Source organism: Sphaeramia orbicularis, chromosome 20, assembly GCF_902148855.1.
Source record: "Sphaeramia orbicularis chromosome 20, fSphaOr1.1, whole genome shotgun sequence".
NCBI classification, from domain to species: Eukaryota; Metazoa; Chordata; class Actinopteri; order Kurtiformes; family Apogonidae; genus Sphaeramia; species Sphaeramia orbicularis.
In genome coordinates, this window is record NC_043976.1 from 41,947,061 (window position 1) to 42,091,239 (window position 144,179).

At 37.9% G+C, this 144,179-nt stretch overlaps 2 protein-coding genes and 1 long non-coding RNA gene across 3 annotated transcripts in view; 1 reads left to right on the top strand and 2 right to left on the bottom strand.

Moving 5' to 3' along the window:
• Positions 1–6,396, top strand: part of LOC115411342 (uncharacterized) — a 7,826-nt gene extending 1,430 nt beyond the window's left edge. Inside the window, exons 2-5 of the long non-coding RNA XR_003934190.1 lie at positions 492–587; positions 834–935; positions 4,302–4,370; positions 5,987–6,396. This is a non-coding gene — a long non-coding RNA (uncharacterized LOC115411342). The remainder of the gene's footprint in view (positions 1–491; positions 588–833; positions 936–4,301; positions 4,371–5,986) is intronic.
• Positions 6,397–39,470: 33,074 nt separating this feature from the next.
• LOC115411297 (sodium channel protein type 5 subunit alpha-like) lies at positions 39,471–105,870 on the bottom strand. Its single transcript, XM_030123385.1, has 10 exons — positions 105,765–105,870; positions 79,278–79,432; positions 77,485–77,658; positions 70,314–70,436; positions 65,414–65,689; positions 51,608–51,661; positions 50,231–50,368; positions 50,010–50,114; positions 46,857–47,127; positions 39,471–41,904 (listed from the first exon to the last, which is right to left on the bottom strand). Exons 1-10 carry the CDS (start codon positions 105,790–105,792, stop codon positions 40,601–40,603), a joined length of 2,628 nt encoding a protein of 875 aa, XP_029979245.1. The 5' UTR covers positions 105,793–105,870; the 3' UTR covers positions 39,471–40,600.
• Positions 105,871–130,537: 24,667 nt separating this feature from the next.
• LOC115411078 (sodium channel protein type 8 subunit alpha-like) lies at positions 130,538–137,336 on the bottom strand. The gene is made up of 4 exons (XM_030123019.1): positions 137,313–137,336; positions 134,616–134,756; positions 132,484–132,604; positions 130,538–130,905 (listed from the first exon to the last, which is right to left on the bottom strand). Exons 1-4 carry the CDS (start codon positions 137,334–137,336, stop codon positions 130,538–130,540), a joined length of 654 nt encoding a protein of 217 aa, XP_029978879.1.
• Between the last annotated feature and the right edge of the window lie 6,843 nt (positions 137,337–144,179).

Sequence of the window (144,179 nt, forward strand, 5' to 3'; positions counted from 1 at the left end):
TTCTCACATTTTAACACTCCAATACTAGTCACTACTCACTGCATGGAGATAATATGAAAAAAAAAAAAAAAAACCTGTCCACTAGCACTTATGAAGATTTCTTTTTCTTTTTTGTCAGACAGAAGGAAAAAAAGTTAATTTTTTTTACCTTGACATATTTTGGCTACACCTGCAGCCTTCTTCAGAAGGGTCATGTGATGTTAATGATACAGTGTTACATTTGCAATCACATGACCCTTCTGAGGAAGGCTGCAAGTGTTGCCAAAACATGTCAAGGTAAAAAATTTTTACTTTTTTTCCTTCTGTCTAACAAAAAAGAAATCTTCATAAACATCAATTTTGTTTCAGTTTACTTCAAACTTGGCACATATATAGAGGCAACTGATGCCAAAATAAGCTACAATACGTGCGAGGGGCGGGGTTTGTTGTGCCTAACACCACTTTTTTTTTTTTTTGTTTCATTTCCAAGTTTGTTTGTTTTTTTTTCTCAGAATGAGGCTCTCTGGTGGATTTGATGATGGGACCTGGTCCAGAAACACTGAACAGACTAATCATCCTCACACCGGCTGCCACCGCCAGCCTGCACGGTACGTACCGCATGCAGTTTCATTCTGCAAGAGTTGCTGGTTGTGTTGCATACAACATACGGCCTGTTTTTTTTTTTTTTTGCACTAAGTCAAATAAAAACTTTTGTTGTCATTATTTGTAGGTTATTCTGTTGTTATTTTACTGCTCTGACTCACTTAAGATCATTTTGGGCTGACAGTGGAACCTGGACTTTCCTGTTCTACTGGAATAAACCTTATCCAGCATCGTTTCCTTCTCTGTTCCAGTGAAGACAAACTGATTCACACCACCGTACACCCTCAGATGAACCACAACCCCCCTGAAGACCTGATGGACTTCAACTTTAACTTCCAGCCTTCATTTGCAAAGTGAGACCATCTTCACACAGCAGCTGACTGATGTCATAAGTGGGATTTAAGAAACACTGATGACATACGAGGGGTCTTCAAAAAGTGCACATGGTTTAAATGGACATGGGTTAGTTTTACACAAACGGACTTGGGTTCGTCTATGAAACTGGTCCTAAAAACAGGACAGAGGGGCTAAACATTCAAACCAGCTGTAGACGAATGTTATGAAGCAAGTTTGGGTCTATTTGAAAAATAAATATTTACTGTGCTAAAAGAGAAACTATTTTTCAGATAAAGCACATTTTTATATTATTTTACATTATATTTAATACAAAAATCTGCATGTAACACGGTCAAAAGGACACTAAAATTACGCATGACTATTTATTTGAATATCTCATTATTCTCTCACAGGTGCATTTTGGGAATTGAACAAATTATTTGAGGCAGAGTGTGTCACAGAAATGACTACCTGCAAAATCATTCGCGATTTATTTATGTTTAAATGTTCAGGTTCTGCATGTAACGCAAGTGGACACGATGGGTTACATACAAAACCCGGAATGAGACTGAGATTGATGAAAAACCCACATGTGTGGATTAGAAAAACCACTAGGATCCACACATTTAACACAGTGTCTTTATTTAGTGTATAGAAGAGCATACACTCACATTTTCACATCTAATGCACTGACACCTAGGGAGATTTAATGTCCATATTTGGGTCCTATTTTTGGACCCAATATTTTATTAAAAATTAATTAATTATGGGATGGCTCAGAGCAAGAGTATAATTTTTTCGTATTTATCTGAGGTCATCATTAGGTCCATCCTGGGGGGAAATCTGTCTACATTTACCTTTTATTATTGGGTCTAAAAAGATGGAAAAGTGACAGATACTAAAATAAACCCAGTTTCAGAGAAGCACCCACTTAACCCTTTAACCCCTGAGCCCTGATTCCAGGTAAAGGTTCTGCTGTGAATCTGCGTCTGTTTCAGGTTCATTAAAGCTGCTGTGAGTTTGTGTTTGTGTTCCTTTACTTCAGTGGGTTTGTTTTACTGTGTGTTCTAGGGTCAAAACAGGTGGAAGAACAGAAAAAGACAAAGAGAGGAACTGAAGTTTGACAGGTTTGGACTAAATAAGAGACTAGAATGGACATCAATAAGAGGTTTAGGATGTTGAACACCAACAGTGAACTGGAACACACTGAAAAAACAACAAGGATTTGAATTTGGACCCAGTAGTTTAGTTTTGGGCTCTTTGTTTCTAAATCAGTCCGGCTGCTTTTAGACCCTGTTGAACTCCATACACAGTGGTTATCTACAGGCTAATCTACAATCCAACTCAGTTTCTAAGAACAATAAAAGGGGGTGTCCAATACATTAGAAAAGAAACACCTGAATTCAATGTGTCCCGATACTTTTGTCCATATAGTGTACAGACGTGTCAAGTAGCAAAGTACAAATACTCTGTTACCTTACCAAAGTAGAAAGATGTTTTTTTCCAACTGTCCTTTTTCCACAGACTTTTGGAAGCCCCCTCGTACAGCAGCTTCATGTAAAAATCCCATGTGGGGCAGAGTTTAGTTTTGTTTTTTACCTACGACAGGAGGTGTTGTGATCACTTTGCTTTGTGTGCATGTGTGTGTGTGTGTGTGTGTGTGTGTTTGTTTGTGTGTTTGTTTGTTTGTTAGCAAGATAACTCAAAAAATTATGGGCGAATTTTCATGAAATTTTCAGGAAATATTGACACTGGCACAAGGAAGAAATGATTAAATTTTGGTGGTGATGGGGGGGGGGGGGGGGCAGATCTCTCTTGGCGGAGGTCTGCACTCTCCGAGTGCTTTTCTTGTTTGATATGTGTGTTTTTGTTATGAAATGGACAGAGTTTTTTTTTGTTTTCATATGTGCACTGTCACAGCTATGAGAAGGAGAGAGTTTATTTTAATGTGAAATGCTGCAAAACGGACACTCTATCCTTGATATGTACAGCAATTATTACCTCCACCAGGGGGTACTGTGATCACTTTGCTTTGTGTGTTTGTTTGTTTGTGTGTTTATTTGACTGTTAGCAATTTTACAGGAAAACTGTTCCAACCATCTTTACCAAATCTTCCCCACAGATAGGCCTAGGCCCTGGGACCAACCCATTACATTTTGGGTCAAAGTTCAAGGTCACAGCAAGGTCACAACATCTACAATTTTCCTATCTGTCATCATTGAGCAATTTCTGAAAATTCCTACAAAATTCAAAACCACTCTGATTCTCCTCCAATTTGATCCACCTGTAGCTTAGAACAATATCTTGTATCTGGAACTAAATTGTCCACATTCACTGTGGAATGTGGACTCTGTGGACATTTACATTTAACACTGAAAATCCCATTTATCACACATTTAAAATTAGAACTCAACAAAAATTTAAAACCTATAACAATTTATTACCATGTTTGACCACAATTTTTCTGCTGTATGGAACAACCTGGAAACTGTTGAACTTAAACAGAAGTAGTCGATCCACACATGCACAGCGTTCAGGGTGCTTGGCGGAGGTTCGCGTTCTCTGAACACTTGTGTGTTTTGTGCAGAGTCAGAATTTAGACATCACATGTGTAGGAGTTTTGAGTTACTTATGAAATCTGACAGAGGACTTTAGGGTAGGTGGAGGACGGAGTGTGTGTGGGGGGGTGATAAGTTAAACTTCATCCCACTCCTTTTTGGATGTTTGACTTTCTTTTATATACATTTTTGTTGTTTGATTTTAATGTACAGGGTGGGGAAGCAAAATTTCCAATGAACATTTAGTTGTTTTTTCTCAGCAGGCACTATGTCAATTGTTTTGAAACCAAACATACTGATGTCATAATCATACCTAACACTATTATCCATACCTTTTCACAAACTTTTGCCCATATGAGTAATCAGGAAAGCAAACGTCAAAGAGTGTGTGATTTGCTGAATGCACTCGTCACACCAAAGGAGATTTCAAAAATAGTTGGAGTGTCCATAAAGACTGTTTAGAATGGAAAGAAGAGAATGACTATGAGCAAAACTATTACCAGAAAGTCTGGAAGATACTATTAAAGAAGAATGGGAGAAGTTGTCACCCCAATATTTGAGGAACACTTGCGCAAGTTTCAGGAAGCGTGTGAAGGCAGTTATTGAGAAAGAAGGAGGACACATAGAATAAAAACATTTTCTATTATGGACATTTACATGTGGCAAATAAATTCTCATGACTTTTAATAAACTAATTGGTCATACACTGTTTTTCAATCCCTGCCTCAAAATATTGTAAATTTTGCTTCCCCGCCCTGTAATATTTGAAATAAATGAATAATCAAAACAAACAAAACATGTTCTGAGCTTCATGTGTCATTTCAGACTCGTATGTGTGAGGACGAGCAGTAAAGGATACCCCCCAGATTTCTGACAACGGCACGAAGCTTCACAGTAAGTCCACAAACGCATCAGTGATGATGTTAGCGGCTTTAACCCAGTGGTTCCAACCTTTTTATGTTCATGACCCCATTTTAACATCACAAATTTCTGGTGACCTCTGACATTCAGAGACATGTTTTTTTGCTAAATTTAATTTGTTTTCGATCCTGTAATAGTTTGCTATACTATGTTGCTAATAAACATTAATTTTACAGTACATTTAATCTATATAATGTATATTATTATGGACAGAGGCAGAAAAGTCAGGTGTAGAGTCTGTTTTATGTTTTTGCGTGGTGTCATGGTTCGGTTAAAAAAAGAAACACCTGAATTCAACATGTTCATATAGTGTAGAAATGAATGTTCCCTCATTTACCTCCATGTAAATGACCCCCGTCCAGCTCTGTTCACAGTCAGTTCCACCCTTTGTGATGACTTACAGAACACATTAATGGTCTACAAATGAAGAAATTACCTTCTCTGTTAAGGCAAGAACAAATACATTAACCCATAAAGACCCAGTTTTACTTTTGGGAATTTTTCTCTCTGTTTCTTAACTCCTTTAGCCCTGTCAGCCCACCCGCAGGCCGAAAAAATTAATATTAATATTCATCTACTATAAAAATATAATAAATCAGGACAATGAATGTTTTTTTCAACTTTTGCTCAAAGTTTAGACCTTAATGTTAATAAAAGTACATCAAAAGTGCATTTTAGTGCAAACTTTAATGTTCAAACATGATTTTTAATCTTTGTGGGGTGAAATATACACTATTAAAAATCTCCAACACGAACAATTTATTGATGCATATCATCGTCAATCCAGCCGACAAAAAACAGGCGAGGATAAAAAATACCAATTTCTCTTTTAGTTTGTTACAGTTTACTCAGGCATAGTAATAGATACAATATTTTAGACAATGGGAATAGATTCTGTGAGGTCTGTAAATGTCCACAGACACCAAGAACGTCCATATGAACCTTATTATTGTGAAGTAATTCTTCATTTACTTTGGGTATGTCTGTTTAGGCGTTTTCCCCTGAAAATTTGGTCAGGGTTTAACAGGTTTTAACCTTTCTTAAGTGATTTATCACCATTTATTATAATTTTGTCCTCTATATTTTGCATTGTTTTCCAGTATAAATCAGGTATTTTCCTGTATTTAATTCACTAATCCTGTAGATGTTCATAAAAGATCAGATTATAGTTGAGGGTTATTATATCAGAAAGAGAGAAAACTGAAGAAAAAGTGACTTTTTCAGTAAAATCTCTCATAAACTGAACATAAACCCAGTGTGTCCATCCACTGTCATTGATCCAACTCCATGGGTTTTACTGGTGAATCAGTGTTGGAGAAGATGATGGTGTTTCCATGGTAACTACAGAGCCTCTGAACGTCCAAATGGGTCATATCTGATGACCATGAAAAGATGAAGAACTGTATTTTACACCAGTTATTTCCATGTATTGATAGGATTAGTGGATGAGCAGGTATTAAACAGTTTAGATCAGTAGATGGTTTGGTTGCTGTTTGGGTCTTCATGGGTTCAAGTAACGCTTTTGCATTTGACCAATCTCCATCTTTCCATTTTATAATCATGCTAACGTTTACTTCACCTTCCTCCAGGTTTGTTCATGTTCCGTATGGAAAACCTTCTGTATCCTGAACGCAGACGTACAGGTGGAAAACCCGACGCACACTCACCTTATGAGGAAACAACAGGAACTTTGTACACGTTAGCTCCGTTTTTGTTTTTTTGTTTTTTTTACCAGATGTCACATCATTGGGAACAGCTAAAAACGATGGAAAGACAAGGGTTTTTTTTTGTTTTTGTTTTTTTTACATAAGGCGGAAATATGTTAGTTTAAAGTCACATATTAGATATTCTGTGATTCTTAAAGGCTTCCATTTAAAAAAACCCTATGTGTAAAATTATCTCTGATTATTTCAGGCTTTTTTTTTAAAAAGATGTGATCCTCCACGTCAGTTATGTTTTATTGTTGTATTTGTATTTTGTATTTATTTATTTATTTTGAACACGCAAAGAAACAAAATAAAACAAAACGAAGCAAATTAAGACAAAAACAAAATAAGATTTAAATGAACAGAATCTATCTTCCAGAACATACAAGTCTGAATTTTGCAAAAGGAGCAGGAATAAGAAGTCTAAACTTATTTAATCCAACCCCTCAATGCTTTTACACCTTTATCACTAACTTAATACAACAATCAAACAATACATTTTTCCTAATTTTAGCATTAACCACAGCAAATACATAATGCAGTAATTGAATTATACACAACAGTCTGTTCATGTCAGTGCAGTCATACAAACACACTCAACTATTCAACTGTTTTCTTCAATAATTTCAGCAGATTCATTAATACAACATCATCCATAAACAAACAGGCCTCATTGTCATTATTAAATACTGGACCTCTCAGGAATCAATTCTTCCTTTCTTTTTTTTTAACTGAATTATGTTTGATATTTGTTTTAACTCCACACACAGTTTGACTCCACAGATGGTGATACAGAAACTTTCTAACGTAGTAGGTACTTTATGAATCTTTAAATTTAGCTTTCCCTTTAAATCATAGCCTCCCTCTATTTCACAAAACGTTCCTTGAATATTGCCCGGCAGTCAGTTATTCTTTGTTTTATACATTATTTGAATAGTTTTGAACTCCAAAAGGTCAATGAGTTTTACAGTTTTAGATTGTAAAAATAGTGGATTTGTGTGTCCATGAAAACCAACACTGTGAAAAAAATACTCTTATTGCTCTTTTTTGCAATTTAAAAAGTCTTTGTAATGAACTTGTATATGTATTTCCCCATACCTCCAAACAGTCACTTAAATAAGGTCAGATCAATGAATTCTACAGAATCTGAAGTGATTTCTGACCTAATGTCCCCTTTGCTCTGGTCAGGACTCAGATGCTTCTGGATCGTTTGTTTTGTGCATGTTTTATGTGAGGTTTCCAGAAAATGTTAGCATCAATTATCACTCCAAGAAACTTGTTTTGATTCACCCTTTCTATGTCTACACCCTCTATTTGTACCTTTACCTCATTACTTGTTTTACATTTACCAAAAATGATGATTTTCATTTTACACAGTTTTATTGACAGCTTATTTTTATCAAACCATAACTTAGTTTTATTTAGCTCTGAAGTGATTGTTAACATTTACTCCATTGACTATTACCAAAAAAAATATTATTGATATCATAGTAATAATAATAATAATAATTATTATTATAATTACTTTTTGTTGTTGTTATTAATACCCCGCCCCCCCAAAGGGGAGGTAAGGGGTATTTTTTTATTTTTTTTTTGTTAATACTTTAGCAGCAAAACTAGTGGTTGAATTCACACCAAACTGGGTTTATAGATTGCCAGTGACCCAGAATAGTTGTGATTTAATATTTTGGGAATAGGTTAACATTTTTTATGAATTTTTTTAAAATCTTTTTTTCCCCATTTACTTATAGTGGCCGAAATTTGTCTGTGCTGACATCAGCACCTGTACAGACATGATGACATCAGCTGGATCGGTGACAAAATAAGCTTCAATACATGTGAGGGGCGGGGTTTGTTGTGCCTGGAACCACTTGTTGGTGTTATTGTTATTATGTCCTTGTTATTTTCTTCTTCGTGCCGTTAAATTCAGAGAAAAGGCTCAACTCTATGAGGCTGATTGTCTTAATTATGTAATTAATATAATGAAAAGATGTCTATCAGAATTCAATTTAATGAAGTTAAAGTTGGTGTCAGTCGTCAGAATCATAGATTGTTGAGTTGAAAATGAAGACAGTGAACGGACACATGTTGTGTTTAACAGCCTGAATGGTCTGAAATTATTACACATGAAGTGTTCTAAATTACTGCTCTGTTTGTGGCAACGCACTGAAAACTCAACATATGCATGTTTGTTTTTATAAATCTAAGAAATAAAATAAATTCAAAATAAAATAACTTACAGATGTGATGTTGAAAAGCAGTTTTAAAAATGACTAACAGAACAGAAAACTAAACTACAACAGTTTGACGGTCTCTTATATTGAATTTAATAATTACATAATTACTTCAAAAGCCATACGTACGTTTTACATTTTTTCAGCAGTAACTGTTTCTAAATTTTCCTTGTTGTTTTTTCCTGAAATATTCAAAGAACATACACATTTAATTTGGATTTTAATTTTGTTTGGATGATGTTTGATTATTTAGTTGATGGATGAATAAACATGTAACCATAAAGTTTCACAGTGTGTTGGTCAAACATCTGTAAGGTTGTTTTCGTTAACCCTTTAAGTGCCACCATTATAACAGGCCAAGATTCTCTGTTTCTTATGATTTCTTTCCTCAATAAAAGTGTCAGTAAATGCCTTTTTTTTCTTCTTTTGCTCATTTTTTCAGGAAGAAATTAACTTTCAATATTTGGCCATTAATTATAATTATTATGAATAGAATAGAATAGAATAGAATAGAATAGAATAGGTAAGAAATGCTTAAAACAGTGTATTATAGTGTAAAAAAAAAAAAAAAAAAAAAAAATGGGGCCAATTGTCCTTTAGTCCAACAGCATATTTAAAGACATTAATTGACATTTGTTTGACCTTTCAAGATCACTTAAGGTCAAAGGTCATGGCACCAAATGAAAGCCCATATGTGACTTCTGAAGATTTAAATTTATCTAAATAAAATAATAATAACAAAAATAATAAAAGATTAAAATCTCTACCTAAAAATTGCAGAAATAAACTTTCAGCTATTTCTCATGTGCTCAAACATGTTAGTTTGTCTAGATCAGTGATTCTCTAACTTTTTACAGTGGAGTACCTTCTGAAATAGACTTCTTTTTTTAAAATCCAAGTACCCCCAACTCTCACTTGGCAAAAAAATTTGGCAATGTTTGTTCCTGTGCCAAAGATGTCTGTTTATATTTTCAAAACTTTGTGAACAAACAACATATATTTATCAATTAATTGATTGATTGATTGATTGATTAATTAATAAATAAAATAAAATAAAATAAAGTACATATAAACTGAAACATTTTGGTCATTAATTAATAAATGAACCTTTCATCTACAAAAAATAATTACTTACTGACTCAAACAATACTCATTTTGAATCATATCAAATATAAATGTTCTTTAAATGTTATCAAAGCTTCAACAACATGATTCACAATAAAACTATTATATGACTGTATTTATAAGTTTTATATTTCAGCATTAATTGTCATTATTTATTTTCTGTTTGGTACATGATAACTTATTTAATGTATTTTTTCAGCAAAATTTCAAGTACCCCCGTGCTTCCTCCAAGCACCCCTGGGGGTACTTGGGAACCCCTGGACTAGACCATTGTGTGTCCATGTTCTTCTTCTTTTTGGTTCTTTCCACTCATTTAGATCCTGTATGAAAGTCTGTGTTCACTTTCTGTCTAGTTGTAGACAGAGCCGCTCAAACACATCCAACATGTGATTCAAACAGACTCTGGATCTGTCTATGCACTGGATACACACACACACACACACACACACACACACACACACACACACACACACACACACACACACATGTACGTTTATACTATATTTGGAGCTAAAATACACCCATCGATGACCTCCACATGGACAGCTGTGGTTTCTTCCACAGTGGGGCCTCTGCTGCTGCAGTACCTCTCCAGTCCACCAGGTGGAGCTGTGACTCCACACAAACATCAGCCTGGCTCAGTCCTCAGTGGAGGAAATACTCCACAGCTGTCTTTTATTCAGACTGAACCATTAGACAAATAACACCTTTCATTTACACTAACAACAAGAACAAAACATTTAACTTCAATAATCAACTTTTCAAATGTCAGTCTTCATTTGTTTTCATTTAAAATTCATTTATTTATGCATTTATTCAGAAGATTTTATTCGATCGTTAATAAATAGTTTCCGTTCTTTTAAATAAATAAGATATTTAAAGAAAACACTTAAGATATTGATGTATCATCATTTTATTTTAGTATTATTTATTATTTGAGTTGAGTTTAGTTTATTTGACTGCAGATAATTTCAGTTTAGTGTAGTTCAGCTTAGTTCAGTTAAAAAAAAGCCTGAAAACAGAAAAAAAAAACTTTTTAGCGCATTATTATTATTATTATTATTATTATTATTATTGCTATTATTATTATTATTATTATTATTATTATTATTATTATTATTGTTATTATTATTATTTATTTTATTTTTTACAGATTGTGATTCAGTTCACCGATCCACAAAAAAAAAAAAAAGTAAAAACTGCATTTCAAAAACATAATTATGTAAATAGTTTCTCATTATTCAACGGATCACTTCCACGCCTTTGCTTTTGTCTAATTATTTTTGTCTTATTTTCACCTCATTTGTGTCATTTTTGTTTTGCTTTAGTCTGTTTTTTTCCCTTGTTTTCATCTTTTTGTTTCATATTTCTGTCTTATTTTCTGTTTCATTTTTGCCTCATGTTTGTGTCTTTATCTTGCTTTCCTCTTGTTATTCTATTTTTTTTTTTTTGTCTTACATTTATGTTATTTTCCGTGCGGTTCCAACGATCATTCCTGAATCAGTATAATTTCTATTTTGCAGATTCACTGGCATTTCTTCCAGATGTCTAATATCTGAAGCAGTGCTATCAAACAGACAGATGTTAAGTATTGACCTCAGATTTGATAACTACAGGATATTCCAGAATCTTGTCCCTCTTCTGTGTCATGTTGACCTTTGGATTTTTCCACTCGTCCTTTTGTCTCTGTCCTCCGCTCCTCGTCTTGAACTGATGTAGATCATTTACTCTGACCAGGGGCTGAATATGGGATGTGTTGTGTATAAATGCATGCTTTTATCTCCATGTGTGAGTGTGTTTTATCGGTGAGGGTGTTATCAGGGAGCGTCAGCCGCTCTCTGCTTTGTTTTTAGGTCACTTTTACACCGACTCTCCTTAAATCAGTCTGAAAGCAGCTCCGCTCTCTAAAATAGAAACAATTAGTGTGGGCTTGACATTCAACTCTTGCTCTGCTTTATTTCTCCGTTCTCTCTCCCTCTTCCTGTTCTTTTTAGGATTTGTCTTTTCTTTTCCTTTCTTGTCTTTTTTTTTGGCGTTGTAGAAGTAGGCCGTGTGACGGTGGCGGCCTGCGGACAGACGCCTCGTCAGCTGAGCTCATTTATTATTTCACGTCTGTTGTTGTTGTTGTTGATTTTCGGCATCAGCAGAGAACAGTTTATTTTAAAAAGTCTATGTTCAGTCAAAGCTGGATGTACGGACACCAGAAGCAAAATAACCACATCTGAGGAACAAATAAATACAACCAGACACCACTAGGGGTGGGAATCAATAAGAATTTAACGATTCCGATTCCAGTATCGATTTTGCTTATCGATCTGATTCCTTATCGATTCTCATTGGGTGAGGGAATAAAAGAGTACAAACAGGTGTGTTTGCATTAACTGTCTGTTATATTTCCATCTGCACAGAAAATAGGACATATACAGTATGAACAAATAATAACAGATGACGGTTTGGGGGGGGGGCACGTACAGTGAAAGTGAAACTCCAGACTCTTTACTAATTCCTCTGTTGCTGCATTTCCACTACGTGGAACCGGTTCGACTCTGCTCGTCTCCTGTTGTTGTGCACCTCATTTCCTTTCCCCCACCTTCAGAAACTTGTATTTGAGGAGGTACGACATTTGTTGGCTGCACAGGAACCGGATGACGGCCTGGTGTTCACTCTGCTGCTGGATTCACAAGAACCGCTGAGTAGAGAATCAAATGAATCACATGTGGACGAATGTTTGAACAGACTGGAGGGATTCCACTTTTAGAAGAAATGGAAGCTCTGACAGAGTTCAACTGGACCTGGTGTGGTCTGTTTGGACCTGGTGTGGTCTGTTTGGACCTGGTGTGGTCTGTTTGGACCTGATGTGGTCTGTTTGGACCTGGTGTGGTCTGTTTGGACCTGGTGTGGTCTGTTTAGACCTGATGTGGTCTGTGTGGACCTGGTGTGGTCTGTTTGGACCTGGTGTGGTCTGTTTAGACCTGATGTGGTCTGTTTGGACCTGATGTGGTCTGTTTGGACCTGGTGTGGTCTGTTTAGACCTGATGTGGTCTGTTTGGACCTGGTGTGGTCTGTTTGGACCTGGTGTGGTCTGTTTGGACCTGGTGTGGTCTGTTTGGACCTGGTGTGGTCTGTTTAGACCTGGTGTGGTCTGTTTGGACCTGGTGTGGTCTGTTTGGACCTGGTGTGGTCTGTTTGGACCTGGTGTGGTCTGTTTAGACCTGGTGTGGTCTGTTTGGACCTGGTGTGGTCTGTTTGGACCTGGTGTGGTCTGTTTGGACCGTTTCTGCCTCAACACCATGTTGTCTACGTTCTGACCAAAAGAATGCAGCGTACATGTGACGTCATCGCGCATGTGCAGTGAAGGCAGAATCGATCAGTAAAATCATTAAGCAGGCAGGCAAACGATTCCAAGGAATCGAGCTACTGGGATCCGGTTCTCAAAAAGAACTGGTTCTCGATTCCCATCCCTAGTCGCCACATTCAAGGAAAAGTCGGATCAGGAACAATGTAGGACAGAAGACCAAAAGACGGGCCGAGGACCACGAGTTGGACGACGAACGAGTGAGAAAATGAAGGAAGAGCTTCAAATATTCAGTAAATACAGATATGAACAGGTTTGGACCAGACCACATCCAGAACCTGCATGTATCTAGACCTGATGGAACCACATGGGTCTGGATCACTGTGCAGGACCCTCAGACTGCTCCACATCCAGAAGTGTTGTGGACTTCTCTGGATTCTGATTCTTGTGGGACTGACCATGACTTGGTTGGAACCAAGAGGACCACCCAGACCACCAGTCTGGGGTCAAAGGTCATAACAGCTGAACTGACCGTTGTCGTTCGGTCCGGTCCATGTGCTGGATCTGATAAAATACTCCAAATACTCTTCGAATATTCAGACTGTGACCGGCTGTAATCAGAGTTTGCACAAGGATGGAGGTATTTGACGCATTTAAATCCTTTCAGAATATGTCAGAATAAACTGCTTCCTTGATTGAGGTACGTAATTATATCTGTGGCTAAAAATAGGGACCATGTAGCCTGGTTCTACTGCTGCTGGTTGGAGTATGTGATGAATATTCAGCCTGGATCAAACAGGTTTTATCAGATTTAGAATAATTATGAACATGCAGGTATTTAACTCTGCCAAACAAAGCACATCGTCTGAACATCTCTGTATAGACTGATGTGTGATCATGCATTTACCTCCTGGAATACGACACTGAGCAGGTTTTGGACATTTCAGCGGTATTCCCTTCGTCCACCTGGGAAGTGGACACGACTGTGGTCCGACACCAAGCAGATGGGATCCAATCCTCTGTTTGGACACCGATACGTGACATGAGGCTTATCCTGTAGAAGAGCTGGAAGAAAAAATGTCAGATGACCATCTGATCAATACAAAAAAACAAAAGAGAAAACGTATGAACCAAAAAGGAAAAGAAGAAATGAAATATTGTAAGTTGTTTTGCTTGATGAGTGTTTTATTTTGCAAATCTAAGTAGTATTCTGATTTAGATTTTGTATGTGTACGGGGACATTTTTTGTGGTTAAGTTGAAACTCACACCTGTGTGTGCTGAGCGGTGATGAAAAGGTTGAGTTCTATGAAAAACATCCTGTTTTGCAGCTTTGGAAAGTTTTAGAGGTGAAGTGAGCTGAACAGAAAAACTACATTATGAACTTAGGGACTTTCTGTGGTGAAGGAGTGCTAGCCTAAGTGTGCAGATGTCAAACCAGGGCGTCCAATGCACTTGTTAAACTTAAGTGAACTTTCAAATGTGTGTTTTCTTCGACTCACCTCACGTGGAGTGATTGACGCATGTCTGACATGTTTTACATACGCAACAACTGTCAGCCAATCATATGTGCATGTTGAACTTATGGACCAAATACGGGAGTTTTCCAAGTGACTAAACACGATAAAATGTAATGAAAGAGACTCTAAAAATGATGAGGAAGTAGATTTACGGAGTTTGTCGTAAGAGATACTCTTTGATAACTGACTTCTTTTGAATGTTCATTCATTCATTCGCTCTCCGAGTGCTTTTCTAGAAAAGACAGCACAGACCTCCGCCAAGGCTGATCGGTGGGGCCCCCCCACCCCCAATCACCACCAAAATTTAATCATTTCTTCCTTGTGCCAGTATCAACATTTCCTGAAAATTTCATGAAAATCCGTCCAGAACTTTTTGAGTTATCCTGCTAACAAACAAACAAACAAACAAACATGGGGGGGGGGGGGGGGGGCAGATCTGTCTCGGCGAAGGTCTGTGCTCTCCGAGTGCTTTTCTTGTCTTGTTTTGTTTCTGCAACTTCCCTTTTTGCAAACAGGGTAGACATAAATAAAGCTGTTACTTCTGCCTACACCTTTTCACTCATGTTTAATGTAGAAATCCAAACTGTATGTATGTATATGTCATGTTTTGTTAAATAGACGAATAAATTACTTACTCACTTAATTATTCAAGGCAGAGTGTTTCACAAAAATCTCCGCTGTTGCAAAATCATTAGAGATTTATGTGTTTAATGTTCAGGATCTGTATGTAACGCAAGTGGACACAATGGGTTACATACAAAACCTGAAATGAGACTGAGACTGATGCCAAACCCACATGTGTGGATTAGAAAAACCACTGGGATCCACACATTGAACACAGTGTCTGTATTTAGAGTCTGTAGAAGAGCATTTACACATGTTTACACATCTAATGCACTGACACCTACAGAGATTTCATGTCCATATTTGGGTCCTATTTGTGGATCCAGTATTTCAGGGTTGTCAAACTCATGTTAGTTCAGGGGCCACATGCAGCCTAATATGAGCTAAAGTGGGTCAGACCAGTAAAATAATATAAATAACAGGATAAGAACTTATGAAAAATGTCAACTCCAAAGTTTTCTGTTTTTAAGTGAAAAAAGTAAAATTCCATCATGAAAAAGTTCACATCTACGAACTGTACTTAACATAACATGAACAAATATGAACATCCTGAAAATTCTGAAGAAAAATAAGTGCAATTTTAACAATATTATGCCTTAGTTTATCACTTATACATGTGCATCACAACTTACAGATCCCAGTGGATCTACAATTACACAAAATATTTAATCACAGACAGAATATTATTCAAATTTCGCATACTTCTCTTAAGACATTTCAGGTTCACATGTTTTTGTCAAAGGTTAGTCTGTAAATGTAAATATTTGTGTAAATTTACCTTTTTTACACTAAAACAAAGAGAGAAATTTGTAGTTTTCTTTATTTATGGGTTATTATGATAGTATTTTACTGGCATGAAGCGAAAGTGAAACTCAACATGCGTTTAACGTCCGACCCTGGCTTTGATGCCTCTGTTATCCAGCAGACACTGGAAAAAAATCTTTTATTTTATTAAAAAAAACCTTTTATTATTAGGTTTAAAAAGATGGAACAGTGACAGATCCTAAATAAACCCAGTTTCAGAGAAGAACCCATTTAGTTTAGTTTTAGTTGGAGTTTTTTCATATCTTTTCTCTTCCTCGCTGTCGTATTCACATAAATCCCAGACAGGACTCTGCTGCTTTCTCCCACCTTTAGTCTCCATGTTTCCAGGTAGAGTGGGGACCAGAAGACGACTGGAAACCACAAGTGATGGATCGTGAAGTAGAGCTGCAACCGATTACTCGATCAGGTGTTTGAAGTCAATGCAAAAATTCCCGATTCGATTAATCGACTCAAATTGATTGAAGGGAGATATTCTAGTGCAGTTTTCCTGAACTGAAGCTTCTTTGTGCGTCACAATAAGCATCCGTGTGAAACACAACAGTGGAACCAATGTTTAACAGCAGAGAAATGAAAGAAACAAAGCTTTGATTCAGGAGAACTGTGGTTGAATGATTTTTTTGGATCACTTTGAGTCGATTAATCGGTTGCAGCTCTATCGTGAAGTGTCGTATGGTGCCACCAGCTAAAACTGCTTGAGCAAAAAAAAATCCACTTCATATCAGTCCGAAAACGATGGTAATTTCATCCATAATTTTTTTTTATAAGTATGCTGTTTCCAATCAAGACAATTATTTAATGTAAAAAACAAAAAAGCCTTACTTTCCTGGGTCTCAGGAGGTTAAGGCAGCAGTATCTGCAGAGAATTTCACAATGTGTGTGTCCAAGAAATCAGCTAAAACAGTTTGACAGTTTGGATAATTTACCTGCTCAGGACATGAAGGAATAATACAAATCATTTCCCAGTTCTGCTCTTTTAAGTGACTGTAAAGTAAATTTTTTGGGCCGCTGCTCAGACACTGAAAGGTGTTTGAAGCTCATGTTTACTGAGTTCAGGGAAAACATGCGTGTTTCCCCATCGGCCGCCGAGGGACTTCATCAACACCTCGCTGCCATGACGATGGAGGACGGACATACACACACACACACACACACACACACACACACACACACACACACACACACACACACACACACACACACACACACACACACAGTTTAATGCTGTTCCCCGGGGACTCCTTAATACTAAAGAGGAGGAGGAGGAGGAGGCAGTATCAGTCTAGTTTTTCCCTCCAGCAGCCTTCACTGTCATCCCGCTGTATGTCTTTCTATCCTGTGGTGTGTGTGTGTGTGTGTGTGTCGTGACTAAACCCATAAAGCACTGACTGACGTCCAGATCGCTGCTTTATGCTGCATCAGCAACTGTCCTGCATATACTTAGAGTGAGTGTTTAACTGGTGACACACTTTGATGCTAATAAACAGAGGCACAGGCATGAAAAACACGCACACATGGAAATGAACATGAACAGGATGGATATATGTGAGCAGTTCCACCGCAGATTTGAAACAAACTCGTAGACTTGCTCTGCATTCAGGGTGGGATATTTATTCACCATTTCTGTCCCAAAATTAAAAGTGGGAAAAACAATAAAAGACAGACGCACAATATATATATATATGTGGACAAAAGTATGTGGAACAATAATAAAGAATATCATGAAAATAAATGAAATAAGCAACAGATAAGCATGAGGAAAAAAGAGAAGCAAAAATAATTATATAAATTAAACATATATGGGTAAAATATTGGACAAAACTAACCAAAAATGAATGAAATAATCAAAATATTAAACAAAAACTAACCAAAAACGAATGAAATAATCAAAATATTAAACAAAAACTAACCAAAAATGAATGAAATCATCAAAATATTAAACAAAATCTAACCAAAAATGAATGAAATCATCAAAATATTAAACAAAAACTAACCAAAAATGAATGAAATCATCAAAATATTAAACAAAAACTAACCAAAATGAATGAAATCATCAAAATATTAAACAAAAACTAACCAAAAATGAATGAAATCATCAAAATATTAGACAAAAACTAACCAAAAATGAATGAAATAATCAAAATATTGAACAAAAACTAACCAAAAACGAATGAAATAATCAAAATATTGAACAAAAACTAACCAAAATGAATGAAATCATCAAAATATTAAACAAAAACTAACCAAAAATGAATGAAATAATCAAAATATTAAACAAAAACTAACCAAAATGAATGAAATCATCAAAATATTAAACAAAAACTAACCAAAAATGAATGAAATCATCAAAATATTAAACAAAAACTAACCAAAAATGAATGAAATCATCAAAATATTAAACAAAAACTAACCAAAAATGAATGAAATAATCAAAATATTAAACAAAAACTAACCAAAATGAATGAAATCATCAAAATATTAAACAAAAACTAACCAAAAATGAATGAAATCATCAAAATATTAAACAAAAACTAACCAAAAATGAATGAAATCATCAAAATATTAAACAAAAACTAACCAAAAATGAATGAAATCATCAAAATATTAAACAAAAACTAACCAAAAATGAATGAAATCATCAAAATATAAAAAAAACTAACCAAAAATGAATGAAATCATCAAAATATAAAAAAAAAACTAACCAAAAATTAATGAAATCATCAAAATATTTAACAAAAGCTAACCAAAAATGAATGAAATCATCAAAATATTAAACAAAAACTAACCAAAAATGAATGAAATCATCAAAATATAAAAAAAACCAAAAATGAATGAAATCATCAAAATATAAAAAAAAACTAACCAAAAATTAATGAAATCATCAAAATATTTAACAAAAGCTAACCAAAAATGAATGAAATCATCAAAATATTGACCAAAAAATAACCAAAAATGAATGAAATAATCAAAAATATTAAACACAACTAACTAAAAATGAATGAAATCATCAAAACATTAAACAAAAACTAACCAGAAATGAATGAAATCATCAAAATACAAAAAAAACTAACCAAAAATTAATGAAATCATCAAAATATTTAACAAAAGCTAACCAAAAATGAATGAAATCATCAAAATATTAAACAAAAACTAACCAAAAATGAATGAAATCATCTAAATATAAAAAAAAACTAACCAAAAATTAATGAAATCATCAAAATATTTAACAAAAGCTAACCAAAAATGAATGAAATCATCAAAATATTGACCAAAAAATAACCAAAAATGAATGAAATAATCAAAAATATTAAACACAACTAACTAAAAATGAATGAAATCATCAAAACATTAAACAAAAACTAACCAGAAATGAATGAAATCATCAAAATATGAAACAAAAACTAACCAAAAATGAATGAAATCATCAAAATATTAAACAAAAAATAACCAAAAATGAATGAAATAATCAAAAATATTAAACACAACTAATCAAAAATGAATGAAATCATCAAAATATTAAACAAAAACTAACCAAAAATGAATGAAATCATCAAAATATTAAACAAAAACTAACCAAAAATGAATGAAATCATCAAAATATTAAACAAAAACTAACCAAAAATGAATGAAATCATCAAAATATGAAACAAAAACTAACCAAAAATGAATGAAATAATAAAAATATTGAACAAAAACTAACCAAAAATGAATGAAATCATCAAAATATTAAACAAAAAATAACCAAAAATGAATGAAATAATAAAAATATTAAACAAAAAATAACCAAAAATGAATGAAATAATCAAAAATATTAAACACAACTAACTAAAAATGAATGAAATCATCAAAATATTAAACAAAAACTAACCAAAAATGAATGAAATCATCAAAATATTAAACAAAAACTAACCAGAAATGAATGAAATCATCAAAATATGAAACAAAACTAACCAAAAATGAATGAAATCATCAAAATATTAAACAAAAACTAACCAAAAATGAATGAAATAATAAAAATATTGAACAAAAACTAACCAAAAATGAATGAAATCATCAAAATATTAAACAAAAAATAACCAAAAATGAATGAAATAATCAAAATATTAAACAAAAAATAACCAAAAATGAATGAAATAATCAAAAATATTAAACACAACTAACCAAAAATGAATGAAATCATCAAAATATTAAACAAAAACTAACCAAAAATGAATGAAAACATTAAAATATTAAACAAAAACTAACCAAAAATGAATGAAATCATCAAAATATTAAACAAAAACTAACCAAAAATGAATGAAATCATCAAAATATTAAACAAAAACCAACCAAAAATGAATGAAACAATCAAAACATTAAACAAAAACTAACCAGAAATCAATGAAATCATCAAAATATGAAACAAAAACTAACCAAAAATGAATGAAATCATCAAAATATTAAACAAAAAATAACCAAAAATGAATGAAATAATCAAAAATATTAAACACAACTAACCAAAAATGAATGAAATCATCAAAATATTAAACAAAAACTGACCAAAAATGAATGAAATCATCAAAATATTAAACAAAAACTAACCAAAAATGAATGAAATCATCAAAATATTAAACAAAAACTAACCAAAAATGAAATAATCAAAATACTGAACAAAAACTAACCAAAATGAATGAAATCATCAAAATATTAAACAAAAACTAACCAAAAATGAATGAAATCATCAAAATATTAGACAAAAACTAACCAAAAATGAATGAAATAATCAAAATATTGAACAAAAACTAACCAAAAACGAATGAAATAATCAAAATATTGAACAAAAACTAACCAAAATGAATGAAATCATCAAAATATTAAACAAAAAATAACCAAAAATGAATGAAATAATCAAAATATTAAACAAAAACTAACCAAAATGAATGAAATCATCAAAATATTAAACAAAAACTAACCAAAAATGAATGAAATCATCAAAATATTAAACAAAAACTAACCAAAAATGAATGAAATCATCAAAATATTTAACAAAAACTAACCAAAAATGAATGAAATCATCAAAATATTAAACAAAAACTAACCAAAATGAATGAAATCATCAAAATATTAAACAAAAAATAACCAAAAATGAATGAAATCATCAAATTATTAAACAAAAACTAACCAAAAATGAATGAAATCATCAAAATATGAAACAAAAACTAACCAAAAATGAATGAAATCATCAAAATATTAAACAAAAACTAACCAAAAATGAATGAAATCATCAAAATATAAAAAAAACTAACCAAAAATGAATGAAATCATCAAAATATAAAAAAAAACTAACCAAAAATTAATGAAATCATCAAAATATTTAACAAAAGCTAACCAAAAATGAATGAAATCATCAAAATATTAAACAAAAACTAACCAAAAATGAATGAAATCATCAAAATATTGACCAAAAAATAACCAAAAATGAATGAAATAATCAAAAATATTAAACACAACTAACTAAAAATGAATGAAATCATCAAAATATTAAACAAAAACTAACCAAAAATGAATGAAATCATCAAAATATTAAACAAAAACCAACCAAAAATGAATGAAACAATCAAAACATTAAACAAAAACTAACCAGAAATGAATGAAATCATCAAAATATGAAACAAAAACTAACCAAAAATGAATGAAATAATAAAAATATTGAACAAAAACTAACCAAAAATGAATGAAATCATCAAAATATTAAACAAAAAATAACCAAAAATGAATGAAATAATCAAAAATATTAAACACAACTAACCAAAAATGAATGAAATCATCAAAATATTAAACAAAAACTAACCAAAAATGAATGAAAACATTAAAATATTAAACAAAAACTAACCAAAAATGAATGAAATCATCAAAATATTAAACAAAAACTAACCAAAAATGAATGAAATCATCAAAATATTAAACAAAAAACTAACCAAAAATGAATGAAATCATCAAAATATTAAACAAAAACTAACCAAAAATGAATGAAATCATCAAAATATTAAACAAAAACTAACCAAAATGAATGAAATCATCAAAATATTAAACACAACTAACCAAAAATGAATGAAATCATCAAAATATTAAACAAAAACTAACCAAAAATGAATGAAATAATAAATAATATGATCAAAAGGAATCAAAGTGGCACTAAACTGAAGGAAATATTCAATGAAATGGACCAAATATATATATATATATAAAAATCTGAATTTCCCTTGTGGGACTAATAAAGGCATATCTTACCTTATCTTATCTTATCTTAAAATAATCAACTTGAACAAAATGAACAGTGCTAGACTGTCTACAGCCAAAACTACGCTTATTACAAATGAACGTGACGTAGTTTGTCAGATTCAAAGTGGAGTTCTTTTCTGTTTCCATGTGGACTTGTTTGTGCAGACACATACATAAACGTACATGAGCCCAGCTGCTCTTCTTCACAGACCGTATGGAAAACACAGTTTGAATGTGTGGTCGGGCTGTTCTGCGTCTTCTGTCTGCTCTAAATCCAAATCACACGCTGTTGTTTCATCCATCGCTGACGTCCGGTGTGTTCACTCTGCTCCTGTGTGAAACCGGCACCGAGATGTCATGTGACTGCCTGGCTACATCTGATTGGTCAAACACGGTCATGTGAGTTTTTGGCAGAAGTCTTTCTAATAAAACAAAACAAATGGCTCGTGCATTAACAAATAACCAAAAATAAACGTGAAGAGCAAGGTTCTAATAGTTTTGAATTTTTCATTCTAGTTTAGTTTTATTTAGTTTTGACTGTTTTTTTTCTCTAATTCAGTTCGTTTTAATTTGTTTTTAGAGCAGGTTTGATAGTTTTTATTAGTTTTGGTTTTCTTCTAAATGCTTAGTTTTAGTTTCATCTCATTAATAGTTTTAGTTTAGTCGTCTCTTTTCTCTTCTTCTCTGTCGTCATATTCAAATAAATCCCAGACAGGACTCTGCTGCTTTCTCCCAACTTTAGTCTCCATGTTTCCAGGTAGAGTTCGGACCAGAAGACGACTGGAAACCACAAGTGAACACAAGTGACGGACCCTTAAATATCATGTGGTGCCAGCAGAGAAAACTGCTAGAGCGAAATAAATCGATTTTGTATCAATCTGACATTTACAAAGATGAAAACTACAGGAATTTTATTTGTAATTTTTATGTTTTAGTTAGTTTTGTAAACACACAATACAGTTTCAGTTAGTTATCATTTTTTTTCTTTTAATTATAGTTTTTATTTATTTCAGTTAACGAAAATGTTTTTTTAATTCTAGTTTTTGTTTTTAATTCTAGTTGTTATCAATAACCTTGATAATGAGTAGAATGATCCACCATTGTAATGGAGTAGAAGTAGCATTTCTTCTTCATAAATATACTCGAGTGAAAGTAAAAAGTATGTTGTATTAAAAGTACTCTTAAAAGTACAAAGTTACTTATGTAAATGTACTCATTTTACAACCCACCTCTGTTATTATTATTATTATTATTATTAATAATAATAATAATAATAATAATAATCATGGGTTAGATTTCCACAGTGCTGTCTGCTGTTGCTTGGCTGTCCCTCTGTGGTGGTAAACTCTGTCTGTATCCACAGCTGACTGAATTGTGGCTGACAGTTCACACCAAACGGCCCCTCCACCACCAAACATTCACATGTGTTCATACACCAGTGTGGGTGACACTGGAGGAAAGGTGGGTGTAGTGTCCTGCCCAGTGGAAGCCGGGCTTCCACTGCAGTCTGTGATGCATACGTCACATGAAACTCGTCTATTGCAACCAACCGCAACATGTGGTTACCGTGATCACACTGCTTAAAGCTTCATGTTATTGTAGATCTACGCAGGAGAAAGAGAAACATCACCAACAATGGGCAGTTGTACGATCCAAGGAAACATTGCCTACCAATATGGCGTCGTAAACAGAAAACCATGTGATCATGTGACGTGTGTGCAAAACCTCAACTGGATGTACACTGGGCCACACGGCGGTCACACTTGGACGTGTCCTCAGCTGCTGTTGTCAAGTAAACCAGAAGAAGCCAAACACAAAGTCCGTCATTTCAAACTGTTTCCGGGTCATGTGTGAAAACCCTGTTAGAGCTGTAAAAAATGAACGCATGAACGCAGATTAATCCATCATCATGATTCATCTGATTGTAAACGTTAACTCCTTTAACCCATCTGCAGCAGAATGACTGAACGTCTGCTCCAACACATTTGGGTCAGTTTGTCCAGAAGAGTTAACGTTAACGCACATGAACAAACGGTCAGCTGATCCGGTAGTGACAGACAGCAGAAGCAGCCCATCAGAGGTGTAGTCCAGGGTATACAGAGTGTATGGAATTCTTTTCAGTCAGCAGTGGGGTGGATCCTCTTCTAAATGCCCCTCATGTGCTCCATTCAGTCTACTACAGTAGAGTCTGAGCTAAACTGTCCGTTTCTTTCCCTCGGATGGTGAAGCCATGACCCGCCCTCCTCTGCCTCTAATTGGCTAGTACTCGTTATCTTCACTGATTAGATTGGTTAACTTTAGGCATGAGGACTGATGAGCCAATCAGAGGCAGAGGAGGGCGGGCCATGCAGAGGAAAATTTTAGTAACTATTTTGTTTGTTTGTTTGTTTGTTTATTTTGTTCAAGCTCTTTAGTATTTGGATTGTTTTTGGTCCATTTCGTTGAATATTTCATTCAGCTTTTTTTTGTTGCCAGTTTTAATAATTTTAATCATATTCTTGATTATTTGATTGATTTTTGGTTTTTGTTGAATATTTTGTCCATATTTGTTTATTTTATGTTTTTATTTTTGCTTGTGCTTATCTGTTGCTTATTTTAGTTGTTTTGATGATATTTTCAATTATTATGCTCATTTTTGGTTCATTTGTCCTTATTTGGTTCAGAGTCTAACTCCGGACTCTGGAGAGTTAAAGTGAACTGTTCCTCTAACGGCGCTGAATCGTATTTTTGGCGAATACGACGACAGATGGGGAAGCTCCGTTTAACATATGCTGAGGAACTCTGGCACCTTGCGTGCGTCTGTGGCCGGAGACAGTGTTACATAACCAAACAAACAAGTCAGAGCACGCACAGACACACACTGACACACAATCTCAGTTCAGTGCCTTGCTCAAGGGCAGCTCAGGACGCAGGACTGTGTGCGTTTGGCGTCGGATGATATCATTCTGTCAGGCTGAGGTTCATCATAACTCATAATTACCAAGCTTCGGTCAGGCTGGTTGTCAGGGCAGCGTTACCGTAGCAACCACCCAAGAGGAGTAGGACGAGGACGAGGAGACTGACGTTAATAAGGCGCCAAAAAAAAAAAGACAAAAGTTCATGAGATTTTGCAATGATTCGTTAAATGCATTTCTGGCTTCATTTCTGTTCCCAAATAGAACGGGTCAAACAGGTGAATGTGACACTAAAACAGCTTTTCCTCATTCTGTCAACCGCCGCTCGATCGTAAAACAGGAATAAACACATTTTGTACTTCCTCCTCCCAACACTCTGGAATGTTTTAGAATGGAGGCGTCAAACTCATTTTAGCTCAGGGGCCACATTCACACCATAAAATCATAACATAATAACCTTTAAATAATGTCAACTCCAAACTTTTCTCTATGTTTCAGAGCACAGGGGTCAAACATGTGGCCCGGGGGCCAAAACCGGCCCACCAAAGGGTCCAATGTGGCCCCTGGGATGAGTTTGTGAAATACAAAAATTACACTGAAGATATTAACAATCAAGGATGTTCAAATTATTTTAGGTCATTTCAATCTGAAGTGGGTCAGAACCAGTAAATACGATCAGAATAACCTATAAATGACAGCTGCAAATGTTTGACTTTGTTTTAGTGTAAAAAAAAAAAAAGTTAAATTACACACAAATGTTTACATTTACAGACTAGCCTTTTACAAAAAATGTGAATAACCTGAACAAATATGAACAACCTGAAATGTCTTAATAGAAGTAAGTGAAATTTGAATAATATTGTCTGTTAGTAAATGTTTTGTGTATTTGTAGATCCACTGGGATCTGTAAGTTGTGATGCACAAACCAAAAAATTTATTGGGAGCGGGGCAGATCTGTCTTGTCGGAGGTCTGCACTCTCCGAGTGCTTTTCTAGTGTTAGTTATGCCCCCCTCCCCCTCGAATAAATCACTGAAATATTTAATTTCATAAAGGGCCTGCATTGTTTAGCTTTCATGGGGCCCACAATTGTTTGTGTGGCCTCAGACCTAATATATGCCAAAATGAATAATATCTCCCAAAATACTGGTCCTATCAACTTGCAGAAATACCCCCCCCCCCCCCCCCCCCCCCCCCCCCCGAAGCGGAGGCAAAGGGTATTGCTTGTTTGTTAACACTTTAGCAGCAAAACTATTGGTTGAATTCATATGAAACTGGGTTTATAGATTGCCAATGATCCAGAATAGATGTGATTACATTTTGGGTAAAGTAGGTCAAAGTTCAATTTTTTAGGAATTTTTGAAAGCTTTTTTTCCTCCCATTTACTTACAATGGGCGAGATTTCATATGTCTGTGAAAACATAAATTTTGTTTGTTTACTTCAGACTTGGCACATATATAGAGGCAATTGATATGATGACATCATCACACGTATAGACATGATGACATCAGCTGTATCAATGACAAAACAAGATACAATATGTGCGAGGGGCGGGGTTTGTTGTGCCTGGAACCACTTGTTTTTTATGTTTTACTTCATACATCTTCATTGCACACGGTCCAGTATTATGATATAGATTGTTCTTATCATTTCTCAGATTTAGATTGTGGGGTTTTTTTTGTTTAAAACACGGCTCATGTTTTTAACATCCTCAAACATTTCGGCTGTGAATTATACACGAAACACATAAAACTGTCAATATGCAACCAAAAAAAAAAAAAAGCATCACAACAGATTGTGTATTAAATTTTTTTCTTGTTTATTACAGGAGGCTTTTGTTTTATATACAGACATGTATTTGCAAAATACTAAAAAGTATTTCAACTCAAAGTACTAAAAAGTATATATATATTTATATTTATATATATATATATATATATATATATGTTCATATTATATTCGTAATTATTATTGTCTCTAAAACACAAGGGTGGGGTCACTGAGGCACGGCTTTCGCCTCCTTTACACCGAGGTTTCACCACCAACTTTACACCAACGGCTGAGATGACAGAGGAAAACCTTGTAACGCCACCTCAATAAAACATGACATTATTCTGCAGTCGAAGCGTTCTACTGCTTCTACTGCGTCCCATAGGTCGACCATTTCACCAAACTTCATCTCCAGTGTCTGAGTTTCATTAGAGGCAGATTATAATTTGTCTATTTGTTGTAGCTGAGCAGCTTTCAAACCCAGGTTTTCCTACATTTTTATAAAGATAAAACAGCATTTGTTCATGAGTCAGCCACTGAGAATCGTCTTTGACTTGGACGTCTTTTGACTTTTCGTTAAAGTTTCTCACCTCTTTTTCCTGTTTATTACATCGTCAGCGTTGCAAGGTTTTCACCTCCGGACAGCATCGCGCCTCCACTTGACTCTTTCCAGCAGAAACACAATAAATCTGCGACCTGCAGTCTTGTGTAAAGAAACCTCTTATCTCCACTTTAGTGGTTCATGTTTTCCAACGTGATGGACGTGACTGTCAGCAGCCCTGTTTGTTTTTGACATCAACAATAAGAGAAATGTTTATTTTCCCCCATTTATGAGACATATAAAAAGCAATAAATGACGTGTCAGGAGGGAAAAATTCAAACTATTCTTCCCTTCGCTCCTGAAAAAGGCAACTTTCTCGAGATATGAGGTTTCGTGTGCCTGATATGACGCTGGAGAGCTGGCGAAACCAGTTGGACAACCGTTGTGAAACCAGTGGAGGTGTAAATGGGGCGACGGTGGTTGAAGCAGTGAGAGGATGCCTGGAAAAACCAAATCCATGACCAAGAGAAAAATAAAGACAATATTATCAGTAATATCCTTGCACTGTAAAGAGGATACAGCATCACGCAGCGCCTGTTTACACAACTGTTGTATTGCATTGATCACACAGTTAACAGGAACAATAGGAATAGTCATGAACAGTGAAACCACTTGTTTTCTGTGCATTTCCTCCGTGTTGGTGCGTCGTATTTCGAAGATGACGAAGCAGCTTTTGGTTTTGAAAAGGGAAAAAAAAGGCAGGAAGGAGCAGAGACCCCCCCCCCCCCATATGTTCAATTGGGCTCTTCCACCCCCCCAGTAGCACCACATGGACCGACCCACCACGGTTTCCCTCCAGAACAAGAGTCTGTTTTGGCTTTGGAGTTTAAAAGTGTGACAAGTGACACGGAAGTTAACGTCTTCCATCTCATATGGTTTTGTTTTCCGCTCTTAGCGTTAGGCTACATCCACACTGATACGTTTGCATCCACGTGAGCACCTGACACACGCCTGAAACACGCATCATGTGACCAAACGGCTGCTGCTGCTGAACAGGGAATTATCACAATTTGCTCGATTAACGGAGTCAGAATCTCACAGCTAACGGTTGTAAATCTTGCTGCGTTCCAGGCAGGTTTTTGAGTCACGACTTCAAACCACGACTCCCGACTTTGTAGCGTTCCAGGCGAGTCCCGCCAAACTGCCTGAGCGCAAGGAACTGTGGGAACTAGATGTAAACAAAGCAGCATGGTGGACCGTACAGGGCTTATGCTCATTTACAAACATTTTAATCACTAGAGGTGTTTGGTCTTTGTTTGAGAGAAACAGATGAAGAAAAACAGCACATAAGGCAAGAGAAGCTGTTCTACCTTTTAGGTTACATTATTTGTATATTTGGATATGTAAGTGGTATTAATTACCCCCCCCCCCCCCCCCCCCCCAAAGGGGAGGCAAGAGGTATTGTTTTTAGTTCAGTTTGTTTGTTTGTTTGTTAACACTGTAGCAGTAAAACTATTAGTTGAAGTCAGACCAAATTGGGTTTATAGATTACCAGTGGCCTAAAATTGATCTGATTACATTTTGGGAAAAGTAGGTCAAAATTCAATTTTTTTACGATTTTTTTTTTCTTCTGCCATTGACTTATAATGGCCAAAATTTCACGTGTCTATAAAAACATAAATTTTGTTTCAAGTTACGTCAAACTTACCACATATATAGAGGCAGTTGATATGATGATATCAGCACACGTATAGACCAAGGTTATTATTGTTAACGAAAACTAACAAAATGACGAAAACTAGAATTACAAAAACATTTTCGTTAACTGAAATAAATAAAAACTATAATTAAAAGAAAAAAAAACGATAACTGAAACTGTATTGTGTGTTTACAAAACTAACTAAAACGTATAAAAACTATGGATAAAATTCCCCTTCTTTTCGTCTTTGTCAATGTCGGATTGATACGAAATCGATTTATTTTGCTCTAGCAATTTTAGCTAGCGGCACCATACGGTCCGTCACTTGTGGTTTCCAGTCATCGTCTGGTCCCCACTCTACCTGGAAACATGGAGACTAAAGCAGCAGAGTCCTGTCTGGGATTTATTTGAATACGACGGAGAAGAAGAGAAAAGAGACGACTAAACTAAAATTAATACTAAAACTAAACTAAAACTAAGCATTTAGAAAAAAACTAAAACTAATAAAAACTATCAAACCTGCTCCAAAAACGAATTAAAACTAACTGAATTAGAGAAAAAAAAATCAAAACTAAATAAAACTAAACTAGAATGAAAAATCCAAAACTATTAGAACCTTGGTATAGACATGATGACATCAGCTGGATCGATGACAACATAAGCTACAATACGTGTGGGGGGCGGGGTTTGTTGTGTCTGGAACCACTTGTTTTTTAATGTTTTATTTCATACATCTTCATTGCGGCCTATTGTCCATAAAGTTGGAATAATTTCGTTTTCAGACACTTTCTTCTTTTTAGTGATTCCATACTGAGTCCCAGCTGCACTTTATCTACACTATAAGGACAAAAGTATTGGGACACGTTGAGTTCCAGCTTCCTTTGTTTGAGTTGGTGCAATGACACTAAATAAATTCTTTTAATTCTTGCACTCAGTGGAATGGACTGAAAACTAATACTAGAGCACAGGTGTCAAACATGTGGCCCGGGGGCCAAATCCGGCCCACCAAAGGGTTCAATCCAGCCCGCAGGATGAATTTGTACAATTGAAAAATTACACTGAAGATATTATGGAGAGGTTTTGTCCTCCAAAGGGGGGGGGGGGGGGGGGGGGGGGGCGAATAGAAAAAGATTGGGAACCACTGCATTAGAGCAATACCCTGTTTAATAAACCACCTGCATAAACACCACATCCATGGGGGCCGCCATTGTTGTTTCACGTGCTCTGTGACGTCAGAGCGCAGAACTGACCGTACATCGATCTGGTACGAGTTCACGGGTGGGAAGTCACGGGTTTGACGGACACTCCAGTGCATTTTCACTGGTCGAACGTTGGAAAACACGGGGTTGCCTGGAACGCAGCATCAGTATCCACGTTGAATCCGGCTGGGAGTCGGGCATCACGTCTCTGGAACCGATCGGCAAAAGATACAAGGCGACCGATTATATGACCGTCTGCGTCACTGTTTCCAAAAGTCTGTTTTACGGACGCTGAAACGCCCGAGTGGGTGTAAAAGTCAGAAAAGCTCTGAAACCTATCAGTGTGGATATAGCCTCGGTGCAGCGGCAGAGAGCTGAACAGTGTTCTGTGTGTGTTTTGCTGCCGTGATGCATTTATTTCACATCATTTCACGGTGGATTTACGGCGGCAAACCGTCCTGATACCGGTTCCAAAAGGTAAGTTTTGTGCTCCGTGCAGAAAACAGTCCAGGTTCACTAAATTTACACTGTGAGGCCCATTTGTGCATTTGTTTGTACATTTCTGAGCAGTGATGGTCAGTGCTGCCAGTTTCCCCTGGTGGACAACTGTGGTACTGCAGCCTCAAATCCTCATGCACTAGCCTTTAAATGGCTGCTTACTGCTCCTAATAAGTGCTAATGCTAATGCTAATGCTAGGTGCAGTGGGCGTATCAGGGTGGGTTAAACATAGAGAGTGAATTTCATTATGGGGATAATACAGAGAGTTAACTTAACTTTAGCTTTATAAGACAAAAACTACATAAAATCCCCAAAAAGTTCATGTAAAAAACACGAAACAACAAATTAATGTGATCTGTGACCAAACCAAAGATAATTATTATTTTTACAGTGGTTGAATATTTACTTTCCCACAGCCTCATGTTGGAGCTACACTGAGGATTAAGAAAATACTTTGGGAATAGGGATGTAACGATTACCGGTATAACGATAAACCACGGTAAAATTTCCGATGGTTAGTATTACTGTTTAAATTCTAATTATCATGATAACCATGTTCAATTACCGTACTTAGAAAACTAGATATGAAAATGGTCACACCAGCTCCTCCATGACCTGTCCAACTACTGTTTTTCCCACTCATATTGATCAGATCCTATCAGTTCCACCCCTAGTGCAGATATCCAAACCACTACAGATGGTCCAGAATGCAGCAGCGCGTCTGGTCTTCAATCAGCCTAAAAGGGCACATGTCACCCCCTTACTCATTAAGTTACACTGGCTACCCATAGCTGCCCGCATCAAATTCAAATCTTTAATCCTAGCCTACAAAATTCTCCGTGGGTCTGCTCCTGTCTACTTAGGTGCACTAATAAAAGCTTATGTTGCCCCACGACCACTCCGCTCGTCTGGGGAACGTAGTCTGGTGGTCCCCAGACCTTGTACAAGACAATCCAGGCTCTTTTCATGGGTCGTTCCACGTTGGTGGAACGCTCTACCAAGTGCTACAAGAACAGAGTCATCCCTGCCTATCTTCAAGAAGCTCCTGAAGACCCAGCTCTTCCGAGAGCACCTCCTGTCCTAGCACTTTCAAACATTCCATTTTAAATATTCTAATAAGGTTTTTCCCAGGACAACCACAGATTCTTTCACGATTATCTCTGGAGCTGCTGCGGTGGTCCGGCCTCTTCCCTGCCCTCATCATCACCACTCACTTATCCTCAACCGCCTCCATGTGTCTCCCCCTACTCCCCCCTTCTCCCCCTCTCCCCCAGTCCCTATCTCTATCGCTCTCTCTTTTTCCCCTTCTCTACTCTCTCTCTTTAACCCCAACTGGTCAAGGCAGACGGCCATCCTCCAGGAGTCTGGGTCTGCTCCAGGTTTCTGCCTGTTAAAGGGAAGTTTTTCCTTCCACTGTCACCAGTCACAAGTGTTTGCTCCTGGAGGATTCTGTTGGGTTTCTGTAAATTGACTTAGAGTCTGGTTTTGACCAACTCTATACATAAAATGTCAAGAGATAACTTTCTTGTGATCTGGCGCTATATAAATAAAATTTGATTGATTGAGTGATTTAATTGGTTTTCCCCTGTAAGTCGCTTTGGAAAAAAGCGTCTGCCAAATGCGTAAACATAAACATAAACATAAACATATCTGTTGTGTCCATAAGGTTCTATCTTTAAAGCACATCTGTATGTTTGATGTTTACATGTTAATATTTGAATATTTCTGCCACAGAAAGTACATTGTGCCAGTTATTTTATTTGTTTGGTTTTGTTTTTTTTCCAAATACAGCATGGTTATATTATTTCAGTGTGTGTATCTGTACTTTTTGAATATTTTGAGCACATTTCAACAATACCATGATAATAATACCTGTGATAATTTTGGTCACAATAACCGTGATATGAAATTTTCATATTGTTACATCTCTATTTGGGAATAAAGTAAATACTGTTAATTTCAGAATTTCCCAGTCGACCTGAATGCAGCAGCCCATTAGCCCATTAGTTTGGTGACGGCGTGGCTTCTATGTTGTCATTATTTGATGGAAAAACTGTGGAATTTTGCATCGTTTTTTAGCCAAAACACCCTGAGGTTTATAATTAACAGCCTTAAACACAGCTTTTCATATTATTACACATCTTCAAATGTTAGACAGAATTAGATAAATAAAGTTTCTTCTTATTTTGTTCGTATTACATGATTCATATATGTTCGACACGACACAATTAACTGCTTAAGTCACTTTTCACAAATTCCATCAAGACGACATCACAGCTTTGTTCTGGTAATTACTTTTACTACGTTTTTCTCGATTTTATTTGGGAAATATCCTCAGTGCAACTCGTTTGTAGATTTCAAAGGATCAGAGGAAGACTTAATTTAAAGAAAAGTCAATAAATGGCGCATAACTCACATCTGCAACTATGAATTCTAGCTCTGTCTTGTGCTTGATGTCGGCGTAGTGGGCGACATTCACGCTAATAATATTAACCCTTTCATGCATGACGTCCACATTTTTGGACACACAGTTTAAGCTCACGTTCCAAAGGGTTTCTAAAGGCAATATTCTCCAAACCACATGGGGGCAGTCTCTGTAGACCTGCAGCAATACAATGAACAAAGGGATCATCTTGGTTTTAGAATTTAGGCTGCTCTATGATCTCCTAAAGTTAACCGTCTCAGACCCAGCTACGGGTTTTCTGTCCGCGTTGTGGACAAGAGCTTCACAGCTTCATACAAAAAAAAAGAAAAAAAAAACAGAAAAAAAAAAAAACTGTCCACCACAAAGGACATTCCATAAAATTAAAAAAAAAATGGATCTGAAAAAACTGTTGCATCATGATGTTTCCAATATAGGAATTATTTAATTAAAAAAAGCCCAAAGTTGGACTTTCCTGGGTCTCAGGATGTTAAATATCTTCTTAATAAAACCATAGTTTAAAAAAATTCAAAATGCATTTCAACTTTAGCCTGATTTTGAGTAAAAAAAAAAAATCAATCTGAAAAAAATCTTGATACTTCGTGCATGAAAGGGTTAATAAAGCAACACCATGGTAAGACTTTATAATAAGTACACACTATAAAGCATTAGTTAAGCATTAACAAATACTGAATTCGTCATTTATGGAGGATATTTCTGACATGAATACTCATTAATATATGGTTTACAAGCAAAGTTATAATGGTTTTACTCATCATTAATAAACTCATCTACAATGTGCTTAATGATTGAATTTTCAAACTTCATAAATTATGGATTCAGCATTTAAAAATTTAGTATTGCATCACTTACAAACCAGTTCTGATGTGCATTTGTGTTTGCACATACACTATTCAGACATGTACTAATGGTTAGTGCATATGTTAGTGTGTATTTTATACTAACTCACACATTTATTTTCCAATAGATGTCCTATAAACAGTTATTAATACAGGAATTCATTATTTCAGGGAGTTCTAAAACACTTACTACTCATTAAGTCTATGGTGTGAACTCATCTAAAGTGTGGACTATCTATGTCATATAAAGCATTTACAACTGAGATTTAAAGGTTGGTAATGTCTAAAGACTCACAAAAAGTCTCAGTTATTCTAACAAAGGAAAGACAAAGCACATGGGGTTATTAAACAAACTGCATGACTGAACGATGAATGATGAGTAAAACCATTATAACTGTGCTGATAAACCATATACTAATGAGTATTCATGCCAGAAATATGCTTTGTAAATGATTAATTCAGTATTTATCAATGCTTAACTAATGTACTTATTAATGATGAGTAAAACATTTATAACTGTGCTTATAAACCATATATTAATGAGTATTCATGTCAGAAATATGCTTTATGAATGATGAATTCAGTATTTGTTAATGCTTAACTAATGCTTCATAGTGTGTACTTATAATAAAGTGTTACCAACACCATTTATGACACTTCTGCCTTCATGTCTGGCTGCACTTGGACTATTATGTATTTTACTGACATGTTACGTTATTTTCCAGGGAGATATTATTGTATGGAAACAATATTTAGGTACATTATTCAAACTGAAGGACTTGGTTATTATCAGTGAGCATCTGTTTGTTGCTGTTGCATGGATGAACGGTGGAAATCTACAGAAGTCTGAAATGAAAAAGCTTATTTCCCATTTTGGCCATTTTCTCCCATACTTTTAGTGAATCTGAACCATTTCCACAAAAAAAAAAAAAAAGAATCAGGAAGCGATCGGCCAATCAGCTCTCTGCGCTGTTTGTTCGTCACATCCGCCAGTGAGGAAGAGTCACAGCGGTGATGAAGAGGGGGTTTGTGGGAACCGTGAACCTCGATTTTTTTTTTTTTTTAATTTTCAGAAAGCATAGGAGTCACTTTATCAGACAGCCAAACAAATGTTAAACCAATCACAGTCAACCCGCCAGTCGAGAAATCAAAGAGTCCATCAATCAGTCACATTATCAATCAACCAATGGAAAAGCATGGCTTGGAGTGTTGGGGTTTATATGTAGCAGGCACACTCTGGGTCTATTGCTACTGAAAACAGCCCTTCAGCACAACTGCAACCTGAAATATGCCTCGCAGCAGAGTTCAGCAGTGTCTTAAGTATTTACCTAGTTTATATGGTTATCTATTCTCAATAGAATCTAGTAGAAATAGAGTCCAGACAGTGCCAGTAAAAGTGTTTTTTTTTCTTTTTCTTCGATAAATTAGTTCTAGTAAAGCGTTTATTAAAGATCCCTCTGGTGACCACGACAACAGAGACGGAGAGAGAGAGGTCGTTGAAAGAATCGAGATCGAGCCGGACTGAACAGAACGCCGTCCACGCACGCTTTGACACTTCATCGTAAGAAAAAAACCCACCAGTTAACACCGCCGGACTGCAGCTTCACGCCAGCGTATTCATCCGCCGCCAATCCACGACGAGACGCTGTTCAGTTACTGTGCATTCGCAGCGTTCATCCACAGAGTCACGAGCTCCTGTAGAGTTACCGGAAAATTCACTTAAAAGGTTATCGGCAAACTGTTATTGCTAGACGCAGCTTGTTTTTTTTTTTTCTTGTTTTTTTTTTTTTGTTTCTCTGTGCAAAATAGATAAAGAGCCGTCTCGTTCGGCCTCGGCTTCTCCTCAAGGACGCAGCTTAAACGTGCAAAAATTAAAAAATAAATAAATAAAATGAAGCAACCAACCAGAAAACAAACAAATAAATAAATAAATAAAGCAACGTTTCGATTCGAAGAGTTTCATATGTTCTGGGAATTGTTGCAAAATGAGGAGAAAGTTAAATTTAGTTCATGACTTATCGGTCAAATTAGTCAAACTGCTTATTGTCAAATTCTAAATGTAATTCCGCAGATTTAACCTGAAACTCTTCGTATCGTTTAGTGGAAAAACTAAGCAGAAAAGCTTCCGGCATCATCACCTGATGTTGTGGAAAAACCTGCAGCCATTAATGAATTACATGGTTATTACTTCGCCTTTGTCCAAAAACAGACAATAATATTAGACATTTTCAGTTTTTCGGAATGAAAATGGTACCAAACTTGAAGAAAGAGTCTGATTATCTGGTGAAGTTCAGTTCAATTCAATAAATAGCCGTTTTTCGTTTTTACATCGGTGACAGATTCGCGTAAGCTTCTCGTAGAAACTCAACAGGATGTAAATACTGATGCTGAGCTGATTGTCGCTCTCTGGTCAGCGCCGCTCAACGCCACAAACCCCTTCAACCCATTTATTCAACAAGAAAATTATTTGGTTTAAGAGCTTGTGGCTTTTGCCGAACTGAACCGACCAGATGGAGAGTGGATCACAGTGGGTGATTTGTCCGAACTCTGCAGTGTGAAGCTTGAACCTGGTTTATTGCTGCGAAAATCGGCTTGGTTGACTCATACGACAGAGCGGTGGATATATTTCTGAACTTTTGTTCTTGTCGGTGAACACCAGCAGAGGATTCATCTACAGTTTCATCTAGGTTTGTGTGTAACCTGATTTATTAAATTCGTCTATGCTGGGGGGGGGGGGGGGGGGGGGGGGGGTGTGTCAACATATGGCCCGTGGACCAAAACTGGCTCGTCAAAGGGGTCTATCCGGTCCGCAGGATGAATTTACGACCTTGGTGGTCAGAGCCACTAATTTTATCAATCCATGTCAATAACTGGTGTAAAATACAGTTCTTCATCTTTTCATGGTCATCAGATATGACTCATTTGGACGTTCAGAGGCTCCGTAGTTACCGTGGAAACACCGTCATCTACTACAACATTGATTCACCAGTAAAACCCATGGAGTTGGATCAATGACAGAGGATGGACACACTGGGTTTATGATCAGTTAACGAGAGATTTTACAGAAAAAGTCACTTTTTCTCTGTTTTTGGTATGATAATTATTATTTATCTAATTAACTTATAACCCATAAGGACCCAGTGTGACTTTTGTGGCAGGTCTCAAAGGAATTTTCTTTCTATTTAATCTTTCCTAAGTGTTTTATCATCATTTATTATAATATTATCCTCTAAACTGTCAATTTTTTTCCAGTGAAAATCATTTATTTTCCTATTTTTAATTCACTGATCATGTAGATATTCAAAAAAGCTCAGAGTAAAATCAAAGGTTATTATATTAAAACAGAAAAAAAACTAAGAAAAAGTGACTTTTTCAGTAAAATCTATCATTAACTGATCATAAACCCAGTGTGTTCATCCACTTTCATTGATCCAACTCCATGGGTTTTACTGGTGAATCAGTGTTGTAGAAGATGACAGTGTTTCTATGGTAACTACGGAGCCTCTGAACGTCCAAATGGGTCATATCTGATGACCATGAAAAGATGAAGAACTGTATTTTCCATCAATTATTGACTTAGTGGATCTGCAGTTTAGATCAGTAGATGCTTGCGGTCAGCAGTGGATGTTTGGGTCTTCATGGGTTAAAGTGCATAAATAGTAAAATAAACTAAAAAACAAACAGATTTTCACTGAAAAAAGCAAAATGAAGTGGATAATATAATAAATTGTGATAAATCACTTAAGGGAGGTGAAATAGAGAGAAAAATTAATTTGGGGACTAACACAAAAGTAGAGCTGGGTCTTTATGGGTTAAACCAAGAAGAAAACTTGGAGCTGGCATCATTTATTGGTAATAATGCGACTTAAATCAGACACTAGAACCAAAAACTGACCTGAAGCTTTGAGAGACTTAAGGACTCTATGATCTGGTCATCGTTGTGTCACCGCTGTGATGGTCGTTTCCAGATATTACGGCTGTTTATTTCTACGGAACAAACATGGGACCGGTGCGATGATGCAAAGACCACCTCGCTACGTGAACGACAACCACCTCCAATTTGGAATGAACTGAGGATGCGGAGTTCTGACAAATGCCACGTTTCCACTACATGGAACCGGCTTAACTTGGCTCAGCTCGACTCGACTTGGGTACCAGGTCCTATTCCTGGAGACCGTTTCCATTACAGGATACTACCGACTTTACAGTACCTGGTCGTCATAGTGATGCGGTGCGTTACTTCCATGTCGTTTGCTCAGAGTTGCTGATAAAGTCGCTCGTTAGTGTTGTCTCGTCAAGCTCATGCTGAATTTTTACGTCTGAACCTCCTCAACAAACCATGGTGTAGTTTTTTGGGCTGTCATCATGTGGATTAACCTACCGCTATATTTACTGTAAACTTTCGCATCTGTTTTTTGTAAAAACGACGGGTCACAGAGACAACTGTCTGACCAATCAGTGGTCTGCAGTGTTTACACATCACCTTTTAGTATCTGGTCCCCAGTCCTGGAACCTCAGCGGAGGTGATACCAAAAAACTAGTACCGGGTACCAGATTACAGGTCCTTTGTTGTAATGGAAATGCAAAAAGGCTGAGTCGAGTCGAGTCGGGACCACGTGGTGGAAACACGGCAAAAGACATACACTTTGTCCCCATTTCGCCAAAATAAGTTCTTCCCTGATACTGTTTGGCAAAAACTGTTGATGAACCAAACTCTAGCTAACGAACCATGGAGGTGGGTCTGGATGTACAAGACTATGGGTCACGTAGACATGATATTCTGTTTAGATATTCCAAATCAGACCTTGTTTTTGGAATGGAAACATTTCTTATGAGGACCCTTTGGACTCTTCGTAAACTGCATATTGATGGCGGAGTTTGGACATGAATCCTCTTGGGTAATGATGGGCACCTAAAAGTAGCCTAAAGCCTAAAAGACTTGGATATCAACAGGTTTTCAGATATGACGAAATATTGCAACGGTGACCCTTTGAAGGAGGTGGTTGAAGGACTCACTGAGGGATGTTGTGTTGACCACTTGTGCAAATCAGGTTACAGATGCGCCAACGATACTGTTTGTAGATGAATTCACTCCTGTTGTTGGATTTCATAACAATAACAAAAGGCTTAAAAAGAACTGATCCATTTCAGTGGTTTTATGGAGTTTTTGTGAAAACTAGCAGTGCTTTTACTGTAGAAAACTGTAGTGCAAATTCAGGTCCTTATGATATGAAAGTTTTTAACATGGATACATTTTTTTAAATTTCCAAGCACAGCTCTTTATCAGAGTTTTTATGAACAGTGTTGGGAAGGAACTAGATCCATCTACCAGTGAAATCTGAATCAGTCTGTTGGTCTTGTGGGACTACATGAAGAAGACCATTTTCCTTTACTGCGATCAGTTTGTTGTTTGTGCTTTAAAACCAAAACTTCCTGTATTAATTGTGGTTATGTTGAAGGCCTGGTTAAATGTATGTTTTCAGGAATTTCCATTTCACAAAAGTAATAATAGGCAGTAACTTAAAAAAGTACCGTCCACTACACTCTTTATAAACCAGTAATCAATCATTTCTCATCATAAACCTGCCAGAATCTTCTGTTTTTTCAGGAAAACGTACAGTAGACTTCAAGACAAATCACCCACTGGCCTAAAACTAACAGACATAACGATGTTCACCACTGGGGCAAAAAGCATTTCAGAAGGAATCTGGGACTGTGTAGAAAATCTCATTGTGCACTTGTAACAGTTTTTGGTGTTATCTCAAAGGTTTTCAGAGGAAAAATAAAGGCTTCCCAGGCGTTCTTCCAGTGCGTTTTTGCCCGGGTGAAGTAAAGTGACGGCACATGTAAACTAAAAAGGTGCAACATTTCCGACGAAAACAGATGAAGTAGCTTCTTAGGTTCTTTTTCCTGACGGCATCCTCTCCTCTCATCTATTACAACGTGGTGGATCAGCCACTTTTTCATTAGCGAGTGCCGCTCCAAAGTTGAAAGAGAGGGACTGCTTATTTTTTTTTCTTCAACTTACTCTAAAAAATATAAAAAATTGTAATAATCATACCGCTATTAAAAGACTGGTAACATCAACAAAGTTATACTTTTACTACGAAAACTTTTTTTTGAATCACTGTCATTATTTCCCCTCCTCTCTCAAGTCTCAGTCAGTCAGAAACACCACCGGGAATCGCTCTTAGCCAGGCGTACTCTGAGAATATTGATCAACTGTGGGAAGGCACAAACCCCCCAGGCCTATAAATGATGGATAAATCTGTGATATAGATGTTCAGACCTCCTGCACCTGAGGTCAAACGTCAGTCAGTGTTCAAAACCCTCAACTCTGGTTGACACGAGAGACCCATAAGGTCCAATGAATCCAGACGTGGTTCTTCCAGGACGTTCTTGTCTTTTACTCCAGCAAAGGCAGAGCTGAGTTGGCAGATGGGCTTTCCCCACTGCCGTTTCAGTTTTTCTGCTTCCCTTTAAGAAACTCCAAAATAGCTGTTGAGTTTAGTCCAGGAATCTCTGCAGGAAACAGGAAAAAAACATTAAAGGTAGTAAATATTCCGCTGTGTTCGCCCCTCTCACGCCTCCTCCTGCAGTTCCTCCTCCATAGCTTCTCCTCGCTGCCTCTTCAGCGTTCCCCAGCTATGGTACATTCAGTAAACAGTGAACAAACAGGCTTAACCCATAATGAGTAAATCCTCATTTGTTTAATTTTTTGCTTTTCGGATCCCGCTACGGTACCCTCTCCTGCTCTTTGTCAGGGTCCACCACTGATGGCAACGGTTCGCTTGGTTCGCTGCCTGCCGTGTCTGCCACAGCCGTTTCGGTCATGACAGCGAGTGGGTGTAGGATTTCCGATGTGGCTCGCGTTACGCTGTCGTATGATGGCGGGGACGAGGTGGAGGAAATCGTCTCCGAACGCTCTATTCCTAACAAACTCGAGCCATAATTCTCCCTCATCATGGCAGCGATCAGCCCTTCTTTCTCAGGTGCATCCTCTCCGAAAATCACCTCACCCTCCTCGCCTTCAACTCCCGCGTGCCGAGGGGTGGTGATCTGGCGATACAAGTACGAGGCCGCCTTCATCTGCCGCCTCACCAGGTGTCTACGGTAGCACCTTTGGATCACCGTGGCAGACACTTCCTCCTGTTTGCGCCTCAGAGTTGTTGTGATTGGCTCGTAGGAGATCTTCGATGGATTGGCCATCATGAACTTCTCCTCCATCTGCTGCTTGAGGGCGTCCATCTCACCTGACTCTCCCAGGACACGCTTGGTGAAGGCAAAGAGGATGTCGAGGCAGTGGATCTTGTCCCCACTGACCATGGGCAGATCCATGGAGATCAGTTTGATCTTGTTCGGCTTGGCGATGCGCAGCGGCTCCAGCAGGGAGTCTGCAAAATCAGACAACTTGGCGTATTCGATGAACTGTGTGGCCTCTGGGTCAAACTTCTCCCAAACCTCGTAGAACATCTCAAAGTCGTCCTCGCTGAGCGGCTCGGTGCTCTCCTCTGTGGCCACACTGAAGTTCTCCAAGATGATGGCAATGTACATGTTCACCACAATGAGGAAGGAGATGATGATGTAGGTGACGAAGAAGGTGATGCCCACCGACGGGTTGCCGCAGTTCCCTCGGACAGTGGTGCCAGTGTGGGGGATGTTGGGGTTGCACTCCTCTGGGGAGTTGTTGAGGATGGGGCTCAGCAGGCTGTCCCAACCCGCCGACGTGGTGATCTGGAACAAACAGATCATGCTGTTCCCAAAAGTCTCAAAGTTGAACATATCGTCAATGCCCGCCTGCCGTTTAACGTAGGCGAAGTTGGCCATGCCAAAGATGGCGTAGATGAACATGACGAGGAAGAGGAGCAGTCCGATGTTGAAGAGCGCAGGAAGGGACATCATGAGGGCAAACAGTAACGTCCGGATGCCCTTGGCGCCTCTAATGAGACGCAGAATACGTCCTATACGGGCCAATCGGATCACTCTGAACAGGGTTGGTGACACAAAGTACTTCTCGATGATGTCAGCCAGCACAATACCTAAGAAAAAGACAAAGAAGAAGAGCGGTGTAAGCTACGAAGTATCTGTAGAGATAAATTACCTGTACCCTTCAACACTGGACAAAACTAGCATCTGTTTTTTGTCGTCAGTGTGAAAAGCTACAGTCAACATTCAATCCAAATGACTCTGCAGCCGTCAGTGTCATTTATTGGGTTCAATCAGTGACAGAAACACAAGATGTGGGTGAATCCAGCATTACTCACCCCTCAGCGGTTTGTGGCTGATGATACATCGCATCAACTTGACACAAATACAGACAGACTTTACTGATCCTTATGTGGAAAATACATTTATTCTTTATATTTAATGTTTATTTAATCAGGAAAGACTCAGAGATTAAAAACCTCTTGTGAAAGTATGCCCGGTGACAGACAGGATGGTAACCAGACATACATATACAGACATCAGGTGAAACATTAGGCAGGCTATACAATGATACGCACAAAGAGATTAGTTTAAGGCAAAATATCTACAAACAGATTTATCTGCCCCCTTAAAAGAGTGATATTTTGCTTCTTTTTTTTTTTTAAATGGAATTTTTCATTTTCCCACATTTCCCTGTGGTCTCCATAAACTGTAAATGTTCTGCTTGGGTCTGAATTCTTCATTAATTCAACTCCACAGGTCCATCTTCAACCCTATTTCTGAGTAATGACACCAGAAAGGTGGTTTGGAGCGCTGGCCCTTTAAATGCACATGAGACACTTCAGGCTCCACCCCCTCCAGGTTATTGGCTGTGCTGCTCTATTCCGTTCAACCAACAACTGAACATTTTAGGTAATGGGCTCCAAGTTTGGACATATTTTCAGTCTGGACTACAAACGCTGCTGCTGACAAACAATTATGTCGAACTGGAGAAATGTTCGTCTGAACTCTGGGCCTTATATGTGCAAATGTTGTGACATAACTAATTATAAAACATAACAAATTAAGAAGGAATTAAAACAGGTTGTAGAAATCCATTTGATTTTTGCAATATGAATATATTGAATGAATATAAAGATAGTTTTGCAGCAGCTGGAGGGTTCAAATTCAAACTGTATGAACTATTAGGGTCCAAATACACAAAGAAATGAACCAAAGACTAATAAAAGTGGGTTTAGTTAAATATGAGCCCTTTAAAAGAGTCCCATGAGAGGATGTAACTATGGAATGTGTATATTACTCCAAGTCTTGTGTAGCATTACCATGGCAACACAGATAGCAACCGGACTTAAAAGGTTAAGTGCCAAGCTAACGCTACCCAATAATGTTACCATGCAAACGAAATTAAAATAAACCCCCCAAACCCTCTCCCTTCTGCTGTTGACGAAACATTGATGTAGCACAATTTTTTTTAAACGCAGTGAATCATTTCCTGGACTTTGAGAACCTGTAACAGATTACATTTACATGCACCCAGTTACTCTGTGCGCCGTCTGAGCTCCATCATCTAAACGCTCTCAGTTTGGATGTTTGGGGCTTTATATGGCAGGTCTGCTGTGATTACAAGTTGAGTAATTGGTTCTGGAGGGCCGAGCTGTCTTTTGCCTCTAACAGTGAGTCAAACACTGTAATTCATCCATCTTTTCCTTGTTATCCGGGGATGATAAACTCAAAGAGGAGGCGGCCTGTCACACCCCCCACCCCCCACCCCCACCCCCACGCCGACACATACACTTCTATCCTCCATCGGTCTCACTGCGTTTGAGTTATAGGTGATGGAAGGGATGAGCAGGGGGGAGTAGAGAGGGAATCACCATCACGTCGTACATCAACTCAACAGCCCCCTCCCCCACCCTGACGGCTCTCTGTCTAACACACACCCACCGGCTGATGTTAACAGGTCAATCATGTTTGATTTGTCTCCGGGGACCGCCCTGTGGCAGCTCTGATTGCTGCCGTTACCTTCACCTCCCCCAGGCAGCCTCGTCCCGCCGCGCACACAACACATTCAGTTACACATGCAAACATGTGATCTTGTCAAGCTAGCAGGAGGAGCCGTGCACAGGAAATATGAACACTGATGGCTAAATTACCTGCTTAGGTCGCCGCTTCTATACACTGTTGTGTCATGTGTGTGTGTTACGGTATATGACCACGCAGGACCTTGATGCAGAGTAAACACCAAGGCCACGCAGATGGTCACTTTGTTGACAGATAACTGACAGGTGGACATTACACTGTGTGTCACATATAGTACATTCGACCGTACGTCAACACTGGATGCCATCCTGTCCGGTGGTTGTCTATACTTCTGTTAACGACAACAGAAGCTGTAGAAAGACTGACGTCAACAGTGAATTCATCCTGCACACAGTACTGTCAACATATCGGTAAACTGACTTCATCTTAAACGTTCACGTTGTGGAGAAACACCTGTCGGACACCGATTAACAACACACCACTGAACCTTGTCATCGCTCTATATAGCAAAAGGGAAGTGGACTCTGTCTGTGTGTCTCGGGCATCACACAAAATCCGTACAAAGCTAACTGCTGCAGTTTGTCATATTTATGTATTTTTTGTAAAGGAAGAGACTAGCGAAATGGCAAGTTGATGGGACCAATATTTTGGGAGATATTAGTAATTTTGGAATACAATGACCAATCACATTGTTATGCCCAGAATCATATGCCGCATTTCCACTACATGGAACCAACTCGGCTCAGCTCAGCTCGGTATTCCTGGAGACCGTTTCCATTACAGGATATTACTGACTTTACAGTACCTGGACGTCATAGCGATGCGGTGCGTTATTTCGGTGTTGTCTGCTCAGAGAGTTGCTGAAAACTCACTCATTGTGTGTTGTCTCATCTGAATTTTTACGTCGGCCACCAAAGACTGAACCTCCTCAACCGACCATGGTGTAGTTTTACAGACTGTCATCATGTGGTTTAACCTACCGACATATTTACTGTCAGCCTCCGCATTGTTTTTTGTAAAACGGCGGGTCACAGAGACAACTGTCTGACCAATCAGTGGTCTGCAGTGTTATACGTCACGGTTTAGTATCGCTTGGAGCCTCAGCGGAGGTGATACCAAAAAACTAGTACCGGGTACCAGATTCCAGGTCCTTTTTCGTAATGGAAACACAAAAAGGTCGAGCTGAGTCGAGTCGAGTCGAGCCGGTACCACGCAGTGGAAACGTGGCAATAGAATCATCATTGAAGTGGGTTACCTAGCAACAGGTAAACAACAGGGCCATGTTGCCATGGTGTCATGTGTCATGTGCAGGAACAGACATGCCAGCTGAGAAGTTATTCAACTGAAGATACCAGTGGAATTTACCAAGAAAGGAAAGAAACGAACTGGATCAGAGGTCCGTTTATTATCCACCACATCTAGAACCTGTGGTTACCCACAGCTCAACAGTCTAGTAGCATTATAACCAAAAATGATCACAACTCCAAATATTTTTCTTGGTTTTATGTGAAAAAGTAAAATTGCAGAATGAAAATATTTACATCTATAAACTATCCGTCCAAAAAATGTGAATAACGTGAACAAATATGAATGACCTGAAATGTCTTCAGGACAAAAAAAAAGTGCAATTTTAACAACATAACGCCTGTCACCAAATGTTCTGTGTGTCTGTAGATCCACTGTAAGTTGTGTTAATAATAAGCTGAGATGTACTAGTGTTGAAATTACACTCAGGCTGTATATGGTTGTCCAGGTGATGCACATTTTCATGATGTAATTTAACTTTTTTCACAGTAAAACAAAGAGGAAATTTGGAGTTATTATTAATAGATTATTCTGTTATTATTTTCCTGGTCCGGCCTGTTTGTCATCATATTGGGCTTTACCAAGAAAGTAAAGGAATAAACTGTATCAGAGGATCTAGAACCTGTGGTTCCCCACGGGTTAACACACTAGTTCAATCATATTATTGTTAAAATCCTAAAATATGCTTCTTGTAAAAAGCCTGATGCATGTTGTCCATCAGAGGTGTCAAACTCTTTTTAGTTCAGGGGCCACATTCACCCCATTATGATCTCAGGTGGGCCAAACCAGTGAAAGAATAACAGTGAAGAAAGAAAAATGACATTATGATGTTTACATCTACAACGTTTCCTTAAAAATCTGAACATGAATAACTTGAAATGTCTTAAGAAAAAAACGTGCATTTTTAACTATATTCTGCCTCAGTTTATCAGTTTATCATTTACACATGTGTATTACAACTTACATTACAATTACAAATAAACAAAACATTTAACATCAAGCAGAATATTGGTAAAAATGCATTTACTTCTCTTAAGACATTTCAGGTTGTTCAGATTTGTTCAGGTTATTCACATTTTTTGTAAAAGGATAGTTTGTTAATAGAAACATTTTAATGTAATTTCACTTTTTTTTTTTTTACACTAAAACAAAGATAAACTCTGTAGTTGTCATTATATATAGGTTATTACGATAGTATTTTACTGTTCTGACCCAGTTGAGGTCTGATTGGTCTGTATGTGCAACCTGAATTAAAATAGTTTTAACATCTTTGATTGTTAATATCTTCAGTGTAATTTTTGCATTTCACAAATTCATCTCAGGGGCCAGATTGGACCCTTCAGTGGGCCGGATTTGGCCCCCGGGTCACATGTTTGACACCTGTGTTGTACATGATCAGGCCAGTCCCTCCCAGTTTGGAACACCTTTACGATCTCACCCTTTAACCCCTGACGTGTCTGTGGTGAGTGTTCTGAATGTATGATTTATTTTAAATATTCATTTAAATTAAATTATTTACTCAGTCGGAAACTATTCAAAACGTGCTGATAGAATTCTGAATTCTGCTGAAGTGAATTCATCCTGCAAACAGTACCGTCAACCTGTCTGTAAACTACTTTATCATTTACATTCGTGTTGCGACACCTAAAACTGTAGGCGAGACCTTCTGACACCGATCGAATAACCCAACACTAGAGTCTCTGATCGAGGCCAAACTCACCGACAATGGAGAGAATGACGACCACGAAGTCGAAGATGTTCCAGCCGACGGTGAAGAAGTAGCAGCGCAGCGCCATGATCTTGATGAGGCACTCGCTGGTGAAGACCACGATGAAGGCCAGGTTGATGTTGTTGAGGATGTACTCCATCTGAGGCGACTGCTCGTCCGTCTCCACCATCATGGTGATCATGTTGAGGAGGATGAGCACCATGATGATGATGTCGAAGGCCTGCCTCCCCACCAGGTCGAAGAAGAAGCCCTGCAGAGGGTTCTGCACACACAGGGAAGGCTTCTGTTAGAAACACCGCAGACGTTCACGCCGTCTGCCAGGACTGAAGGCCTTTCACTAGCCTGACCAGTGTATTCAATACTGAGAAAACAGTCTGGAATTGGGCCGATCGCTGTGAAACATGCACCATCTATTCTAAACCGACCAAACACAAGTCTGGAGGGGTGCGTTTTCGCATTGACTTCTTTTCGTTGCGAGTCAAAGTCAGTTCCAAGTCCACAAATCTCTGTACAACTGTTGTCGGTTGTTTACTTGATTCCAAAATAAGGACTGAATTACAGATTACACCCTGTATCCTCAAGTTTCTCTGACAAAAGCAACAGTACTCATTTACCATCGTTCATTTCTACTCGACCATCACCACCGCGTGCAATGATGGAAACATGCTGAGCTTTGTTGACATTTGGGACGTGCTCGTCACATAATTACGTCACATCCATTTTATCTGTGATTGGTTTACTCAGTGCCTGTTAGTCCCGCCTTCATATTTGAATTCAAGCCCCACGATTCCAGACAGATTTTCTCATTGAAAAAGACAGATGGCTGGCCAGGCTAACGTTTTACATATTTTTTTACAATGTACGATTAACCACCAGCAAGACGAAGAGAAGAACATTTTTACACTTCAAGGGGGATTTAAAAATGAGCGCAGGCTGTGTACAGTAAACAAACAGATCAACGCAACCAGAAAGATGTCGAACTGGGGAGACGCAGAGATCTGTGAGCTGTGTTCACTTCGGGGGGGGGGGGGGGGGGGGGGGGGGGGGGACGACGACTCTATCCATGCTAACACTTGTGGAACGGTGTTCATCCTTCATTGTTGCAGCACTGCTACGCTTGGGGTATTTCTGATGCATAAGTTATACTTCACACGATCTTCTGTGCTGCGTCACCGCCCCTTTGATTCTGGAATGCAGGTCCGCTGTGGAAAAGTCCAGCCTGTCTCACCTCTGATACTCCTTTGGCTTAGCTGTGGACGTCAGTCATTGGTGGAAAAAAGGTGGGATCACCATCTCACCTTTTTTCCAGGATAATAATACTAATAATATTAATAACTTCATGTATATCGCGCCTTTAAAAACTGGGTTTACAAAGTGCTTTGGCAGACAAAGCAGAAGGGCACAACAGCAGGATACAAGATGCAAGTAAAGACACTAAAACAGAAGCAACACAATAAACGAGATATGGACAGCAAATACAAAAAACATGACACTTCGAATAAATTAAGTGAATCGGCGTAAAGAGGGCAGAGATAACATGATGCTGTCAAATCAATGTAAAAATGAAGGAGTGAGATAAAACAACATCCTGTACGAGAGTATAAATTAATAACTAAACAGGATAAAATTCAAATTTAAACAATTAAAATTAAAAATTAAAAAGGGACAGACATCACAAAGGCAAGTCCATAAAATGTGTTTTAAGAAGTGATTTAAAAGACGTCACTGATTCTGCAAGCCTTATCTCCTCAGGCAGGCCGCTCCAAAGTCAAGGGGCCCTGATGGAAAAGGCCTGGTCACCTTTAGATTCAAGCCTGGACTTTGGAACAGCCAGGAGCCCTCTGCCCCCCCGAGGATCTAAGTAGAGCTGCAACCGATTAATCGATTCAAAGTGATCCAAAAAAATCATTCAACCACAATTCTCCTGAATCAAACCTTTGTTTCCTTCATTTCTCTGCTGTTCAACATTGGTTCCACTGTTGTGTTTCACACGGACGCTCAGTGTGATGCACAAAGAAGCTTCAATTATGGTGGGGGTGTATAATGCCGCTTTTCCACTATGTGGTACCAGCTCGACTTGACTACCAGGTACTATTCTTGGAGACCGTTTCCAAATACAGGATACTACCAACTTTAGAGTACCTGGTCGTCATAGCGATGCTACATGTAACTTCCATGACGTCTGCTCAGAGTTGCTGATAAAGTTGCTCGTTGCATGTTGTCCCATCAGGCTCATGCTGAATCTTTTCATTGGCCACCAAGAACAGAAATGTCTGAACCACGGTGCTGTTTTGCGCGCTGTCATCATGGATTAGCCTACCGCTGTATTTACTGTAAATTTCTGAATCTGTTTTTTTGTTTTTGTTTTGTTTTTAAACGGTGGGTCGTGCATTCATGACACAATGAATCAATCAGTGGTCTGCAGCGATTACACGTCACATTTTAGTATCACTTCACCTGTTTTAGAACCTCAGCCGAGCAAGGAATTAAAAAATAGTTCCAGGTCCCAGATTCCAGATTCTTTTACGTAATGGAAACGCAAAAAGGCCGAGTCAAGTCGAGCCGGTAGCATGTGGTGGAAACGCGGCATAAACATGTAAACATGGTGAAGCTGCGTTTCAGTTCTATGCAGCTAAACTCTGGAACAGTCTTCTTGATGACGTCAGACAGACCTGTACTGTGACAACGTTTAAGTCCAGGCTGAAAACGGCTCTGTTCAACTGTGCATAGAACTGAAAGGGTTCTATCTGCACTCTGACCTTTTACTTTGTTTTAATTAATTATTATATATGTTTTATTGATTATGTTTTAATTGTAATTGTGTGTTTTTAACCTGTCTCTTTTCCATTTTTGTAAAACACTGAATTGCCCTGTGTTTGAATTGTGCTATACTAATAAATCTGCCTTGCTTTGCCAAGATGAACTTCATCCCACCCCTTTTTGAATATAGTTTCTTTTTTATATTGGTTTTTCTTGTTGTATTTGTTTTAAGTGTTGATATTTGAAATATTCAATCAGTCAGTCAATCAATTAATATAGGATATATGCAGGTAATATTAAGAAAACAAGGTGTATGTGTTGTGACTATTGGCTGAGGTAGGATGGGTATAAAACTGAAGTGATGGGTTTGTGTAGTGTTGGTACCAGGGGTCGGGGGATGGGCTTCTGGGGCTTTTTGGAGCCCAGTTTCTTCATGGCGTTGTAGTATTTCTTCTGCTCCTCGGTCATGAAGATGTCCTGTCCTCCTAAGTAAACCACACAAGAACCTCACCGTTATTTTCACCAAAAGTTATGGCTGAAAAGTCAACTTAAGCCTCATGTTTCCTCCCATGGAGTGAGCTAAATTCCGTCTCGTAGATACTTATCTTGCGTTTCTGCTGGTTGAAGTTATCGATGATGACACCGATGAACAGATTGAGGGTGAAGAAGGAGCCGAAGATGATGAAGATGACGAAGTACAGGTACATGTACAGATTGATCTCCTTGATCGGCTGTTCCTCCACCTGATGGTGAAATATATGAAAGATATTTTACTCCTTACATTTCTAAAACAGACTCATTACTCACATTCACTATATGGACAAAAGTATGTGGACACGTTGAATTCAGGCGTTTCTTTTTTAACAGGGGTCTGGGATACAAAACAGTAATGACTAATATCAGAATGTAGTTTTATATTATTGGATAAATATCATTGCATTGGTTAGTTTGGGTTAAATTGTTATCTTTGTTTCCAAAATGCCTCAAAGATGGTTTGGACTTAATTTCTCTCTGCATTGTTTTGTTTTGTTTTTTTTAATCTGTGACTATGATTTTAAATGTTCTACCTCTAAATTTCTTAAATACTTTTCGTGCTCTGACTGTAAATGACAGTTTTCTACCAGAACTAACCATCGACTGTCACTGTATCTCAAGAAGAAGAGAAATCTCTAATGAAGTTTTAAGGAAACATTAATGTTTATAAACAATATGGACAAAAGTATTGGGACACATTGTGTCTACAGCTTTAAGACGTAATGTTCATCATGATTTGAAATTAAAACATCAATTTTTCCTTAAACAGGTAGAACATTTGAAATCATAGTCATGAATTTAAAAAAAAAAATCAATGTTGAGAGAAATTTAGTCCAGACCATCTCTGAGTCATTTTGGAAGCAAAGATAACAATTTAACTCAAACTAACCAATGCAATGATATTTATCCCATAATATAAAACTACACTAGTCAACATTTGCTAGGGATCAGGACTATAACTTTGCTATAATCGGGGGTGTAATTCTGGAAACTTGACAGTTTATTTTCCCAGTGGAGTACAGCCTGCGGATGCGGATGGTGGCCACACACATTATTGACATCACACTGTATGTGTTTCAGAACATTCTGAGTGGTTTCAGTGAAAACAAAATTGGAAGAGTAATTGTTGTGAACTCTAATTTCTAGGGTTGTAGCACCCTTTTGCCTGAAAATGCAATAAAAATTTATGTTTTTTTACCTTTTGGTCCATTTTTCTTTACATGACTAGCCAAAGTACACACATAATATATGAAGTCACCCAAAATATTATACAACATCAATTATTGTGCAAATATAAAACTGATCCCTAGCAAATGTTGACTAGTATATATTCTGACATTATGTCATTATTGTTTTGTATCCCAGACCCCTGTTACAAAACAAACACCTGAATTCAACCTGTCCCATTACTTTTGTCCATATATCTGAGATCTTCGTCTTGAACTTACAGCTCGTGAATCCACCGCTGCGTACATGATCTCCATCCAGCCTTTGAAAGTTGCCTAGAAACAAAACAATCCATTAGTGACATTTTTTCACAAGAAACCTCTGGTTTTCACTTTTGTTTTTTGATGCAAACCTGACTTTCAACACCTCTCAATGTTGTGACGGGAAACCACAGTGGGAGGTATTACATGAACCTTTACTGTGGAACGTAGATGAAACAGCAGTAAATGTGTAGACGTACTTCTGCTCATCCTTAACCCATAAACACTATCAGTGATAGACATGTCACGGAGAAAGGGTCAGAAAAAACATTGGAGACTTTCTTTTTCTGAAATCGGAGGAGCACTGGAGGAGATGACGAGCTCACTCGTTCACCCGCTGACCGAGGGGAGTGCACCGCCACCGAGCCGACATTAGCCGAGCCACGATTCGATGGTGAAGCTTCTGTGGGAAACCCTGACTATAAAAACTATTTTTCTGGTGGTGTCCAAATGAATGTATGTCTCTAATCTATCTATATTTAACCATTACTAAGTGAGTTATCACCATGTAATGTAATATTACACTTTATATTTTTTAAGTCAAAATCATGTGTTTTCTATACTAGCAGCACTGTACCCTTGGTGCTATTGTACGATTGCACTGGAGGCTAAAATCGCCCAGCATACCTCTCAACATATGTATATGGACATAAAATTGTGCCTAGCAGATAGTCAGCTAATGTTTCTATTCATTTGGCGAGTTTGGCGGCAGTCAGGCCTGTGAAAGCTGAGGAAAATCCGTACGAACGCCCTCCTGTGCTGTCACATCGACACCGGACGGACACAGAACGTGCATTATATAGTAGGATTTAAATGAATGACCATGTATGTGTTAATAAAAGCTGAATAAATTCAAAAGTTATTATACCAAAATAGAGAAAATTGCACGAAACTTTGCTGTTTCAGCAAAAAATATTAATTCCACATAACAATAAGTATCCATAGTCATTGTCATTGATTGGGTTTTTTTTGGTGAATCAACGCTGCAGAAGATGACGGTGTTTCTATGTTCACTACAGAGACAAGAGACGAATCTGAAGAAACCCTGATGCTGCTGAAAAGCTGACAAATGTATTTTATCTGAATCATTTGACTGTATGGACAGGATTATTGGATGTGGAGCTCTTATCATTCTAGATCAGTGGATGCTTTTGGCTCTTCAAGGGTTAATAAAACATTATTTTCTTCACTTATTACACATCGAGGAGAAAGTTGAAGCTCCTGTTTTTCTGTTTCATTGTGTTGGGTGAGTTTTTTTGCACTGAGTCGCCAAGGCGACGTCCTGCACATTTCCTGCACTCGAGTGAAAAACTGAACAAAGGGGATCTTGAGGCAACCTTCCCGTTTTAGCAGAAAATTAGCGAGGAGGGAGAGAAAGAGAGCGAGAGAGAGAGCACCATGGAAACAAAATGAAAGATCAACAAGTCCTTTTATGGGCTTCCTTTCCTCCTCCTGAGAGGAAATGATCAGGAGAGGAAAACTGCGAAAGTGAAGAAGCAGAGGACTTTGGTCTGAGTAGGTGCTCACCACTGCCTGTCACTCAGACCACAAATCAGCCCGTTGCCACGGTAACCACCTGAGTTTTATCATGACCCGCGGCTTAAACGGCCGCACGACAAGCAACATGATTACACCGCGGCATATTTAGTGATGTCCTGTAAGACGACCGACTGTAACCTGATCCATCACACGGTCGTCGTACTAAAGCGCCTTCAGAGGACACTTCCAAGGCCTGAGGACGAAAATAGGACCAGTGTCCCTGTATGTCAGCATTATGTTCTATCAAGAATCCATCCCAGTTGAATTTGTGAGGTTGTCAGGTTCTGTTCTATGTTCCAGTTCTGTGGTCTGGATGCAGAGCAATCTAACAACAGAAGTGGGCGGGACTTTCACTGGAGGGGAACTCAGCTCATCCAATCACAGTCCATATATGAGTTCTATTAGTGATCAGTAGGAACTAGACTGATATCTGGAACCATTTACATGTTATAAACCACAGGTGTCAAACATGCGGCCCGGGGGCCAAATCCGGCCCGCCAAAGGGTCCAATCTGGCCCGCGGGATGAATTTGTGAAATGCAAAAATTACACTGAAGATTTTAATCAATGGCATCAAAATCATTTCATTTCAGGTTCCACATACAGACACATACAGTCCAATTAGATTTTAAGTGGGTCAGAACCAGTCAAATATTATCATAATAACCTATAAATAATGATAACCCCAAATTTTCTCTTTGTTTTTTGGTGTAAAAAAAAAGTAAAATTACATGAAAATGTTCACATTATCAAACTATACGTTTACAAAAAATGTGAATAACCTGAACAAATATGAACAGAAATGTCTTCAGAAAAGTAAATGCAGTTTTACCAGTATTCTGCCTGTTACTAAATGTTTTGTGTGATTGTAATGCACATGTGTAAATGATAAACTGATAAACTGAGGCAGAATATTGTTAAAATTGCGCTTGTTTTTAAGACAATTCAAGTTGTTCGTGTTATTCAGATTTTAAGGAAACTTTGTAGATGTAAACCTGATCATAATAGAATTTTACTTTTTCACAGTTATTTTACTGGTCCGGCCCACTGCAGATCAAATTGGGATGAATGTGGAACTGAACTAAAATGAGTTTGACAGCCCTGTTATAAACCATCAAAATATGGACCATTAGAATAAAAGGCAGGTTTAATATTTTAAAACGTCATCAAAAATTTAAAAATCTAAATGTCTCAAAACTGTGAACAAACTTTGTAGATGTCTTCCCAAGGAAGATACATACGTTTTTAAATATTAATCCGACCAGGAGTTTTGGAGAAGATAGTTGAAATCTATACATTAGTGACTTTGAGTTTGACCCTTCCAGGTCACTCAAGGTCAAAGGTCATGGACCCAAATGAAAGTTCATATATGACTTCTATCAGTAATCAATATCCATCAATCAAATTTTATTTATATAGCGCCAAATCATAACAAAAACTTCTCTCATGACACTTCACAAATAGAGCTGGTCTAAACCAGACTCTAAGTCAATTTACAGAAACCCAACAGAAACAAACACTAGTGACTGATGACAGTGGACGGACGGAAAAACTTCCTTTTAACAGTAGAAACCTGGAGCAGACCCCGACCCCTGGAGGATGGACGTCTGACAGGACCAGCTGGGGTTAAAGAGAGGAAAGGAAGAGGAAAAACAAGAGAGAGAGAGAGAGACTGGGGGAGCGGGGGGGCATGGATGCAACTGATGCAGGGCAACCTGCCCTTGAACATCTATGGAATCACAATAGTAACAATACTGACATCTGTAACCATTTACATGTTCTAAACCATCAGAATATGGGCCATTACAAAGCAAATGTTTAATATTTCAAAAAAATCAACACGAATTAAGAAAAATTTTAAAAATTCAAATTTCTCAAGACTGTAAACGAACTTAGTAAACATTGTCGCAAGGAAGCTACGTATAAAAAAAAAAAAAAAAAAAAAAAAGAAGAAATTAATCAGACCAGTGGTTTCAGAGAAGAACATTGCTGAAATGTTATCACTATATTGATATCCATAACCATTTTATGTTATAAACCATCAAAATACGGACCAGCAGAAGTAAAGGCCCATTTTTAATACGTCGAGAAAAAAAAAAAAAAAGAAAAAAAAGTTAAAAAAATCAACATTTCTCAAAACTGTGGGCAAACTTTGTAGACATTGTTAAATTAAATTATTATTAAATGAATCCAACCAGTAGTTTCATGGAAGAAGATGTTTGAAGAAATTACTAACAAAGACGACAACAAAGACGACAACAACGACGACGCTGCACACGATAGATAATAAAAACTAGAACACCTCAAAGAAGAATAAAGTGCCCCCCCCCCCCCCCACATTTCAGAACCACATAGCGCTGAGTTGGACTTTTCCTCTCCACCATTCACCAGATTCTGTTGAACCTTAAACACAACCTGAGGCATGAACCCAAGCCCATCCAAAATCAACCCTTTCACGCATGAACTGTTAATAAACCAGTGGTATTTGGACATAAAACGGATCCCGTCAGATTCCTTCATTATCTTATGTCTTTACCATAATACCCAGCTCTTCACCGTCGTGGATTCCATGGATCAACAGTTTAACATGTAATGGTGTTCATTTTTTAACCTATAACGATCCAAACAAAATACAAATACAAAAAGTATTTTCGAAATTTAGAAGTAGAACATTTAAAATCATAGTCACAGACAAAAAAAAAAAAAAAAAAAAAAATCAATGTCGAGAGAAATTAAGTTAAAAAAATAAATAATTTTCTATGACAACTAACCATCTACTACATCACAGAAGAGGAAGAAGAAGACAAAGAAGAAGAGGAGGAAGAAGAAGAAGAGAATCTGCCATTAAACTGTAAGGAATTATTGATGTTTATAAACTATATGGACAAAAGTATTGGGACACATCATGTCTACAGCTGTAAGATGTTCTGTTCATGAGGAATTCAGACAAAAATATCAATATTTTCTTCAAGTTTAATGGGAGATTTTTCTTCCTCAGTGAGATGAGATGAAAGTAGATGGTTAGTTGTGGAAGAAAATTATTATTTACAGTCAGAGCAGGAAAATTATTTTCTAAATTTAGAGGTAGAACATTTAAAATCATAGTCGTGGATAAAAAAACAAAAAACAAAATCAATGTTGAGAGAAGTTCACTCCAAACCATCCCTGAGTCATTTTGGAAACAAATATAACAATTTAAACCAAACGAACCAATGCAATGATATTTATCCCATAATATAAAACTATATTCTGACATGAGTCATTATTGTTTTGTATCCCAGACCCCTGTTAGAAAACAAACACCTGAATTTAACGTGTCCACATACTTTTGTCCATATTTTGTACAGGGTGTCCCATAAGTCTCCATACATAGGAAAAATAAACGTTTCTTGACATAAACCATTTTAATTTATATAATATGCTCTATATGACTGCCATTTTGTTGGGAACACATTTCAATGCGTGTCCTCCACTGCTGAAGAACTATAAAGAAGAAATATAAAGAAATACATGTTAGAACCATATATGTATGGAATGTATGTCTCCTATGTGTGGAGACTTATGGGACACCCTGTATATTCTTACAACTCCAGCTCGGCGTCACCCTGACAAGACCTTAGAAACTACCTAACACCTCAGGAAGTGCTCAGTAATACACTGTTAAAAAAAAAAAAAAAAAAAAAAAGTAAAAAACCGATATTATTCCGGCAGCAGGGGTGCCGAAAAAATACAGTAAAATAAGAGAAAATAACCATCTCATAAAAATACGGTAATTTTCCATAATTAAAATACAGTTTTTACCCTAACTTTACATGAGATTTTGCTTTTTTTTTTTTTTTTTTTTTTTTTTTTTTTACTTTTTAATGTTTAATAAAGAATATTTACATGTATTAAAACAATCAAATTACCTATAAAAAAAAAAACAAAAAAAAAAACATCTATCTATCTATCTATCTATCTATATATATATATATATATATATATATATATTTATATATATATATGTGTGTGTGTGTGTAGGGTGGGGAAGCAAAATGTACAATGAACATTTAGTTGTTTTTTCTCAGCAGGCACTACGTCAGTTGTTTTGAAACCAAACATATACTGATGTCATAATCATACCTAACACTATTATCCATACCTTTTCAGAAACTTTTGCCCATATGAGTAATCAGGAAAGCAAACGTCAAAGAGTGTGTGATTTGCTGAATGCACTCGTCACACCAAAGGAGATTTCAAAAATAGTTGGAGTGTCCATAAAGACTGTTTATAATGGAAAGAAGAGAATGACTATGAGCAAAACTATTACCAGAAAGTCTGGAAGATACTATTAAAGAAGAATGGGAGAAGTTGTCACCCCAATATTTGAGGAACACTTGCACAAGTTTCAGGAAGCGTGTGAAGGCAGTTATTGAGAAAGAAGGAGGACACAGAGAATAAAAACATTTTCTATTATGGACATTTTCTTGTGGCAAATAAATTCTCATGACTTTCAATAAACTAATTGGTCATACACTGTCTTTCAATCCCTGCCTCAAAATATTGTAAATTTTGCTTCCCCACCCTGTATATTTATAAATGTATATATATATAAATAATTTTCAATGACACTCAGTTGTCCAATCCACTGATGAAAACTGTATTTGGACAGTTTATCAGTGCTTATACATGTTATACATTCACAAAAATACATTTATTCAACATTTTTGTTGTGAAACCTCCTGTAATTACACAAGATATTTGTCAATTAACAAACAAGTCTGGTTCAACTCACAGAACAAATACTTCTTTAACAGTTAATTGTTAGTAATTTTATCTCGTTTTATTATTATTTTTTTTTACAGTATTAAACTTTAAATTAACAGTTTAATCTCATAAATAGAAAAGACATATTTGTGAAACTACGATACATTTGCAAATGTATTTTAACTGTATTTTTCTGTGAGAAAAAAAAAAATCTTTTAAAAAATGTACATTTTTTGGTTATTCCCAGTTACAGTTTTTTGTGTTATTTTATATTTGACATGTAAAATCACAGTCTATTTTTGTCATTTCATTGATATTTTCCTGTATCTTAAAAATGCAGGAAAAATCTGTAAAATAAACAGTGAAAATTCTGTTAAATTACAGATTTTTTTTACAGTGTACCTACAGCTGTGGAGAAAGGGTTCCTAAAGCCTGTCCAAAACAACCCTCTGTAGAACTCCATGTAGTCGAGCTATTCCATCATTGGAGAATGTTGGCGACAAGTTTTAGAAACAAGCCCAAACACTTCAGGGAGTGTTTGTTTACGCCTTCGCACGAGAACTAGAGAAAGCTTTGTGAAACTTTCCAGAGCCAATGGCAACCACTTGAAAGAACCTCAGAAACAGCCTGGAGCACCTCAAGGAGTAATTACCAACCCCTCCAGGAGGATGTACAAAACTTTACCAACATTTAGGACATCGTGGTCCTTTTTTGGAACGTATAGTAGAGTTGAAGTCAGGGGTGTCAAACTCCTTTTAGTTCAGGTTCCACATTCAGCCCAATACGATGTCAAACAGGCCGGACCGGTAAAATAATAACAGAATAATCTAGTAATAGTAACTCCAAATTTTCCTCTGTTTTACTGTGAAAAAAGTTAAATTGCATCATGAAAATGTGCATCACCTGGACGACCACATACAGCCTGAGTGTAAGTTCAACAATATTACATCTCAGCTTATTATTAACACGACTTACAGATAAACAGAACACTTAGCGACAGGCGTTATGTTGTTAAAACTGCTCTTTTTTTTTTGCGTCAGTTTATTACATAATGCGGCTTTATTACAAGATGACGTGACATTCTTATTACATTTTGAACTTTTATTACATAATGGGAATTGATTACATAATGCGGCTCAACAGGAACACGTCTCACAAGAAGAAAACTAGTTTCACATTCAGTATGTACGTAGTTAATATTAGTAAAATGGCTACCGACGGTGCCACATTTCGTGACATCATAATAAGGTCACATGTAAAATGTTGCACAACTTCCTCTGTGGATAAATAACGTGCACCTGAACCTCAGCAGGTTTTAATGACACTCCGTCAGCTCCTCCAACGGTGAACGGTAAAATGCGAGGCTTTGACGGTCGGCCTGAGGACAGAAGCGTCTCTGCTGCTTCCAGTTATTTCCAGATGCTAATGGAAGGGTTGCCGCTGCCGACCGTTGCCGCGCCGACCAGCCAAACACAGAATGGTGCTGAGTGACTGGTTGCCGTGGCAACTGTACTCTGACAACTCTTAAGTCCTGAGTGGTTCGGGGATGAAGTAACAGCGTGGTTTACCTGAGCTTCCATTAATAAACCTGTCAGAACCAGGCCTTTGTTTCATAATCAGCCTTCAGTTCGTTACAAAACACAAACTTTCTCTGTTAAACTGTCACATAATAATTGACTTCTACCTCTGAGTCTGAGGTTTCCCTTAGATTCAGAAGACTGTGACACATTTAGTTCTGTTTTTATTAGTGGACATATACTTTATGGACAAAAGTATGTGGACACGTTGAATTCAGGTGTTTGTTTTCTAATGGGTCTGGGATCCAAACAATAATGACTAATGTCAGAATAGAGTTTTATATTATGGGATAGACATCACTGCATTGGTTAGTTTGGTTTAAACTGGTTAAAAACTATATGGACAAAAGTATTGGGACACATCATGTCCACAGCTGTAAGATTTTCCTGTCCTGTGAGGATTTGACATAAAAACATTATTATTTCCTTAAAATTTAATGGAAGATTTTTCTTCATCAGTGAAATGTGATGAAAGTAAATGGTTTCGTTGTGGCAGAAAATTATTATTTCCAATCAGAGCAGGAAAAATATTTGAAAAATTAGAGGAAGAACGCTTAAAATCTCAGTCATGGATAAAAAAAAAAGGACACTGTCTTCTGCCACAGTACTGTGGCACAACATATGGGTGTGTCTACCCCCCCCCACCTACTTTTGTCCATATAGTGTAAATCAGTGAACTGATGTTTCTGCATTGTTCACTCAAATATGGAGATTTTATATTTTTCTTTGTTAAAACTGATCAATAAACTGAATATTTCAGGGGTTTTGGGTTGTTAGTTAAATAAAAAACTGAATGTAACAGTTTGAGAGTTCACTAATCAGTTGGTGCTGAATCTCTCAAAAACGGTGCCAACATGTTTCTCTATTAAAAAAATAAATCCAGAACAAAGTTTTCATATTAATTTACAAAATGAATGAATGAGCCACTAAGCTATACTTTTTCTCACTCCTTTTCAAATATGACTTTTTCTTTTTGTGTATGTCATTATTTTATGTTTCCTTGAATTTTCATTTCTATATTGTGTTGTGCAAAAAGTCAATTAGTAGCAACGAGGAAGCTTGTATCGTTCCATATTTGAAATAAATCAATGAAAAAAAACAAAAAAAACAAAACTAACTAACAGAACTTAAATACCTTGGATGACCCCCAACTCAAATTTGGTAAACATACAAAGAAAATCTCCAAAAGAATACAAGTAATTTAAACTGCTTTAAATTAATCAGACGCTCCATACCGGAGCGCAGACCTCCAGCCAAGCAGATCAGCCCCCCCCCCCCCCCCCCCCCCCCCCCACACACACACACACACACACACACACATACACAAATCACCACCAAAATGTAATCATTTGTTCCTTGTGCCAGTATCAACATTTCCTGAAATTGTCGTCAAAATCTGGAACTTCTGAGTTACCTTGCTAACAGACAAACAAAACTCTTTTTAAACTCGTCTTCATTTCCATTTGCTGTTCAGACTTTTAATAAATAAACAAATAAACAAACAAACAAACAAACAAACACGCAAGACGCTGGTTTTAAACTCTTCATTTCCATTTGCTGTTCAGACTTTTAATTTTCTTTCTTTTCTTTCCACTTGTACTTTTTCCTCCTGTCTTTCTGCATTTCCCTCCCACTTGGCTGAAGTCGCTCTAAAAATAAAAGCCTCTCAGACGCTGATTGATTGGAGGTTTGCAGGACTCCTGTGGTGGGCGACGCTGAGCGAAAAAGGAAAAGAACAAGAAAGAAAGAAGAAGGAAAAAGATGGAGATGTAGAGACAGAAGAGGATCTGGAAGCGGATTCATGACCACGTACGGCAGTTTACTGGAGGTTAGAGCTTGTGCTGATGAGCTGAAAATACTCGACATTAAAGTGTCAACTTGAAAATTTATATCATTAGAATCTGAAGGAATATCTTTGTTTTTCTTTGTAAATGTATCACTTCAACCTCAGAAAATATCGTTTTTTTCTTTAAAAATGTGTGATTCGCAGGTTTTGTAAATTTATCATTTGAATGCCGGAGAAATTGAATTTTTTTTCCAGTAAATTTATCACATTAACCTTAGAAAATATCCAGGTCTTTTCTCAGAAAATGTGAGATTCTCTGGTTTTGTAAATTTATCATTTGAAAACTGTCCACATTTTTTTCTTTCTTTCTTTCTTTCTTTCTTTCTTTCTTTCTTTCTTTCTTTCTTTCTTTCTTTCTTTCTTTCTTTCTTTCTTTCTTTCTTTCTCTTTCTTTCTTTCTTTCTTTCTTTTTTAAATCATACATACATACAACATACGAGATTCAGAGAATATACATTTTACATTATACATTTTTTCTTACAAATATGTGAATTTGTTTTCTCATGAATTGTTTAATTTTTTGTTTGAAATTTTCAACGTCAGTGTCAGAGGACGTTTTATGTTTTTTTGTTGTAAATTTGAGTGCAAATCAGATTTAGTTTTTCCTGTTAATTTGGGATTTTTCTTCTCATAAATTTACAGTTTTAATATCCTGATTTTTCTTGTAAATTCATGAGTTGTCATTCTGTATATTTTCAATTTTAATCCCTAAGAGTATTTACTCTTTCTCAAAAACGTAGTAGTTTTTTTCCTAATACATTTGTGAAATTTATCACTTTAATCTGACATTTTTTGTTGTTGTAATCTCAGAGAATATTACAGTTTTATTCCAGCAAATTTATCAGTTTCATTTCAATCAAATAATTTTTTTAATGTAAATTTCTGACCTTAATCAAATACATTTCAATATTTAAGCGTTGTTCTTGTAAATTTATCAATTTAATCACAGAAAACAATCTTCTTTTTTTCCACAAAATTTTGAATTCATGAAGTCATAAAAATACTCTATAATACTTTTTTCTTGGACACGTGTAACTCCTTTATTGTACAATTAGTAGATCAATCTACAAAAAAATGTGTTCCCAAATATTTTCTGTTTTCTGTTCTGAGAATATCTGCTCTTTTTCTCATAAATATACAAATTCATAATCTCAGAATATGTGACTTCTTGCTTGAATTTGCCATTTCTTGTACATTAATGACTTTAATCAAGGATTATCCACATAAATACATTTGTTTTTTGTTTTTTTAATCACTTTACTCTAAGAAAATAATTTTTTTTCTTGTAAATTTCTGGGGTATTTTCTCATAAAATCTCTCATTTAAATCACATCATTTCTTGTTTTCTTGACTAAAGTATAACTATAATCTAAACATTTTTCTTGAAATTTCTTTCTTGTAAATGTTTCACTTTAATCTCAGAGAATATTAAGGCTTTTTCTTGTAAATTAGTGATTTTTTTTCTTCGTCTACACTTTTATTCTTGCCTTTTCTTACTTTTCTTACAGATTTGACTTAATAACCACAGGAAATGTATTTTTCTCCTCATGCATGTGTATTTTGGTTTTATCTCATACGTTATAGATTTTTTTTCCACAGATTTTTTTTTTTTAACTAAATCTATAAATTTATAATCTCTGCTTTGAGTTTTTTTTCTCTCTTTTCTCTCTGTCCATTTGTTTTTTTTTCTGTTTTATTCTGTGAAGTGAAGACGACCATTGAAGAAGCAGAAACAGAAGGACAGAAATACAAGAGATGAAAAAGTCAAACGAACAGGTGTGGGCGGGAAATTAAGGCGAAGACGACAAATGGAAGACGACAAGACCGAGTCAAACCTCCTACGATGACGAGGATTTAATCTGAGGCGAAGGCGACGATGCTCAGTTCTGCACTAAAAGCTTTTAACGCAACCCGGGCGTCGTTGCCTCTGATGAACAGATTTTATCATCTTTGTTTTCTCTTCATGGCTTTGTTTATCTTCCTTTTTTCTTTCTGTATTTTTTCTCTTTAATCGTCCATTGTTTCTCTTTCAATGCTCATTTTTGTTTCTTTGTTTCTTTCTCTTTAATCATTATTTTGTTCTATATTTGTTTTCTCTTCTTTCCTTTGTTTCCCTTTTTTCTTCTTTATTCTTTCTTTCTTTCTTTCTTTAATATTTCTGTATTTTTTTCTCCCTAATCATCCATCATTGGTTTCTTTCTCTTTAATCTTTGTCTTTTTTCTTTTACACTTGTTTTCTTTTTACTTTTCAAACTGAAACCAAACCATCACTTGGGCTTTTTCAGAATTCCCCACAGCCGCTAGCTAGTATTACAGACATTATCAGGCTAAAGCACAGGTCCCGGGGGCCAAATCTGGCCCGCCAAAGGGTCCAATCCAGCCCGCGGGATGAATTTGTGAAATGCAAAAATTACACTGACGATATTAACAATCAGTGGGGTCAATGTCATTTTAATTCAGGTTCCACATACAGACACATACAGTCCAATTAGATTCCAAGTGGGTCAGAACCAGTCACATATTATCAGAATAACCTATAAATAATGACAACCCCCAATTTTCTCTTTGTTTTTTTTGGTGTAAAGAAGTAAAACTACATGAAAATGTTCACATTACCAAGCTATACTTTTACAAAAAATGGGAATAACCTGAACAAATATGAACAACTGGAAATGTCTTTAGAAAAGTAAATGCAATTTACCAACATTCTGCCTGTTACTAAATGTTTTGTGTGATTGTAACGCACATGTGGAAATGATAAAGTGATAAACTGAGGCAGAATATTGTTCAAATTGCACTTGTTTTTCTTAAGATTATTGAAGTTGTCTCCCCCTTGAACTGCCACCTTACCGTGGTGGGGGAGTTTGAGCACCCGAATGATCCCAGGAGCTATGTTGTCGGGACCTTTATGCCCCTGGTAGGGTCTCCCAAGGCAAACGGGTCCTGGGTGACGGGCCAGACTAAGAGCAGTTCAGAAGCCCCTATGACAACGAAACACCAAAGGAACGTGACGTCGCCCGGCACAGCGCAGCCGGGGCCCCACCCTGGAGCCAGGCCCGGGGTTGGGGCTCGCAAGCAAGCACCTGGTGGACGGGCCTACACCCATGGGGCCCAGCCGGGCCCAGCCCGAAGGAGCGGCATGGGCCCGCCGTCCAGAAGACCCACCACCCACCGAGGGAGCCGTAGGGGCTGGTGCAGTGTGGATTGGGTGGCAGTCAATGGCAGGGGGCTTGATGACCCAATCCCCGGACATAGAGTCTGGCTCTGGGGACATGGAATGTCCCCAGAGCGGTTGAAATGAGTTTCCTCCGCAGGGTGGCTGGGCGCACCCTTAGGGATAGGGGGAGGAGCTCAGCCACCAGGGAGGAGCTCGGAGAAGAGCCGCTGCTCCTCCACATCCGGAGGGGCCAGCTGAGGTGGCTCGGGCATCTGTTTCGGATGCCTCCTGGACGCCTCCCTGGGGAGGTGTTCCGGGCATATCCTGCCGGGAGGAGACCTCGGGGAAGACCCAGGACACGTTGGAGAGACTATGTCTCTCGGCTGGCCTGGGAACGCCTCGGGGTCCCCCTGGAAGAGCTGGAGGAGGAGTCTGGGGAGAGGGAAGTCTGGGCATCCCTGCTTAGACTGTTACCCCCGTGACCCAGCCTCGGATAAGCAGTGGATAATGGATGGATGGGATGGATGGATGTTGTGCGATGGATGTCATGTTATTCAGAATTTTAAGGAAACTTTGTAGATGTAAACCTGATCATAATATAATTGTACTTTTTTCACTGGTATTATTTTACTGGTCCGGCCCACTGCAGATCAAATTGGGCTGAATGTAGAACTGAACTGAAATGAGTTTGACAGCCCTGGGCTAAAGGGATCCATTTGGACATGCTTGCTATTACTGCTTTGCTTCAGCAACTGAGTCATGCACCACTGAACATGGTCCAAAAGGATTTTCTGGACATAATTATGTATTCAACTGAGTCAGACACACGTATTTTGAAAATAAATCCAAAGTGGGCAAAACCAATAGGATGCCAGAACACGTCCTTAAAGTAAATATTCTCACCACTTGCAGCAGTGCGAGGTACCCCGCCCCCACGTTGTCGAAGTTGACCTTGACCTTGGTCCAGTAGTAAAGCGACGTGTCGTTGAGCGCCTCGCACTCCGACTTGTTGTTGATGAAGCCGGAGTCGTAGATGTGTCCGGTGCGATTGACGCAGCGGCCGAACTTCCCGGCGAACAGGTTGACCCCCATGATGCTGAAGATGAGCCAGAAGATGAGGCAGACGAGCAGCACGTTCATGATGGAGGGAATGGCGCCGATCAGGGCGTTGACCACCACCTGAAGGAAGACCGACACTCAGCGCTACGCCTGGAAACAGCAAACGGCCAAACACTGCGCTGTGTTGTAAAGGAGAACGCCAAGACGGATTCTGGGACTTAGAGATGTTTACGCCAAAAGATTGCAGGTTTGAGAAGCTGAAGACCACACTTCTATCGCAAATTAGCATGAACAAGACAGCTGACAACTGTGTCCCAATACTTTTGTCCATATAGTTTATAAACATTAGAAAGCAGATGATTAGTTGTGGTAGAAAATTATTACTGGACAAAAATATGTGGACACGTTGAATTCAGGTGTTTCTTTTCTAACAGGGGTCTGGGATACAAAACAATAATGACTAATGTATAATATAGTTTTATATTATGGGATAGATATCATTGCATTGGTTCGTTTGGTTTAAATTGTTATCTTTGTTTCCAAGATGACTCAGAGATGCATTTGACTTCATTTCTTTCAACATTGATTTTTTTTTTTTTCATCCATGACTATGATTTGAAATGTTCGACCTCTAAATTTCTTAAATATTTTTCTTTCTCTGACTGTAAATAATATTTTTTTCTACCACAACTAACCATCGACTTTCATCACATCTCACTGAGGAAGAAAAATCTCCCATTAAACTTTAAGGAAATATTGATTAAATGATATGTCCCAATACTTTTGTCCACATAGTTTACAAACATAGATGGTTAATTATGGAAGAAAAATATTATTTACAGTCAAAATACAAAAAGCATTTTAGAAATTTAGAAGTAGAACATTTAAAATCATAGTCATGGAAAAAAAAAGCTAAAATTAAAAAATCAATGTTGAGAGAAATTAAGTAAAAAAAAACAACATAAATAATAATTTTCTACCACAACTAACCATCTACTACATCACATCTGAAGAAGAAGAAGAAGAAGAAAAATCTGCCATTAAACTTTAAGGAAATATTGATGTTTCTAAACTATATGGACAAAAGTATTGGGACACATCATGTCTACAGCTGTAAAATGTCCTATTCATGAGGAATTCAGACAAAAATATCAATATTTTCTTCAAGTTTAATGGGAGATTTTTCTTCCTCAGTGAGATGTGATGAAAGTAGATGGTTAGTTGTGGAAGAAAATTATTATTTACAGTCAGAGCAGGAAAATTATTTTCTAAATTTAGAGGTAGAACATTTAAAATCAGAGTCGTGGATAAAAAAAACAAAACAAAATCAATGTTGAGAGAAATTCAGTCCAAACCATCTCTGAGTCATTTTGGAAACAAAGATAACAATTTAAACCAAACGAACCAATGCAATGATATTTATCCCATAATATAAAACTATATTCTGACATTAGTCATTATAGTTTTCTATCCCAGACCGCTGTTAGAAAATAAACACCTGGATTCAACGTGTCCACATATTTTTGTCCAATAATAATTTTCTACCCCAACTAACCATCTGCTTTCTAATGTTTATAAACTATATGGACAAAAGTATTGGGACACATCATGTCTACAGTTGGAAGATGTCCTGTTCATGTGCTGATTTGTGATAGAAGTGTGTATAAATTTGGTCTTTTTCCTCTCAACAGTGAGCTGTTTTAATGGTTGTCATAAACCCCACCCTCCTGCATGTTAACCCTTAAAGACCCAAACATCCACCGGCGACAAAAACTATCTATTGATCAAAAATGTTTCATAATTTAATTCTGATCCACTTATCCTATCAGTACATGTAAAAAATTGGTGTAAAATACAGTTTTTCATCTTTTCATGGTCATCAGATATGACACATTTGGATGTTCAGAGGCTCTGTAGGTACTGTGGAAACACTGTCATCTTCTACAACATTGATTCACCAGTAAAACCCATGGAGTTGGATCAGTGACAGTGGATGGACACACTGGGTTTATGTTCAGTTAATGAGAGATTTTACTGAAAAAGTCATTTTCTCTTCAGTTTTCTCTGTTTTTGATATAATAACCCTCAACTTTAATCTGAGCTTTAATGAACATCTACATGATCAGTGAATTAAATACTGGAAAATGCATGATTTACATGGAAAAAAAATGCAAAATAAGGAAGATAATATTACAACCAATAGTGATAAATCACTTAAGAAAAGGTTAAATATAGAAAAAAAATCATTCGGGAACTGCCACAAAAGTAGCACTGGGTCTTTATGGGTTAAACTTAACACACACGTGCGGTAAATGTGTCTTTAAGGTGATTTCTGTTTTTCCAGGTACATTTTTGTGGACTTCCTGCACAAACAGAACTAGGACTTTGCGTTTTCCTTCCACACATTGTCAGCAGACATGCAGATAACCACACGGTGCACTTGAAGCAGAATAAAAGCTCAGGCTTATTTCCCAGCATGCAACCCAGACCCTGAACGTCTCATGAACCAGAGTCAGCGTCTGGACGGTTGACATTATGTCGGTGAACTTTTAACAATAGTATCAGCTTTGGGTTTGGATCCCACATGTTTGTGGAGACGTTTCCGGGTACCGTCGGGTTTGTGACGCTGACTCTGTAATACTGAGTCTGAAGCAGCTTCACCTCGAGTCAAAAAGTTTAGTAACAGGGAAATACTGAACGTGCACAAAACACACATGTATGTTCGGAAAGAGTGAATGAACACACCACCTGGGCACAAATGTCCTCTAAACTGAAGGGTGTTCAACATACGGCCTGTGGGCCAAAACTGGGCCACCAAAGGCTCCGATCCGGCCCACAGGATGAATTTGTGAAATGCAAAAATGACATTTAAAGGTGGGGTGGGAGGTCCTGGAAAAACGGTTCGAGCAAGCTACATTTTGATTAGATTTTTACGGGCTAACGGCCTCCAGGGGGTGCTCTAGCAGGAAGCGCAAAAGCGAGACAGACAAGGGGAAGAGGTGATGAAGAGGAGAAGGTTTAAGCTTAACTTTGAACAATCATTTAGCACGTCATGCACAAACCCTCATCATGGAAAACACATGAAGAAACGCATATGATGCAGCTTTTAAGTTAAAAGCAGTCGATGTGTCTGTAAAGAAGGAAACAGAGCTGCAGCACGGAAGAGACAATGAGAGACAACGGAAGAGAGACGTAGAAGGAGTGTGACGGAGCTGAGGATGTTCAACTCCAACACTGAAGAAGACGACTGCAGTGGTTTAATGAGCAGAAGGAAGATGGAGATACAGATCAATGACTTTCTATGTTTTTTTAACCAGCCTGTTCCTGCCGTGTTACAGGTACTGTTCGGAAAAAAGCAGTGAAGGTATGGAAATAAATATTTAAATAGTCTTTCTGTGTAAATATGTCATGTCACAACATGGACACCTGTGGCTTATAGTCAGGTGCAGACTATATATGTACACATATTTTTTTCTTTTAAAATTTGGTGGGTGTGGCTTATAGCCCAGAAAGTACAGTATATGAACACTACATGAAGAAGAGGTGGGTGTGGCTGGAGGACTAATGCTCCAAACAGACTGTACAATAAGCAAGACACTAGGTATGCAGAAACTATGAAAAAAACACAATTTAACCCAATTTTGTGTCATTTTATAATGGTATATATTGAACAGGTTACACTAGCAGCCCACTGAAGTTTTCGTTGAAAGCTGTAAACTGTGAATTTAACTATTATGTTTGTCGTCAGAACAGCCCAAATTCATGCCTAGCTGGCTAACGTTACATTCACCAGTGATTTATGTCGGTGACAAAACAGTTTGCTGGTGAACTTTCCATCCTAATATAACTAATGCTGCATTTCCACTATGTGGAACCGGCTCGACTCGACTCAGGAACCAGATACTATTCCTGGAGACCGTTTCCATTACAGGATACTACCAGCTTTACAGTACCTGGTCGTCATAGTGATGCGGTGTGTTACTTCTGTGTCGTCTGCTCAGAGTTACTGATAAACTCACTTGTTGCGTGTTGTCTCGTCAAGCTCATGCTGAATTTTTACGTCAGCCACCACAGACTGAACCTCCGAACTGAATGGTGTAGTTTTGTGGGCTGTTATAATGTCGACTGACCTACCGCTATATTTACTGTAAACTTCCGCATCTGTTTTTTGTAAAAATCAGTCCAGTCAGTGGTCTGCAGTGTTTACACGTCACATTTTAGTATCTGGTCCCCAGTCTTGGAACCTCAGCGGAGGTGATACCAAAAAACTAGTACCGGGTACCAGATTCCAGGTCCTTTTTCATAATGGAAATGCAAAAAGGTCGAGTCGAGTCGAGCTGTGCCGGTACCACATAGTGGAAACATGGCATTATATAGCTAATATAGCCAAGCTCTGGCTCTGGCTTCGTTTCCTGAAAAGTTGCTCCAAACCTCTGAGAACGCACGATTCATGCACGAAGAGGGGTACGAGCAGAGGGGGAGGGACAAATGACAGTTGAGTTTGATAGACATATCACCGTTCAATCATTTCGATGGGTCAGTTAAAATGATTGGATGGTTTTTCAGTCCTGTCCGTTCCACAGGTGACTACATTTTTGTGTTAGAACATTTAATTATTTGGTTGTAATCGGGGTGTGAAGGGGGTTTTAAGCAATATAGTCAAAAAAGCTGCAAGAGAAAACATGTCCTACTCCACCTTTAAACTCTTGTGCCCAGGTCTGTTTTCGTTAATACTGACTCTTACCCTCATGCCTTCAAATCTGGACAGGGCTCTGAGGGGCCTCAGCGCCCGAAGCGTCCGCAGGGATTTGATGGCGGCAAAGTCTGAATAACCCAAGGTGTTGGCCACCAAACTGACCAACGACACCTGGAGGAAGGACAGGTGGAAAGGACGGAGACACAAAGACAAAGCAGGACCGTTAAATGAACGTCCAGTCCAACTGAGGACAGAGGAGAGCGGACACTAGAAGAAGAAGGAGGAGGAAGGCAGGAGCTGTGGTTAGTCTGGAGGTGGACGAGCAGCCACTTCCACCTGGAAAACAAAACAAGCCGCCATCCAGACGAAGCTGTGGAGGGAAAAAACCACGTCAAAGTGTGAGACGTCAAGTCAAAAAGACAACGGAGGACAGACGCCCAGGTCATCGTTCATCCTTAGGAGCTTCTCGAAGTTCAACATCATTTTCTATTTATTCTTTCTTTCTTTCTTTCTTTCTTTCTTTCTTATCATTTCCTTCCCATGTCGTATGTATTCTGCAAATCGTAAATTTCACACACAAAGACAATTCAGTGTACTTCTCATAAACAAAAGGAACATCTAGAGCAGGGGTGTCAAACTCATTTTAGTTCTGGGCCACATCCAGTCCACTATAACCTCATGTGGGTCACACCAGTTAAATCAAACAGTGAAAAACAGTAAAATTACATGATGAAAATGTTTGCATCTTCAAACTATCCTTTAAAAAATGTGAATAACAACAACAACCAGAAAAAAAGAGAAAAAATTTGGAGTTATCATTATTAGTAAGTTTTTATGGTAATATTTGACTAGTCCAACCCCATCGAGGCAAAGGTAGGGCTTTATATGGGTCCGAAACTAAAACGACTGATTGTTAATATCTTCATTTCATAAATCTGTCACATGGGCCAGATTGGACTCTTTGGTGGACCGTTTTTGGCCCCCGGTCTGCATGTTTGACACCCCTGATCTAGAGAGAATGACAAAAGCTAATAAATAAAAATAAAACAAACAAACAAAAAACAAACAGAAAATATAATAAAAATAAATGTACTGATTAAATTAACAAAAGTGGGTCCAGGCACAACAAGCCCCGCCCCTCACACGTATTGTATCTTATTTTGTCATCAATCCAGCTGATGTCATCATGTCTATACGTGTGCTGATATCATCATATCAACTGCCTCTAAACATGTGCCAAGTTTGAAGTAAACTGAAACAAAATTGATGTTTTTAAACTTTTTAATCCATGTTTTTCTTGAATGTTTGTGAGTTTATTTTTCACATACTTTGGTTTAATCTCTGAAAAAATCAGTTCTTTTCTCGTCGACAAAAAAGTTCATAAACTCAGAACATTTGGGTTCTTGTTCTCTTTAATTTGTGATTTCTTTCTTATGAATGTAAAGTTGTTCTTTTGACTAGTCGTAATATTGGAAAAGTCGTAATAGTACACATATAAAGATTTTAATATTATGAAAAGAGAAAATTAAGAGTAGGTCATAATTTTGTGGAAAAAAAAGTTGAAATATTTTGGGAAGTAAAAAAAAAAAAAAGTAAAATTACAAAAGTAAAGTCACAATATTATGAGGGAAAAAAAAATAAAATCATAAAATTTAGCTTAAATGAGAAAAAGTTGGAATATGATAGGAACTTAAGGAAATAATGTACAATTATAGAATAAAATCATAATATGAGGAAAACTGTTGTGATATTATGAAAATACAGTTATAATAATACCAAAAAGAGAAAGAATTTAAAAATTACAAAAACAAAGTCAAACTTTTAACAGAAAAACTATGTTATTTAGATTTTTTTTAAGCTTAAGTTGTAATATTATGAGGAAAAAAAAAAGTCATATTACATAACTCAGAAATAATATCATTACCATCCTGAAATTAATAGCTTTTTTTTTTTTCCTAAATCATCAAATTTTAAATGTCTGTTTCCTGAAAAATCTAACAAAAAATGTTATAAGATAATGAGGGACAAAGCTGTAAAATCAGAATAAACTCACAATAATAAAAGGAGCTAAAACCATATTTGAAGCTAAAATGAAATTTATGAAAAAAAAAAGAATGAAAGAGAACATTTTGACACTTAAGTTGTAAAATTATGAGAGAAAAAATTACATAAGTCAATAATAATATAAGAATAAACCAGTACTTTCATGAGAAAAATTATTTTGTCGGACAAAGTTGTAGAATTAGAAGAATATCTTCACAATAATAAAGTTTAAATATTGTGAAAGGAGAAAATTAAGATTAGTTCAAAATTTTGTGGAAAAAAAGTTGTAATATCTGGGGATCTGGGAAATTAAAAGAAAAATGTTGTCAAATTACAAAAATAAAGTCATAATATTATGAGGAAAACTGTTGTGATATTACGAGAATACAGTTATAATAATACCAAAAAGAGAAAGAATAATAAAATTACATAAACAAAGTCAAACTTCTAACCAGAAAAAATATGTAATTTAGATTTCTTTGTGCTTAAGTTGTAATATTATGAGGAAAAAAGTCATATTACATAACTCAGAAATAATATCATTACCGTCCTAAAATAATTGCTTTTTTTTGCCTAAATCACCAAATACTCAATTTCTGTTTCCTGAAAAATCTGAAAAAATGTTATAAGATAATGAGGGACAAAGCTGTAAAACTAGAAGAATAAACTCACAATGATACAACGAGCTAAAGCTAAAATGAAATTTATGAAAAAAGAGAATAAAAGAGAGTTTGACACTTAAGTTGTAAAATTATGAGAAAAAAAATTATACCAAAACCAGCCCAAAAACAAAAACTACGAACAAAACCAACAAAACCAGTCCAGTGTGTTAGCATTAGCATTAGCATTAGCACTCACAGACCAACTCCAGATCTTCAAACATTGAACTTCGAAAACCCCTTAAGGACGACAGAGGACGGAGCGTCTCTAAAACCCTCTACAGCCAGCAAAGCCCCACATGGACGTCTGGAGACCCGGGTGCGGATCCCCGGGTCCGGGCCCTGGGTCCCAGTTTCTTACCCTGATACCGGCGAAGCGGGACGCGGCCCGGAGAGGACGCAGAGCCCGGAGCGTCCTCAGGACCCGCATGGTGGTGATCTGGTCCACAGAGACCACCTGGGCCAGCTGAGCCAGCACCGAGATCTGGGGGGTCAGACAGGGTCGGCACAGGTTTACAGAGTCCAGCTGGACTAGACTCGGCTCGGTTCCACTTTGGTTTATTTCAGTTTTATTGAAGAACATGAGAAGCTTCAGGTTCAGGACTGTGTTGAAGTGACTCGCTTTAGTTCAGGTTTGATTTTTAGTTTTGTTGAGTTTTTCATGAAAAGTTTCGACTTTAAGAAGAAGAAAAAACTCGTGACATTTTAGGAAACAACTGAATTTATTCATTGTATTTGTTTTCTGTCATATTTAGTATGGTATTGTGAAAATATTCTTCTAATTCTACAACTTTTTCCATCATAATATCATTTTTCTCATGAAAGTACAGGTTCATTCTTATAATATTATTGTTGAATTATGTAATATTAGTATTTTTCATAATTTTCCAACTTAAGCATCAAAATATTCTCACTTTTTTTATGATAATCACAAAAAAATTTCCGCCAAAAAGTTTGACCTTTTTGGTTTAAATACAATTTATTTACAATTATTCAAAGTTTACAAGGATAATATTAGGACTTTATTCTTATAATTCTACACTGTATTTCTTAAAGTTTGTATCAAATTTCAACTTTTTTGTCATTTAAGCATAATTTAATTTTTGTAATATTGTAACGACTTCCCTTTGATGATTGCACAAGTTTTTTACTCATAATATTATGACTTTATTCTTATAATTCTACACTGTATTTCCTAAAACTCATATCAAATTTTAACTTTTTCTCATTTAAGCATGATTTTATTTGTATATTAGTGTTACAACTTCCCTTTTTTCCCCTCATATTACGACTTTATTCTTAGAATTCTACAACTTTTTCTGCAAAAGTTTGACTTAATCTTAATTTTCTCTTTTCATAATATTAAAACTTTACATGTGTAATATTATGACTTTATTCTTATAATTCTACAGTTATTTCCTAAAGTTTGTATCAAATTTCAACTTTTTCTCATTTGAGCATAGTTTTATTTATATATTATTACAATTTCCCTTTTGATGACAGCACAAGTTTTTTCCCTCATAATATTTCGACTTTATTCTTATAATTCTACAACTTTGTTTCCTAAAGCTCATGTCATATTTATTTTTTTCTCATTTAAGCATAATTTTATCTATCTATCTATCTATCTATCTATCTATCTATCTATCTATCTATCTATCTATCTATCTATCTATCTATCTATCTATCTATCTATCTATCTATCTATGACTTATAATTTTCCTTTTATTCCACATTTTTTCCTCATAATATTATGACTTTATTTTCATAATTCTACAACCTTTTCTTGAAGTTCCTGAAATATTACAACTTTTGTGACTTAAACTTTTTTGTGACTTAATCTTAATTTCCTCTTTTCATAATAGTAAAACTTTACATGTATAATGTTATGACTTTATTCTTATAATTCTACGCTATATTTCCTAAAGTTTGTATCAAATTTCAACCTTTTTGTCATTTGAACATAATTTTATTTATATATTATTACGATTTCCCTTTTGATGATTGTGCAAGTTTTTCCTCATAATATTATGACTTTATTCTAATAATTCTACGACTTTTTCTTGAAGTTCCTGAAATATTACAACTTTGTTTTCCCACAAAAACTATGACTTAATCTTAATTTTCTCTTTTCAGAATAGTAAATCTTTAACATATAATCGTAGAACTTTTCCCCACAGTATTTAATTTTTCAAATTCACATTTTTTTGTGCGTTCTCATGCTCTGTTGCGGGTCTTAAACATGTCATTTCTTGCTCCTAAGCCTGTAAACATGCTACATGTGACTCCTCAAATAAAACGGTCACAACACACTGTGTCATTTACGAGGACGGCGAGGCGGAAAACACCAGAGATGGCGACTGTTTCCGACTGGCTGCCTGCACATGCTCATGAGCGTGTGCAGTTTGTCCTCATCGTTGTCTTTTCCCGAGCGGTGAAAGGAGCGTGTGCGTTCAGAGGTTAAAAAGCCAGCGCTGATCGGCGGCCGGAGGCGCTTTGGACTTTTCTCTGCGTCCCCTCCCTCGTCTATTTCTGTCTCTCCAGCCTTTTATTCAGATGGTGGCGTCACTGCACAGTTTCAGGGCAAAAAGGCAACTCCTGTTACACCCTCGACCCGGGAGAGGCATCGACCCCCCACCCCCAATCAGAAATGAACCGCACCAAGAAGAGAACCAGCAACAAGAGGAAAAAAAAAGAAAAAAACAAAACAGAAAAAGCAGCAGAAACAGGACCACAAAAAACAGAAGGAAAAATTTAATTAAAGATATAAAAAAAAAGAAGACAAAACAGAAGAAATAATAATTAAAAACAAAAACAGAAAAACCAGGAGAAACAGGACCACAAAAAACAGAAGAAAAATAAAAAAAAACAGAACATAAAAGATATAAAAAAAATAGAACCAGAAAAAACTGAAGAAAGAAAAAAAAAAAAAAAAAAAACAGAACAAGAGAAATCAGATAAAACAACCAGAAAAACAGGAGAAACACAGAAAACAGAACCAGAACAACAGAAAACAGAACCAGAAATTAAAAAAACAAAACAAAAAAAACAACCAGACATTAAACTAAAAAACAAAAAACAGAACCAGAAATAATAAAAACAAAACAATGAAGAAAAACAAATAAACAGAAGAAATAGGGGAAAAAAAAGAACCATAAGTAAAAAAACCCAAAACAGAACCAGTAATGAAAAAAAAACAATAAAGGAAAAACAAACTAACAGAAGAAATGAGGAAAACAGAATCAGAAATTTAAAAAAGCAACAACAAAAATATGAAAAATGAGAAGAAAACAAACAGATGAAACAGAAAAAACAGAACCAGAAATTAAACAAAAAAAACAAAGACAAAAAAAGACAAAAAAAGACATAAACAACCAGATATTAAACTAAAAAAAAAAAAAAAAGAACCAGAAATAAAAATAACAATAAAGAAAAACAACAAACACAAAAAACAGGAAAAAACCGAACCAGAAATTAAACTGACAAAAAATAAAACCAGAAATAAAACAAACAAAGAAACAGAACCACAAAAATGTGAAAATTCAGAAGAAAACAGAAGAAACAGAATCAGAAACTAAACAAACATTAAACAAACAAAAAAAAAACCATATACAACCAGACATTAAACTAAAAAAAACACAAAAAAACAAAACAGAGCCAGAAATTTAAAAAAAAAAAACAAAGAAAAAACAAACAAACAAACAGAACCAGAAATTAAACGGCGTACGTGCATACGATATAAATACGTGCATATTATTCTATCGTTGTGTAAACTCTGGAATGAGTTCAGTCGAACATAAAATGTTTTGTGTGTATTTCTGGGGGACGCTCTGGCCCAGGTGGGCGGAGTCGGCTTGGCCCGATGGGTCGCCGGTTTGATTCCGTGGACTGGCGGAGAGTTATTGGCTAATATGCCCTTGAGCAAGGCACTGATTTAGGTGACGTTCAGACCGCGGGCAAATGTGGCCCAAATCCGAATTTTTAGCCGATATGTGACCTGTATCCGAACAGCACAAGTCCGACCCAGACCACTTTCATATGTCGTCCTAAATCCGACACGTATCTGATATTTTTCAATGCGACTTCAGTCTGAACGGCCAGGACGCATTTATCCGACCTTTATGTCATCGAAATGCGACAAATGTCACAATTCTGCGTCCCAGGAGGAGAAGTGGCGGGAAGAACGTACTTCCTTCCGTAAACACAGTGTGTGCATGCGGGTCACTTCAGGGTCGCATTCCGTTCAGACTCAAAACTGATAGAAGTTTATCGTGAAATATGAACGAGCACACAAAAAAATCGGATTTCACCAAAAAATCTGAATTGTGCGAGACTAATGATCAAACTATTTAGAGCCAACATAGAAGCGTTCAGGCGGATCCGTACGCATCATCTATAATGTCGTTCACAAATTCCAGTTATCATGTGGTCATTGAACGCATCGTCGATACTGAAAACGCTCCAACATGTGCGATATATTTGGAGTGGGCGTCTTCTAAAACGACAGTGAAACTTACATCAACGATGAGGAAGTCGAGCCAACACCAGTAGTTGGTGAAGTACTTCTTGAAGCCGTACGCGAGCCACTTGAGCAGCATCTCCAGGATGAAGATGTAGGTGAAGATCTTATCTGCGTATTCCAGAACCACCTTCACCACCTTCCTCTGCTCGATGTAGATGTCCTCGAAGGCCTGGGGGGGGGGGGGGGGGGGGGGCAGAGCAGGTGCTGGTGTCAGTGTTGGTTCTGGTTCTGGTGTCAGTATTTGTTCTGGTGCTGGTTCTGGTTTCAGTGTCTGTATTGGTGTCAGTGTCTGTGCTGGTTCTGGTGTCTGTGTTGGTGTGGGTGTTGGTTCTGGTTCTGGTGTGGGTGTTGGTTCTGGTTCTGGTGTCAGTGTCAGTGTTGGTTCTGGTGTCTGTGTTGGTTCTGGTGTCGGTGTTGGTTCTGGTGTCAGTGTGGGTTCTGGTGTCAGTGTGGGTTCTGGTTCTGGTGTCTGTGTTGGTGTGGGTGTTGGTTCTGGTGTCAGTGTGGGTTCTGGTGTCTGTGTTGGTGCTGGTGTTGGTTCTGGTGTCAGTGTCTGTTTTGGTTCTGGTATTGGTTCTGGTGTCGGTTCTGGTGTATGTGTCGGTTCTGGTTCTGGTGTCTGTGTCGGTTCTGGTGTCGGTTCTGGTTCTGGTGTCTGTGTTGGTTCTGGTTCTGGTGTCAGTATTTGTTCTGGTGCTGGTTCTGGTTTCAGTGTCTGTATTGGTGTCAGTGTCTGTGCTGGTTCTGGTGTCTGTGTTGGTGTGGGTGTTGGTTCTGGTTCTGGTGTGGGTGTTGGTTCTGGTTCTGGTGTCAGTGTCAGTGTTGGTTCTGGTGTCTGTGTTGGTTCTGGTGTCGGTGTTGGTTCTGGTGTCAATGTGGGTTCTGGTGTCAGTGTGGGTTCTGGTTCTGGTGTCTGTGTTGGTGTGGGTGTTGGTTCTGGTGTCAGTGTGGGTTCTGGTGTCTGTGTTGGTGCTGGTGTTGGTTCTGGTGTCAGTGTCTGTTTTGGTTCTGGTATTGGTTCTGGTGTCGGTTCTGGTGTATGTGTCGGTTCTGGTTCTGGTGTCTGTGTCGGTTCTGGTGTCGGTTCTGGTTCTGGTGTCTGTGTTGGTTCTGGTTCTGGTGTCAGTATTTGTTCTGGTGCTGGTTCTGGTTTCAGTGTCTGTATTGGTGTCAGTGTCTGTGCTGGTTCTGGTGTCTGTGTTGGTGTGGGTGTTGGTTCTGGTTCTGGTGTCAGTGTCAGTGTTGGTTCTGGTTCTGGTGTCGGTGTTGGTTCTGGTTCTGGTGTCAGTATTTGTTCTGGTGCTGGTTCTGGTTTCAGTGTCTGTATTGGTGTCAGTGTCTGTGCTGGTTCTGGTGTCTGTGTTGGTGTTGGTTCTGGTTCTGGTGTCAGTGTCAGTGTTGGTTCTGGTTCTGGTGTCGGTGTTGGTTCTGGTTCTGGTGTCAGTGTCAGTGTTGGTTCTGGTGTCTGTGTTGGTTCTGGTGTCTGTGTTGGTTCTGGTGTCGGTGTTGGTTCTGGTGTCAGTGTGGGTTCTGGTTCTGGTGTCTGTGTTGGTGTGGGTGTTGGTTCTGGTTCTGGTGTCAGTGTGGGTTCTGGTGTCTGTGTTGGTGCTGGTGTTGGTTCTGGTGTCAGTGTCTGTTTTGGTTCTGGTATTGGTTCTGGTGTCGGTTCTGGTTCTGGTGTATGTGTCGGTTCTGGTTCTGGTGTCTGTGTCGGCTCTGGTGTCGGTTCTGGTTCTGGTGTCTGTGTTGGTTCTGGTGTCGGTTCTGGTTCTGGTGTCAGTGTTGTACCAGGGCTCCGGAGCTCAACAGGATCATGAAGATGATGAAGGACTCGAACCAGCTGTGTTCGACGATCTGGTAGCAGGTCTTCCTCATCCTCCACCAGATCTGACCCAGTCCAGACGTCGTGTCCACGTCACAGCAACGAAACCTGGCCACGCAAACTGATGAGAAGCAACAAAACAGAGCAAAAAGACAGTCAACCAACAAGGAAACAGAGCAAAAAGACAGGCAACCAACAACGAAACAGAAGAAAAAGACAGTCAACCAACAAGGAAACAGAGCAAAAAGACAGGCAACCAACAACGAAACAGAAGAAAAAGACAGTCAACCAACAAGGAAACAGAGCAAAAAGACAGGCAACCAACAACGAAACAGAAGAAAAAGACAGGCAACCAACAACGAAACAGAAGAAAAAGACAGTCAACCAACAAGGAAACAGACCAAAAAGACAGGCAACCAACAACGAAACAGAAGAAAAAGACAGGCAACCAACAATGAAACAGAAGAAAAAGACAGTCAACCAACAATGAAACAGAGCAAAAAGACAGGCAACCAACAACAAAGCAGAAGAAAAAGACAGGCAACCAACAATGAAACAGAGCAAAAAGACAGGCAACCAACAATGAAACAGAGCAAAAAGACAGGCAACCAACAACAAAGCAGAAGAAAAAGACAGTCAACCAACAATGAAACGGAGCAAAAAGACAGGCAACATTGTTTTCTCATTTTTATTCAGTCTTTTGCATTGCTTTCTCATTTTTATCTGCTTGTGTCTTTTTCGTGGTTTTTCTCCTTTTGTTTTCATGTCGTTGCGTCGTCAGTACCGCTTCGTTTTGCATCTTATTCCTTTTTTTTTTTTTTTTGCCATTTCCATCTCATCGTCCTGTTAAATCGTTACAAATTCAACCCTTTCCATGTATTTTCCTCCGTTCTGAGCAACTGAAACGATTCGTCCACGTCCGTTTCTGTCGTTCCCGATCACGTGATCACATGATGCGGCGTGTCACGGCGCCTGGCTGCAGGGCGACGCCCCTTCCGGGTCACATCATGTGGGCTTTGTTTTCGCTCATGGATGACCCGGAGCGTCGAATCCGACACGAAGCCCTATGGCGGGTTTGTGTTGGAGCGGTTTCCTGAAGCCTTTCAGCGTCCATTATGTCAACTGTGTTATGTAACTACAGACGGTTTGACAGATGCTGAACTTCCAACAACATCTACACATCACTGGAATAATAAACAAATAAACACAAACAACAACAACAACGACAAAAGCAACAACATTAAACTCTCAAAGGTTGAGTAATCCAATGAAAAAGATGGGTTCAGTCACGTTTTTTTTCTTCTCGTTACATCTTTTATCATGATGCTTTACGATGTTTTTGTTTTATTTAATCTTTTATGTTATTTTTCGTTTTGTTTGATCTTTTACAGGATTTTTATTTTGTTTTCACTTCTACCTTGATTTTGTTTAATCTTTTTTACGCCTTTTTTGATTACGTCTTCTATGCCGTTTTCATTTTAGCTGCATCTTTTGCGATGTTTTCATTTTATTTCCTGAACATTTTTGTTTTGTCGGAACTTTGATTTTGTCTTTTATTCTCTTTTAATATGTCTCATGTTTTGCAGTTTTTGTTTGTTTCATTGTTTCATTTTGTTTGATCTTTCACTTTGATTTTACTTTTGTTGTGACTTTTATGTTGTTGTTGTTTTTTTTAATTTTACGTTGTTTATTTTTGGACTTTTACGTTTGTTTGTTTTTTTCTTTTGTTTCTTTTATTCTCTTTTTATTGCATCTTGTGTTTTGTGGTTTTAGTTTGTTTCTTCTTTTATGTCATTTTTCATTTTGTTTGATCTTTTACTTGGATTTTTCTTTCGTTTGGACTTTACTGTTGTTTTTATTTTGACTTTTACGTTGTTTTCCTTTTGTTGTGTCTTTTATTTTCTTTTTATTGAGTCTGTTTTGCAGTTTTGATTTCATCTTTCATGTTATTTTCATCTTGTTACATCTGAAGTTATGTTTTTTGTGTGTGATATTGTCCGATGTTTGTCCAATGTTTTGTCTTTTTCATCCCTTTAAATCAGTCTGGATGTGGTGAAGACGTACAATAACATACATTGTTTTTTGCTGTTTTCTTTTTGTCTTGTTTCATTTCACTTGTTATGTCTTTAACCACATTTTGTGTCTCGACCTCATATGTCCTGCTGCGTTTCTTTGGTTGTTTTTTTTTTTTTGATTTTTTCTGATATTTTCCTTTTTTGTGTCTTTTCCACTTTTTTCTGTTACATCTTTTACGTCACTACGTCCTGTTGCATCTTTTACGTTTTTTACATTTTGTTGTGCATTTTACTTTTTTCATTTTGTTGTGTATTTGTTGTTGTTCTTTTCTCTCTTTTTTGTCCTTTCAATCTTGTTAAGTCTTTTGTGACATTTTTGTCCTCCTCATCTTGCTGCATTTTTTCAGTTTTATTTTGTTGTGGGTTTTTGTATTGGTTTTCATCTTTTTGCATCTTTTACATCTTTTTTTGCTGATGCTCTTTGACCAACGTGTCGTCTTTTCTACGTTTCATCCATTTAAAATGTGAAGAAAGGTGATCGACACACACATCCAAAAAATGAGAGGTGTGCAGGATCCCCAAAAAACAATAATTGATAAAAAAATAAATAAATGTAGTCTGATGAAGGACCTCGGCCTGAAACATCACTTTGTTTAATAAATTCTTTGCGAGCTCATAGGTTGTGCGGACCTTCCTTTATTTTTTTTCATCCATTTAAAATCAAATATCCAATCCAACTTTATTTATAAAGCACTTTAAAACAACCGTAGTGGACCAAAGTGCTGTACAGAAGAATAAGTAAAACCAAAACAGAAGACTAAAATACAGAATAGATTTAAAGACATAGAAACTATACAAACAAATAAACTGAAATAATACTGTCCTTACATTAACTCATAACTATTCAACATGTATTAAACATTAATTATTACACTGGTCAACAACAAATGTATTGTTTAAGTTTTTTGAGCTGATTTAGGATCATTTTGGTGCTGAATCCAAAATTCACATTAATTTTGCTCAATCAGGTCAACTTTCTGAACTATGCTACATATTGGCTTTTGAACATTTTTGCTTACATTTATGGGCATTTTCACATCATATGATACAAAATTCTTTCATATTTCTTGCAATAAACGAGTTCTGAAGATTTTACTTTTGCCAATTTATGATGAATGTTTTTTTTAATATTACAGGTGAATGAAATGGCTTCGACTAGAAGATCTTGTAAAAATAAGCCTGACGTATTCTGCTCCATCTGCGCTGAATACACCATTGTACCTAACAGGAATCAAGTCACAAGTTTCATAAAGTGTGCTTACCAATCTTATTTTGGTATTAATTATTATATTTTGTGAGAAGATCAAATTTTTCAAAATCAAATTAGCAAAAAAACCTGACCTGATTGAGAAAAACAGATGTCATTTTTGGATTTAGCGGTGCAAAATGGTCCTAATTCAGCTGAAAAAACCGAGACAACTTGCAAAAAACATTTTTCTGGAACCCAGTGTAATTAGTGTTAAAATGGAGGAAACTGAAGTCCAGTAGTGAAGTGTTTCCTTTCAGGTTCTTCCCATGTTTGGTTTTCTTTAAAATCCTAAAGTTCGGACCCTCATGGTCAAACCAACGCCGCTGCTCAGATTGGCTGTTGTGTTGCTGTTCGCCGCAGTGCATCATGGGAAAGCTGAGCGCTGATAATGAGGGATCAGATTCCCGTCGCTCCGTGTTATCAGCCACCGCCGCCCGTGGCACTCGAATCCGTTTACTAGCGTTTTCTGATCCAATCACCGTCTACGAGGACGACCAGGACGATGGACCGCCGCCGGACGATGGCAAGCGATGCTGACGTGCCCTTGAGCAAGGCAGGGATGACTGCTGAGTGGGCGGGCTGTTGGGGGGGGGGGGGGGGGGGGGGGCTGTCGAGGATGAAATGTAAAAAACGTTCAGACCAGTGAATGGTACCGGCCAGAGCGGACCATGATTGGTTTAGACACCTGTCAATCAAGCTAACCTCGTGGTCTGTGGAGAACATCAACCCCGACAGCGTTTCCTCAAATACAGACAAACGTCGTCAACGCTAGAAATGTTTGGGTGAAAAAGACTCACCTGTGTTGACGGATGATAATTTGGCTTGATTTCAGTAACGGTCCCCTCATTTTATTTATTTATTTAATTTTTAAAAAACTTTTTGAGGTGAATTTTTCCACCATATCTCCCAAAAATTCCATTTATCCAGAGCTCAGAAACACAGACCTGCTTCCAGCATTGTTTACCTCAGTATGTCTCTTGTGCAGGGGCGTCAAACTCATTTCTTCCAGGGGGCGCTGGAACTCAAGTGGGTCGGACCAGTAAAGTAATCTCACCCTATGAATGAGTGGAAAAGCACTCGGACCTCCGCCAAGGAAGATCAGCCCCCCCCCCCCCCTTGTGTTTCACCCTTATATTTCCTTCTTAAGAACACTCAACAGTCAAACAAAACAACATTAACTATAACAATAATAATAAAAAATAATATTGCAAGACAAAATTAAAAACAGAAAAAAAAACAAAAACAAAAAAACAGTAATAATAATATTAAATAAATAAATCTAATTATAGGTGTGTGTGTGTGTGTGTGTGTGTGTGTGTGCATGTGTTTGCTAATATCATATGTTTATTTCTATATGTCTTCCAAATTGTTTACAGGCGTTGGGTTATTTGATGTTGCGTCAGTTGTCTTTTAAATCTTGCTTTTGTTTGTTCTTTGGTGATCTGTTCTGGAAGACAGTTCCATTCCACCATGGTGTATTTAACCCTTTCATGCACACTGGTCACTCCAGTGGACAGTTGTTCTCCAGCTGTTCTCTTGTATATTCATGGATTTTTTGGTTTTAGTTCCATATCAGCCAACACAGTGGACACTTATGCACCATCCCAAACACTGCAGTTCAGACCATTACTGTAACTTTGCTGTTCTTGATAAACCTGATCTGCAGTGACATGTTTTAGTGTAAATCAATTATTTGTTAGACAAAAAGGTTTTTTTTTTTTTGCATATTATCTCCATGAAGTGAGTAATAACTGGCATTAGAATGTGTTAAAATGTGAGAAAACATCAGATTAGCAGCATTAAAATGTTTTTATTTCATTGTTTTCATCTCACTTTCTGATGTTGGGTTGTAAACACGTTTCTTTACTTCAAAAATTAAATGCATGGACATTATGTAACTCCACGAAAAGAAAAAAAAAACTCAATCACATTGTTTTTTTCATGCCTAGGGAGGAATAAAAACACTCGAGAAAAAAATTTTGACTAAGGTTTTCATAATTCATGCATGAAAGGGTTAATCTATTTTTCAGCTTGTTGCACCGTTTCTTTTTTATCTTGGTCCATTTTCATTTCCATCTTGTTTTGTATTTTAACTAGTGCGTCGACCCGTGGGGATCCATGGGTTCTAGATGTGGTGGTTTTTATGCTGTTGTGTGTTCGTGCATGGTGTACCGCATTTGTCCAGCAGTCACCGCCAAAGTGTTCTGGCCATGGTAGCTAATGCACAGTAGCCAAATCTGGCTCATGGGATGAATTTGTGAAATGAACTGAAGACATTAACAGTCACTCGTGTCACAATCATTTTAGGTCAATTCAACCTAAAGTGGGTAAGACCAGTAAAATACTATCATAAACTATAAAAAACGCAAATTTTCTTCTCTGTTTTAGTGTAAAAAAAAGGTCAAAAGTCATAAAAATGTTTAGTTACAGACTAGCCTTTTACAAAAACTGTGAATAACCTGAACAAATATGAACATGTAACTGTTTGTTATTAAATGTTTTGTGTGTTTGCAGATCCACTGCGATCTGTAAGTTGTGATGCACATGTATAAATGATAAACAAAGGCGTAATATTACTAAAATTGCACTTATTTTTCTGCAGAATTTTTGGGTCGTTCATGTTACGTTCAAGTACGGTTCGTAGATGTAAACATTTTCATTGCAGAATTTTACTTTTTTCACTTAAAAACAGACAGAAAACTTTGGAGTTGGCATTACTGATCAGCTGTTATCCTATTATTTATATTATTTTACTGAAACTACTTGACACCTGTGGGCTCACACACACACACACACACACACACACACACACACACACACACACACACACGCTTGGCGTTTATATCTTAATCTTTCTTGTCTCTTTTAATTTCTATCTTGTTGCGTCTTAATTTTAATCTTCTCTTGTTTTTTTAATTTGAATCCTTTACATAATTTTGTTGCATGTTTAACACTTGTTGTTTTGTTGTGGCTTTTACTTCTTTTATTGTGTATTTAGTTTTTGTCTTGTTGCATTTTTTACTGTATTTGGTGTTTTTCATGGAGTTGTGTCTTTTACATAATTTAACATAGTTTAACAGTTGTTTTTTTTATCTAGTTATGTCTTTCATGTAGTTTTGGTTTAATTGTGTCTTTAATGTCATTTTCATGTTGTTGTATATTTAACATATTCTTGTCCAGTTGTGTGTCTTTTATTTATGTGTTTAGTTTTTGTCTTGTTGCATTGTGGTTTGTTTGTTTTTTTTTTCCGTTTTTTTGTCTGTGGCGTTGTTCACATATTTGTCCCACTGCGTCTTTGGTGTAGTTTTTGTTTCGTTGCGTCTTTTACAGAAATTTTTCATCTTGTTGCGTACATGACATTTTTGTTTTGTTGCATTTTTTCACCTTTTCTCTTTTTGTCGTACTACGTGCTGATGTCAAAAACTAAAGCACAAACTCAACATTTAACATCACAAACCTTCGATATATCAACAACAGGAAGTGACTGAAAACCTGTCAAAGGACCTAAAAGTGTCCGACTGGAGTAAAAAGTACAGTATTTGTGTCTGGGTTTTAGACGAAGTGTAAACAAATACCTGCAGTAAAAGTACTCTGGAGTATCAGATAACCAGAGCAGTCGGCGATAACAGATAAAAACCCCAGCGTGTTGTGTTGGAGCCGCTCTTCACTGATTGCAGCCTCTGTAATTAAAGCTCTGATTACCTCTGCTTTCTGTTTCCATGGTTACTAATGGGCTTTTTCCAGAGACGCCGCTCGAGTAATCCAATGAAAACGAGCGAACGGTGATCTGACACCGGTCGGCAGAGTTATTATCAGTGGGCGAGTGTGTTTGTGTCGGGAAAGCCCTCCACGGTGACCGCCATGAAACGCCACCAATGTCCCCCACGCCACGAAATGCCACGAAACACCGAGAAATGTCACAAACGCCACAAAACACTGAGAAATGTCACAAACGCCACAAAACACCGAGAAATGTCACAAACGCCACGAAACACCGAGAAATGTCACAAACGCCACAAAACACCGAGAAATGTCACAAACGCCACAAAACACCGAGAAATGTCACAAACGCCACAAAACACCGAGAAATGTCACAAACGCCACGAAACACCGAGAAATGTCACAAACGCCACGAAACACCGAGAAATGTCACAAACGCCACGAAACACCGAGAAATGTCACAAATGCCACAAAACACCGAGAAATGTCACAAACGCCACAAAACACCAAGAAATGTCACAAACACCACGAAACGCCACCAATGTCCCCCACGCCACGAAACGCCACAAAACACCGAGAAATGTCACAAACGCCACAAAACACTGAGAAATGTCACAAACGCCACAAAACACCAAGAAATGTCACAAACGCCACAAAACACCAAGAAATGTCACAAACGCCACGAAACACCAAGAAATGTCACAAACGCCACAAAACACCAAGAAATGTCACAAACGCCACAAAACACCAAGAAATGTCACAAACGCCACGAAACACCAAGAAATGTCACAAACGCCACAAAACACCGAGAAATGTCACAAACGCCATAAAACACCGAGAAATGTCACAAACGCCACGAAACACCGAGAAATGTCACAAACGCCACAAAACACCGAGAAATGTCACAAACGCCACAAAACACCGAGAAATGTCACAAACACCACGAAACGCCACCAATGTCCCCCACGCCACGAAACGCCACAAAACACCGAGAAATGTCACAAACGCCACAAAACACCAAGAAATGTCACAAACACCACGAAACGCCACCAATGTCCCCCACGCCACGAAACGCCACAAAACACCGAGAAATGTCACAAACGCCACAAAACACCGAGAAATGTCACAAACGCCACAAAACACCAAGAAATGTCACAAACGCCACGAAACACCAAGAAATGTCACAAACGCCACAAAACACCAAGAAATGTCACAAACACCACGAAACGCCACCAATGTCCCCCACGCCACGAAACGCACAAAACACAGAGGAATGTCAAAAACGCCACGAAACACCAAGAAATGTCACAAACGCCACAAAACACCAAGAAATGTCAAAAACACCATGAAACACCAAGAAATGTCAAAAACACCATGAAACGCCACCAATGTCCCCCACACCACGAAACGCCACAAAACACCAAGAAATGTCACAAACGCCACGAAACAGCAAGAAATGTCGAAAACACCATGAAACGCCACCAATGTCTCCCAGGCCACGAAACGCCACAAAACACCAAGAAATGTCACAAACGCCACAAAACACCAAGAAATGTCACAAACGCCACAAAACACCAAGAAATGTCACAAACGCCACGAAACACCAAGAAATGTCACAAACGCCACAAAACACCAAGAAATGTCACAAACACCACGAAACGCCACCAATGTCCCCCACGCCACGAAACGCCACAAAACACCGAGGAATGTCAAAAACGCCATGAAACACCAAGAAATGTCACAAACGCCACAAAACACCAAGAAATGTCACAAACGCCACAAAACACCAAGAAATGTCAAAAACACCATGAAACACCAAGAAATGTCAAAAACACCATGAAACACCAAGAAATGTCAAAAACACCATGAAACGCCACCAATGTCCCCCACTCCACGAAACGCCACAAAACACCAAGAAATGTCACAAACGCCACGAAACAGCAAGAAATGTCGAAAACACCATGAAACGCCACCAATGTCTCCCAGGCCACGAAACGCCACAAAACACCAAGAAATGTCAAAAACACGACAAAACACCAAGAAATGTCGAAAACACCACAAAACACCAAGAAATGTCAAAAACACCACAAACACCACCAACACCATCAACGCCACAAACGCTATAAACACCACAAAACGCCACAAACACCACCAACACCAAGAAATGCCACACCATCAAAACCAAAAACACCACTAATGCCACCAACACCACAAAACGCCATGAAAAGGCCTACAGATCCTTCACCAGATGTTCAACATCGTTTTTGTCTCAGTATTTGAATGATCTCTTTCTACGGTGAACTAGGACAAAAACAGACCTCAGGTCAAATCAAAGCTGAGACTGACCTGAATATTTTTTATAGAAAACACTTCATACGGTGAATTCAAGAAAGAATGTAAAAATTCAGAGACTATTCCTGGAGCTCTGAGGGTTCAGAGTTGGTTTGTTCTGTTAAATCTTAAACGTGTGTTTTTGGTTTTTTTTCTCAGTGCGTATCGGTCTGCCTGCAGGGGGCGCTAATGCGGTTATTTTTGGGGGACCCACTACGTCTGCATGATTTTCTTTTCTCTGGGGTTAAAGTGTGTAATATTTGTGGATGTACTTCTGTATAAAAGGGAACTTCAGGGAATCCACCTGAGACCCTTCAGATCCAGGATGTGGGAGCGTCCGCCTTAACCCGCCCACCGAGGCGGAAACCGGCAGATAACACCCACTCCCACAGTCACCACATTAACCAATGAGCTGGCATTTACACGACTAATGATGCAGCTAATGCGACGCCCGCTGAGCGACGAGTCCATGAGTGGATTTAGTGGACATGTGATCGAGGACGTGGCGCCGCAACTTCAGCCGTGCAGCCACGAAAGCATGTGAGGGAGGGAGGTTCTCCCACTCCAACCACAGGAACCTGAACGCAGCATTAGGTCCAAACTGAAGGCAACCGAAACCACGTCTGGATGAACCCAACATGTCTGACGAAAACATCCTCCTAGGGTCGTCTGAGGGTGTTTCAGAACCTCTGAACTGGGGTTTCAAGGCCCGGGTTTCAGCAGGTCTGACTGAGAGGGAACAGTTTGTAAAAGTTTGATTAGTCTAGAGGAACTGATGGGTTTGTGTGGAACCGACAGGGTTGTGTGGAACCGGTGGGTTTGTGTGGAACTGGTGGGTTTGTGTGGAACTGGTGGGTTTGTGTGGAACCGGGTGAAACCAGGAGAAGTGGAACCCGGCTGACCTTGGTTCTTCTGGAGGATCGTTTCCTCCGTTCGACCTTTTCTTCACGTCTGATGAATAATTAGCGGCGGCGTTGGGTCGACTCACACTCTGTCTTAGTGACAGCGCACAGGAACGCTGCTGTGTGTGCTTTGTGATCACAGCATGAGGAACAAACGCACACACGCGCACACACACACACACACACACACACACACACACACAGCGATACGCACTGAGACAACACAGACTCACACATACACACTATGATACACACTGATACAGATACAAAAACACACACTAAGGCACAAAGACACACACAGACTCACAATGATACAAACACACACTCAAACACAGACACAAACACAAACAAACACACAAAGACACACAACACAGGCCAGTGCATCCAGTCACATGTTTAACAGAAGTTCATTAAGCGGAGTTTGAATCATCTCCACTTTTATCATTATTTTATTTTTTATATATTTTATGTTTATTGTTTAGAAAAGTCAGAAATAAACCTCGACTGAACGTTTCCCACCAGGTTGAATTCCATTAAAATAAAAGCATATTTTGTTCAGTTTCATTTCTATGTGTTTATTTATTTATGTTACAGCCTGAGCCAGAAGTGACCATATTTGGACATTAGGGGCGGGACTGTGGGAGCCTGAGGGGTCAGAGGAGCGCTAATGCTAAATGCTAGCTTAAAGACTCAGTGAAACGGTAAACTTTATTAAACGTTAAAGGGCTTTGTTTTGTTTTTTCATGTTGCATCATTTTCATCCTTTTTGCATCTTTTAAATAATTTTTTTTTGTCTTTTTCTTTTATCTCGTCTTTGTTGTTTTTGTGCTGTCGACTTTTTCACCCCATTATGCTTTTTCTGCTGTATTTATTTACGCCGTTTCATCATATATTTTTTTCTTTTGTTTTTTTCTATGTTTAAGTCCTTAATTGTTAATGTGCTTTTTAAAACCAGTTTTTTTGTTCATTTTGTGCTTTATTATTTTTCATCTTCATTTTTTTTTTTTGTTAATTCTTTAAATTATTTGGTTCATTTCATTCTGTTTTCTTCATTTTCTTGAGTATGTTGTTCAAACTGTTAATTTTATTGACAATTTTGTTTATTTTCTTGATTAGGTTTGTTTTCTTGATAATTATGTTCAATTTGTTCATTATTTTGTACATTTTCTTCATTGTGTCGACTTCCAAATGAGTTTTTATGTACATTTATTCTATTCTATTCTATTCTATTCTATTCTATTCTATTCTATTCTATTCTATTCTATTCTATTCAAACAAACCAAAAAACCAGGTCTCCTCAGGCAGCATCTGGATCACATCTCCTGCATCTGAACCTCCTGACCAACGTGGATTTCATGGTTCTGAACACTGGTCCTGGCCCTGGTGCTGGACCAGTCCTGGTCCTTTTCCTGTTCCCATTCACGGCCCTGTTCCTGTTCTTGGTCATGGTTCTAGACCTGGTCCATGTAATGGTCCTGATCCTGGTCCCAGTCCTGCTCCTGGTCCTAGCTCTGGCCCTGTTCCTGTTCCATGTGGCGGTCCTGATCCTGGTCCCAGTCCTGGTCCTAGCCTTGGTCCTGTTCCTGGTCCATGTTCATGTCTGTGTCCTGGTCCATGTGACGGTCCTGTTCCCAGTCCCAGTCCTGGTTCTAGCCTTGGTCCTGTTCCTGGTCCATGTCTTTGTCCTGGTCCATGTGACGGTCCTGATCCTGGTCCCAGTCCTGGTCCTAGCCTTGGTCCTGTTCCTGTTCCTGGTCCTGATTTTGGCCCTGTTCCTGGTCCATGTGACAGTCCTGTTCCCAGTCCCAGTCCTGGTTCTAGCCTTGGTCCTGTTCCTGGTCCATGTCTTTGTCCTGGTCCATGTGACGGTCCTGATCCTGGTCCCAGTCCTGGTCCTAGCCTTGGTCCTGTTCCTGTTCCTGGTCCATGTCCATGCCAATGTCCTGGCCCATGTGATGGACCTGATCCTGGTCCTAGCCCTGGTCCTGTTCCTGGTCCATGTCCATGTCCATGTCCCAGTCCCAGTCCCGGCCCTAGCCCTGGTCCTGGTCCCAGTCCGGTCCTGCTGTGTTCATCATCTCTTGGCCTGGTTCTGCAGCAGCTGGTCCGGTCCCCCCTGCCCCCACCCCCTCCCTTATGTCTGCTGCATCAGCGGACCGCTGGTTCTGGTCCAGTACAGGAGAAGGTGAGCTGAGTCAGGAGGCAGGAAAACGTCCCTGAACCAGGGTCAAAGGTCAGAGGTCAAATATTGTCACCACTTTTCTTCCGTTCGGTCGTTTCTTTTCCATTCATTCTTTTCTGTTCTGATGCTTTAACTGTGTTCTGTTTTGTTACTGTCTGTTCTTAATGTCTGTTTTTTATTTTTATTTTATTCTACTTGCAGTTCTATTATTCTATTTTAAGTTTTATGTTCCATGTTCTTATTTTACTTTTTTGTTTTTGTAATTCTATATTTGTTCTATTCGTATTTTCTTACATATGGTTTGTTTTATTCATATTGTTGCACTGACTGAAGTAGCATCAGTAATTTCACTGAACACACAATGACAATGAAGGCTGTTCTATTCTATTCTATTCTATTCTATTCTATTCTATTCTATTCTATTCTATTCTATTCTATTCTATTTTATTCTATTCTATCTTGTTTTATTTTATTTTATTCTATTCTATTCTATTCTATTTTATTTTATTTTATTTTGTTTTGTTTTGTTTTATTCTATTCTATTCTATTTTTCTGTTTTATTTTATTTTGTTTTATTTTATTTTTATTCTGTTTTATTTTATTTTATTTTATTTTATTTTATTTTATTTTATTCTAAATGTTTCAGTATTTTTTACAGTTTTCGTCATCAGTTTCACTTAAATACTTTGTTTCCTGTTCATTAGACCTCGTTCTTCTGGTTGTTGCAGGCGGATTTTACTTCACTTCCATGTTTTGGTTTTTTTCTTTGGATCCTCCTCTTTGCTTCTTCATCTCTTCTTCTTGACATCTTTCTCTTCCGTTTCCCATCGTTCTTTCTTTTCCCACCAGTGTTTATTCCTCATTTCTTCCCCTCGTCTCCTCTCCACTCCTTCTGCTCAGATTTATTCTTCCCTCTCCACGTCTGCGGTGACGGAGCGTTGCAGTAAAAGTGGACTTCCTCTTGTGTTTCATCCCTCTTGTGTCGGCGGCTGATCTGAGTCCAGCCGGTGACAAACGCCGGCCCGCTGTGAAGGACTCTGCTGAATCAGGAAGAACCACGGCGAGCGCTGGGACGCCGCCGACGGACGCATCAATCTTCTAAATGAATCAACGCTAATAAAACATCTGCTGCTGGGCAGACGCTGGCATCCAGAGGAGCTCCGACAGGAAACAGGTCTGACTGTGGGTTTACCCCAAACCAGGAACAAAAGCCCCTTTTCCACCAACATTCCCAGGAACTGTTATTACCAGGAACTTACACTATATGGACAAAAGTATGTGGACACGTTGAATTCAGGTGTTTCTTTTCTAACAGGGGTCTGAGATACGAAACAATAATGACTAATGTTAGAATATAGTTTTATATTATGGGATAGATATCAGTGCATTGGTTCGCTTGGGTTAGTTACCTCCACCAGGAGGTATTGTGATCACTTTGCTTTGTGTGTTTGCGTGTTTGTTTGTTTATTTGTTTGTTAGCAAGATAACTCAAAAAGTTATGGATGGATTTTCATGAAATTTTCCGGAAATGTTGATACTGGCACAAGGAACAAATGATTACATTTTGGTGGTGATCGGGGTGGGGTGGGGGGAGATCTGTCTTGGCGGGGGTCTGCGCTTTCCGAGTGCTTTTCTTGTGATGGTTTTAACTTAACCCTTTCATGCATAGTGGTCACTCCAGTGGACAGTTCTTCTCCAGCTGTTCTCTTGTATATTCATGAATTTTGTTGTTTTAGTTCCATATCAGCCAACCCAGTAGACACTGATGCATCATCCCATACACTGCAGTTCATACCATTACTATAAATTTGCTGTTCTCAATAAACCTGATCTGCAGTGACATGTTTTAGTGTAAATCGATTATTAAATGTTAGACAGTAATTACCTTTTTTTTTTTTTTTTTTTATCCAAAGTTTTTTTTTTGCATATTATCTCCATGAAGTGAGTAATAACTAGTATTAGAATATGTTAAAATGTGAGAAAACATCACATTAGCAGCATTAAAAATGCTTTCATTTCATTCTTTTCATATCACTTTCTGCTATTGGGTCAAAACAGTGTATTCAAAATCTCTGACGGGGCATTTTAGAGACAATCTGACAGATCAGTGTTGCTAAATGACCCACATTTTTATTTTTAAATTAATTTTTGCTTTAGTTGGACCATAAGGGATTATCCAAAACAAGGACCTACTTTACATTGAAATAAATGTTGGACTGGCAATCAATTAAAGTTCGCTCTCTGATGGGACATTACTGTGTTTTGACCCTATTGGGTTTGGAATACATGCTTCTTTGCTTCAAAAATTAAATGCATGGTGTAGCTGAGTGGACATTTTTGTAACTACATAAAAAAAAAAAAATTAAAAAAAATCGGACCAATGGCCCTGTAGCTTACTGGCCAAATTAAGAGCTTTGGGAAATGTATCCAGATGCCATTTATTCTCACCCAGTTCTGTGTATTTATTCTATTACAGAAATAGCCCATGTTTTGGTCATATTCAATCAGATCTGTAAAAAATTCAAATTCCAACTTCATATCATTGATACTTACTGATTTACTGGATCAATCCACTTCCTATCTCTTAAAAAAACGTTAATGTTTAATGTAATGTCATCACGGAGGACAGTAGGTGTGTATCAGGATGAAAATAAGAGATGTTGAATGTCTTGTTTGGGGAAAAAAACGTAAAACATCGCTTTCAGTAGTCGCTTTTCCATTGGACATCTGCACAAAACTTCACAGATGTTTACGAAATGTCGAAAACACAGGAGTGCGTAATTTCAGTTTTTCCAATAAATCACAAATGTGATGATTTGTTTATTTACTATCATGAGATGACACGAGAAGTCATTCCATAAAGATGGTAACAAACGTAAATATGGTTTTGATTTACAGATATATTTATAATTATTATATTTACCCCTCTGTTATCCCATATTAAATTAAACTAGAAAAGCACAGTTTCATCTAACCTAACCTCATCTAATCTATTCTAATTTAATTTAATCTAATCTAATTTCATTTAATCTAATTTAATCTAATCTAATCTTAACCTAATCTAATCTAAACTAATCCAATCTATTCTAATTTAATTTAATTTAATCTAATTTAATCTAATTTAATCTAATCTAATCTAATCTAATCTAATCTAATCTAATCTAATCTAAATCACTGGTTCTCCCAGTCTCATGATGCTTTCCGTCAACATGTGGCCACTCCCCCTCCCATCTGCCCCAAAACTTTCACAATAAGATTTATGATCATGTACCGACTAACCCAGGTGAAACGCAAACACCTTGTTTCCTTCCTGACTCAGCCTCTTCCCTCCTGGAGCACACAGATTTGTCTTGGACACAGTTGGACTCGCGTGGCCACAAACAGAGACACGGCGGCGATAAAACCAAGACAACGAGGCCGAGGAAAGCTGGGGAACACTGGAGGACTATTGGGCTAAAAGCAGCCAATGAGAGCTGAGGGAACCTGACGCATTCACACGCCATAAATACAAGGAGGCATTTATCTCCGACTATGCAGATGACACGCAGGTGTTGGTTCATGTGTTGCCGATGTACTGTACACTGTACACGCAGGCAGGATTCTGGGAAATGTGCTAAAATGCAGACAGGAGCGCAAAGTGTGTATTTGGTTTGTGTTTCCAGTAAGTTACAGCTAAAAGAAGGCGTGGCTAAGTATTCACTATTAACCGTTTAGAAAATTAGGTTAATGGCTGTTTTTCTTGTTTTGTTTTTTTCTTTTACATTCATTACGTTCTTCTATGAAACTGGTCTTAAAAACAGGACATGGGGATAAAAATTCAAACCAGATGTAGACAAATGTTATGAGGCACTTTGGGTCCGTTTGAAAAATAAATAATTACTGAGATAAAAGAGAAAGTATTTTTCAGATGAAACACATTTTTATATTATTTTATACTATTTTTATACAAAAATCCAAAGGGAGAATTTGATTTTCCTTGGTCAGGATATGTACAGTCAGTCCAGCTTTGATTTACGAGGCTGACAATTAATACTGAACAAACAAGAACTCTATGAATTATGAAAGAGCTGCAGCATCTGAAACTGACCACAATGAACATTTGACAGATAAACAGAACCACAGTGCTGCAGTTTCACAACCACAGTTTGTCATGTCTTTATGGACTGGGATTATCTGTCAACTCACCATATATTTTTTATTAGTAAATTTTTTTTTTTTTTTTTTTTAATCTATCACTTGAAATTCCAGGTGACCCCACGTGGGGTCCCGACCCCAAAGTTGAAAAACACTGATTTAACCCTAAAAGACCCAAACATCTGCCGTCAACCAAAACCATCTACTGATCTAAACTGTTTAATCCCTGTTGATCCACTAATCCTATTGATCCATGTCAATAATTGGTGTAAAACACAGTTCTTCATCTTTTCGTGGTCATCAGATATGACCCATTTGGACGTTCAGAGGCTCCGTAGTTACTGTGGAAACACCATCATCTTCTACAACATTGATTCACCAGTAAAACCCATGGAGTTGGATCAATGACAGTGAATGGACACACTGGGTTTATGTTCAGTTAATGAGAGATTTTACCGGAAAAGTCACTTTTTCTTCAGTTTTATCTCTTTGTGATAAAATAACCTTTGAATTTACTCTGAGGTTTAATGAACATCTACATGATCAAATGAAATTAAATATAGGAAAATACCTGCTTTTCCCTAAAAAAAATGCAGACAATAAAATAATAAGTAGTAATAAATCTGTTAAGAATGGTTCGGTGTAGAGAATAATTCATGTGTAAGTGTGCACAGAAATAGTTCTTGGTCTTTTAAGATGAGGTGCAGAGTTTATACCGATAACACAGGGAGCTATATTTGCATATTTTTTGTTTTCTCCCTTAAGATCAGATGTTTTTGCCATCAAAATTTCATATTATATTTATGTGCTTTTACTTTTAATGGCCATCTGTGTCATTTTATAATCAGATGTGTTTTTACTTTAATTTTATTTCTTTTATTAGTTTTAACCCATGTTTTATTTACTGTAGTTTGAATTATTATTATCACACTTTCATGAAGTTTACCGTTCGACCATTACTTCATCTGTCCACCCTCATACTCCCAGAGTTTGGCAGTTTTGTTCAATTTTTATCACTTCTGGCTCCACAAAGTCACACTGGATCATGATTAGACCTGAACCAATAGGGTGGCTCTGTCCACTTATTAAACCAGGGGTGTCAAACTCATTTTAGTTCAGTTCCACATTCAGCCCAATTCGATCTCAAGGAGGCCGGACCAGTAAAATAATAACATAATAACCTGTGAATAATGTCAACTCCAAACTTTTCTCCATGTTTTAGGGTGGAAAAAATTAAATTACATCATGAAAATGTTTACATCTACAAACTATCCTTTTAAAAAATGGGAAAAACAGGAACAAATCATAAACAAACTGGAATTTATTAAGAAAAAATAAGTGTGTTAATGTAGAGAAAAGTTTGGAGGTGACATCTTTTTAATAGGTTATTAAGTTATTATTTTACCGGTTCGATCCACTTGAGTTGAAATTGGCCTGAATGTGGAACTGAACTAACCAGTACCAGACCAGAAAAGGAAAAACAGTCCTTTCCTTCAACTACAAGGTGGGTGAAAAGTAACTAGGCATTAAAATTAGTACTAAAATCCATATTCCGCTTACAAATGTATTGAAACAAATGATACATGTTCTTTATTATTATTATTTATTGTGCGTGCACAAATGTATCAAAATTTGAAGAATATTAAGAATCTAAAAAAAAAAAAAAAAAAATCCAAATTTCTCAAACCTGTGAACAAACTTTGTCAACATTGTCCCAAGGAAGCTATATATAAAATTGGAAATCGTTGAAATCTAGACACAGGTGACCTTGTGTTTGGTCCTTCAAGGTCACTCAAGGTCAAAGATCATGGACCCAAATCGAAGTCCATATATGACTTCTATCAGTGCTCAGTAGGAACTACATTAATATCTGTAACCATTTACATGATATAAATAATTAAAATATGGACCATTAAATGGAAAGGCACATTTGTAATATTTCAAAAAATTCGTCAGAAATTAAAAAATCTAAATTTCTCATAACGTTATGTTTAATGTTATTAGTTTTTGGGGTTTTTTGCACAAATTCCTTCCATGGGCCTGACTGGACCATCTGCAGGGCCGGTTTTGACCCAGGGGCCATATGTTTGACCCCCCTGTATTAAACAGTTTAATGGATAATAAGTTAAATGTGTAAAAACTAATTGTTATTCTAATTCTGGATGATGGGACCACCCAGTTTAAACAACAGGCAAACAGATGAACGTCCTTTTCATCTTCATATATGTTTATTTTATTCTTTTATCAGACTACACTGGGGATGTACCCCTAAGATTACCTTGGAAACAACACATGAAATGAAGAAAAAGCGTCAGCCAAAGCACAAATATTTCACCGTTGGGATCCAAACAAATGGAGTGATTCCAGGTGGAAATGTGGAAGGGTTGCTTTTATTTTTTGGAGTGGGTTTTCCAGCTGGCTGGCCTGATTCTGTCGCAGCATTTTCCCCCCTGATACCGCCGAAAAGCGAACGTGCTGCTTGAGTAAACCCGCTGAAAATTTGTACACAAACCAGGTGAGGTATGTTGAGTTGGACCGGTGATGCATCGCCTCCACGTGCGTCCACAGATCCCTGCGTTTTATTGTTGCCACGTCTCTGTATGTGGCCACGCCGTCCAAGACAAATCTGTGCGCTCCGGGAGGGAAGAGGCTGAGTCAGGAAGGAAACAAGGTGTTTGCGTTTCACCTGGGTTAGTCGGTACACGATCATAAATCTCATTATGAAAGTTTTGGGGCAGATGGGAGGCGGAGTGGGCTGGAAGTGAGGGAAACCACACAAAGGGTTACGTTATTTAAGGAGGTTTTCACAACTGGAGCTGGTTTGGCCTGGTCCGAATCAGGAGATGAGTGTGGACTAGAATTACCTCATGTGCACTATGTGGACAGAAGTAATGGGACACGCTGAATCCAGGTGTTTCTTTTCTAACAGGGGTCTGGGATACAAAACAATAACAACAAATGTCAGAATATACTTTTATATTTTGGGATAAATATCAGTGCATTTCATTGGTTAGTTTGGTTTAAATTGTTATCTTGCGTCAGAGATGGTTTTTACTTAAATTCACTCAAAATCTACCATTAAACTTTAAGGAGGACCTCAGTAATCTTCTTTCTGTTAACTCTAGTAGTTTCCATCTACGTTCCTCCAAGTGGTTGTTTTTCGCTGTTCTCCGAGTTCTGACAGACTTTGGAAAAACAGCATTTCCCACAATGCACCATGGTCGTGGAATAGAGGGTATGCACGTGACGTCACCGTGGTTCCGCCCACTGAGTGGCAGAAAGAGGGAGATGAGTGACAGCGTTGGCTTCAGTACTGTCTAAACTGAAGAACAGTATTTAATAACAAATGGGGCAGAGCTGTTGTGAGATTGATTGTATTTTCAGGTTCTTAAAGTAGTGGGAGCCATTGTTTCACAGACACTGAAAGACAAAGAAAAGAGAAGCAGATGGATCCACAAATCCAGGAAACCAAACCTAGATCTGTGGATCCTGTTTGGTGTCAGCTAGCATTCATTTATGCTGTATTTTTGGGTTAAATCAGACCTGAAATGACCTATTGTTTTGGCTAACGTTCCTTCTTAGTGCAGCTCTTGGTTTCATGATCAGATCTTTCCTGGTTTTTGTCTTCATTTTGTGATTGTGAACCTTGTGCTCCTACATGATTAGTAAACTAACTGAAACTGAGGCTAACCTAGTTTTACAAATACAGGGAACTGGAGAAAAAAGCTACGACGGAGTATTAGGACCACAGAAGAAAAGAAAAACACTGGTCACTATGAGTATAAAGTCATAAAATATGGAGATAAAACCTGTAATTTTATGAGAATAAAGTTGAATACAAAAAGAATCACAATGTTATGAGAATAAAGTTGTAGTTATAAAAAAACCTCATAATTTAACAAAAATGTCATTGGTTTATGAGATTAAAGTCGTCATATTCTGACAATAAAGCCATAATATGATCAGAATAATGTGTTAATTTAAACCAGGTGGTGTAAATCTGCTAATTTCCCAGAATGCAGTGGTGCCCTGCTGGTCCACAGCAGTAGTATCTGTGTTGGATAAAGGACTGGATCTGAACTAGACTCAGTAAATCTGCTCAGTCCCAGTAGATCATGCATATATTCACTGGGGTCAGTCCACGGTCTACTGGAAATGACCTTTGGATCAGCTGGTTCTGGGCCCTAGTTTTAGACCCTTTGGATCAGCTGGTTCTGGGTCCTAGTTTTGGAGCCTTTGGATCAGCTGGTTCTGGGTCCTAGTTTTGGAGCCTTTGGATCAGCTGGTTCTGGGTCCTAGTTTTGGAGCCTTTGGATCAGCTGGTTCTGGGCCCTAGTTTTGGACCCTTTGGATCAGCTGGTTCTGGGCCCTAGTTTTGGAGCCTTTGGATCAGCTGGTTCTGGGCCCTAGTTTTGGACCCTTTGGATCAGCTGGTTCTGGGCCCTAGTTTTGGACTCTTTGGATCAGCTGGTTCTGGTCCTAGTTTTGGAGCCTTTGGATCAGCTGGTTCTGGGTCCTAGTTTTGGACCCTTTGGATCAGCTGGTTCTGGGTCCTAGTTTTGGAGCCTTTGGATCAGCTGGTTCTGGGTCCTAGTTTTGGAGCCTTTGGATCAGCTGGTTCTGGGCCCTAGTTTTGGAGCCTTTGGATCAGCTGGTTCTGGGTCCTAGTTTTGGACCCTTGGATCAGCTGGTTCTGGGTCCTAGTTTTGGAGCCTTTGGATCAGCTGGTTCTGGGCCCTAGTTTTGGACCCTTTGGATCAGCTGGTTCTGGGCCCTAGTTTTGGAGCCTTTGGATCAGCTGGTTCTGGGCCCTAGTTTTGGAGCCTTTGGATCAGCTGGTTCTGGGCCCTAGTTTTGGACCCTTTGGATCAGCTGGTTCTGGGCCCTAGTTTTGGAGCCTTTGGATCAGCTGGTTCTGGGCCCTAGTTTTGGAGCCTTTGGATCAGCTGGTTCTGGGCCCTAGTTTTGGACCCTTTGGATCAGCTGGTTCTGGTCCTAGTTTTGGACCCTGGTTGTCAGTCCTGATGAAACCATGTATATTAGTTTCAGGTCCAAATAGCGCTGATCCCCTCCCCCCTGGATCAGGTCTGGATCCTCCATGTGTGTCCACATGTCAGTGTTCATGGACCACTTGTTCTTTGGTAGCTCGTACAGATCCATGTCCAGTCCAACTGTCCTTCATTTCATTTCAGATTTCCCATGGTCCTTTGCTCTGGCTGTGTTTACTGCTATACTCCGTCATGTTGAGCAGGTCGATTTAAGACACTCAGTCTGACTGAGAGGGGCGTGGCCTGGGGGGGAGTGACGTATGTGCAGACCCTCTATAATCTTCAAAAAACTGTAAAACTACATACATTCGTGTCTGTTAATGTTTTTAAAAGTATTATGGAGAATGCAGTGAAGGAGGAATGTCACTGCTTTTCTTAATGTCATGTTTGAATAAGAGTTGAATTGTGTTTTATTGTTCATCGTTTCTCATGTTTGTGTTTTGTATTGTTTGGACTTTGTACCTTGGCTACACTGTAAGCCCGAACTTTGTATTTACTTAAATGCTTTAATTACAGGGTGGGGAAGCAAAATTTACAATGAACATTTAGTTGTTTTTTCTCAGCAGACACTGCGTCAGTTGTTTTGAACCCAAACATATACTGATGTCATAATCATACCTAACACTATTATCCATACCTTTTCAGAAACTTTTGCCCATATGAGTAATCAGGAAAGCAAACGTCAAAGAGTGTGTGATTTGCTGAATGCGCTCGTCACACCAAAGGAGATTTCAAAAATAGTTGGAGTGTCCATAAAGACTGTTTAGAATGGAAAGAAGAGAATGACTATGAGCAAAACTATTACCAGAAAGTCTGGAAGTGGAGGAAGCAACAAAAAACGTACCAAAGCTTTTATTAAAGCTCTCAAATCCAAAATCCTAAAGGATCCAACCAAATCCATGAGAAAAATGGCAACTGAACTTGAGGTAGACAACAAGACCGTTAGAAATGTAGTAAAATATGATTTGAAGTTAAAATCTTACACCAACACCAAAACACTTGTTGACAACAGCTATGAAGGAAAAGAGATTGGAAAGGTGCAAGAAAATTATTACATGGTTCAAGAAAAAGTCCTCCATTGTAACGATCTTTTCAGATGAAAAGATCTTCACTGTCGATGCTGTTCTGAACCGCAGAAATGACAGATTTATCGCAAAATCTCCTTTGGTGTGACGAGTGCATTCAGCAAATCACACACTCTTTGACGTTTGCTTTCCTGATTACTCATATGGGCAAAAGTTTCTGAAAAGGTATGGATAATAGTGTTAGGTATGATTATGACATCAATATATGTTTGGTTTCAAAACGATTGACGTAGTGCCTGCTGAGAAAAAACAACTAAATGTTCATTGTAAATTTTGCTTCCCCACCCTGTACATTATTATGTATTAGTACATTATGTACTGTATTATTATCGCGGTATTGTTGAAATTGTGCTCAAAATGTTCAAAAAGTACTGATACACACACTGAAATAATTTAACCAAGTTGTATTTTGTTAAAAAAAAAAAAACAACAACAAAAAACAAATAAAATAATTGGCACAATGTCCCTTCTGTTGCAGAAACATTCAAATATTAACCCTTAGTGGTCTGAGCCTATTTTGTCCATTTTTCAGTCCTTTTGATTTTGCCTTTATATACTATATAAACAAATGTTTACTATACCCATGTTTTATCTCTTTTTTCAGCACAACTTCATTTATGTCATCTGCCTATTATTTTTTTCACTTTAACCTACTATAAAAACACAAAAGGACAAAAAACACAAAAAATACATAAAATGCAATTTGAAAAATGTATATACTTTACTGCATAAATAACACACGGATGCTTAACGAACCTTTTCAAAGACTTTAAAAGTGAATATTGCTTCCAAACATTAAGTATATAAAATTAAAATTGTAATAAATTAAAACTATACTCAAACATTTGACATAAAAGCAGATCTTTACATAGGTGTTTTCTCCAGAAAAGTTCAGTAATCAAACACGGTTATCTTGATAATTAGAATTTAAACAGTAATACTAACCGTCGGCAATTTTACAGCAGTTTATCGTTATACCGGTAATCGTTACATCCCGAGTACTTACATGATTTCAGTTTTGTTCCATTACTATAAAATGTTCAGAATATTCTACTAATTTGTAGACAGTCGAAAGTATGAAACAGTTTCAGTTGAATGGATTTAAATCACTCAGTTTTAGTCCTGACCACACCTTTTTATCTGTGCATTGCATTGTGGGTATTGTTCATGTTGTTGTAAATGTGTTCTTTTTCTGTGCAGGGGTTCAGTGGGGTTGTGCTGTTAGTGTTCATTTGACTCAGTGTTTCTCAAACTGTGGGGCGCGCCCCCCGAGGGGGACGCAAAGGCTTTCCGGGGGGGCATGGGATCATTCCTAGGTGTTTGGTTTTTTTTCTTCAGGTTCGAACATGTATCAGGTGGAACTAATGTTTTAGCGTTGGAGCACCCTGGACTCATTTTAGGGACGTACAACAAACAAATCTGCTGCCATAGTGAGCTGTCACTAGACCAAGAGTTTAGGTTTGGACAATGGACAAGGATTGGACTGGAAAAGAAAAATGTGCAATGTTTCTGGTTTTGCACAGTTTGTACAGTTTGCACTTTGATGTTCTGAGATGTGCAACGGAAACAGGCTCATTGCAGCCACTGATATTGTTAAAATGTTCATCTTTGTTACCAAAATTTGTTTGTTGTTCTACAAAAAAATTTACCTTATTGTCATAGTTGGAAGATAATTGCACATTTCCTATTTTTAATTGGAAAAATAATGTCTCGGAGCAGTTTTGTTGAGGTCATTTATATTGTTCAATCAAAAATCGAAGTTATTTTTAATTTGCACAACACATTATTCAAGGAAAAACAAAAAGTATTCTAACGATATTGATGTTTCTTTCAATAAAAGTCATAACTGCACCACAGGTACAGTGTTGTTGGGGTTGAGGGGGGCTTGGAGATTTTTCGTGCTCCAAAGGGGGCCGACAGAAAAAGACTAAGAACCGCTGATTTGACTGAATGTGTGTTTGTCAGTGTTTATTGGCCTTTTTGTGTTTGTTTTTGTATTTTTGTACAGCTGCACCATGAGTCATGATCATGGTCATGGTTGTAGAAATCCACTGGATTTTTGCCAGAATGAAAATAAAGGTAGTTTTGCAGCAGCTGGAGGGTTCAAATTCAAACTGTCTGAACTATTAAGGTCCAAATACACAAAGAAATGAACCACAGACTAAGAAAAGTGGGTTTAGACAAATAAAAGAAAACATAATGTGTCCGCACTTGAAAACCCTCGGCCTTTAGTCCACGCCAAAGTTTTTGCACATACGGATGGACAGATGGACGGATGACGAACTGATGACAATACCCTGCGACGAGGGTAAAACTAAATAAAAACTTTAAGGAAATACTGATGTTTTTCCCTCAGATCCTCAGGACATCTGACAGCTGTAGACCTGAGGTGTCCCAATATTTATGTCCACATAGTTTAAAACACCAGTATTCCCTTACAGTTTAATGGTAGACTTTTCTTCCTCGGTCAGATGTGATGACAGTAGATGGTTCGTCGTGGTAGAAAATCATTATTTACAGTCAGAGCAGGAAAAATATTTCAGAAATGTTGCGCGTCCACCCGCTGTCATCGATCCAACTGTGACGGTGTTTCCACGGTAACAACGGTGCCCGGCCAAGCCCACGTCACCTGACTGTACCAGGAAGTAGGAGGCGGAGACTGAACCACAGCTGATCCTGACTTTGTCGACTGTGGATCCGGTTCAGGAAAAGCAGGAACTGCAGCCCCCCCTCTGGTCCCTCCATTCTTTCATTCATTCCTTCCTTCCTTCTTGATTTCTTTGTCCCATCCTTAATTCCTTCCTACCTTGTTTCCTTCTACTCTTTCCTAGTCTTTCCTCCATCTTTCCTTCCGTCCTTCCATTCTACCATTATTTCCTCCCTTCCTTCCTCCCTTCCTTTCTACCAGCTTTCCTTCTTTCCTATCCTTTATTTCTTTCCTTCTTTCCTTCCGTTCCAAACCTTACTTACACATTCCCTTCCTTCCTTAATTTCCTTCTTTCCTATCTTTTATTCCTTTCCTCTTTTCCTTTTCTATCCTCCTTTACATATTCCCTTCCTTCTATTCCTTCTGTTGTTCCTTCCGTCCTTCCTACCTTGTTTCCTTCTACTCCTTCCATCTTTCCTTCCTTCCTCCCATCTTTCCTTCCGCTATTTCCTTCCTTCCTATCCTTTATTTCCTCTTCCATTTCCTTCCTCCCTTACATATTCCCTTCCTTTAATTCCTTCTGTTGTTCCTTCCTTCCTTCTGTCCTATCTCATTTCCTTCTACTCCTTCCATCTTTCCTCCCTCTCTCCCTTCCATTCTACCATTATTTCCTTCCTTCCTTCCATCTTTACTTCCTTCCTTCCTTCCTTCAGTTCGTTCCTCCTATCCTTCATTTCTTCCTACCTCATTTCCTTCTACTCCTTCTTCCATCTTTCCTTCCTTCCTCCTGTCGTTCCTTCCATTCTACCACCATTTCCTTCTTTCCTATCCTTCATTTCTTCTCTCCCTTCCTTTTCCATCCTCCCTTACATATTCCCTTCCTTCTTTTCCTTCTGTCCTACCTCATTTCCTTCTTCTCTCTCCTCCTTTTTTCCCTTCCTCCTTTCATTAATCCTTAAACCTCTGGTCCTTAAAACCCTGACCCCCCTGGTTCTGGGCCCTGGTTGGTTCTTTTTTTTTTTTTTTTTTTGGTTGGTTCTAGTTCTGTGGGACGGACTGGACGTGTTGTTGTGCTCTTACTGTCTGGGAAGCAGTTCTCCGGGTCCATGGCTTCTTCGGCCAGCTCCGAGTACTCATCCTCTTCCTCCCCGGGCTTCCTCAGGTCCACAGTGCTGCCCTCTGATAGGCTGATGACCTCCTTCTGCTGAGGCACACAGCGAAACAAAACAGGACAAAAACAAGAGCCGTCAGCGACAAGGACCAGAACCCTCTGAGCAGCGATCCAGTCTGATCCACTTTAGTTCTGTAGCACATTTAAACAACGACAAGAACGTTTCCAAAGCGCTGCACATCATACAAACAATAAAACAACTAAGAGAAACACTCCAAACAAGAAATAATAATAATAATAATAATAATAATAAATAAATAATAATGATAATAATAATAATAATAATAATAATAATAATAATAATTTAAAAATAATAATAATAATAATACATTGGTTTTATATAGTGCTTTTCTAAGTGCTCAGGTCTGTGCACTGGCTCTCTGTGAGCCTCAGGATCGATTTTAAAGTGCTTTTATTGGTTTTTAAATGTCTTAATGGTCTTAGCCCTATTTATTTATCTGATTTGCTTTTCACATACGAGCCCTCTCGGACCCTCAGGTCCTCAGGCAGTAATCTCTTAACTGTTCCCAGGGTCCACTCCAAAACTCCTGGTGAGGCCTCAGTCAGCTTTTATGGCCCCGAACTACGGAGCAGTCGACCTGAGGACCTGAGGTCTGCTGCCAGTGTTCAGATTTTTAAAAGTCAACTCAAAACTTAGCTTTTTAGTTTAGCTTTTAATTAAACTCTTGCTGTAAACATGGCTTCACTTTGTTGCTTTTACATGTATGAGAAGTGCTATACAAATAAAGTTGGATTGATTGATTGATGGAAAGAAAAAGTACATAAGATGCAATACACCTTTTCTAACGCACATAGAGAAGTTGGAAGTCACCCATATTGATGTTTCGTCAGACTGACCCTTTATTATAGTGAATTTAGGACTCACAGGGACCACGTTTGCTCTATTTGCACGTATAATTTAAAAATGTATCCCCCTTCTCTTTTACAATGTACAGAATATATGTGGTTGTACGCAGAATTAAAGCTAATCTGCTAAATGGAACAGTGATTTTTATTTTATTTATTTATTTATTTTTGTTAGGGATGGGGCTCTGTTGGAGCATGGGTGGGAAGCGGGGGGTGGGTACTGTTCTTGTTTGTATTGATTCATGTCTGTAACACAGTGTCTGTATAGTTTCTGCATAAATACCAATAAAAAAGACTTTGTGCAAAAAAAAAAAACAAAAAAAAAAACACTCCGCTGAGCACAGAGAAGGCCCTGTCCCCCCTGTTTTTTGTTTGTTTGTTTTTTTAATTCAAGTTTTTATTTGATTTTGTAATGGAGAATTTACAGGTTTTACATTCACATGCACATATAAATCTAAATTCCCATGTCAATTGCACTTTTCCAATTCCATTTGCACTACTGTCAAAATATTTTGCACTACCAAATCTACAAATCCTTTTTACAAATATTCCTATCTACACCTCTATCTTTTATTTTTCCAAATGTAAATAGTGTGCCTTCTATTGTCTTTTGTTGTGCCTGTAATTTCTGCACCAAGTTGGAGAGCTCTACCTCATTTTCAATGTACTTGTACAATGACAAAAAATGAGATTCTGATTCTGAAAACATCTTACAATGTTGTTTTACTATATTTCTTTTTTTTTTTTTTTTCAGAAAAGAACAAATCAGTCCATCTGTGCAGTTGTTTTTCTGTGTATATCTCCAGTGTATTCACTTCTTGTTTTCATTTCCCTCTTTTTTTTTTTTAAACAACAAAACATTAATAAAAAAATAAATAAAAATAATACAAACAACAGTAATATAGTAGCTAAACAACAGTGGGTGTCACAGTCTGTTCCTTTTGTGTTCATAAAGTCCATCCATGGTTTCCAGCGTTCCTCAAATTTGTCGTGTTCTAGTCTCAACACAAATGGGAGTTCCTCCATCAGGGAAATTTCTTTAACAGTTCTATCCAGTCTAATCATGTGGGTAGTTTGTCAGTCATCCATTTTCTAGTGATTACTTTCTTGCTAGCAACCAACAAAATATTCAAAAGATTTTTTTTTTTTTTTTTTTTTACAAAATCCTTTTACAGTCTGGTTCTTTGCCTAAGAACATAGTTTCAAAATGTAGAGGAAACCATATCCCAATCACTACATCTATGCTTTGTTTTATTTTCTCCCAATAAATAGTTTTAAAGATGATAACTTTCCAACATTACATAAAGTCTTCAAGGTAAAAATGCAAATATCGCATTTGTTGTAAAGGGAAAAACCTCCAAATTTCACTTTAAATCTTTAAATATCTCATCAGGTATGAAAGCTGAGACAGAAATGTTGCATTAATGAAAAAGGAAAAAAAAAAAACGCACAAATATCACGTCAAGTTTTCATACGATGTATTGTGGTTTAAAGGTGAAACTACGTAAATATCGCATTCGTCTTAAAGGTATAAGGCGCTGATGTTGCATCTGGTCTGGGACGGTTCGTCTCGTGCCGGTGTTTGCGTTGCTGTGGTTTCAGTGTCGTATCCGCGGTGATGAAGTGCATCGTTGTGTGATGATCAGCATCATTTGGCTGCATGAGTCAGATTTAATGTTACGTAACAACTGAGGAATCCTGGCAAAAAAACCAAAAACAAACAAAAAAAACACACCGTCTGTTCACTTTGACTCTGAGATCTGGACAAAACTAGACGTCAGGAAGCCCCCCCGCACCCCCCGCACCCCCACCGTCCCAGCTGACTTCAAAGGCCCCTGTTTGCTCGGCATCATGGGAGTTTAACCGACACAAAGGGATGAAGGAGATGGAGACGAGTTTGTGCTGAGGCAAGACGAAGAACTGGACACACACACACACAAACGCACACAAACAGATACACACACAGACACACACCATCCACAGAGACACATACCAACACACACACACACACACACAGACACACACCATCCACAGAGACACATACCGACACACGCACACACACGCAGACAAGCAGACACACACAACACACACACACACACACAAAGGGCGTGTGTGTGTGTGTATCGGCGTATATGTCTGCGTGTGTGTATGTGTGTTTGTGTAGTCAGTGTGACTGTGTGGATGGTGTGTGTCTTTGTGTGTCGTGTCTGTGTGTTTTTGTGTGTGTCAGTTATTGTGTGTCTGTGTGTGTGTGTTTGCATAGTTGGTGTGCATCTGTGTATCTGTGCATGTGTCTGTGTGTGTGTGTAGTTGGTGTGTGTCTGTGTGGACGGTGTGTCTTTGTGTGTTTTTGTGCGTGTCTCTTTTTGTACGTCAGTGTGTGTGAGTTGTGTGTCAGTGTGTGTCTGTTTGTCTGTGTGTGTGAGTCTGTGTGTGTCTATTGTGTCTGTGTGTTTGTGTAGTCGGTGTGTGTCTCTGTGTGTGTTCGAGTAGTCTGTGTGTATTTGTTTGTGTCAGTGTATGTGTCAGCGTGTGTGTTTGTGTAGTTGGTGTGTGTCTGTGTGTGTGTGTGTTCGAGTAGTCGGTGTGTGTGTGTGTGTAGTCTGTATGGACAGTGTGTGTCTTTGTGTGTCGGTGTCTGTGTGTTTTTGTGTGTGTCTGTTTTTGTATGTCTGTGTGTGTCAGTTGTTGTGTGTCTGGGTGTGTCTGTTTGTGTGTGTGAGTCAGTGTGTGTCTATTGTGTCTGTGTGTGTGCATCTGTTTGTGTCTGCGTGTGTGTGTTTGTGTGTCTGTGTGGACAGTGTGTGTCTTTGTATGTCGATGTCTGTGTGTCTTTGTGTGTTGGTGTGTGTGTGTCTGCTTTTTGTGCGTCTGTGTGTTTCAGTTGTTGTGTGTGTGTGTGTGTGTGTGTGTGTGTGTGTGTGTGTGTCCAGGTGAACTAACTACCTGAGTCAACATCTACCTCATGAATCCATTCAGTCTGAACTGAGTCCAACCTTGGACACGACACCCGCTAATCTGTGACACACACTGACCGGACAACACACACACACACACACACACACACACACACACGCACACACACACACACACACTGTTCCTGGTGCTGAGCCTGTGACAGTTGACGTCTGTAATGAGGGGTTTAAATGTATTTCTATTCATAAGCCGTTTCCTTTGTGCCGCTGAAGGCAGTGAAACACATTCACGGTTCAGTCATAAATCACATGTAGTCGGAGGAAGAACGCCGCCGCTCAACGCCGCTAACCCCCAGCTCATCAACTTTACGGCTCACATGTCCCAGTAATCCCACAAAGTCAACAAAGTCAAAGCTCAGACCCCGCACTTTTACCCAAACCTTCCACGATTACACTCAGATGAACTTTATGCAGTTTTAGGCCAAACTTTAGATTCACTTCCTCACATCCTTCCTCACGTCCTTCCTCACGTCCTTCCTCACTCCTCCCCTTCTCCTTCCTTCCATTCTACCATTACTTCCTTCCCTCTTGTTTCCTTCCTTCTTCCGTTGGGTTCCTTCCTCCTTTCCTTCCTGAATTCTTCATTCCATCCTTCATTTCTTCCTATCTCATTTCCTTGTACTCCTTCCTTCCTTCCCTTCTTCCTTTATTCTATCACCATTTCCTTTTTTCCTATCCTTTATTTCCTCTTTCCTTTTCATTATAAGTATTCTGTCCTTCCTTCTTTCTGTCCTTCCTCATTTCGTTCTACTTTCTCCTTGTCTTTCTTCCATCTGTCTTTCCTTCCATTCTACCATTATTTCCTTTCTTTCTTTCTTGTTTCCTTCCTTCCTCCTTTCTTTTCTGATTTCTTTGTCCCATTCTTCATTTCTTCCTACCTCATTTCCTCCTGCTCTTCTTCATCTTCCTTCCTTCATTTCCTTCTTTCCTATCCTTTATTGCTTTCCTCTTTTCCTTTTCCATCCTCTCTTACACATTCCTTTGCTTCTATTCCTTCTGTCCTTCCTCATTTCCTTCCTTTCTTTCTCTTCCATATCTATTTTTAATAGTTTCTTTACATGACATATTTTACAGCCGGTTGTTTTTTGTTCATGTAACTTCATTTTCATTCTTCTTTTTTTTTTTTTTCTTCATCTTTTTACGTCCATTTTTATCTTTATTTCTTTGACCCTGTTCTTTATTTTTTGCTCTCCTTTACTTTCCCTTAAATGTAATCAGACAGTACTTTGACATTCTTGTACTAGTATTAAAACCACCCTTATTTGAAGTGTTTAAAGTGTGTGTTTTTGTCGTCTAACACATTCCAGTTCGGTTTTGATCATCTCACACACACAAAAGCAGTGAATCCTCACATTTCAGAAGCTGAAACCGGCGTCAGTTTGAAAAAAGCTTCATCTTCTGCGTGTTTTTCATTATTTCCTGCAGTAACAACACCGGCCTTTCGGCGCAGACCAGAAAACCCGGTCTTCCTCTGAATCTACCTGCAGCTTCCGCGGCCACAGCAGACGTTTCGTTCACTCATCGTCGACGTGAGGCGAGTTTGTCTTCACTAGGCGGCGAGAATGGCATGTTTACCGCTAACGACCCGCATACGTCTTCTGCACTGCTGGCCGTTTCGTGAGCTTCGTGCAAACAAACGCAGAAATGAGGCATATTTCATCCGAACCGAGGAGCGCGAGGCGAAAACGAGACGTGGCAGATAAATGGAAACGCAGACGAAAACCACTCACGAAACAGATCAACTAATAGAGACACAAATCAGAAAAGGACGTCCATCGAAGCTAAATTTAATGGTTAATCTGTGGTTTAAGACTGTAGCATCTGCACCGGTTTGAACTCACAGGTTTAACCCTTTAACCCCCGAGGCGTGATCTGTGCTGTGAATGTGCGTCTGTTTCAGGTTCATTAAAGCTGCTGTGAGTTTGTGCTTATGTTCCTTTACTTCAGTGCGTTTGTTTTACTGTGTGTTTTAGAGTCAGAACAGGTGGAAGAACAGAAGAAGACAAAGAGACAAAGTGAAGTTTGACAGGTTTGGACTAAATAAGACACTAGAATGTGCATCAGTAAGAGGTTTAGGATGTTGAAGATGAACTGTGAACCTGAACACACTGAACAGCAACAAGGATTGGAATCTGGACCCAGTAGTTTGAGTTTTGGGGCGTTTTTTTCTAAATCAGTCCAGCTGCTTTTAGACACCTGGGTGAACTCCGAAAAACAGTTCCATGGTCAAAACTCAGTAAAAAACACAGTTAAAAAAAATAAATAAATAAAAAAATCACCACAACTGTTTGTCTTTTGTACTTCCTGCTAGAGCGCCCCCTGGAGGCTGTTAGCCGTTAAAATCTACACTAGAGCCGCATTGTTGGATCAGACGCAGGGTTCAAAGCTTGAGAAAAAAGTAACGGCTTATAGTCCCAAAAATACAGTAATAACAATAATAATAATAATAATAATAATAATAATCGATTGAATTTATATAGCGCCTTTCTAGACACCCAAAGCGCTTTACATTATTGACCCATTATTCATTCGCTCTCACATTCACACTCTGGTGGTGGTAAACTACATCTGTAGCCACAGTTGCCCTGGGACAGGCTGACAGAAGCATGGCTGACAATTTGCGCCTACAGCCCCTCCAACCACCAAACATTCATACACCAGTGTGAGCGGCACTGGAGGCAGGGAGGGGGAAGTGTCTTGCCCAAGGACACAACGGACTGACAAGGACAGAGTGGGATTCAAACTGCCAACCCTTTGATTATTGGACGACCCGGTCTACCACCTGAGCCACAGCCGCCCCAGTAATGTATGTTTTGCTTGTTCGCATATATGTTACATTTCACTGCATATTTGGAATAAATCACAAAAATCACTAAAATTCCATCCTGTCTTCATGTTGAACGTCCGTTAGTTTGATGCACATTTAGCATTTGACGGTTCAACCCGAGAGCTTTGACTTTTTTGGGCGTTTACATGAGCTGAATGTGGGGGTCCGCGTCTGTTTGTGGTGAATGTGTGTGTGGGGGGTCCATGTGTGTTTGTGGTGAATGTGGGGGGGGTCCTGTGTGTGTTTGTGGTGAATGTGGGGGTCCATGTGTGTTTGTGGTGAATGTGGGGGGGGTCCGTGTGTGTTTGTGGTGAATGTGGGGGTCCGTGTGTGTTTGTGGTGAATGTGTGTGTGGGGGGTCCATGTGTGTTTGTGGTGAATGTGGGGGGGGTCCGTGTCTGTCTGTGGTGAATGTGGGGGTCCGTGTGTGTTGTGGTGAATGTGGGGGGGGGGTCCGTGTCTGTCTGTGGTGAATGTGGGGGTCTGTGTCTGTTTGTGGTGAATGTGGGGGTCCATGTCTGTTTGTGGTGAATGTGGGGGGGGGTCCATGTCTGTGGTGAATGTGGGGGGGGTCCGTGTCTGTCTGTGGTGAATGTGGGGGGGGTCCGTGTCTGTGGTGAATGGGGGGGTCCGTGTGTGGTTTGTGGTGAATGTGGGGGTCCGTGTGTGTTTGTGGTGAATGTGGGGGGGGGGGGCCATGTCTGTTGTGAATGTGGGGGGGGTCCGTGGTCTGTCTGTGTGAATGTGGGGGGGGTCCGTGTCTGTCTGTGGTGAATGTGGGGGGGGTCCGTGTCTGTCTGTGGTGAATGTGGGGGTCCGTGTCCGACCTCTGCAGGTGGAGGGTTTGATGTGTGGGAACACAACAGAGAAATCAAAGCCCAGCTCCACCTGTCTCTGCAGACGACACCTGGACGTCTGAAAGGTCCTGATCTCAGCTGGGGTCAAAGGTCATCAGCTACAAACGGAGGGGAAGGGGAGGGAGGGGGGGTTTACAGTCATTTCCACCAGGTGACGATCGAAGCAGGTGTCGGACGAACAGAAAACACACGGTAGAGTAAAGCAGCAAATTCAAACCAGATGTAGACGAATGTTCTGAAGAACTTTGGGTCTATTTTTAAAAATAAATATTTACTGAGATAAAAAAGAAACTATTTTTCAGATAAAACACATTTTTATATGATTGTATATTATTTTTAATCCAATCCAATTTTATTTGTAAAGCACTTAAAAAACAACCGCAGTGGACCAAAGTGCGGTACAGAAGAATAATTCAAACCAAAAAAGAAAAATAAAATACAGAATAGATTTGAAGACACAGAACTGTACAAAAAAGAAAACAGTGCTGCACAGAAGAATAAATAAAACCCAAATAAAAGAATAAAATACAAGAATAGATTTAAAAAAACATACAAAGCCATACAACTAAAAAAACAAATAAATTAATAGATAAAATACAATAATAATATAAGTACTAACAATACAAAAACCCACATGTAACACAGTCAAAAGGACATGAAAATTACGCCCTGCTATTTTTTTTTTTTTTTTTACATATCTCTTTAGTCTTTCACAGGTGCATTTTGGGAATTGAACTAATTATTCAAGACAGAGTGTTTCACAAAAATGACCACTGTTGCAAAATCACTCATGATTTATTTGTGTTTAAATGTTCAGGTTCTGTATGTAACACCAGTGGACACGATGGGTTCCACACCAAACCTGGAATGAGACTGAGCTTGATGCCAAACCCACATGTGTGGATTAGAAAAACCACTAGGATCCACACAGTGAACACAGTGTCTGTATTTAGAGTCTATAGAAGAGCATTTACACACGTTTACACATCTAACGCACTGACACCTGAAGAGATTTAATGTCCATATTTGGGTCCTATTTTTGGACCCAATGTGTGATTATAAATTCATTAATTATGGGATGGCTCAGAGTAAGAGTATAATTGTTTGTGCATTTCTCTGAGGTCATCATGAGGTCCATCCTGGGGTAAATCTGTCTACATTTACCTTTTATTATTAGGTCTAAAAAGATGGAAAAGTGACAGATACTAAAATAAACCCAGTTTCAGAGAAGAACCCAAATATATGTGTACAGTTTACACTATAGGGACAAAAGTATTGGGACACACTGAATTCAGGTGTTTCAATTCTAACAGGGGACAAATGTCAGAATATAGTTTTATATTATGGGATAAATATCATTTCATTGGTTAGTTTGGTCTAAATTGTTCAGTTCGTTTAAACACTTCATTTCTCTCAACATTGATTTAGTTTTTTTTATATCCATGACTATGATTCTAAATGTTCTACATCTACATTTCTAAAATATTTTTCCTGCTCTGACTGTAAATAATAATTTTCTTCCACAACTGACCGTCTACTTTCATCACATCTGACTGAGGAAGAAAAATCTACCTTTAAACTTTAAGAAAATATTGGTGTTTTTATGTCAAATCATCATGAACAGGACATCTTACAGCTGTCGACATGACATGTCCCAATACTTTTGTCCATTTACAAACATTAATATTTCCTTCAAGTTCAGTGCAACTCTGACGGAGCAGTAAAAACAAGAATCCCAGCGTGAAATGCGGACTTATAAATACCACCAACAGCAGTGTTTTCCTGCTTTAAGTCTCTGTAATGTCTTCGTTTACAGCTCGTAAACACCGCGGTCGCAGGTTAAATACGCAGAGGCACCGACCGCCGCCGCGACCTTTCACCTCTGCTGTCGACGGCAGACAGTTTTCAGTTTTACGGCTCCGTAAAAACCATGTTTGGTGATTTATGACACTGTTATGGTGCGGGTCGGCTATTTAATCATTACATAACAGAGCACGGGGTCTATTAAAACGGCTTCTATTCACGGAGAGCGGCTTGTGTATGGAAAACAAACATAACAGGACAAACGTTCGCCATTTAACAAAACCACGACAACGAGAACGGAAGAAGAATCAGCCTGATGTTAGTTTATCGACCAGAAAATCAGGATTAAAACTAATACGAGCAGTGATTTCATCCACTGAAATAAAAAAACACTAAAAAAATTATTAAAACACTTATGTAAAATGACATAAACAATGTTAACAATAGACAACATATATGAATAATTATATGATATTAACATTCAATTCAGATAAGAAATGGAATTTGTGTCCATTAAATCTATGATATTAATGATAAAAAACAAATCAAGTTTCTAATGCATGTGATAGTAACAATGAAAAATTGTGATTTACATCCATTAAATCCATATATATATATATATATATATATATATATATATATATATATATATATATATAATCATGATTTTATAGCAGTTTTTTTGTGCATTTTTGGCTTAAGGGTAGGGGATTAGACAGATCCACAAACGGTTAAACAGGAAAAATGTTACCTGTGAAATATTACCTGAAAATTGCAGTATAAAATGCAAAGAAGGAAATAAATGTGGTATTTTTGTACTGTGTGACGTGTACATGTAGGTCGTTGGTTGAAATCTCCAACAACAGTCGAGGCCAAAGCCTTAATTACAGAGAAATGGCGGCGTTGGCGTCGGCGGTGCACTGGAAGCTGCTGACTAACCTTATTCAGTATTAGCGGCACCTTCTCGCTGGTCCATTAGTTAACGGCCTATCTGGGTCACACACATTGTGTGATATAATAAAAAATCATTTCACATTTATGTTGCTGAGCCAGCGAGGAGCTTCGCCAAAAACACCATCCACGTGAATAATTTAGACGTCAAGATACTACGTATTTAACAAAAAACAAAGCAGTCGCGTCTATTATTCACTTAAAAAAACGCTCATTAATGTAAAATACTGAGCTGTCGGCAACGGTAGGGGGACGCTCAGCTGGATTTCATCGATATTTTCATCCATATGGGCTGAGAGTCAAGTTTGTCCTGTATTAGTTTTATATTTACGTTTATAATAGACTGGATCCTTTTTCACATTCACTCACTGTATAAAAACTAATTTGCTCTCTGTACATATTACAATAAAAATCCACCATAAATCTCAATCAATTGTTGTCGATTCTAACACAAAAAAAAAACAAACAAAAAAAACTTGTCTCTTGTTGAATGTTTGTCTATATTTGGTCCATGTTCAAGTGTGATTGGGTTCATGTTGTTTTGGGTTCATGTTGAAATTGTACGTCGTGAGCAAAAAAACCCAAAAACAAATCCAAATTCCTTGTGTTCACATACTTGGCCAATAAAGCTGATTGTAATTAGTTCTGGTTTTATTAACAAAACAATGAACATTAACAACAGCTTCTCTTTAATATCACTGGTCTACAAGTCAAATGGAGTGAAGTTTGACCACATGTGAGTCACTGATAAAAATAAATCCAGTCCTAAATGTTGGTTGGCTGAAGTTTCCCAGATAAAGTCTCGGGTCAAAATGTGAAATTTGAGAATTAATGAGAGAATGGGTTGAACTCGGTCAGTGGATCTGCTGGTAATTGGATTTTCTTTTCAGAAACAAAAGAAAAAATAGTGGTTAATTGGTTTTAAAATACAGGAATTAAAATTGAATTTCAAGGCGTTTTTCTTTTTCAATGATCAACCAAATTTAAAAAAACAGATTGATTTTTGTTTTCTCTTTCTAATAACAAAAAAGATGGTTACTAACTGACAGAAATGGAAAAATGGACCAAAACCAGACGTCTTTTTTTCATTTTCTGAGACCGGATGTTGTCAAATTGAAGGAAAGAGCGCTAATGCCTCGGTCACAAAGATTCTTACGGACGACAGGTTTGTACGAATCTTCCAGTATGTACGAAATCTGGAGTTTGTAGACGTGCTCCCTTCACGAATGTCTACGATGCATCAAAAAAGGACTTTCAAAAATCCACAGTGAGATGAGGAAAAAGTAAAAAAAAAAAAAAAGTTAAGAGACTGGAGGCGAAATGTGGGAGTGAATTAAATATTAAATGCGGACAGAATAATGGGCATAAACAGTGACAACACAACAAAGTAAACAGGGGTCTGACTGTGTTCTCCTCTGGTCTGTGTTCAATGTTAAAGTCAATTAAGAGCAGAAGAAATACAGTATGTTAACACACAAAAACAAAACGCACACACCCTGAAAACAAAGCTTGACGCTAAAGTGTTGTGAAAGCACTGATGCTCTTTGACTCCCCCCCCACCCCCCTTTGGCTTGACCCCCCCCACCAGCCTCACACACACACACACACACACACACACACACACACACACACTCCATCCGACTCGACAACAGCCGTTTTAGGGGGAAAATATGCTCCTGAGTTTTGTTCTATTTATGCTGCCCTTTCACATTAGGTTAGGATGTGTTGTGTGGTTTTGTGTGCGTGTCTGCGCTTTGTGTGTTTGTGTTAGCGTTTCCTGCAGCTCTTAGTGCATTTGCATGTTTAGCTCATGGCTAACTGACCACTGCACCATGCACAGCGGAACAGATGTAATCCGGCATCAGTAGAACAGCCCCGTTATCCAGGGTTATCGCAGTTAACGACGGCTAGAAGTAAAAAAAACAAACAAACCAAAAAACTAAACACAAATCTGAATAAAAGACAACAATGTATTCAACCTGGAGTCACACAAATGGAATAAATATTAAACCAAAACCCAGACTAAACTGTGTCAGATGAACTCTACAGACGACTGAAATAGAATGAGATGCAAGAACACATCTATCTATCTAGACAGGTAGACAGGTAGACAGATAGACAGATAGACAGATAGATAGATAGATAGATAGATAGATAGATAGATGCGTACATATATGGGTGTATATATGTATGTATGTATATGTGTGTGTGTATATGTACATACTGTTGGTTTAGACAAAGGGGTGAGAGCTAATAAGCTATGCCTGTTCTCCTTTTCGAAAATGACTTTTTTTCTTTTTGCGTATATCATTATTTTATGCTTCCTTGAATTTTCATTTCTATATTATGTTGTGCAAAGAAGTTAAATAGTAGTAATCAGGGAGTTGTATTTTTTCCATATTCAAAATAAATCAATAAAAAAAGAACCCACTGAAGTGACTCCAGTCCACTTGGTGGCGCTAATGAGCCTCTACGCCAGCGTTTTTCAACCTTGGGGTCATGACCCCACGTGGAGTCACCTGGAATTCAAATGGGGTCGCCTGAAATTTCTAGTAATTGATAAAAAAAAAAAATACAAACAAATCGTACTAATATAAAATCTATGGTGAGTTGACGGAGACGATCACAAACATATCAGATAAACTGTGAGTGTGAAACTGCAGCACTGTGGTTCTGTTAATGTGTCACATGTTCACTGTGGTCAGTTTCAGAAGCTGCAGCTCTTTCATAATTCATAGTTTCAGTTCTTGTTTGTTCAGTATTAATTGTCCTCCTTGTAAATCACAGCTGGACTGACTGGACAGATCCTGACCAAAGAAAATCCAATTCTCCCTTTGTGCAGTAATCTACACCTGGATTTACTGCCTCTGTCCAGAATAATATACATTATATAGACTAAATGTCCTCTAGAATTAACTTTTATTTGAAACATAGTATAGCAAACTATTACATGATCAAAAACAAATTAATTTTAGGAAAAAAAAAAGTCTGTGTTTGGAATGTCTGGGGTCATCAAAAATTTGTGATGTTAAAAAAGGTTGGACCCACTGCTCTACACTGAAATATAATACAACTAAAACCTGTAGTCCAACTGTATATTTACACCCCCCCCCCTCCCCGAAAGGGGAGGTAAGGAGGATTGTTTTTGGTTCGGTTTGTTTGTTTGTTAACACTTTAGCAGCAAAACTATTGGTTGAATTCCTACCAAATCGGGTTAATAGATTACTAGTGATCCAGAATAGATGTGATTATACTTTGGGAAAAGTAGGTGAAAGTTCAAATTTTTATGATTTTTTAAAAAATCTTTTTTTCTCCCGTCTACTTATAATTGGTGAAATTTCAAATGTCTGTAAAACATCCATTTTGTTTCAATTTACTTCAAACTTGGCACATATATAGAGGCAATTGATATGATGACATCAGCACACGTATAGACATGATGACATCACCTGGATCAATGACAAAATAAGACATAATATGTGCGAGGGGTGGGGTTTGTTGTGCCTGGAACCACTTGTTAAAGACATTAATTGACATTCGTTTGACCTTTCAAGGTCACTCAAGATCAAAGGTCATGGCACCAAATGAAAGCCCATACATGACTTCCTATCTATTGTCAATAGTAATTATATCAATATCTTCGACTGTTTTCAAGTTATAGCTGTTTGAAATGTGTCCCATTATAAACCAATGGGGATTTTTAACATTTCAAAAATTCATAAAAAAAAAATTAAAAATCAATATATCCCAATTCTTTGAACAAACTTTGAAGACCTTACCCCAAAGATGTTCCACGACAAATATCAAGTCATTCTGACGGACAGTTTCAGAGAAGAAGATTCTTGAAAATTGTTTACAGACAGACATCGGACAGACAAGTGATGGACGACAACTCACACCAATAGTCCATCGGACCTTTCAGGCCGTTGGACTAAACACTTCCTGAATATAAAGCTGCTAAATCCACATCTACGTTTATGTCTTATGCCTCTGACTATAAGTTGTATTTCCTGTTAAAATAAAATGATGTTTTTTGCAAAGAAAAAACATAAAGTCTGAAAAAATGATGTAAATTGGGTGTGATATGTCACATTTTTGTGTATTTCTTTTTTTTTTTTTTCTTTCAGTTTTCTTACTCTTCAGAAAAGAATAAAAAAAGACAGATAAGGTTCTGTTTGTCAGAGGTTGGTTCATCTGCTCCTGCTGCAGTTTTCAAGTCCAACCCTCCCATCTGAAAGACCTGGACACAAGTGACAACATGTACCTCTACATCTACGTTCTTGTCTTTTTGCCTCTGTCTTCAAGATCTACTTCTCATTTACACCTGCTGACACAACACCTTAGCCCTCCTGCCCACTGATATCCTGACCACCCCCCAAATTTGTCAAAAACCCAAAATTGAAATTCTGGCATCAAATTGTTCGCTGCACCTCTCTGAAATGTAAAGAACACGTGTGTTGGATTTGAAAAGTGAATATTGTGTGAAAAATTGTCTGGACAAATTTTCTAAGCTCAAATTTTCAAAACTTTGTAAAATAGATAAATAAATAAAAATTTTAATTTCGGCATCAAACTTAGCTCTGCACCTCTGCTGGTGGTAAGCACATGTGTATCATTTTTGGAAAGAATTGGGTGAATAGGCTTCAAGAAATTGTCTGGACAAATTTTCTAAATTTTCAAAAATTTGTAGGAAAAATAAAATTAAATAAAAATAAATAATTAAATAAAATTCTGGCATCAAACTGTTCTCTGCACCTCTCCAAATGGTAAAGAACATGTGTGTTGAATTTGAAAAGTGAATATTGTATGAATATTTGGCTGGACAAATTTTCTAAGTTCAAATTTTTAAAAATTTTAAAAAAAGAAAAACATTTAATCCTGGCATCAAACTCTTCTCTGCACCTCTTCTTGTGGTAATGAACATGTGCGTCAACTTTGAAAAGAATCGGGTGAAAAAGCTTCAAAAAATTGGCAAGATAATTTCTCTGAGATAAAATTTTCAAAAATTTGTAAAAAAAAAAAAAAAAATGTGAAAATTTTAATTCTGGCATCAGACTCTTGTCTGCACTTCTGCTGGTGGTAAAGAACATGTGTGTTGAATTTGAAAAGAATCGGGTGTATAGCCTTCGAGAAATTGGTTGGTCCAAAATCTTGGGTGGATGGACGGACAGATGGACAGATGGACAGGACAAAGGAAAGACAGATGGAATTGTGGGTACGTCTATATACCCCTGCCTGCCCTAGAGGGAGGGGTATAAATAACAACGATAGAAAAGCTGCTGTTTGTCTGATGGTGGTTGACTTTGTCTTAATCCAGTTCTGAAGTCCAACCCTCCCATCTGACAGACCTGGACCAAAGAGAAACCTGAGGATTCAGGGTGAAACTCCTGCAGGATTCAAGTGGATGTGGTTCACACTCTTATTTGCTTCATAAAATAGTTTCTGGAGTTGATAAAATAATTGAATGAATGATATGAACTCGATCTGAATCTCTTCTCTTCTGGCTGGAGAGTCAAAGTCTGGATTAAAGTAGTGACATTTAGCTTTTTGTTTTTTTAAACGGAATTCTTCATTTTCCAACATTTCCCTGCGGTCTACATAAACTGTAAATCAGTGTTTTTCAACCTTGGGATCAGGACCCTACATGGGGTCACCTGAAATTTCAAATAATTGGTAAAAATATTTTTTTAAAAATGCAAATAAGAAATCTATGGTGAGTTGACAATCAAAAACAAAGTGAGAGAAAATCCCAATCCATAAACGTCATGACAAACTGTGAGTGTGAAACTGCAGCACTGTGGTTCTGTTCATCTGTCAAATGTTCATTGTGGTCAGTTTCAGATGCTGCAGCTCTTTCATAATTCATAGTTTCAGTTCTTGTTTGTTCAGTATTAATTGTCCTCCTTGTAAATCACAGCTGGACTGACTGGACAGATCCTGACCAAGGAAAATCAAATTCTCCCTTTGTGCAGTAATCTACACCTGGATTTACTGCCTCCGTCCATAATAATATACATTATATAGACTAAATGTCCTCTAACATTAATGTTTATTGGCAACATAGTACAACAAACTATTACATGATCAAAAACAAATTAATTTTAGCAAAAATAGAAAGTCTGGGGTCGCCACAAATTTGTGATGTTATAATGGGGTCATGAGCCAAAAAAGGTTGGGAACCACTGCTGTAAATGCTCTGCTTGGGTCTGAATTCTTCATTCATTCAGCTCCACAGGTCCATCTTCAACCCTATTTCTGAGTAATGACACCAGAAAGGTGGTTTGGAGCGCTGGCCCTTTAAATGCACATGAGCCACTTCAGGCCCCGCCCCCTCCAGGTTGTTGGCTGTGCTGCTCTGTCCCGTTCAACCAACAACTGAACATTTTAGGTAAAAAGTTTGGACATATTTTCAATTTTTACAACAACCGCTGCTGCTGACAAACAATTATGTCGCACTCGGAGAAATGTTCGTCTGAAGTCTGGACCTTATATGTGCAAATGTTGTGATGTAACTAGTTATAAAACGTAACAAATTAAACAGGAATTCAAACAGGTTGTAGAAATCTACTGGATTTTTACTCAAATGAATATAAAGATAGTTTTTCAGCACCTGGAGGATTCAAATTCAAACTGGATGAACTATTAGGGTCCAACAAAGAAATGAACCACAGACTAATAAAAGTGGGTTTAGATAAATATGAGCCCTTTAAGTGCAACAGGACTCAAAAAACGTCTTTGTTTCCTGTAAATAAAGTGACTACCTCGAAATGTACAAAAAGAAAAAAAAAGAAAAATGACAAATTGGATGTGATGTCATTTTTTTTTTTTAATTAATTTTTTATAGTTGTTACTGTATCTTTTGTCTTATATTTCCCTATTTATGACAGTAAAAGGATGCTTTTGGAAAAGAAAAAAAGGATAGAAAAGCTGCTGTTTGTCTGATATTGGTTGACTTTCTCCTCTTTCACTTCTGAAGTCCAGTCCCTCCCATATGAGAGACCTGGACCAAAGTGAAAACCCACTGGATTTAGGGTCAAACTGCCTGGGGATTTACTGCACGATTCAAGTGGGTCTGGTTCACTTCCTGGAAATGCCTTCAATGCACTTGGACTCAAAAATAAAAATAAGTTAAAAATAAAATAAAAAGAATGAAAAAAATGATAAAAACCCAAACAGCCACTGGTGACCCAAAACGTGTTCATCTGAAGTGTTCAATACCCACTGATCCACTAATTCTATCAATACATGTCAATAACTGGTGTAAAATACAGTTTGTCGTCCTTTCATGGTCAGATATGATCCATTTGGACTTCAGAGGCTCCGTAGTTACCATGGAAACACCATCATCTTCTACAACATTGATTCACCAGTAAAACCCATGGAGTTGGATCAGTGACAGTGGATGGACACACTGGGTTTATGTTAAAAAATAACGAGAGATTTCACTGAAAATGTCACTTTTTCTTCAGTTTCTGATATAATAAATTTAAACTTTAATCTGAGCTTTATTTATTTATTTATTAGTTTGAACCCCATCAGCGTGCAGCAGCTACTCTTCCTGGGGTCATTAACAACATAAAAACAAAGCACCACAACTCGTGCAACAAACAGGATGTACATACACTCAACACAACAACAAAAAAAACTAAATTCAACAACAAGCACACAATGCAAAACAATTACAGTAACAATGAAAATACCACCAACAACAGAAAAAAAAAAAAAAAAAAAAAAAGTCCACAACTAGGGATGGGAATCGTGAACCGGTTCTTTTTGAGAACTGGTTCCCAGTAGCTCGATTCCTTGGAATCGTTTGCCTGCCTGTTTAACGATTCTGCTTATCGATTCTGCCTTTGTTGCACATGCATGATGACATCACGTGTACGCTGCATTGTTTTGGTCAGAACGTAGCCAACGTGGTGTTGAGACAGAAACACTCCAAACAGACCACACCAGGTCCAAACAGACCACACCAGGTCCAAACAGACCACACCAGGTCCAAACAGACCACACCAGGTCTAAACAGACCACACCAGGTCCAAACAGACCACACCAGGTCTAAACAGACCACACCAGATCCAAACAGACCACACCAGGTCCAAACAGACCACACCAGGTCTAAACAGACCACACCAGGTCTAAACAGACCACACCAGGTCCAAACAGACCACACCAGGTCTAAACAGACCACACCAGGTCCAAACAGACCACACCAGGTCCAAACAGACCACACCAGGTCCAAACAGACCACACCAGGTCTAAACAGACCACACCAGGTCCAAACAGACCACACCAGGTCTAAACAGACCACACCAGGTCCAAACAGACCACACCAGGTCTAAACAGACCACACCAGGTCCAAACAGACCACACCAGGTCTAAACAGACCACACCAGGTCCAAACAGACCACACCAGGTCTAAACAGACCACACCAGGTCCAAACAGACCACACCAGGTCTAAACAGACCACACCAGGTCCACTGGAACACTGTCAAAGCTTCCATTTCTTCTAAAGGGTGGAATCCCTCCAATATGTTCAAACATTTGTCCACATGTGACTCATTTACAGGAATGTCACATATTTGATTCACTACTTAGCGATGCTTGTGAATCTAGCGGCAGAGTGAACACCAGGGCGTCATCTGGGGCCAGTTCCAGTTCTGGTTTGGGCACAAATGTCGTACCTCCTCAAACAAAAGGAAATGAGGTGCACAACAACAGGAGCCGAGCCAAGCTGGGCTGAGCCGGTTCCATGTGGTGGAAATGCGGCAACAGAGGAATTACTGAAGCGTCTTAAGTTTCACTTTCACTGTGCACCCCCACCATACATCACAGGACTGAACATGAACCATCACTCTCCCATTCACACCTATGGGTAATTTAGATTAACCAATTAACCTATCAGTGCATGTCTGTGGATGGTGGGAGGAGCCAGAGTACCGGAGAGAACCCACGCAGACATGGGGAGAACATATAAACTCTACACAGAAAGGTCCCACCCCCATCCACTGGTGTTGGAATGGAACCCAGGACCTTCTTGCTGCGAGGCACGAGTGCTAACCACTGCACCACCGTGTCGCCCCAATGTTTCTGTTTGATTCATTTTTACTTAATTGGAAATTACATATTTGTATTCGGTGAAGTATTATCTCAGGGTGTGGTTGAGTTTGTTTGTGTCATTCAAGCAAAAAAACTAAGTTAAAGAAGGCTTATGCTGGCACGCCCCAAAGAATTCATCCACATGCCCTCATGAAATAAAGGCTTCTTATCATTTTTCCAACCGAGTGCTTGGATTGTTTTTTTTTTTTTTTCATTGTTCATGCCCTCTCCATAAGTACCTCTGGTTTGTCCAGTACCAGCAGCTCCTTGTGAAATATATATATTTTTGTCTTTTTAAAAAATTAAGTTGTTTTTAATTTGCGCCACAACATCTTCAAAGAAAATCAAAAAGAATCGTTACAATACGGACGATTATTTCAAGCGAATGCTCAAAAAGAGCCTTTACTACAATTTTGTTGGAACAAGGAGGAAAAAGTTGGAGAAGCACTGGTGTCGGAGGAAAATGTTGACTTTGGTTTAAAACAGACAAAGTGATGATGTTTGTTAAGAGTGGATGTAATTTGGTTGTGTGTGAATGTTATGATGGAGGGAGGGAGGGAGGGAGGGAGGAGGAGAACAGGTGTACGACATGATTAAAGAGGAGGCGATGACGAACTGAGTCAGCACAGGTGCACGACAACACACCGACACAAACACACAACGTACGCACACAAACAACGGGCGTGACACAAATCTGTCAGTTCACGTTAGAGACAAAGAGAAGAGAAAGGAAACAACTCCACATCTCCTCCTCCTCCTCTTCTTCCTCCTCCTCCTCCTCCTCCACATCATAAAGTACAACACATTCCACTTCATGAGGTTTGTTATTAAAGCACATATTATGGTATTTAACAATGAGCCTATTTACATCCAAACTAAAACAATGATCGTATTTCTGGAATTATCACAGTATTGAAGTGATCGTTAAAGCAGCAAAAAACAAACAAACAAAAAAAAGAAATGAAAGAAATCATAGAAAACGGAAGTGACTTAGTCAAATGTGAGTGGACGACAATAGCAAGTTTGATTCAATGTCAGTAGACTCAAAAAATTGAGTAAAATAATGAAAAAAAAGAACAAAACCAAACAAAAATGTAATAAAATTTAAAAAAAAAGAAGAAAACTGAATAAGAGTATAATTAAAAAATTAAGAGAAATGAACAAAACTGAGTAACAATGGAATAAAATAATCAACAAAATTGAACAAAATTTCGTCAATTTTTTTTTTAATTAACAAAACCAAAGAAACCTGTAATAAAATAATGAAAAACTGAACAAAAATTGAATAGAAAAATTAAAAATGAACAAAAATGAACAAAAAAATGAATAAATTAATGAAATAATGAACAAAACTGAGCAATTTTGTAAAATAATGAATAAAAGAACAAAATCAATCAAAAATGAAATAAAATAATGAAAAAAAAATGAAGAAAACTGAACAAGATTAGAGTAAACAATGAAGACAAAAGAAAAAACTGAGTAAAAATGGAATAAAATGATAAAAATAATAAAACTGAACAAAATTTTGTCAAATAATGAAAAGAAATTAACAAAACCAAAGAAACCTGTAGTAAAATTATGAAAAACTGAACAAAAAATGAATAAAGTAATGAAATAATGAACAAAACTGAACAAAAAGTGAGCAAAATAATAAAAAGGTTTGATTCAACATCAGTAGACTCAAAAAAATGAAGCAAAAATAATTTTAAATAAAAGAACAAAACCAAACAAAAATGGAATTAAACAATGAAAAAATGAAGAAAACTGAAGATTAGAATACAAAAAAAGGTAAAATAATGGAATAGAATAATGAAGTAATGAACAAAACTGAACAAAATTTTGTCAAAAAATTTAAAAAAAATTTAACTAAACCAAAGAATCCTGTAGTAAAATAATAAAAAACTAAACAAAAATGTAATAGAAAAATTTAGAATGAACAAAACTGTACAAAAAAGGAATAAAGTAATGAAATAATGAACAAAACTGAACAGAAAGTGAGCAAAAAAGTTAAAAAAAAAAAAAGTTAGATTCAATGTCAGTAGACTCCAAAAAATTTAGTAAAATAATGAAAAAAAAGAACAAAACCGAACAAAAATGTAATAAAATAATGAACGAATGAAAAAAACTGAATAAGATTAGAATAAAAAAATCAAGACAAAAGAAAAAAACTGAGTAAAAATGTAATAAAATAATGAAATTATGAACAAAATTGAACAAAACCAAAGAAACCTGTTGCAAAATATTGAAAAACTGAACAAAAATTGAACAGAAAAATTTAAAATGAACAAAAAAGGAATAAAGTAATGAAACAATGAACAAAACTGAATAAAAACTCAGCAAAATATATCAAATAATAAACAAAACTAATACCAGCCAATACCAAATAATACAAACTCCATGGGTTTTACTGGTTTACTGGCGTTTCCATGGTAACTACGGAGCCTCTGAACATCCAAATGGGTCATATCTGATGACCATGAAAAGATGAAGAACTGGATTTTACACCAATTATTGACATGGATCGATAGAATTAGTGGATCAACAGGTTTTGAACAGTTTAGATCAGTGGATGGTTTGGGATGTTGAATATGTTCCTCCTCAACTTTTCAATCAGGAAGTGAAACTCTTCCATACTCAGTCAGACCAGATGCTGGAAGTAAGTGCTTCCATGGTAACTGATGACTGTGTTTAGTACAGGCTGACTATTATCATGGACAGACAACAGTGTATTAGTAAATGTGGCCTGAAGACACATATCCAAGGTGTCTAAGTGTGTTTCATGGATGAATAAAAGCTGAGGACACACACATGTGAAGACACAAAAACAGATCCAGACACACACTCATGTAGTAACACACACAAACAAACACACAATAACATGGACCCTTTTAGCACTAGCACATCACACACACACACACACACACACACACACGCACACGCACACATACACACACACACACACACACACACTCACACACACACACACACATACAGAGCTCTGCAGAGAGAGTGAGAAAAATGCCGGCCCATAATGCACTGCCTGAGGGGCCTCTTACCGAGTGTGACTATGAATTGAACCATCCATTACAAAGGCCGTGTTCGTATGTACGCCACAGGAGCTGGTCGTCCACACGGGAACAGCACACACCACCATGTTCACGTGTCGCAGATACTTCACACACAAACCACATGTTCTGGTCCCCCATCTGTTTGGGACACTCTGGATTTGGTTTAGAAATAAGTGTGTGTGTCTCAGTCAAATGTACAATTATGTCCATGTTCAGTAGTGTGTGAGGCACAACAGTAAAATCAACCATCTCCAAATAGGGCTGCACGATTTTGGCAAAAAATTTAAAACCCCCGATTTTTTCCTCTAAAAACTCGACTTTCGATTTCAAGTTCGATAGAAGACAACAGAAGTCAGCATGTCATTTTCGGACACACTGGAGGGATTATATCCTCGGAGCTGGTGGATGTGTCTGGGCAGAGGGCTGTCTAATAAAATAATGGGAAAAAAAGAACAAAACCAAACAAAAACGGAATAAAATAATGAACAAAGCTCAACAAAAAAGGAATAAAGTCACGAAATAAATAACAAAACTGAACAAAAAAGGAATAAAGTCGTGAAATAATGAACAAAGCTCAACAAAAAAAAGGAATAAAGTCACGAAATAAATAACAAAACTGAACAAAAAAGGAATAAAGTCGTGAAATAATGAACAAAGCTCAGAAAAAAAAGGAATAAAGTCACGAAATAAATAACAAAACTGAACAAAAAAGGAATAAAGTCGTGAAATAATTAACAAAACTGAACAAAAAAAAAAGGAATAAAGTAATAAAATAATGAACAAAACTGAACAAAAAAGGAATAAAGTTATGAAATAATGAACAAAGCTCAACAAAAAAGGAATAAAGTAATAAAATAATGAACAAAACTGAACAAAAAAGGAATAAAGTAATAAAATAATGAACAAAACTGAACAAAAAAAGGAATAAAGTCATGAAATAATGAACAAAACTGAACAAAAAAAGGAATAAAGTCATGAAATAATGAACAAAACTGAACAAAAAAAGGAATAAAGTCACGAAATAATGAACAAAACTGAACAAAAAAAGGAATAAAGTCACGAAATAATGAACAAAACTGAACAAAAAAAGGAAGTCACGAAATAATGAACAAAACTGAACAAAAAAAGGAATAGTCATGAAATAATGAACAAAACTGAACAAAAAGTGAGCAAAATAATAACAAAAAGTTTGATTCACTGTCAGTAGACTCAAAAAAATTTAGTAAAATAATGAAAAAGTGATCAAAACCAAACAAAAATGTAATAAAATAATGAGAAAATGAGGAAAAAATGAGCAAAATAATAAAAAAAAGTTTGATTCAATGTCTGTAGACTCAAAAAAATGATTAAAATAGTGAATAAAAGAACAAAACCAAACAAAAATGTAATAAAATAATAAAATAATGAATAAAACTGAACAACAAAATAAAAAAAGTGAGCAAGTCCATACATGACTTCTACCAGTGATCAATAGGAACTATAATTATATCTGTGACCACATAAAAAGTAAGTAATAAGTAAAAGTGATGCAAAAATCTAATTTTCTCAAAACTCCAAACAAAAGATGTAGACATTGTTTGAAAGAAGCTACATTAAAAAAATTGTAAATGAATCCGATCAGTAGTTTCAGAGAAGATTGTTGAGAAATCTACACACTGGTGACCTGAAGTTTGACCCCTCAAGGTCACTCAAGGTCAAAGGTCATGAACCCAAATGAAAGTCCATATATGACTTCCTGTCAGCGATCAATAGGACCTATATTCTTATCTGTAACCATTTACATGTTATAAACCATCAACATTTGGACCACTATAAGTAAAGGCACATTTTTAATATTTCAAACATTAATTTTAAAAAAAGTGTAAAACTTGACATTTCTCAAAACTCTGAACATACGTTGTAGACATTGCCCCAAGGAAGCTACATAAAAAGTTGTAAATAAATCCGATCAGTAGTTTCAGAGAAGATTGTTGAAATGTAGACATTGGTGACTTTGAGTTTGAACCCACAAGGTCACTCAAGGTCAAAGGTCATGGACCCAAATGAAAGTCCATATATGACATCCAATCAGTTATCAATAGGAACTATATTGGTATCTGTAATCGTTTACATGTTATAAACCATTAAAATATGGTCCGTTATTGATAAAGGCACATTTATTTAAAAAACAAAAAACAAAAACAAAAATCTAAATTTCTTAAAAAAACATGAAATGAATCCAACCAGTGGTTTTGTCAGAGAGGACATTTGAAGAAACTGCTAATGAAGGCGATGACGAAGACGATGCCGGACTCAGCACCTTCACAATAGCTCACAGCCGATCGTCCGGTGAAGTAATAAAACGTAAATCTCGTATTTTGCGACTCGTACACCTGATGGGTTTGCGTCACACACAGGTGCTGCTGTTTGTGTACTTGTGTTCGTACCTCCTCTCTGCCCTCCTCGTCCTCCTCTGAACCGCCGCTGTGCTCCTCCTCCCCCTCCTCCTCCTCTGGGAACTCCACGTCAGACTCCCCGGGGGCGATGGGGACGCTGATGGTCAGGTTGGGGTTGGTCATGTAGCTGTCGTCCTCCGGGGCCACGTACTTCTCCACATGTCGACCTGGAACAACCAACGATCATCACCTTCATTTGGGATCAGACTCATGGTGACCTCAAACACTGAGCCCGTTTACATGACCATAAAAATCCCATAACTGGGAGTAATCCGATAGTTTCTGTAATCACGATGTGACGCATTTACATGCACTTCAGAAATGCGATAATCGAAAAACCCTGCTTTACATGTTTCAGTCCATTATTTGATTTCTTTCAGAGTACGTACGTATGTTATGGTGTAAGATGTATATTTCTTGTCATTTTCAAAACATCTGGTCTTGTCTTGTTGCCCACGGAAACGCCTATGGTGTCAGTGTTAGCTCCTAACGTGGGAGGAGCTAATAAGACTACAAAACAGGTCACATGTTGCTGCTATGCATTTCATTTTTTTTAGACTCACATTGTCGCTGCATAACCTTTGTTTATGTAGACTAGCGGCATTGTACCTGTGGTGCCATTGTATGATAGCATGAGAGGCTGCAACGCCCTCCTGTGGTGCAACAGCTGCATTGTACCCAAACGCCCTCCTGTGCTGCAACATCGATCACACATCGAGCGGACATCGGACGGACACAGAACGTGCATTATATAAAAGGACTTTTTTTTTTTTGACACATGCGCAGATGTAAAAAAAAACCAAAAGAAATCAGATTAACCTGTAAACATGTGTGAAGACATCGGAGTATTGGGGAGAAATCTAGGGGCCTGATTTACAAAGATCGCAAATAACAGGTGCAAATTTGCTTGCTCGCGCTAAAAAATGCAAGTGCTATTGATGTGAGTGTCACAGATGATAAACTCAGATTGCCTGCACAAATGACAACAGGTGCAAAGTCTTGGAGACCACCCTATTTAAATAAGGATTTTGCATGCGTTACTGGTTGTCGTCATGGAGACAGTACGCTGGAAAAAGTGCTCTGGGATACAGCAGCGCTAACATCCTGTTTGTTGAGCGAGTTGTAGTGCTTTGTTTTTGTGTTGTTAATGACCCCAGGAAGAGGAGCTGCTGTGGTGTGCAGCAGCTGATGGGGCTCAAACTAATAAATAAACAAATAAATAAATAAAGCTCAGATTAAAGTTGAAACTTATACCAGAAACAGAGAAAACTGAAGAAAAAGTGACATTTTCAGTGAAATCTGTCATTAACTGAACATAAACCCAGTGTGTCCATCCACTGTCATTGATCCAACTCCATGGGTTTTGCTGGTGAATTAATGTTGTAGACGATGACGGTGTTTCCACGGTAACTACAGAGCCTCTGAACGTCCAAATGGATCACATCTGATGACCACGAAAAGACAAATAACTGTATTTTACACCAATTATTGACATGTATTGGTAGGTTTAGTGGATCAACAGGTATTAAACAGTTCAGATCAGTAGATGGTTGTAGTCACCAGTGGCTGTTTGGGTCTTTTCTAAGTGTAAAGTGTCATGAATTAACTGTTGTTATCTGGCTCTATATAAATAAATAGATAGCAGGACAGACAGATAAGCTTTAAATGAAATACTTGTGTTTTTGTCTAACAGTAGTATGAAGGCCCCCCCCCCCCCACCCCCGAACCCTGGGATGAGCCCTGACCTATGACGGCCCCGTTGGCCTCGGTGTGGATGGTGCTCAGCCTCTTCAGCTTCATCATGGCTTTGGCCTCTTTACGCTTCTGACGGCGACGCTTCAGGTTCCCGTTAAAGAAATCCACCACCTGAAGGAGAAGGAAGACAACACGAAGAAGTCGGACTGAAGTCGGACTTTTTTTAATATTCCAACTAAATCCAACAAGACACATGAGCAATGTCAACAGTTCTAATGCCGTTAAATTCACACAAAAAAGCAGCAAAGAACAAATATATCACAGAAAGAACAAAGGTGGTATCTTTGTGACTTCATGCTGAAACATTCTCTTAAATTTCTCTTATATTTTCTCTTATTTTTTTCATTAAGAGAAAATATAAGAAGATTTTTAACTTCGGATGCACCAAATGTTCTAACTGTCCAGATCTGCTCGTCCTCAGGTGTGATGAAAGTTCAATCTCACCTGATTGTAAATGAGGTAGGTGTCACTAATTAGCATATGTGACCACACCTACTAAACACCATATAAGGGCAGGTGCTGTGGTTTGTGCAAAAAGCCAACTTTGGGTCAGCAATTTCAGAGACGAACCAAACAAGAGCAGAAAGAAAAATCCGACCAATGACCCTGTAGCTCAACGGCAGGTTTGATCAAGAATCAGGAGATCAGTCTGTCACTAGAAGTGGGCGGTACTTTCACTGGAGGAGAACTCAACTAATTCAATTAAAGTCCATATACGACTTCCTATCAGTGATCAAAATTATATTGACATCCCTAACCATTTCAGTGTTATAAACCATCAAAATACGGACCATCAGAAGTAACGGTACATTTTTACCTCCGCCAAGGAACGGCAGAGGTTATGTTTTCATCAGGGTTTGTTAGTTTGTTTGTTTGATGGGTAGTTAACAAGACAACTCAAAAAGTTACGGACGGATTCTGATGAAATTTTCAGGAAATGTTGATAATGGCACAAGGAGCGAATGATTAAATTTTGGTGGTGATTGGGGGGGGACTGATCTGCCTTGGCGGAGGTCTGTGATCTCCGAGTGCTTTTCTAGTTAATATTCAAAAGATTTTAAAAAATCAAAATTTCTTGAAACTGTGAATAAACTTTGTAGACATTGTCCCAAGGAAGCAACATATAAAAAGATTAAATGAATCTGACCAGTAGTTTTGGAGAAGATCATTGAAATCTAGACATTGGTGATCTTGAGTTTGATCCTTCAAGGTCACTCAAGTTCAAAGGTCAAGGACTCAAAAGAAAATCCATATTTGACTTCTATCAGTGATCAATAGTAACTATACTGAAATCTCTACGGACTTTCATGTTACAAACCATCAAAATATGGACCATTAGAAGTAAAGGACCATTATAATAGTCCACAAATTTGTCAATGACAAGGACCAGGACCAGGTAAAGGACCAGGACCAGGACCAGGACCTGGTAAAGGATCAGGACCAGGACCAGGTAAAGGACCAGGACCAGGACCAGGACCTGGTAAAGGACCAGGACCAGGACCAGGTAAAGGACCAGGACCAGGACCAGGACCAGGACCCGGTAAAGGACCAGGACCAGGACAAGGTAAAGGACCAGGACCAGGACCAGGACCTGGTAAAGGACCAGGACCAGGACCAGGACCTGGTAAAGGATCAGGACCAGGACCAGGACCCGGTAAAGGACCAGGACCAGGACAAGGTAAAGGACCAGGACCAGGTAAAGGACCAGGACCAGGACCAGGACCTGGTAAAGGATCAGGACCAGGACCAGGTAAAGGACCAGGACCAGGACCAGGACCAGGACCCGGTAAAGGACCAGGACCAGGACAAGGTAAAGGACCAGGACCAGGACCTGGTAAAGGACCAGGACCAGGACCAGGACCAGGTAAAGGACCAAGACCAGGACCAGGTAAAGGACCAGGACCAGGACCAGGACCTGGTAAAGGACCAAGACCAGGACCAGGTAAAGGACCAGGACCAGGACCAGGACCTGGTAAAGGACCAGGACCAGGACCAGGTAAAGGACCAGGACCAGGACCAGGTAAAGGACCAGGACCAGGACCCGGTAAAGGACCAGGACCAGGACCAGGTAAAGGACCAGGACCAGGACCAGGTAAAGGACCAGGACCAGGACCATACGTACCTGTCTGCGGCACCACACCAGGCCTCTGGTGATCCTGTGGATTGCGATGTGCAGGTTGTTCATCTCGCCGTCGTCGTCCGGTGCCGACAGGTTGTCTGAGCTGAAGCTGCTGAGGAGTAAAGCCAGGAAGAGGTTCAGGACCTGCAGATGGAAAACCACAAACCAGGTCTACGTTATCAAATCCACTTTTCAACCAGGGTTTTCAAACGTGTTTTGAGAAGACACACAAAAGAAAAAGTGAAATATGTATTTTCATAGATGCATTTGGTCTGTGAGGAGTTGTCAGACGGTGGCGCTGTTGTCTGTATTATACATACAGTAGAAGAAGTAGAGCATTCAGTTCATTTTATTGATGGACGACAGAAATAATTTGGTCGCTTCTGTCATTTTCCTGCTGCTCATCCTTCACATACATCCAGATTGGATCTAAATACAGACATTTATCAAAACGTTTCAAACCAACACACACACAGTGTAGGACTCTTACACAGGACTGTGTGTGTTTTTTGTGTAGCTGTTGAGTTGTGACAGAATCCACACCATTGGCGACCTCCAGCTGTTCTGACCGACCACACACTCCTGTACGTATGTATCATAGTTTCCAGAGCAGGTTGAATATTCAGCGTGTGTTGAATAATGCCTGAGACTGTGGGTAACTGATCAGGACGTGGACAGCTGCTCTTAACCAGATTAGCTCCTGTTTAACCACAGCTCCAGGTTTGAGGTCACCCGGATCAGGTGGCGGCTTCGTGTGTCTCTGTTCTGATTAAAGCCTGCAGACTGACAGGTTTGCTCAAAGGCACTTTGGCAGAGTGATTTCAGAAGTCCAAACTTGAGGTGACTGTCCTTGGAAAACATTGGGAATAAAAAGTCTGAGGCGGATAAACAGAGTCATGAAAGCACAAATATGAAAGTGACAGGTTCGATGGGAACATGTGGAACCATAATTGATCCAAACCTGAATGAATCCAACCCAATCCAATGAAATGTGACACCACGGCAACATAGCCCTATTGTTTATCTGTTGCTAGGTGACCCACTTCAATGATGATTCAATGATTCTGGACACAACAAGGTGATTGTAAGGCTATTGTGTTCCAAAATTACTAATATCTCCCAAAATATTGGTCCTATCAACTTGCCGTTTTTGCCAGTCTGTTCATTGACCAAAAATACAAAAATATGACAAACTGCAGCCGTCAGCTCTGTACAGATTTAGAGTGATGCCAAAGACACACACACAGACAGAGTCCACTTCCCTTTTATAATATAGATGATGCAAACAATGCAAACGAAACAAAAATGATCCAAAAATCAGTAGAATGTCACAAAATTAATACTAATTAAAACTGATCTGTGAATGTCAGGGATCATAGATAATCAGGGAATGTTAGCCTTGTTAGCTTCAGAGCAAAATTGCCAAAGTCACATTTTTGTCCACATTGCGATATCTGCGTAAAATGACACAGCAATGTTCGGAGAGTAAAATTACACAGATATCACAGTTTGGAAAAACATATGACTCGGGCAATTATGCCATGAGGAGAACAAGGCTAACATTTCCTGATTATCTATGATCCCTGACATTTATGGATCAGTTTTAATTAGTATTAATTTTGTGACGTTTTACTGATTTTTGGATCATTTTTGTTTCATTTCCATCGTTGGCATCATCAATTTTATAAAAGGAAAGTGGACTCAGTTTGTGTGTGTGTCTTTGGCATCACATTAAATCCATACAGAGCTGACGGCTGCAGTTTGACATACGTATGTATTTTTGGTCAATGAACAGACTAGCGAAATTGGCAAGTTGTTAGGACTTGTTTGTGACGAGTGATATAACAGAATTAAACAGACAGCCTCTGAACATTAAAACAAACAAACAAAAAAAAAACCTCAGGCAACTAAAGGGTTAATTTAAACAGAAGAGGAGGGCCACTGGGAAAAAAAATTAAGTTCCAATATATATATTTTTTTATTATTGTTCTCAGAAAAAAGTCAGAATTCTGACTTTAATCTCAGAATTCTGACTTTTTTCCTCAGAATTCTGAATTTAATATTGGAAGTCTGACTTTTTTCTATGAAGTCTTACTGTTTAATACTTTTTAAAATTATTGTTCTGAGATTAAAGTCAAAATTCTGAAAAAAAAAGTCTGAATTCTGACTTTTTCTATGAATACTGACTGTTTCAAATAGTTTTTTTTTTTTTTTTTTTTTAACTGTTTTGAGATTAAAGTCAGAATTCTGAGAAAAAAAGTCTGAATTCCAACTTTTTTCTCAGAATTCTAACTTTTTACTCAGAATAATAATTATGAAAAATACATTGGACCTTAATTTATTATCTTTTTTCCACTGGCCCTAATCCTCTTCCATAAATTTAGCATCTCCATCATAGAAACGACATAAAATGTTTTTGTTTCTATAACTGTAAATAAATTTAGGCTGTAAGGGTTTCACAACTGATGACATCCACCTAAAACGACAGAAGCCCATCGGTTTCAGTCTGCTGGGTGTGTAGACGTGGGGTGTAATGACCTCCACCGGCCACCAGGGGGAGATGGAGATGTTCAGTCTTCACTTTTGAGCAGCTGGACACATCCATCACTTCACAAACTGAAAAAACCTCCGATGTGAACTCGTGCTCTAATAGTTCATCAATATTTAGTTTTGGTCTGTGACGCCGCTGGACGACGGTACCGCTTTGACATCATCGTCGCTCATAGGGCGGAGCTTAGCGCGGACGACCGCGAAGACAAAGACGAGACGAGGCTTTCCATGGTTAAAGGTGCATTTTTGTCATCGCAACTGGATGATGTTACATAATGACTTGAGTTCCCAGTTCCAGTTGTGTTAGAGGAAACCAGGCCAGTGGGTCAGTACCTGACACCAGGAAGTCGAGTCTGAACTGGAATAAAGGAGAACCACCGCCGAACCGGACTGGGAAACATCTGACCCATATCTGAGCGTGTGTGTGTGTGTGTGTGTGTGTCCGTGGATAAACCAGTAGAAACACTGCATTATGGGTCTGATGTGTGTATTTGTGTGTTGTACATCATTTTCATCTTGTCCCATCTACATCGTTTTCATCTTTTCATGTTTTTTTGGTGTTTTTTTGTCGCATCTTTTTCGTCATTTTCTTGTCGCGACTTCTACATCGTTTTCTTCTTGTTGCATCTTTTATATTGTTTCTCATCTTGTTGCGTCTTACGTTTTCATCTTGTTGTATCTTTTATGTCATTTTGTTGTGTTTTTTTTACATCATTTACATTTTGTGACACATTGTTTTCATTTTTTGGGGTTTTTTTTTTTGGTAATTTTCTTGTTGCATCTTTTACATTGTTTTCATCTTGTTTTTGTCTTGATAGCGTCTTTTACATTATTTTCGTCTTGTTTGCATTTTTACCTCCGCCAAGGAGGTTATGTTTTTGCCAGGGTTTGTTTGTTTGTTTGTCTGTCTGTCTGTTTGTTTGTCTGTCCGTTAGTGTGCAACATAACTCAAAAAGTTATGGACAGATTTGGATGAAATTTTCAGGGTTTGTTGGAAAGGGGATGAGGAAGAAATGATTAAATTTTGGTGGTGATCGGGGGTGGGAGGGCCCACGGGGGGGGGGGGGGGGGGGGGGGGCACTGATCAGCCTTGGCGGAGGTCTGCGCTCTCCGAGTGCTTCTAGTTTACATTGTTTTCATCTTGTTTTGTGTTTTATGTTGTTTTCATCATGTTTTCATCATGTTTTCATCATGTTTGCATTTTTTACATTGTTTTCATCTTGTTTTGTGTTTTATGTTGTTTTCATCATGTTTTCATCATGTTTCATCATGTTTGCATCTTTTACATTATTTTCGTCTTGTTGCGTCTTTTACATCATTATAGTCCTGTTTTATCTTTTACGTTTGTGTCTTGTTTGCATTTTTTACATTGTTTTCAGCTCGTTTTGTGTTTTATGTTGTTTTCATCATGTTTTCATCATGTTTCCATCTTTTACATTATTTTCGTCTTGTTGCGTCTTTTACATCATTATAGTCCTGTTTTATCTTTTACGTTTGTGTCTTGTTTGCATTTTTTACATTGTTTTCAGCTCGTTTTGTGTTTTACATTGTTTTAATCGTTTTCATCTTTTACATTTTCATCATGTTTGCGTCTTTTACATCGTTATAGTCTTGTTTCATGTTTTGTTGTTTTCATTATGTTTGCGTCTTTTATGTTGTTTTCATCTTGTTTCATATTTTACATTATTTGTGTCTTGTTTGCATTTTTTACATTGTTTTCATCTTCTGTGTTTTATGTTGTTTTCATCTTGTTTTTGTCTTGTTTTCATCTTGTTTGCATCTTTTACATTGTTTTAATCATGTTTGTGTCTTTTACATTGTTTTCGTCTTGTTGCGTCATTTACATTGTTATAGTCCTGTTTCATCTTCTACGTTATTTTCATTATGTTTGCGTCTTTTACATTGATTGCGTCTTGTTTGTGTTTTCTACATTGTTTTCAGCTGGTTTTGTCTTTTACGTTGTTTTTGTCTTGTTTGCATCTTCTATGTTGTTTTCATCTTGTTTCATCTTTTACGTTGTTTGCGTCTTTTCCGTTTTTTCCGTTTTGTTGTGCCTTTTACATCTTCATAGTCTGGTTTCATCTTTTACGTTATTTTCATTATGTTCGAGTCTTATGTTGTTTTCATCTTGTTTCATCTTTTAGGTTGTTTGCGTCTTGTTTGCGTTTTTTACGTTATTTTTGTTTTGTTGCGTCTTTTACATCGTTATTGTCCTGTTTTGTCTTTTACATTGTTTTCATCTTCTTGCGGCTTTTATGATGTTCTGTGTGTGTGTGTGTGTGTGTGTGTGTGTGTGTGTGTGTGTCATGTTTGTGTTTCAGTCTGTGTCTGTGTGTGTGTGTCTGTTGTATTGTGTGTCTGTGTCCGTATGTTAGTGTATTGATCTCAGCTGCTGGTGTGTGTGTGTGTGTGTGTGTGTGTGTGTTGTTTGTGTTACAGATCTGTGTTTACTGTCACATGCCTGGCTTCACCATCCTAAAACGCTGCCCTCTGATTGGCTGCGGTGCCGAGTCCAACACCAATAGATCGATGCTGTTATGGCAACATGCCCTGACAGCTCGACCAATGACCTTGCAGCTTTCCAATAACCAATAACCCATCAGAGACAGACGGACAGATGGACAGATGGACACAGACTCCATCTGTCCACCTGTAGCGGACAGGAGGACGGACACAACCACGGAACATGGGAGGGGCTTCTGAGGTATCAATGCTGAAAGAGTCGTCAATATTCATCTGATCAGGAAAAACATGTCAGACAGAAGAGGATTTACACCAATAGAATTATGGAAACCATTTCACTTTCTGCGTTCTTTTCTTTGTGTCGCGTCTTTTATGTCGTTGCCACATTGTGTCTTTTACGTAATTTCCATCTCATGGCGTCTTTTACGTCTTTTTTGTTTTGTTTTTCATATTGTTGTGTCTTTTACTTTGTTTTGGTCTTGTCGCGTCTTTGTCGTATTCTTGCGTCTTTACGTCTTTTTCGTTTTGTTGCGTTTTTTGCATTATTTTCATCGTGTGTCTTTTGTGGCATTTTGTTGCGTCTCTTAAGTTGTTTTCATATTGTTGCAGCTTATACATTGTTTTTGTCTTGTCACGTCTTTTACATTGTTTTAAGATTGTTACATCTTTTACTTTGTTTTTGTTTTGTTGCACGTGTCACGTCTTTCATTTACTTGCGTTTTTCTGCATTAATTTCAAGTTGCATCTTTTATAGGTTTTTCATTTTGTTGCATCTTCTGTCTTTTTCATTTTGTTGTGCCTTACGTCTTTCATTTAGTTGCATTTTTTGCATTATTTTCATGTTGCATCTTATGTCTGTTTTGTTGTGTCCTATGTAGTTTTATTTGGTTGCATCTTTTATGTCGTTTTCATTTTGTTGCATATTTTACGTAGTTTTCATACTGTTGTGTTTTTTATGTCTTTTTCGTTTTGTTACGTCTTTTACGTAGTTTTCATATTTTTGCGTCTTTAATGTCTTTTTCGTTTTGGTTGCTTCTTTTATGTTATTTTCATATTGTTGCATGTTTTATGTCTTTAGTTTTTTTTTTCATCTTTTACGCAGTTTTCATATGTCTTTTACTTTGTTTTTGTCTTGTGCCGCTTATGTCTTTCATTTAGTTGCATTTTTTGTATTATTTTCATGTTGTTACATCTTTTACGTTGTTTTCATATTGTTGTGTCTTTTTGTCTTTGTCTTGTTGCATCTTTTATGTCTTTCATTTAAGTTGCATTTTTTGCATAATTTTCACTTTGCGTCTTTTATGTAATTTTCATATTGTTGCGTCTTTTATGTCTTTTATCATTTTGTTACGTCTTTTACGTTGTTTTTATGTTGCCAAGTCTTTTTTCTTTGTTTTTGTCTTGTTGTGCCATTTATGTCTTTCATTTAGTTGCAGTTTTGCATTTTTATTTTCATGTTGTTTTTTGTCCTTTTCATATTGTTGCACCTTTCATTTTTATCTTGTTGCACCTTTTACGTCTTTCATTTAGTTGCGTTTTTTGCATTGTTTTCATGTTGCGTCTTTTATATCTTTGTTGTTTTGTTACGTCTTTTATGTATTGTATTTATTGTCTTGTACATATTTTACGACATTCTCATCATATTATTTTTACGTTGTTTTTGTCTTGTTGCGTCTTTTACATATTTTTTAAAAAAATTTTGTGCATTGTGTCCTTTTCATCGTGTTGCATTATTTACATTGTTTGTTTTTTTTCACCGACAATTTTTCTCCACAGCTCAGACCACAAACAGACAATAATATGTCGATAAATTGGTAATTAAAGTAGAGAAAATAACCGGACGTCCCTGTTGGGAAACATCCGGCTGTGATTCAGAGTTCATCTCAGGTTGCCGAGGAGAATCCAGGAAGCAGCTGCTGCCCTGGAAACGGCACGGCAACATCATCGCACAAACACCTGAAGATCCACAGCGAACGGCCAACAGCGAGGTGATGAATGAGCAGTAACATGATCTGTTTTCACTGCTCCTTCTAGTCACAACAAACCCCCAGGAGCAAAGACCCCTGGGAAAACCGGCTGCAACGTGAAAGACGAGCAGAAGAAGAAGAAGAGCCACTTAACCACGGCGAGAGACCGAAGAGGAAAGTGAAGACGAGGAGACGAAAGACGAAGGCTGTGTTTAATGTGTCTCATGTCCTGGTTGAGAGGAAACGCTGGGCATCGACATGTGTCTCCACCCACAAGAAATTAAATAGTTCCAGTGTTCCTGTTTTACACCGGCATGTTCGATCAATAATATTAACAAGAATATGTATGTCAATGTCATGTTCTATCAATAATCAACAACAGAATATGTTTAAGTGTAATGTTTTATCAATAATCAATAACAAGAAAGGTTTGTCAGCCTCATGGTCTATCAATAATCAGTGACAACAATATGTATGTCAGCGTTACACCAGTCTAAAAGGCAAAAATGTGCAAATTTAGCACCAGTCTAAAAAGTAAAAATGTGCAAACTTAGCACCAGTCTAAAAGTCAAAGATGTGCAAATTTTGCACCAGTCGAGTAGGTAAAAATGTGCACACAGCACCAGTCTGAAAAGGTAAAAATGTGCAAATTTAGCACCAGTTTAAAAGGTAAATATGTGCAAATTTAGTACCAGTTTAAAAGGTAAAAATGTGCAAACTTAGCACCAGTTTAAAAGGTAAAAATGTGCAAATTTAGTACCAGTTTAAAAGGTAAAAATGTGCAAACTTAGCACCAGTTTAAAAGGTAAAAATGTGCAAACTTAGCACCAGAAACCATTATCTGAAGTCATGTGACCGTTATCTGAAGTCACGTGACTGTCATTTACGCCCATGGAGGGGGCGTCGGCCTATCAAACCACACCAGCCCTCCCGTCCTCTCGTTGCGTTTCTAGGATCTTTCTTTGATCTTCTGCCAAAAACAAAGCGTCTTCTTGAACACAGAGCTGGAACTAAAGGTTGAAGGAATGACGACGATGACGTGTGAATGTGTGAAATGGGAATAGGAGGCGGCGGTGGGGGTGAGGGGGGTGGGGGAGGCAGGGGGAGTCGCGGCAGGTGCGGCGCCGTCGAGCTGCTGGCTCAGGGAAACTGGTTGAGCTGCTCGTTTGTCATGGAGAGAAAGCGCAAACTAAACATCTGCTCACCTGCTTTGGACCGAGCAGCTGAACGCACACGTGACGCCTTCAGCAGGAATTTGACTTTAAGCGGAGACCGGCGGCGGCGTCACGCTGCCTCTGAAGGAGCTGAGCGTTCCACAGCCACGGCCAGTGCACATGTGCAGAAAGACGCCATTGTGTTTATTCAGTGGAAGGAGGAGGATTTATAAAGCCAGGATAAAAGAAGCTGCTCTCATTCCTGAGTCAAAGTCATCCTTAAAAACACAAAAATATACGAATAAAAGCAACATCTACCATCAAAACAAACGCAACAAAACAGACTGACATAAAGAAAATGTCAGCACAAAATTTGGAGATTTAGTTTTCTGTTCATGGACAAATTCATTTGTTTTATCAACAATGGAATCCTTTTTTCTCTACTGTCCAGTCCTGCTGTCTCCTACGTCCTTTTGACAGAGAAATTTGTTGTTCATATTCATTATATCAACCCTTCATCAGCCCTGAGCGTGAGGAAAGAGGAGTTAGTAATTTTATTTATCTTGTTGGTGTGTTTTTTTTGTTGTTGCTTTTTTTTTTCTCTCTCTTTCTTGTGTTAAATAGGTTTTTAGGTTTATTGTATATATATATATATATATATATATATATATATATATATATATATATATAAATATGTATAATTCATTCATTCATTATCTGAACCTGCTTTATCCTCACTAGGGTCATGGTGGTTGCTTGGAGCCTATCCCAGCTACAGGGGTTCATCCTGGACATTTCACCAGTTCATCACAGACTGAACATATACAGACAAACAATCACTCTCACATTCACACCTATGAGCAATTTAGATTAACCAATTAACCTATTAGTCCATGTGTTTGGATGGTGGGAGGAAGCCGGAGTACCCGGAGAGAACCCACGCAGACACGGGGAGAACATGCAAACTCCACACAGAAAGGTCCCACCCCCCATCGACTGCTGTTGGAATTGAACCCAGGACCTTCTGTCTGTGAGGCACGAGTGCTAACCACTGCACCACCGTGTCACCCTATACATACACATATATATATATATATATATATATATATATATATATATATATATATATATATATATATATATATATATATATACATACATACAGTACAGGCCAAAAGTTTGGACACACCTTCTCATTCTTCGCATTTTCTTTATTTTCATGACTATTTTCATTGTAGATTCTCACTGAAGGCATCAGAACTATGAATGAACACATGTGGAATTATGTACTTAACAAAAAAGTGTGAAATAACTGAAAACATCTCTTATATTCTAGTTTCTTCAAAGTAGCCACCCTTAGCTCTGATGACTGCCTTGCACACTCTTGGCATTCTCTTGATGAGCTTCCAGAGGTAGTCACCTGAAATGGTTTT

What these genes read in the sequence shown, in the direction of transcription:
- LOC115411078 (XM_030123019.1), bottom strand. Translation starts at nt 137,336, where the DNA reads ATGAGCGACGATGATGTCAAAGCG. An exon ending in GCGACGATGATGTCAAAGCG is followed by an intron (nt 134,757 to 137,312) that starts GTACCGTCGTCC and finishes TTCCATCTGCAG; the next exon opens with GTCCTGAACCTCTTCCTGGC. An exon ending in TGGTGTGGTGCCGCAGACAG is followed by an intron (nt 132,605 to 134,615) that starts GTACGTATGGTC and finishes CTTCTCCTTCAG; the next exon opens with GTGGTGGATTTCTTTAACGG.
- LOC115411297 (XM_030123385.1), bottom strand. Translation starts at nt 105,792, where the DNA reads ATGGACCCGGAGAACTGCTTCCCAGACA. An exon ending in GGAGAACTGCTTCCCAGACA is followed by an intron (nt 79,433 to 105,764) that starts GTAAGAGCACAA and finishes GCTTCTCATCAG; the next exon opens with TTTGCGTGGCCAGGTTTCGT. An exon ending in CCAGATTTGAAGGCATGAGG is followed by an intron (nt 65,690 to 70,313) that starts GTAAGAGTCAGT and finishes GTCTTCCTTCAG; the next exon opens with GTGGTGGTCAACGCCCTGAT.